This window comes from Macrotis lagotis, chromosome 1, assembly GCF_037893015.1.
Source record: "Macrotis lagotis isolate mMagLag1 chromosome 1, bilby.v1.9.chrom.fasta, whole genome shotgun sequence".
Lineage (NCBI taxonomy): Eukaryota > Metazoa > Chordata > Mammalia > Peramelemorphia > Peramelidae > Macrotis > Macrotis lagotis.
Window position 1 is genome coordinate 45,734,262 of NC_133658.1, and position 142,294 is coordinate 45,876,555.

The 142,294-nt window shown below is 40.1% G+C and overlaps 5 protein-coding genes and 2 long non-coding RNA genes across 12 annotated transcripts; 2 read left to right on the forward strand and 5 right to left on the reverse strand.

Moving 5' to 3' along the window:
• The first annotated feature begins 1,952 nt into the window (after positions 1-1,952).
• Positions 1,953-6,395, forward strand: LOC141497320 (haptoglobin-like). The gene is made up of 5 exons (XM_074199971.1): positions 1,953-2,056; positions 3,089-3,174; positions 3,478-3,579; positions 4,433-4,507; positions 5,383-6,395. Exons 1-5 carry the CDS (start codon positions 2,052-2,054, stop codon positions 6,156-6,158), a joined length of 1,044 nt encoding a protein of 347 aa, XP_074056072.1. The 5' UTR covers positions 1,953-2,051; the 3' UTR covers positions 6,159-6,395.
• On the reverse strand, positions 5,792-14,079 carry TXNL4B (thioredoxin like 4B). 4 transcript variants are annotated; one of them, XM_074200000.1, is made up of 4 exons: positions 13,816-14,079; positions 12,116-12,248; positions 11,322-11,473; positions 5,792-9,893 (listed from the first exon to the last, which is right to left on the reverse strand). In XM_074200000.1, exons 2-4 carry the CDS (start codon positions 12,245-12,247, stop codon positions 9,728-9,730), a joined length of 450 nt encoding a protein of 149 aa, XP_074056101.1. In that variant the 5' UTR covers position 12,248; positions 13,816-14,079; the 3' UTR covers positions 5,792-9,727. The 4 variants fall into 4 exon arrangements, with proteins under 4 accessions (XP_074056101.1, XP_074056095.1, XP_074056086.1 ...); XM_074199994.1 differs by having other exon boundaries at positions 13,598-14,079; XM_074199985.1 differs by having other exon boundaries at positions 12,116-12,286; positions 13,816-14,077.
• Positions 14,080-14,383: 304 nt separating this feature from the next.
• DHX38 (DEAH-box helicase 38) lies at positions 14,384-42,883 on the forward strand. Of its 2 annotated transcripts, none has more exons than XM_074200006.1 (27): positions 14,384-14,510; positions 17,693-18,040; positions 18,457-18,644; positions 18,863-18,967; positions 19,312-19,462; positions 19,906-20,024; positions 20,396-20,472; positions 21,793-21,948; positions 22,989-23,150; positions 23,360-23,467; positions 23,807-23,919; positions 25,500-25,637; positions 26,279-26,465; positions 26,827-27,012; positions 27,463-27,603; positions 28,129-28,239; positions 28,328-28,444; positions 28,656-28,763; positions 29,060-29,172; positions 30,439-30,647; positions 30,756-30,910; positions 31,165-31,320; positions 32,067-32,201; positions 32,575-32,700; positions 33,227-33,322; positions 34,181-34,302; positions 36,713-42,883. In XM_074200006.1, exons 2-27 carry the CDS (start codon positions 17,712-17,714, stop codon positions 36,795-36,797), a joined length of 3,693 nt encoding a protein of 1,230 aa, XP_074056107.1. In that variant the 5' UTR covers positions 14,384-14,510; positions 17,693-17,711; the 3' UTR covers positions 36,798-42,883. The 2 variants fall into 2 exon arrangements, with proteins under 2 accessions (XP_074056107.1, XP_074056112.1); XM_074200011.1 differs by lacking the exon at positions 14,384-14,510 and adding an exon at positions 14,825-14,924.
• Positions 41,409-69,338, reverse strand: LOC141497373 (uncharacterized). Its single transcript, XM_074200017.1, has 31 exons — positions 69,211-69,338; positions 68,414-68,473; positions 67,621-67,755; positions 66,395-66,454; positions 65,598-65,735; positions 64,800-64,859; positions 63,698-63,829; positions 62,896-63,030; positions 62,083-62,217; positions 61,293-61,427; positions 60,683-60,817; positions 59,894-60,028; positions 59,082-59,216; positions 58,333-58,467; positions 57,563-57,697; positions 56,745-56,882; positions 55,981-56,115; positions 55,199-55,333; positions 54,613-54,771; positions 53,824-53,955; positions 53,038-53,175; positions 52,583-52,717; positions 47,411-47,548; positions 45,863-46,021; positions 44,809-44,967; positions 44,367-44,534; positions 44,165-44,227; positions 43,465-43,574; positions 42,752-42,826; positions 42,245-42,338; positions 41,409-41,718 (listed from the first exon to the last, which is right to left on the reverse strand). The coding sequence occupies exons 2-31, from the start codon at positions 68,414-68,416 to the stop codon at positions 41,647-41,649; spliced, it is 3,618 nt and encodes a 1,205-aa protein (XP_074056118.1). The 5' UTR covers positions 68,417-68,473; positions 69,211-69,338; the 3' UTR covers positions 41,409-41,646.
• A 729-nt stretch (positions 69,339-70,067) lies between these two features.
• On the reverse strand, positions 70,068-92,565 carry LOC141497390 (uncharacterized). Of its 2 annotated transcripts, XM_074200034.1 has the most exons (14): positions 92,429-92,565; positions 91,473-91,610; positions 90,678-90,815; positions 89,898-90,035; positions 89,132-89,269; positions 87,742-87,843; positions 86,293-86,430; positions 85,593-85,727; positions 84,200-84,322; positions 83,523-83,660; positions 82,640-82,699; positions 81,856-81,984; positions 74,450-74,509; positions 70,068-70,355 (listed from the first exon to the last, which is right to left on the reverse strand). In XM_074200034.1, exons 1-14 carry the CDS (start codon positions 92,519-92,521, stop codon positions 70,188-70,190), a joined length of 1,698 nt encoding a protein of 565 aa, XP_074056135.1. In that variant the 5' UTR covers positions 92,522-92,565; the 3' UTR covers positions 70,068-70,187. The 2 variants fall into 2 exon arrangements, with proteins under 2 accessions (XP_074056135.1, XP_074056143.1); XM_074200042.1 differs by lacking the exon at positions 84,200-84,322.
• A 904-nt stretch (positions 92,566-93,469) lies between these two features.
• On the reverse strand, positions 93,470-95,832 carry LOC141497430 (uncharacterized). The gene is made up of 3 exons (XR_012471336.1): positions 95,695-95,832; positions 94,993-95,130; positions 93,470-93,603 (listed from the first exon to the last, which is right to left on the reverse strand). It is a non-coding gene; the product is annotated as an uncharacterized LOC141497430 (long non-coding RNA).
• Positions 95,833-97,997: 2,165 nt separating this feature from the next.
• On the reverse strand, positions 97,998-104,780 carry LOC141497408 (uncharacterized). Its single transcript, XR_012471324.1, has 6 exons — positions 104,676-104,780; positions 103,310-103,441; positions 101,109-101,243; positions 99,537-99,674; positions 98,768-98,905; positions 97,998-98,130 (listed from the first exon to the last, which is right to left on the reverse strand). It is a non-coding gene; the product is annotated as an uncharacterized LOC141497408 (long non-coding RNA).
• Positions 104,781-142,294: the final 37,514 nt, after the last annotated feature.

Here is a 142,294-nt window from a genome sequence, read left to right on the forward strand (position 1 = left end):
TACTTCAATTTCTTTCTGTCTGATGCATGCTTTTTTCTTTTATTCTTTGAACTCATAGCATGGTCTTTGTTTCTGGATTCAAATGCAACTTCCATACTCCTGGATGTTTTGGGTAGGCCCTCCTTGATTCTGAGTTAGGTGGTTAAGACTAGACCTTGTCTTCTGCTAGAATTATCTGTCCTCGTCTTCTTCTGTGACTTTAGCTTAGGTTGCTTAGAGGCTGGGTTGAGTGTTGGTCTAGCCCTTTCTCCTTCTATGGATGGGGTCTCTAGGTTGTCCTATACCAGATATCACATCCTATTGATGAGTAGCTCAAAGGTGAAGATCTGAAAGTCCATATTGATGATCATTCCATTGAGAGATGGGTTAGGATTTATTGGGTAGTTGCATTTTGTTGACAGATACTACAGACTGGGGTCGCCTGGTACTGATGGTGCCTTGCTGATACAGGCAGAACCAAAACCAATTTAAAGCCAAGAGACTCCCATAGCAGCCAGATAATTTTCAATATTCCTGTTTCCTATCAATCAGGCCATGGGGTGGAAAAATTCTGGTAAAGGCAAGTAAGAAGGTTGCTTTGCACAGCATACCCCTCACTATGATAAACATAATAATTGTGCAACTCATGGCACCAATCACTTGGTTGATCAGTGTAGTCCTTCTTGATACTAAAGTACTACTACTATCAGTAGTATGCTAGGTACTGGTCAAGACCCATTTCCCTAATAACTGACATCCTAGGAGTCACTCTTCCCTGTTTCCTTCCACAGAGGAGTCCCCTGGATTGACTTGTATTCTGTCAACATGAAGCACTGAGGTTGCCCATATTAGGCATTGGTTGAGCCTTGTTTCCTGCAGGGAGACACAACTGTTCAATTTGTACTTGACTGTTTTCCGGTTGTGTACTTTGCTTTCCATTTATCCCTGTGTCTTTGCTTAGAACTTCTGTAGGAAGATGACTGTCCTCTTAGATAGTGCCATCGATGTACTTTTAGAGTTTGACTGGAGTGTTTGTGGGGATCTAGGCTCTACATACGTCCTAATATATTGCTGTAGTCTCACAATTAAAGTTTGTAATCTATATAGTTCTCTCTACAATATATAAGGTGATATATTACTACTACTACTATGCCATTTCTAAATATTTTAGTTTGCACTTGTATTGAAAGTTATGAAATAATGTTGTGCAGATTTGAGCTCTTCAATGAAAAAATGTGCATCTTGTGAATATGTCTTTTCTTTTGAATTTCCACAATCCATTAGTTGTAGTACTTTGTTTAGAACATAGGTTTTTGATGCACTTTTAAAAAAATCTGATTCATTAAAATAGAATCAGATTTAAACTAATTTTGGGGGCTTCCTAATTGTAAGAGAAATCTCTTTTATAAACTGAAGATTAACTCATCCCTCTACACCAGTATAGAAATTTTTCATTATTACGTTTGAATAGGATTGAGTCTATATTCTAGTATTGAGCCTAAGCCTAAAATTTCCCCTACAGAGCAATCCATAGTGACAATGAATAATATCTTTCACTGATTGATGGATAGAAATTAGTGGTTATAAGGAACAGAGATTTCAATAGGAAGTAAATGAAATGAATCTGAAAGAAGCACTTTCTATAAACTTCACCTAAGGAAGAATGCAGCAGGTTCTCAAAGGGTCAGTAATAATTGAGAAATCTTCTAGTTTTGAAAATGATAGAAACAAACATAGATTGTGCCCCAGAAAGTCTCTTCCCAGCCTTCTCAAGAGCTGATTCCGAGAATCTTTCTGGCAGAGACTTAGGGGCATGGAGCTGCCAAGTCTATGAACTACCAGGAAAAAAAAAGTAAGGGCAATTGAAATATGATGCAAGACCATAACTCTTCTCCCCCCCCCGCCATGTTTGTGGTTTTGCTATTGGAAAATACCAATGGTTTCAACAAGGCCAAGGCCATGTAGTTGCTGTAATTGCAAAACTGAAAGGGGGTTGGGTGCAGCAAAGGAAGGATAAAAGGATCACAGCCACCTCTTTCACATCACTCTTCTAGATACAACACAGACCCAAGATGAGGTAAGTGTTTCTGCTCCTCTTTACTTTTCTCCCTTTTTCTTTCTTTTTTCCCATTTTTCTTCTTGCTAAGGCACTGAGCATGGAAGTAGACTTCAATTGTCGTGCCCCTCCTGCTCCCCATTTCCCCCATGCAAACAGGACAAATGAACTATGTATTGGTTGAAAGATTTGGAATCTCTCATCCTGTTCAGTCTTTTGTATCATAAATTGAGTTCCAGAACCAGAGGATAAAAGCCACCATTTGGTGGCTTTCCTAAGGGAAAACAGTATAAGGAAAGGGTTCATTTTCCTTAGTCACTGGTTTCCATTTATTAAGGGTTGTCAGGAAATTTGCACTAATATACCTCCTTAAATTTGATCTAGGTTCAGAAATATCTCTGCATGCCAGTCTGGATGGTATCGGGGGAATAGGCAAGATAGGAGATAATGGGAGTTTTCTTTTATTTCCTTACCTACAAAATGTTATATTGGATAGATAGCTGATAGTTAACAGAAAGGTCTAGGTTCAAGTCCATCCTTTGCCACATATTGATTGCATGGCCACATTGGATATGAAACCTTAGGCAGGTACTTCTCAGTGCTTGAGCAACTCTCTTGAGACTAAAGTTGCAGAGCTGGCCCCAATTGGTAGAGGAGCTTCTTATACTAATGAAATGGCAGGTTTGGTTAAAAAAAAGTGGGAATAGTTCTCACTTCATAGGTTGTTGTAAAACTGATGATGCATGACAAGTGCTTCAGAAACCTGACAAATGCCAGTAATTTTTTTACTGGCATTTGGGTCCAAGGACCCTGTTAAAGAGGATCAACTTTTTACCCAGAGGAAAGAAAGATCCTTGGGAGTAGGGTTTCTATTAAAGAGTGCCTAGCACATTTACAGAAGGCACTTATCAAATGCTTGTTGAACTGAATTGGTCCTAGAAATTCTCTTTTCCCTCTCAGATTGCTTCATGCCATGTGCCCATGTTTGTTTGGGCTTATCCCTTGGGAACAGGAAAGACTGGAACTGCCATTTAGCCCATTTTCTTCCCACAGGATTCTGTTTACTGTCGTTGTCCTCCTGCTCTGTGGATTGCTGTCTGCAGATGCCCAAAGTGAAAATGATGTCACAGACATGGAAGGTAGGTGTGCATGATATGAGGGTTGGGAGGATGGTGAAGAGCAGAAATAAGATAGGTAGTCCTTAGCCTTGCTACTCCCTCCTTTGTAGCCTTGACAGAGCCGAGTCCTATTAGGATCTTGGTGAATCTGCAATCCTAGGGAATCTTCCTTTCAATCTTCCTTTCCCCTTGCATGCTGGGGCAAGTATATCTCATCAAAGTATTAGGGACTTCACCATTTAGTGACTATTTTATGCTTTTGAGTGGCAAGTGGGGCCTCTTTGTTTTTTTCTCAATCTGATTTGTTTTAACCTCTCCTTATAGACGACCTCTGTCCAAGACCTCCTCCTATTGAAAATGGCTATGTTGAGCATGCAGTCCGCTACAAGTGTGCTAAGTTCTACAGATTGAAAAGTGAAGGAGATGGTAAGACCTGAATGACTTACTTTATATATTCTTCAGAAGTGAAATCAAGCCAGTGATCCAGAGTCAAATTTCCAGAAGTCCATGACTTTCATGAGTTCTACCAGTGTAATTTTGATAAAGTTATAACTTCTCCCATTTCTTCAAATGGAGATAATACCTATTCTGTTATAGGATTGTTGTGAGGATCTAATGAGGTCATGTATACAAGTGTCTTACTGTTTAAAATTTCTGTCACATCTGATGCATTTGTCATTCTTTAGCAGAGTTCTTAATTTGGAGTCTGTGAACTTAATTTTTTTAGGATAACTTTTCCAGAAGAAGGGTGGCTAGGTGGCGCAGTGGATAGAGCACTGGCCCTGGAGTCAGGAGTACCTGAGTTCAAATCTGGCCTCAGACACTTCATAATTACCTAGCTGTGTGGCCTTGGGCAAGCCACTTAACCCCATTGCCTTGCAAAAACCTTAAAAAAACCCCAAACCAAAAAAAAAAAACCCAAACCAAAAACTTTTCCAGAATGTTTCCTTTGTGATCTCTTAAAAAAAAAAATTTAAAAATTTCAGACTGCCTCCAATGTGAGTCATGACACAAATGAAGAACCCTTGCTCAGTTACTAGACTGTAAACTCTTTTGAGAAATTATTCCTTATTTTATCTTTATATTCTCAGAACCTTTCACATAATAAGCACTCAAATAGTTTGTTGAATATATTTGCCAGTGAATAGAACCTAGCAAAATTATTTTTTTTTTTCTGTATCTGGGGTTTATCTGTGTACATTTTTCTCAGTTTTAGTAGCTCTGTTTCAGAATTGTTTGGTTTCAATCTTATTTGGCACTTTTTCTTATTTTTCCTCAGGCCTCTACACCTTAAATAAGGAGAAACAGTGGACTAATAAGGATGTTGGTGAAAAATTACCTACATGTGAAGCAGGTAGGCACCAGAAACTGAGAGTAAAGCATACAGAAAGGGAAGCAAATAGGGTGAGATGGATCAAAGGTTAGGTCATACACCTGTTCCAAAGCTGGATCTCAACTGTACTCAAGAGAAAGGGAATTTGAAGTTCTCAGAAAAAGAATGTTATTTGTAGCCAAATAAGAGACTGTCAAACTAGTAGAGAACTGAGAAGTTATCTAATGATAAAGTTGGGACAGTATTGACATCTGATCAAAATAATTTAGGGCTGAAGTATAGGGATTCAAATTAGTCAAATATGAACTACTTGACATCAAGGCCTTTTGCTTCTTTATCACTTGGATTTATTTAGCACAGTATCTTACATATAAGAAATAAGCAATTAAGACTTGTTACCCAACAGGTAAAAATGTTAAGTCTTTTGTATCATAAATTGAGTTCCAGAACCGGAGGATAAAAGACAATTTAGAAAGAAAAATTTAAGGGAAGCCATGAATCAATCAAGGAAATATCTCAATAAAGATAAAGATTAGCTATGGACTTTAATTTTTTCGTGGCAGAAATTTCTTAGGTGATCAAGGAGCTGCTCCACCAATTTGCCATCTTTCTAGGTAGAATACAGTCCATCTATGAGATAAGTGTGTCACTAAAATCAGTCCTGACCAAGGCTTCTATGAAACCTTCTATCCCAGGTAGAACTCTTTCAGATGAACCCCAAGGGACTATCCAAATGGATGTGATAATGAATTTTGTTTAAATAAAGCAGTCACTGGCTAGGGCTTGAACAACTATCTTGTACAAATATTTTCATTATAATGGCATTTGAATTCTGATAACAATTTGGGATTCCCTTTCATCTTGCTGCCTTTCTTTTTTATTCTCTTTCCTATCAGTATGTGGAAAACCTGTGAATCCAGCCAAACCAGTACAGCGGATCATTGGGGGCTCATTAGATGCCAAAGGGAGTTTTCCCTGGCAAGGTCACATGGTATCTCAGAAAAATCTCAGTAGTGGAGCTACCTTGATTAATGATCAATGGTTGCTAACCACAGCTAAAAACCTCTTCCTGAGTCATGATAAAAATGCCACTCTTGAAGACATCACACCTACCTTGAAGCTTTTCCTGGGGAAGAAGCGTGTGGACATTGATCGTGTGATTTTACACCCTAGGCATACTACGGTGGACATTGGACTTATCAAACTTAAAAGTAAAGTACTTGTTAATGAGAAGGTGATGCCTATTTGCTTACCCCAGAAAGACTATGTACAAGTGGGGCGTGTAGGTTACGTGTCTGGTTGGGGAAGAAATGCCAATTTTGCTTTTACTCAACATCTGAAGTATGTCATGCTACCTGTGGCTGACAATGACAAGTGCATAGAACACTATGAAAACAGCACCGATCCAGAGAAGAAGAGAGACAGGAGTCCCGTTGGAGTCCAGCCCATTTTGAATGAACATACATTCTGTGCTGGAATGACCCAATTCAATGAAGACACTTGCTATGGTGATGCTGGCAGTGCCTTTGCTATTCATGATGAGGCTGACGATACCTGGTATGCAGCAGGGATTCTGTCCTTTGACAAAAGCTGTGCAGTGGCTGAATATGGTGTCTACGTCAAAGTGCCTTCCATCCTGGACTGGATCCGAGAGACAATAGCCACTAACTAAACACCAGGGAAGCAGGCTGGAAATGTGTGTGTGTGTGTGTGTGTGTGTGTGTGTGTGTGTGTGTGTGTGTGTGTATGTATTTTCCCCTCTGTAACAGCTCAAAGCTTGTAATGAGTTATACAAGATGGTAAGATTTCACATAGGGGTAGACAAGTTGGATGTCAAACAAAATATCTGTAAATTAGTGAGAACTAGCCCAGCTAAGTATGAACAATAAAGTGTTCTCTTTTGAATATACTCGCATGCTCTTCTTCTTAAGTCTCGGTCTATTAGTCATTCTCATATGAACAATTTTGGGCAGACTTCTGGGCTATGGTCCATTGGGGAAGCAGGCAAAAAAATGGAAAATTATGCAAATGGAAGAACCATTGGCAAATAAGAACTCTCCCCATGAAAAAAAAATTGAAGTCCTATTAGAAAATCCTTGGGTCAAGGGACCCATTTACTAGAAGGAATTTAATTTAGACAGAGAAAATGTTTCTTTCATTTAGATTTGGGCTTTTAGCACTTTATTGAATTCAAGGCAGCAAGGTTTAATGGCAAAAAACTGGAATAGTCTAGATTCTATTACCAGGCATTCTAGGAGCTAGCTATATAACCTTAGGCATGTTGACAAATTTTTCTGATCCTCAGTTTCTTCATCTGCAACTCAATTAAACAAGCATTTGTTAAATATCTACTATGTATCAGGCCCGGGAAATATGAAGAAAAAAATGAAATACCTGCCTTCAAGGAATTTATATTCTACTTGGGGGAAACAACATGCACACATCACTTAATGATCGGAGGAATCAGGAAAGAAACCATATGGGAGATCTTGAACTGAGCTGTGTCTTGAATGGGAAAGCATCCCAGGCATGGGCAATAGCTTGTTCAGAGGCAAACAGGTGACAGACTGAATAGGCCAGTTTGTCTGGAACAAAGAAAAAAGGTGAGTCATGTGAAACTGGTCTGGAAAGATAGGTTGGAGCCAAGGTTTTAAATGCCAAAGAGGAGTCTGTTTTTTACACTAGAAAGCAATAGGGAACTTCCAAAACATTCTCAGCAGGGATCTATGCTTTAGGGAGCTAGACTGGAAAAGAACAAGAGTCCCTGTCAAACATGATGAGAACCTGTTTCTTGGAAATGTCTGGTTAGAGATGAGGGGAAGGTTAGTGAGATGTTTTGGAGTTAGAATCAACAGAGAAGAAATAGTTAAAGATGACATTTACTGTTGGGAATCTGGGTAACTCGAAGGATAGTGGTATTCTTGAAGTTACAGGGAAATTTTGAAGAGGGTGGGCTTTAATAAAGAAGACACAATTCTATTTTGTGCATGTTGAGATTAATGCCTATGGAACACCCAGATGGAAAGGCCTAGTAAGAAGCTAGTGATGTAGGACTGGAACTCAGGAGAAATATAAAAGCAAGATATGTAGATTTAGGAGTTATCTGCATAGAGATTCTAATTGAAGTAAAGGAAAAAAATGAGATCACTAAGAGAAAAGGTATACAGAGAGACAAAAGGACCCAGGTCAGAGCCTTGTGGCACAGTCACAAGGACTTAAAAAAAAGCCAAGGAACTACTGGGGTGATGATGTAGCAAACAATTTATCAGAGAGGAATAGAAAGAAGCCAAAAAGACAGTAGTGCTTGAAAATTATCAAATGCTGTATTCAAGTATGAGGACTAATAGAGAGTCACTAGACTTAGCAATTAAAAGATCACCAGCAAGAAGTAAATGCTTAATAAATGTTGACCTTCTGGCAACACTGAGAGGGAAGTTTCAATCAAATGATGGATTAGAAAGCTCCATTACATGGGGCTGAAAAGTATGTGGAATGTGAGATATAGACAGTTTCTTCTATGAGTCTGGTGTTTGGGGAAGATTGTTATGACAATAACTTATAAAATGAAGCAGCAGTTTAATACTGACCCAAGTTCTCTTACAATTCCAGCCTCAGATAGGTTGGAAGAAGAGAGGAAGAACTCTTTCAAATAAAGACACTCAGTCTTTAGGTCACAGACAGTCCAACATTACCACTTGTCTAATCCTATCTCCCCCTTGAAATCAGACTCTCCTTTCTCAAGGATAATCCCCTACCATAAGACACTATTCAGGGCCCATTTTGTTTCCCTATTAAATTCCCTTCACATATATGTGATTATATATGTGTGCACATGCACACACAATCATATATATATATCTGATATACTCACATTGTTGTTGAATAACTTTCAAAAGCTTGTGGAGTAAAAGCCAGCAGGAAATAATTAGTTTATTTTATTGGCTATCATCCATTCAGTATTCCAAAGAAAAATATTACGGACAGCTACTATTTACTATATTTAGACAGGTGGCATAATAGAAATGGTTTTGGAGCAAGAAAGAAGTTGAATCTTGACTCTACAAAACTGGCTGTGTGACCCTAGGTGAATCACTTAAATTTCCAGTCCTCTAGGCAACACCTGAATAGCTTGAGAGTTGCAAAGAAAGTGCCACCTGAATTGGGAAGGGTAATTTCCTCATCTTGGAGTTTCATTTATCAATGAAATCACAATGTCAAATGAAAGTTTATTCCATATTCTACTATGTAGGCACTCAATTAAGAGAGAACTAAATATGGAAGTTAGGACTCCAAAGAAGCCCTCCAAAATTTTGCAAGAAAAATCTGTCTAGGATGATGATCCTTGTATAATGGAGGTATGGGATCTATCACGGAGGCCTGCAAGAATAAGAGATCTCAGAAGTCCAGAGGTCAATGGAATAAATTCCCTGATGCCATTACTAAATCAATTCAACTTCTTGAGTTATGAGGGGTAAATGAGGTATGGAATACTGAGAGTCTGAGCCTCCAGCTACCATAAGAACTACCACCTCATCCAGACTGGTACAAATAATAATTAGCACTGTTGCAGAAATTGATAAAGATTTCAAGCAATTAAAACACAAGACTTGATAATAAAATTTTCCTATCATGGATGAGACTTACTTCTTCTCTCCCTATGTTGGAAGAGGGAAGTAATTATATAAGGATCTAGTTTCATTAGGGACTTAAAAAAAAAGCCAAGGAACTACAGATGACCAGAAAAATGAAAGTTTCCTTTCCTCTAGAGGAGAAAGCAACTTACCATTTTTTTCTTTCATCTAATAAGCATAATTCAATCTGAAATTGATTAGCTCCATGTTAAAGATGATCCCACATTCATTTGGGGGAAATGACAAATTAGATCAGTAATATTCTCCTAATGAGAGAGAAAAGGCAAGTGGGTGGAAGTAATGGGGCGTGGAGTTAGTAATTAAGTCAGAATCTAAGACTGATACTTTTAGCACAATTTACCAAATGTATGTAGATAGTAGAAAATTAGGGGTCCAAAGTATCCCTAAATATCAAAGAATTTCAATACAATTTCTTAATCAGGGGTCTGACATCATTTTAAAATTTGATAAAATTTAAACCTCTTCTACCCACCTCCCCTTACTGGTGAGTGATCTCTTCAGGAAAACAGGGTCACAAAACAACAGTATATTTGGTTATATGTGCAGTTTCAATTGTATTTCTCTCTTCACTTTGGTTCGAGTTGATGTTTTAAATGCCTTGATAAAGAAGGTCATATTTAGGAATGTTCTTGGGATCAATTGGACTTTGGACAATAAGTTTTCCCCGCATTGCTCCTCGATATATTACTTCAACCAAGTCTATGAAGTCCTGTTTAGTTTTGAAACTTCCCACAAACTTAGTGTGATCTGGAGACCTAAAGGAAATAGTGAAAGAAGGAAAGAACCCCATTTAGAAGTGTTTTAAATCAACTTATTGAAAACTTTCTCAAAAATTAAAACAACAAACTACTATCAGGGAGATTTTATACACAAGAAGCTCAATGTTGGTCTCACTACAAAGCCATAGTGTGGCTTTGAATAAAATCTTGCCACAGCATTTTGTTTTGAAAGATTTAACTCAAAGTCTGATGCAAAAGATAATCAATCTCAAAATTTTCTAAGTTACATTTCATTGTCATAAATACTTACTATCTAAATAAGAGCATGGGTAAGCAGAAATGATCCCTAAGGACTAGGAGCTATGTTTTTTAAAATACTCAACACCAACATAGGTAACTCAATTGCGGCAACAGTCAATGATACTGTCTACAGAGATAAAGAACTGGAAATAAAGAAAGAATTTGCATTCTGTGTTAAGAAACACAGGTATCAGTTTTGTACTAAGGAAGGACAATTAAGTTATAAAATAAGGTGTACTACATTCTATTGTAAACAGAATTTATAGGTCCTAGAAATTTAAAAATAAGTGACATATTTTAGATTAAAGAATTTCTTAATACCTTTTTTTTTAGTTTTTTGCAAGGCAAATGGGGTTAAGTGACTTGCCCAAGGCCACACGGCTAGGTAATTATTAACTGTCTGAGCCTGAATTTGAACTTAGGAACCCTGAGTCCAGGGCCGGTGCTCTATCCACTGCGCCACCTAGCCGCCCCTCAATACAAACTTGGAAGAGTTACTTTTTATCAATACGATTCAAAAATTTGACAGTATTTTACAAATCATTCTGTTCCTCTATGCTGAAATGTAACCAACTTAATCAGAGACATTTACCAATGACACTCAGGAAAATTGCTGCTTCTCATGAAAGTGTCAAATTATATCTTTTGAAAGTGTTCTTATCACTTTCAAGGGAAAATATATTTATATTTTTTATCAAAAAAATTTATAAAAAACTGGGGGCAGCTAGGTGGCGCAGTGGATAGAGCACTGGCCCTAGAGTCAGGACCTGAGTTCAAATACAGCCTCCGACACTCAGTAATTGCCTAGCCGTGTGAACCTGGGCAAGTCCCTTAACCTCAATGCCTTAAATAAAATAAAAAAATAATTATTAAAAACTAATTTTTTTTATAAAAATGTAAATACTGTATTAGTACATTTTCAGTAATATATTATTTCTCTGTGAAATGCTTAGGAGACAAGCTAAGGTTTTTAGGAAAGAATTTAAGTTCTTATTTAAAATGAGGAAATTTAGCAAAAGGACACTAACTGGGGAAAACAATTCTCAGATTTCATGATTTCAAGATTGTTAAGTGACAAAAATCATGCATAAATCAAACAATAAAATGTTTTAATTATGCAAATTTCTAAGATTATATCAGCAAAGAAATGTCAACTTCACTTACCCATAATCCACTTTCATATGCTGCCCATTGAAGAAAAAGACAGTAGATGGAATATAGCTGATGTCAAAATACTGAGTGTAAATAGGTGTTTGGTCCACATCTACCAGATATATCACAGCCATTTTACTTAAGTCATGGGAAGTCTTAGCAAGCTGTGAAATTGGAAAAAAAAATAGAGGAAGAAGCTAGTTGTTCTCTGGAATGTGTTTCTGAGTAATATGATAAGAAAACATCGGACCAACAGTTAGGAAAGTTCAGTTCTGATCTTATGCTACATTAGGCACATCCTTTAAGCCTTCTTTGGGAAGTCTTCTATGAAGCTATTCACACACATTCCTTTTTATCAAGAGCAGTTGGTGTAAAGTAGATAGTGTACTAGGCCAGGAGTCAAGGTGATCTGAGTTCAAATTTGACCTCAGAAACTTACTGGCTGTGTGATCCTGAGGGTTGTTTTGAGGATCAACTGAGATAATATTTGTTAAAAAGCACTTGTGCATAAGTTGATGCCAAATTATTTCAACCATTTCATTCATCCAACCGATTTCTCTTCCTGTCTTACAATTTATACAGCTGATAGTGACAACATAAATAGCAAAACCAAACTGAAACCCTCTTCCCCTTTCCCCAGGCCTCTATTTCAGGTGTTTTGTGAGGCCCTACCCAAAATGATGAAAAATGAGTCCATTGTGTCAATATGGTGAGGGCTGCAAACAATTATCTGGCTCACATCTCTCTGGGCACTAACTTCATTACAACCACTTTGTTATGAAAAATTCTGTGTAAAGCATACTTACGATGTCATCTATCTGCAGACAGACAGGATCTTCATCTCTTCCAAATCTGAGAACCAAAACCTTTTCTGCAGTACTTTTTATTGCTTGGTCCACTTCTTTTTTGGATGTAAGCTTGGGCAGCAGGAGACTCATCCTGAACCAATCCAAATGTTACTTTTCTCACTACCAGACCTAAAATAAAGCCACCCATCATCAGCACTGAAGGACAGTGAGCTCAAAAGTACATCAACAGGGGTGGCTAGGTGGCGCAGTGGATAGAGTACCAGTTCTGGAGTCAGGAGTACCTGGGTTCAAATCTGGCCTCAGACACTTAATAATTACCTAGCGGTATGGCTTTGGGCAAGCCACTTAACCCCATTTGCCTTGCAAAAATTTAAACAAAATAAAAAAAAAAGTACATCAACAGGAATGCCTTTACTTGTTTTAAGTCTGAGAATAACAGTTGTCATAAAAGGACTCACATCCTTTCCCTCAAACCATATCAAACTGACCTATCAAAAATGTCTGAGGAGAGGGTGGCTAGGTGGTGCAGTGGATAGAGCACTGGCCCTGGAGTCAGGAGAACCTGAGTTCAAATCTGGACTCAGACTCTTACCTAGCTGTGTGGTCTTGGGCAAGTCACTTAACCCCATTGCCTTGCAAAAGCCTTAAAAAAAAAGAGAAGAAAAAAGAAAACTGTCTGAGGAAACCCTAGACTCAAATCCATCTAATTCAAAGCCCTGACAACCTATCCTTGTCACCTCCCTTCACAAAGAAAAGTTTTCATAAAAGCACAGGGCTATTTGTGTAAATAAAAACAACCTCTATTGATATAACAAAGTACTTTCCTGATCTTATAAATTATTAACTGAAATAATGGCAGCTTAGTAGCCTGGAGAGAAATGAATCAATCAATAAACACTTATCGGCTGTGTGCCAGTCCCTGTGCTAAGCACAGCTCTAGTTTTACCTTTGGCTGTATTTCTTTCTGACTTTGAGCAAACGAAGCAGGTTCTTCCTTTTTTTTTTTTTAGGTTCGAGTTGAATTTGAACTCAGGTCCTCCTGACTCCAGGGCCACCTAGCAACTCCAGGGTTCCTCCTTTCTATACAACCTTGGGCTAGATAATCTCTAAGATGTGATATGCCAAATGCTAAAAGAATGACTGCAAAATAGGGAAGTGAGGGACGGCTAGGTGGCATAGTGGATAAAGCCAGGGCCTGGACTCGGGAGACCTGGGTTCAAATCCCGTCTCAGACACTTAGTACCTAGCTGTGTGGCCTTGGGCAAGTCACTTAACCCCATTGCCTTGCAAAATCTAATTCAAAAAAGCAAACAAAAATAGAGAAGTGAAAGGTGGATGGTTTGCCTAAGGCAGCCTTCAACTTGATCCATTCCTTCATTCCCTAAAGGTCTGCCCAAAGCCTCGCAAACCTCCTAGGGGATATTTAAAAATAAAAGCCCATGCACAACATTCATCTCCTCACGCAGATAGGTCACGTACACTTGTGCCTCTCTGTACTTCGAGAAGCTTCTCAGCCAGGCAGGCGGGCCCGGCCGCGCCTCCAGGCGACGCAATTAGCCATCTATTCAGTCTTCCTAAGGGCGGGGGAGGTGGCGGCGAAGGCGGCGGGCACGGCGGGCACGGCTGCCCCCGCGCGGGGCTTGCGGGCCTGGAGGCGGAAGGGGCACGGCGCTGTCACCCGCGTCTCCCTCACCCACCATTTTACAGCTGGAGGAGGCGGGGGCCGGCGGGGCCGCCTCGGGGCCTGCTTCCCGCCCGGTCAGCCCCGACTCCGAGCCCCGCTCGAGCCCCCTCGCACGCCAGCAGCGCCCGGGCTCCGCCGGCACCGGCCCGCGCCGACACAGGCTGCTTAGTAACCCCGCAAAAAACAAATTCTTGGGGATGAGGAAGCGGAAGGACTAGTTTTGTTTCCCGCGCATGCGCGAACACGCAGCTTCCACCGCCAGTTTCCTGGTGGGCGCGCGCTGCGCGCTCAACCGCCGGAAGACACTATCCTCTTGTTCTTCTTCCGGTGCAACCGGAAGTTCCCGAACTTTGAAGCGCTTCCGCCTGCATTCACCAATCCTCGGCCCCTCAGCTCTGACGGAAGCTCCCAGGCCTCCCGCGCCTCTGAGTATGGGGACGTGTGATTGGCTGTCGGGGACAGCCGGAAGTCCCTGTGATTGGGGCGCCCCGAGAGGCCGCTCTAGGCTGCCTCCTCGAGGAGGCTCTACTTCGGCTCGATGGTTCGCGGCCGCTCTCTATGGTGCGGGCGGTCGGATAGAGCGCCCGCCGCGGGGTCTTGTGGGACGGGAATGGCGGCCTTCGGGACATTTCGTGCGGCTGGGCTCTGAGACGACGAATGCGGGGCGAGTAGGAGAGCCGAGCCTGCGTCCGCGCGGCCGGCGGCCTGGTGAGTGGCCGCGTCCTCTTCTCCCGGGATCGGCCCCGCGTGGGGCTGCGGGCCGGGGTCCCCCCGGCGGCCCTTCCTCCCGGGGCCCGCAGAAGCTCCTCCGCCTTCCCAGCCGCCGGGCGAGGAGAGAAGCGGGGGGCCCGGCTCTGGGCCCGGGGCAGGGCGCTCCTCGCCCCCTGCTGGCTCGGAGCCGCGGCCGGACTGAGCCTCCCGAGGCCCGGCCTCGGGCCTTTGGGCTCCCGATGCGCCCCCGGCGCCCCGCGGGCCTGGCCGCCCGAGGCTCAGGTTCTGATTGCTTCTCTCGGAAGCACGATGCCCGGCCTCCCCTTAACGTTGAGTTTGTCGTTTAGCGAAAAGCCCCCGGGCCTGGGAAGGAACCCCGAGGTCGTCCGGCCGGGGACTCAGCTTTTACAGGTGGGGAAACTGAGGCGCAGGGCCTCCGGGTCGTGTCCGCTCTCCAGAACGAGCCACCCGATTTTGGGACCTTATTGCCGTGAAAATGCCCCTCCACAGAACTGCGGATGCCAAGGGGGATCGGGTCGATGCTTCTGGGTCTACCATGTGTCCTTTGCCTTTTTAAAGATGTCTTAAGGGATTAAAAAAGTATATAGAAAAACTGCTCTAAATCCTTATCGACTAAGAGAATTGCAGATGAAAGCTTCTCTGAGGTGCCACCTCACACCTCTCAGACTGGCCAATGGGACCAGAAAGGGCACTGATCATTGTTGGAAGGGTTGTGGGAAATCTGGGACACTAATACATTGTTGGTGGAGCTGTGAACTCATCCATCCTTTCTGGACAGCAATTTGGAATTATGCCCAAAGGGCAACAAAAATGTGCATACCCTTTGATCCAGCCCTACCACTATTGGGCCTATGCTCTGAAGAGATGATGAAAAAGGGTAAAAACATCATTCGTACAAAATATTCATAGCCTCCCTGTTTGTGGTGGCAAAGAATTGGAAATTAAGGGGTTGCCCATCAGTTGGGTAATGGTTGAACAACTGTGTCTATAGGAACATTATTGTTTTATAAGAAATCAGGAGGGATGGGATTTCAGAGAAGCCTGGAAATGTATGCGAAGTGAAATAAGTGAGCAGAACCAAAAAACCAGAAGAACGTACACCCCATAACAACGGGGTGATGATCAACCATGTTGAACATACTCATTTCAGCAGTACAATAATCAAAGACGGTTTTAAAAGACTTGTGATGGAAATCATCCATATCCAGAGAAGGAGGAACAGTGGAATTTAAATGAAGACCAAAGCTTATTATCTTCAAGTGTTAAAAGTTGTTTTATGTGTTATGTCATTTTCCCCCTAATATTTTTTTTTCCATTTGGATCTAAGTCTCTCACAGCGTCATCATTACAGATCTGTGTTTAGCATGGTTCTAAATGTAGAACCTATAGCAGATTACTTTCTGTCAGGCCGGGGGAGGGAAAGGAGAGAGAGGGAGAAAAATGTAAAACTCAAAACCTTGCCAAAAAAATGATTGATAAAAATTATCATTGCAGGTACTTGGAAAAACAAAATATTTTTAAAAGACATATTTTAATCAAAATTTTATTTTATTTTCCCAGTTACATGCAATGGTAGTTTTTCAACATTAGCAAATTTGTGAGTTCCACAGTTTTCTACCACCTCCCCCCCCCATGGCAGCAAATAGTCTAGTAAAAATTGTACATGTACATTTTTGTTTAACATTTATGTATTAGTCATGTTGTGAAAGAGGGGCCAGAATCAAAGGCAAAGGAAGGAAAAGCATAAGGAATTTAGATTCTGTGCTTTTATTTTCTTCTGCATGTAGATGGCATTGTAGCAAATCTCCCAGATTATCTTTGATCTCTGAGCTGCTGAGAGGAGTTGTATCCATCATAGTTGATCATCTCACGATATTGTTAATGTGTATAATGTTCTCTTGGTTCTGCTCCCTTTACTCAGCATCAGTTCATGTAATTCTTTTTATGCTTCTCTGAAGTTTGGCCACTTGTGTTTTCTTATAGAACAATAGTACTCCATAACATTCATATACTTGTGTAATTTGTTCAACCATCCTCCAATTGATAGGATTCCCCTCAATTTCCATTTCTTTGCTACTATGAAAAGAGCTGCTATGAATATTTTTGAAGAGGAGATTTTCCCCCTTTTAAATATTTCTTTTGTATATATGTCTAGTATTGGTATTGCTGAGTTGAAGAGTATGATCACTCCGTGGGCATAGTTACTGGATCAGTTCACCATTCCACCAAGAGTGCATTAATGTCCCAATAGAATTCTATTTTAAACCAAATGTTGTTGGATCAGTTTTAAGTAAGAATTTTACTACATACAAGGGGTTAAATGGTTTTAGAGTTACTGGTGGTTTTTTCTATTAGCTGTTTAGGAAGACAGTATTAGCACACTATTCTTTTTTGTTTGGTTTTTGCAAGGCAATAGAGTTAAGTAACTTGCCCAAGATCACACAGCTAGGTAATTATTAAATATCTGAGACCAGATTTGAATTCATGTCCTCTTGACTCCAGGGCTAGTGCTATATCCACTGCACCTCCAAAGCTGCCCTGAACTATTCTTTAATTATTATAATTCATTTAAGTAAATTATGCATTGTAGCATGACTTGTTTACACAGATGGGTACATAGTGAGTATTGCTCTTGTTCTTCTTTTTTTTTTTTTTTTTTTTAGGTTTTTGCAAGGCAAATGGGGTTAAGTGGCTTGCCCAAGGCCACACAGCTAGGTAATTATTAAGTGTCTGAGACTGGATTTGAACCCAGGTACTTCTGACTCCAGGGCCGGTGTTTTATCCACTGTGCCACCTAGCCGCCCCTTGCTCTTGTTCTTTAAGATAACATGTAGAATAAATGCCTGATGAAATATGGTAGTCCTCTCCTCTAGTAGCTACATTGCAAAAGGATTTACCACTGTTAATTTTCTGGGTTTTATATTAGAAGGATAAAAGGAGTTAGAAAGGTATTCTTTTAGTTTCTGTGAGATACAGGTAGCATGTTTATTTTGTTCTAATAAAACTTTCACTTAGCGAAGCCCGCTTCTTTTTGGGAATCTTTTTTATGTGTGAGTTGAGTTTAGGCTAAAAATAATTCAAGATGTTCTTGTATTCTCATTACTGAAACCATTCTAGGGAACTCTGAAACTTGTTTTCTTTCTTAATTGCCTTTTCAGAAAGTTGCCTAAACCTGTGATGGAAGACACTAATGATGAGGGTGAAGCCTCAATTCATCGTCTAGAAGGCATTGACCAGGAGACACAGGTTGGTGGTCTCATTTGCAAGAATAAAAGTGCAGCTAGTGAGCAACACGTTTTCAAAGCCCCTGCACCTCGTCCCTCATTGCTGGGGTTAGATCTGTTGGCTGCATTAAAACGGAGGGAACGAGAGGAAAAAGATGATGGGGAAGACAAGAAGAAGTCCAGAGTCTCTTCCTACAAAGACTGGGAAGAAAGCAAGGATGACCAAAAGGATTCTGAGGTGGATGGGGGTGACCAGGCCAGCCGAAGCAGCAGAAAAGACAGGTAAAATCACTTGGATGGTAGAATGAAAGGGTGATGAACTGATACACTGGTGTCCAATGGTACACTGGAGTAGTTGTATTTATTATTTAATTTTTTTCTTGGAACCTTAACATCCTCCATTAACACCTCTTCTTAAATTTTTTTAATGATCCCAGAAACTTAGGCATTTTTATCATATCAATGGAGAAGGAGACACTTATAAGAATAATTACTAACTAAAGATCAGGTGGTAACTTTGGTAGTTAAGGTAAGACTAGGGTGGTTAAGAGTCAAAACTTCTGACTTGGTCAGTGCTATTAGACTATTCTTTTGGGGAGATAGCAGATCAAAGGACAAACTACTTGTTTGGAGCAAGAAAGAATTTTTAGGGACAAAAAATCTTTTAGTAGCAATTTTTTTCTCCCCTCTTGTTTCAGACATTATCGAGCTGCCCGTGTAGAGACACCATCCCATCCTGGTGGTGTGAGTGAAGAGTTCTGGGAGCGTAGCAGACAAAGAGAACGGGAAAGGCGGGAACATGGTGTTTATGCCTCCTCCAAAGAAGAAAAGGACCGGAAAAAGGAGAGAACTCGGGATCGAGATTATGACCGGAAGAGAGATAGAGGTAAATTGGCTACTACTTCTGAGTAGCAGGGATGTCTGCTTTTCTGTGAGGGTAGGCTATGAGCAAGCAATGCTATCCTTGTATATCAGCAATTACTATCTGTTAAATAGCTGCTATGTGCCAGTGACTCTGATGGCCACTAGGGCTCCTAGATAGAATAAAACAAATCCCTACTCTCAAGGAGCTTGCATTCTAAACATATACCCAATTTTTGGAAGATGAACGGGATAGGAGTCGGCACAGCAGCAGATCAGATCGAGATGGAGGTTCAGAACGGAGCAGCAGGAGGAATGAACCAGAGAGCCCAAGACATCGACCCAGAGGTAAGTGTGACAGAGGTAACTCTAGGAGAGTAATCTCTCTTCTGTAGGTTTGAACTATCTTATTGCCTACAGTAAGGATGGGAATATTTACAATTTTATTCATGGGCTATATTTTGTCAATTAATTCATCCCCAAAATGCTCCAGGATTTATTGAATTTTGAATCAGCCTGTAGTTGCTTTGGCAATCCAGACCAATACAGCTGAGGATTGGAGGTTCCCTACCCTGGCCTAGAGTGTCCTGGCGTCAGATCTTGGTGGCAATAGTGTTCAGACCATAATTACCTAGCTATGTGGATGAAATGTGAAGTTGAACAATTATGTATCTTGTTTGCTTTGGTGCCAGATGCAGCAACTCCTTCACGCTCTAATTGGGAAGAAGAGGATAGTGCATATGGCAGCTCTCGGCGGTCTCAGTGGGAATCACCTTCCCCAGTACCTTCCTATCGGGATTCTGAAAGGAGTCATCGGAGTTCTTCCACTCGAGAGAAAGAAAGGTAATGTTCTGGGCCAAATAGCCCAACTTCACTTGTTGTTATTCATTTGTTTCATTTGTGTCTGATGCTTTGTGGACCTATTTAAAGTTTTCATGACAAAGATACTGGAGTAGTTTGCTATTTCCTTCTCCAGCTCATTTTTTAACAGATGAAAAACTGAGGCAAACAAGGTCAAGTGACTTGCTCAAGGTCACACTGCAAATATGTAACTGAGGCTAGATTTGATTTGATTCCATGACAGACACTCTACTACCTAACTGACCAACTTCACTTGGAAGGTGTCCAGAAGTTGGGTTATCTGTAAGATAATCATTAAAAATGACCAGGGTCAAAGAATCTGTAGTCGATTCAAGAGCAAAGGGGAAGGGAAATGTAAAAATATTGGTAATATTTTTTTTTGTTTGAAGAACTTGGTCAACGTTATCAATTTTTAATTTTTTCAGGTCTGTGAGGAGCAAGTGCCCAGATGACACACCTCTACCTACCCCATCATATAAGTACAATGAATGGGCAGATGACAGAAGACACCTGGGCTCTACCCCTCGGCTTTCCAGAGGTCGAGGTAACAGATAAAATGTGATAGGAAATAGAGAGATCAAATAACTGGGTGAAGGCTGCTTTTCCAGAAATGTGATCTGGGATGAACATGTCACATACACAGGCCGTGGATCACTTATGACCCACAACACTCCCAGATGTGACCAGACCAGATTAAAATGTGAATGGGAAATATTTAACAAAATAAAAAGTGCACTAAGATAATTCATATTGTACTCTAGAACTTGATTGGTATGCAGCTGCAAGGGGTTCTTGTGTCTGGATCAATGACCCTTGTTTCTCTTTGAGGTTGGCACCACTGGTCTGGTCCTCACAGTATGAGGACTCAAGGATGAGATAGGGACCATTTGGTATTAACAACTGATCATCTTCCAGGAAGGCGAGAAGAGGGAGAAGAAGGCATCTCCTTTGACACAGAAGAAGAGCGACAACAATGGGAAGATGACCAGAGGGTAAAGCCTTTTTCTTCTCCCATTCCTTTTTATGGGGAAAAGACCTATAGTTGTATTTGGGGGAAACGACTCTTTGTGAGCCTCTCAGCACTACATAATGGTTGGCTGTTAGGACTCGAAGGTCTAGCTGCCAACCTGTGGTACAGGGCTCCTTTAAAATAGATTTTCTTGTCCTCTCTTGTTTTTATTTCACTTGCATTTCTCAGGATCTCACTGTACTCCCCTCCACAGAAAGCAATTCATTGTATCAAAGGGGGAAAAAACAGCTCAACAAACAAACCCACAAGTTAGAAAGAATCTGACTCTGAGGGTTCCATGTCCATACTTCCCCCACTTTGAAGAGAAGTACCAGGTGTCTTAATGTACTTTTTTGAGTTCAAGGTTGGCCCAAGATTTTACAGCATTCACTTTTTTCTGGTCTTGTTCATACCGTTTATATTGTTGAAGTCATTGTGGATATTGTTTCTTTGGTTCTGTTTTTTAGATTTGCATCAGTTGTTTTTCTGTATTAATCCCATTTGTCATTTCTTGTACCACATCTATCTATATATATCTATATCTGTATCTGCACCTATCTATCTATTTATCAATATATCTACACACATACACAAACACAGAGAACTTGGTTAATCACTCCCTAATCTTTGGGTGTATTTCCATCATTTCCAGTTTTTGTCCTAAAAAGAGTGCTGCTCTAGATAGAGTTCTCTGTATGGGGCTTTTTTTGTCATAGGCATTTTTGGACATTCCTAGTAGTGAAATCTCAGGATCAGTGGCTATAAACATTTTAGTTACACTCTTAGAATGATTTCAAGTTCTTTACCCAAATAACTGGACAGGTCCCAGCTCCACTGAACAGTTCAGTGATAATCCTGCCTTTCTGCAATTAAGGAGTTGGTTTTTGACAAGAGTATTGCTGAAGTTATGGGCCAGTAGAAATGCTTAGTATTATTCAGTGTAGAAATTGAAGAATTCCCTGCTTATGGTAAATAGGTTCCATCACTTGGCACCTCCTTGGAGTCAGGTCAGACATAGCTCTTTTTGTTATCTGTTGGCGCCACCATGTGGTGTTTCTGTGAACTGCTACTATGCCCTATTCTAGGATATAATTCTCCTTCCTTATGTCTTTCTACCCAGCTACCCAACTAGGACAAGACTTTGGTTCAGCATTGTCACCTTGAAGATTACAGTGCATCAATTAAGCATTGTTGATATTTCATTAGATTTCTGTATCTATCTCCCTTGATTCTTTGGTATAAAAAACTCTCCTATTCAAAGACACTATCTCTTATAATACCTGCTTTTTCTTTTCAAATGTAGCAAGCTGATCGGGATTGGTACATGATGGATGAAGGCTATGATGAGTTTCATAACCCACTGGCTTACTCTTCGGAAGACTATGTGAAGAAACGAGAACAGCACCTGCACAAACAGAAGCAAAAACGTATCTCAGCCCAACGAAGACAAATCAATGAGGTAGAGATAGAAGTATCTAACCTAGTGTCTACTTGTCAACCTCAAACCTCATGATGGCAGTGATTGAATCTAGTAACTGGGCTATTTGTTGGTTATAGAGCCATGAGCAAATTGTTTTTTCCCCACTGTTTAAATGAAGTTGATGGTTGACACTTGAAGAATGTAGCAGTGTGAAGTTTGTAAAAATAAAACTTGCCATACCACTTATTTGGTGGGAGCTGCTGATGGGAAAATGACACATGATCTTATCTTCTAATCACATTAATTGTTTAATCTCTCTGATCCAAGTAGGATTATTTGTATCATGAGCGGATTGGGTGAGATGACTTCTGATATCTCTTCCAGCTTTAAATGTGAGAATGCATATATATTTGCTAGGGAAGCTGTCTGTTGGGTTTGATATGTCTAAAGGTTTTGAGTAGTTTGCTGATGCTCCACAAAATATTACAGTTTCTTCAGATTAATGACTTAATTCTACAAGGAACTACAAGTTAGATTCTGAAGAATCTCCTTCCTGTTTTTACTCTTTAGGTTTCATTTTCCAAATATGTTTATTGAAATTTCAATGAATTAGGGATAAGATGGGGGAGGTCATTATGGAAGTATTGCCAGATAGCAAACATTTGTTCTGAAAAAGATCTGGAAGTTCAAGTAAGTATGAGTAAGTAGTGCACTTTGGCAGCCCCAAAACTAAAGAAATCTTGGACTTCATTAAGAGAGACACAGTTTTGAGAATTATTCCTTTCTACTCTCCTCTCCTCTGGAGTACTCTTTACTTTTGTACTGCAGATGAACAAAATTGATATTAGAAAGTTGTCCAATGGAGAGTAGTCAGGATTGGGAGGAGCCTTGAGTTCTTAATGCCTTTTCCTCATTCTATAAGCAAAGGCTAGATGAGCACTTGACAAGTATATATTAATGGCCTTTACTTTCTGTTATTCCTTAATTCTGTTTAAGTAGCATTCTGTTCTGAGTCAACAAGTGAGTTTTCATTTTGCTATCTTGATTGATTTTTTGTGGCTGTTTTTGGAACCCCACAGGATAATGAACGCTGGGAGACCAATCGCATGTTGACAAGTGGTGTGGTCCATCGGCTTGAAGTTGATGAAGATTTTGAGGAAGATAATGCAGCCAAAGTGCATCTTCTGGTCCATAATCTGGTGCCACCATTTCTGGATGGGCGTATTGTTTTTACCAAACAGGTAAAGATGCCTCTGGATGGGAAGAGGAAATATAAAAGCTGGGACCAAAGACCCATGTGTCTCCTATGACTGCTGTTATAGTTTCTTGTGAAAAAAATTAGCATGCAGTTTTGTAGATGAGTGAATTTATGAACAAAAGCCATTTTAGTAAATAGGAGTCACGACCAAAGGGGAATTTCTCTTTTACTCTTTTTCATAATTTCCTGTAGCCAGAGCCTGTGATTCCAGTCAAGGATGCCACTTCTGATTTGGCCATTATTGCTCGAAAAGGCAGCCAGACAGTCCGCAAACATAGGGAACAAAAGGAACGTAAAAAGGTTGGTTTCATGGAATTGAGGAAACTGCACAGTGATCATTGGGTGGGATTATTTTGGAAGTGGTGTTTGGTTTTCTCTGGGCCTCTCAAGGAGAGCTCCTTTTGAGACCTGGCAAGAGCCTTGTGTGAGGAGAGTGAACTGCTTTCTTTTTCTGAACCCCTTCAGTTACATCAGTTACATGGTGAGTTCCCAGGGACACCTTAATTCTTGATAGTTGGGACCTGAAATTCAGCAATCCTATTGCCTTTTGGAAGTTTGCCCTTTGTCAGATGGTCAGATTGTTTGTAGACCTTGTAGTAGTACTGGATAGAATTGACCTACTTTTCTTGGATGTTTTAGGCCCAGCACAAGCATTGGGAACTGGCTGGTACCAAATTGGGAGACATCATGGGTGTCAAGAAAGAGGAAGAACCAGATAAGCCTCTGACAGAAGATGGCAAAGTAGACTATAGGTAGGAAGGAGGACCTTGATGGTACTTAAGCCTTCTTGATATTAGAATGGTACTTCCTTGGATTTGTTTTTTGTCCATTCAGGAGGTCAGGGTCTTTCAAAGAGACTAATAATTTGTAATGTGTTCAAAACTCAAGGACCATTGATTCAGAAAGTAGGATATTAATTTGATAAAGGATTTTTATGACTTTACTTTCCTCCCTCTTTTCCCTTTCTCCACAAAGCTCCTAGAAGCTAAATTTCAATTGTTAATATTCCCTAGGCTAAAGTCAGTAGGGTCTTATCTGGTTCTTTTGGACTATGCTAGGGGCTTTTTGTTAGTTATCTTCCAAGGTAAGTTGGTGATCAGCTTTTGACATGTTTTTCCTCTCCTTTTTCTCTACTTGGATGCACTTAACCACACATTCTGTTAATAAATTTGAAGTAATTAGATGAAGATACCAAAAAATAGCTTTAGTTAGATCTCAGAATCTGACATGTGCAGTCCCCTGAAAAAGTAGTGAAGCTTATGTGAATTGTTGGAGATCTAAACTAAGACCTCATCCATGCAAAGGAGATGGGTCACTCTTTCTTGCTGCTTCATTGGAAAGTGTATGGGCTTTTTAAAGAAATACCCTGGATAAATAAGAGAAACTATTGTCATATTGGTTTGGAGATAAAAAAGCCCAGCAGTGGATGAAGGGGGTGGTGGATTTTCTCACTCTGATTCTTTATACTGCTCTAGTACAACACTCTATAGTGTTAACAGTTTCATCCCTTAGAGAATTAAATTGAGGTAGCTTCAGGTTATTCAAAAATTATTAGTTGATTGCTTTAGTTTTGATCACTTTGGGGCAAATTTAATGAATTTGTCCACTTAGTGCACATGGCTTTCTCTGCTCCTCATTTGGCTTTATTTGATTTTGTGTTTAATAGATTCTCAGAGATTTGTTCCAGGTAATACCTTTTTCTTCAGGCTGCAGAGACTGCTCTTTATTATAGTATTTTATGTAACTTTAATGGTTTACTTTTTTTTTTCAGTCAACAAGCATTTTCTCCCCTCCCGATTAAAAAACAACGATATTTTTGTAACAAAACATACAAAGTTGAGCAAAACATATTCTCATTATGCCCATGTTCAGAAATATGTTTCATTAGGCATCTTGAATCCCTCAGCTCTCTGTCACAATATGGGAACATGATTGATCATAATGGGACCTCTAATTGATTAGTTTCTTCATTGATGAGAGTTCTTTAGTCTGTTAAAGTTGTCTGTCTTTACAGTGTTATTGTTATTGCTTCAGCTTACTTCACTCTGTGTTAATTTTGTCTTCCTAGATAGCACAATGATATTCTATCACGTAACTTATTCAGCCATTCCCTACTTGACGACACCCCTTTAACTTGCAGTTCCTTGTTACCACAAAAAGCTTCTATAAATATGTTTGTACATATGGAGCCTTCTTCTTTGATCATAATATTTGTCCAAGGTTTATTCCTCTTAATACAGTGACCTGGTTGTAGGTAAAGAACCATAAACTAAAGGCAAAAAATTAGCCAGGGACTAGGCATGGGCACAGGCTGCTGTTGTTTTGTTTTCAGGACTGAGCAGAAATTTGCTAATCACATGAAGAAAAAGAGTGAAGCCAGCAGTGAGTTTGCCAAAAAGAAGTCCATTCTGGAACAGAGACAGTACCTGCCTATCTTCGCTGTGCAGCAGGAGCTGCTGACTATTGTCAGGTATCACTGCCTGGGGGTGGTTCCTTATTGTGGAAGGTGAAGAAGGCAAAGGATTCTTTCCTGGGGTACCTGCAATTATACCAATGATACCAAATAGGTATCACAGCACAAGATGCCTCTAGTTCATGGAACATTTATCTTTTTCTCCCAAATTCCCCACTCATCTGGGACAAATCCCTTGTTTTCATTATTGTACCTTCAGAAAGCAGGGATTGGTGAGTTTGAGGCTGTCTTTTTTAAAAAAGATCTTTTTACTAGTGAGGTAGGTAGAGAGCCACTTGTGGAGTCTTGCTACTCGTGTATCCTGTGATCCTGGGCAAATCAGTGAACCTCATAGAGCATAGAGAAGTTGACCTGCATAGGTAGAGGGAGGTTCCTCACCCAGGTGTTCCATATCCCAGTGAAACCATGGGTCTATTTCTTGTCCTCTGAAAATCTCAATAAAACTAGTACAGAGACCTTCTTCTTCCCCCCCCCCACCTTTTTTAAATAAATGGATTTTTTCTGTTGTACTAGGCTTTCTCTGAGTAACTTGAGAGGGGAACTAGGACTTGGGTTGGAGATTGTGCCTTTGGGTATTTCTTTCTGGCTTTTTTCTTCCAGTTAAGTTCATTAACCTTTCTACTCTTCCTGCCCTCTAGAGACAACAGCATTGTGATAGTGGTGGGGGAGACCGGGAGTGGAAAGACCACTCAACTGACTCAGTACTTACATGAAGATGGTTATACAGACTATGGTATGATTGGTTGTACCCAACCCCGACGTGTGGCTGCTATGTCAGTGGCCAAGAGAGTCAGTGAAGAGATGGGAGGAAGCCTGGGAGAGGAGGTAAGCAAATAAGAAGGGACATTTGGGGGAATTTGGGGTAGTTGGATTTTTAGTTTGGTGACTCATTATTTGATATAGTACCTTTTTATTTTTTTTGCAAGGCAATGGGGTTAAGTGGCTTGCCCAAGGCCACACAGCTAGGTAATTATGAAGTGTCTAAGGCCAGATTTGAACTCAGGTACTCCTGACTCCAGGGCCGGTGCTCTATTCACTGTATCACCTAGCCGCCCCGATATAGTACCTTTTTAGTTCTGACTAGTTAGAATAGTATGATGCTGTGTCTCTCCTCGATGTCAGACTGAAGAATGTACATGAATCATGAGCTAACCTTAGCCCTTGGATCATCTCTCTGCTTTCATAGGTGGGTTATGCCATCCGCTTTGAAGACTGTACTTCTGAAAACACTGTGATAAAATACATGACAGATGGAATCCTGCTTAGAGAGTCCTTGCGAGAGGCTGACTTGGATCATTACAGTGCCATTATCATGGACGAAGCTCATGAACGGTCCCTGAACACAGATGTGCTGTTTGGGTTGCTTCGAGAGGTGGGGCTTTTTAGGCAGTCATCAAGTTTCTTCCTTATCATAATCACTGAATCTTTGTCCAGATTTATTTTAGCTAGCAGCAATGGAGAGTTGTTCTGATAGTCTGGAAGGGATTTGGGATTCATTTTGAAAAAGATGAAGTTATTTTTTTTTATGACCTGACTAAATTATGATGAAGATTCCCTGGCATTGTGCCTTAGACTTCTTTTTTTTGTTGGTTCATCTATTGCCTGTAACTTCTAGTTAGAGGTTCAACCTCAGGGTCTCATGTTTCTGAGGTCTCAGTCTTGAGATTACTAGGTAATTATTGAGATCTGACTTGATCGCCAGATGTATTGCCTTGTTTATGTGGGGATTATATTTTGTGTGGGGATTATATTGCCATAACAAGGTCTCAGAGGAGATGCCATCTTTTTGACAAGACCCCCCTGACATACATCTTCTGTTTAGGTGGTAGCTCGACGCTCAGACCTGAAGCTTATTGTCACATCAGCCACCATGGATGCGGAAAAGTTTGCTGCTTTCTTTGGAAATGTTCCCATCTTTCACATTCCTGGCCGAACCTTCCCTGTTGACATCCTCTTCAGCAAGGTACAAAGACCCCCAGCTCTGGAGAAGAGAAAATTGGGGAATAATGGACCAGGTGTGGAGGACTCCTGAGTCTGGCAGTGTCAGGGAAGTGTCATTCAGCTGTTTCTGCAGAGTCACTAAAGTGGAAGCCCAGGCTATTTGATGCCTATCAATCAGTAAACCTTTATTAAACTTCTACTGTTGTCAAGACACTGGGCTGAGTGTGAGGTTATGAGACAACCCCCTGCCCTCTGGAGCTCCCACTTTAAGGGGAGACAACAAGAAAATAGCCATGCGCAAACAAACCAGATGGAGGATAAATGGGAAATAATGACAAGACAGAAGGAATTGGAATGAAGAGAGATTGAGAAAGGCAGCTTGTAGGAGACAAGGCTTTAGTTGGGACTTCAAGGAAGCCAGGAAGCACGAGGCAGAGATGAGATGGAAAGCCTGTCAGGAAGGATCTGAAGACAAGAAAGGCTGCAGCAAGGGACCTGAGGGTGGGAACTCTGTGTGGCAGAGGATAATGTTCTTCTTGTGTTTCAGACCCCTCAGGAGGATTATGTGGAGGCTGCAGTGAAGCAATCATTGCAGGTGCACCTCTCTGGGGCTCCAGGGGACATCCTCATCTTCATGCCTGGACAAGAGGATATTGAGGTGAGGAGCTCTTGCCCAGGCATTTGCCGTCCATTGTAGGCTCTTAGTGCTCAGCCTGTCTTACTGTCTGGGCCGTTTATGTCCTCAGGTGACCTCTGACCAGATTGTAGAACATCTGGAGGAACTGGAGAATGCTCCTGCCCTGGCTGTGCTTCCCATCTACTCCCAACTGCCCTCTGACCTCCAGGCCAAGATTTTCCAAAAGGTATCTAAGGCCAGAATCTCTTTGGGGCCTGGTCCCTCTTTTTTTTCCTTTCCCCCTTAGTGAGACCTTAGTTACTATTGATTTTCCTGTTATTTCCCAGGGAACTGTATGGTTGTTTTACTAAGCTGGATAGAGAAGAAGCTGTTTCTCCCCTTGTGGTTTTTCTTTTCATCTGAGAGACCAATCACTTTCTTTCCCTCCTGTGTCATAGGCTCCAGATGGTGTCAGGAAATGTATTGTTGCCACCAATATTGCTGAGACTTCCCTGACTGTTGATGGCATCATGTTTGTTATTGATTCTGGCTACTGCAAACTAAAGGTGAGAGGTGAGCCCTCTGTGATTTCCCAGATGTTTTGAGGTTTGGGCTATCGGGATCTCTTAGGGTTTGGAGTTTGTACTACCTCCTCTGCCCCTGACTGTATATATTGATTTTACTTTTCCTGTTTGTAGGGCAGAATCTGAGCACTCAGTCATGGGCTTCTCTGTCATACTGCTGAACTCAGAACTGGTTCTAAGGCTCTATTTCTATCCATGTGATATCTTGCCTTCACTTAGTACTCTTGCCCTTTTCTGTTCTTGTTCTTTCTTTAATAAGTTATTTTCTACCTCCTTAGGTCTTCAACCCCAGGATTGGGATGGATGCTCTGCAGATCTACCCCATTAGCCAGGCCAATGCTAACCAGCGATCTGGGAGAGCTGGGAGGACGGGCCCAGGTCAGTGTTTCAGGTAGGAACCTGGTTGTGAGTGTCCAGAGGAGGGTGGCGGGGACAGTAGAGGCTGGCAGATGCAATTTTCTTGTTTTTTTCTTTTTTGCTCTGGCCGAATGGTATAGAAGTTGTTTTGGGGTTAGCAAAGAAGTTTCCTAGAGTTATAACTTCTAATCCAGCCTGGGAGGCAGTTTGCTCTGAGAATTCTTTTTACTTGGGTGGACATCCAAACTACCTTAGGATGATGTCTGCTTAGAGGAGAGTTGAGAACTGATTATATCAGTTTCATGAATTTCAGTGAGCTTAAAAAATATTATTAAATGGGGGCGGCTAGGTGGCATAGTGGATAAAGCACCAGCCCTGGAGTCAGGAGTACCTGGGTTCAAATCCGGTCTCAGACACTTAATAATTACCTAGCTGTGTGGCCTTGGGCAAGCCACTTAACCCCGTTTGCCTTGCAAAAAAAAAAACACCTAAAAAAATATTATTAAATGAAGAAAGGACCCTTTTAGGATTTTTCCCCTCTGTCTCAGAGGTTTGGTTTCTCTTTGATAATTTACTCTTTTTTCTTTGGTGGTTGCTCTCTCTTGTTTTAGCTTCTTGGGAGCTGGGTTTTTATTTATGCTTTCTATCTCTTGTAATCTTGTTACTTGTTTTATTTTCTTTGTTACTCAAAAAGGTTTGTGAATCTTCACTATAGACTTTAGGCTGGGGTTGGGGATGGGCTTGGCCAGGGTAGTCTCTGATGCTTGCTTTGTTCCCAGTTACCTTTTTCTCATGCCTAACATTTGTTTTCCTCTCTCTTGCTCTGAGCTTTATGTATATTTTCTGACCTTCTGGCTTTTTTCCTGTGCCAATATTCTTTCAAGTGTGCTGGTGGAGTTAGCATCTACCCTCTTTTGAGGGATTAGGAGGTACTTGAGCATTCACTCACTGGCATGGAGGAACATTCTAGTTGGATCCTGAGGCACACACTTGTTTGCACTTAACTGTAGTGAACATTCTGAGTTGTTGTGGACAAGGGTAGTGAATAGGAGCTCTATATGTTCTACTTCTCTGGTATTTATTCTGTAGTTTTTTTCAGTTTTTTTTTTTTTTAACTTTGTAGATTTTCTGTCATGTGAATTTGGGTGTCTGTCATGTACTTCTAAAGGTTTTGGGATAGAAGAAATTAGTACTAATAGTTACTCTGAAATTAATCTGAAATACATAGGTGACAAGTTCATAGAGCTTAGCACAGGTGGTTCCACAATGGTGAATTGTTTTCACTTTCATTTCTTCTCAGACTTTACACCCAGAGTGCATATAAAAATGAGCTCTTGACTACAACAGTCCCTGAGATTCAGAGAACAAATTTGGCCAATGTTGTGCTGCTGCTCAAGTCTTTAGGGGTCCAGGACTTGCTTCAGTTTCACTTTATGGACCCCCCTCCAGAAGACAATATGTTGAACTCCATGTACCAACTCTGGATCCTAGGGGCCATGGATAACACAGGTGACACAGCAGTTGGGACCTAAGAAGTCATTTTAGCTTTCATCTTTTTTTTTTTTTTTTAATCCTAGAATCCCTATCATGTTTGATGTGTGAACTGTTTTTTCTTAGGTGGTCTTACATCCACTGGACGACTGATGGTGGAGTTTCCCCTGGACCCAGCCCTCTCTAAGATGCTGATTGTCTCCTGTGACATGGGTTGTAGCTCTGAGATTCTGCTGATTGTCTCCATGCTCTCAGTCCCAGCCATATTTTATAGACCTAAGGTAGGGAAGTTGTCTTTTGTGTTTCACTCCTAGAAATCATGGAGTTGGCAAACACTAGAATAAGAGTGTTTTTAGCAGTCTCCTCCTCTTCCTACAAAACAGAAAAGAGCTCAGCAGGACATCTTTGGGATATTATGTTCTGTGTGGACACCAGTAGTAACTGTATCTCATAAATAACAGTCAGAAGGATTAGGCTGCAGTCTGCTTGGACTTCCGCTAGCCTTCAAGATTTCCCACTTCACTCTTCCCCTTAGGGCCGAGAAGAGGAGAGTGATCAGATTCGGGAGAAGTTTGCTGTCCCTGAGAGTGATCATTTGACCTACTTGAATGTGTACCTGCAATGGAAGAACAACAATTATTCCACTCTGTGGTGTAATGAGCACTTCATCCACGCCAAGGCCATGAGGAAGGTGAGGTGGCTAGACCCAGGAGGAGGCCAGGTCCAACCATTGAAGATACATAGATAAAAGAGAACAGGCTCTGCTCCAGGGATCTTATAATTACAGTTTAGGGATAGAAAAAGGAAACACAGAGGTCATGGAAAGCTGAGTTGGATAATGAGAAAGGAGAAAGTAGACAAAAGCAGCTGGCATGTTTGACATGAGAAAGGATGCTTTTAGGGACTTAACTCTGTGTGCTTTGTAGAATGGTCAGTGTGCCGCCCCTGCCCCCCAGCCCCCTTTAAGCCAAACCCATTGACAGAGCAACCTACATTGAACAGTTTGCCTAACATTCTTTGTACAAGAGGTGGACTGGTCATTTAAGGCCAGACATGATTATTGTGTTAAAGTGGAGTTTTCACTCATCTTTTTAGTGTTGTTCTAGTATTAGAACTATTGTACAGATTGTTCTTCTGGTTCTTCTTTCTTGTTCACACTTAATTCTGCTTGACCCTATAATCAGTGGGTAGAGGGAAGCTGATTATAGCCTAGTAGAGGGAAGAACTTGCTAATATAGAGAACTCTCTAGAAATGGGATTGGGCTTCCTCTGGAGGTAGTGATAGGTGTCACTAGAGGTCCTCCAGCAGAAACTGGCTGACTCCATGTTAGAGGTGTTAGGGTTTTATATTGTGGTAGGGGTTAGGTGAAATGAACTCTGAGCTCCCTTTTAACTTTGCAACTCCGAGTATGGCTTTAGCATGCTGTGTCTCTATAGGTTCGAGAGGTGCGGGCCCAACTGAAGGATATCATGGTGCAGCAGCGAATGAGCTTGGCTTCCTGTGGCACAGACTGGGACATTGTAAGGAAGTGTGTCTGTGCTGCCTATTTCCACCAGGCAGCCAAACTGAAGGTGAGCTCAGAGCAGAGGAGGGGATAAGAGTAGTGACCCCACAGCTAGGTGGCACAGTAGATAACCCTGGAATCAGGAGGACCAGAGTTCAGATCCAACCTCAGAAACTTAATAATTGCCTAGCTGTGTGACGTTGGGCGAGTCACTTTTAACTCCATTGCTTCAAAAAAAAAAAGGTAGTGGCCCCAGATGTTATAGGATTTTTGTGTCCCTCCTTGTTTGACATAGAGATAAGGAGGAAATTTCTTCCTTATCCTAGTTGGTCCCTTTCCCATGTTGCTCTGTAATGTGGATATGTTTTTCAGAGGAGGGGATAACTACATTAGCATAGAAACGTTTCCTAAGGCATCTACCTAATGAATGTCTTTTCTAGGGAATTGGGGAGTATGTGAATATCCGGACAGGGATGCCTTGCCATTTACATCCTACCAGCTCTCTCTTTGGAATGGGGTATACTCCCGACTACATTGTATATCATGAATTGGTCATGACCACTAAGGTGAGCCTGGTCTTTTGTGAACTCAGATTCAAATAGCCTGAATGTGAGACCTTGTATTGTCTTTTCCAGATACAGATTTTTAGCTTAGGGGAATTATGGCTTTAAATTAATGGGAAATCTTGCTGAGTTTACATCACAATTGGAAATTTGAGGGAAGGTCTTAGGAGATGTTTTGCACAGATTTGTTAATAACTGTTGTTCAGGGGAAACAAATCTTACCTAATTTCTTTTTTTAAAGAATGTAGACTTTTCTTTGTGTGCCTTGGCTATTTCTTTCTTTTTCTTTTTTGTCATCTTGGGTGGCTCTTGAAGGGAAGAAATTAGGATAAATTATTGGGGAGTGTAGAAATATAATGATGTCTGGAACTTTTTCCCCCACCTGCTTTGGTCTCCCTGGGATGCTTCCTGGAATTGTTGATGTTTCCTCTGAGAGGAAATAGGTGAACTGTAGGCCAAGGGTCACTCGGATCCTGGCTTGAGTTGCTTCTGCCTCAGCACTTACCTTGACTTCTGTATTTCTCCATAGGAGTACATGCAGTGTGTGACTGCTGTGGATGGGGAGTGGCTAGCAGAATTGGGCCCCATGTTTTATAGCATTAAGCATGCAGGCAAGTCACGCCAGGTAAGTAACATAATCTTTTCCTGTCACGAGAAAATCCATTCAAGAGTTGTGACCATTTCCTATTGCTTAGTTGATTAAGTCCAGACTCTTTCAGTTTGGTTTTTCAAGGACTTTCCTAATATGTTCTTTTTTTTTTTGTATCCAGCTTTACTTCCTATTCTTCTCTATCATGATCTTTCACTCCAGCAGACTGCTTCCTTCCTATCCTTCCATGTGTTTACTCCTAGCTTTAGATATTCGCTTACCTTTCTTTCCTTGCCTGCAATATCTTCTCCTTTCCTCTGTCTTCAGTCAGGTTGCTTGTCTATCCTTCAGGATCTAGATCAAATCATTTCTCTCTCAGAAATTTTTTTCTGACTATATCAGCCTACATTGATATGTTCTTTCTCTGAATCCTTCAAGTACTCTTAGTCTGTATCCACATTGGAAGTTTATTTCTATTTTGTGTGTATGGTGTATCTCCTCAGCAGGAGAAGGAACATCTCAAGGTCAATGATCAAGTCTTCTTTTATATCCTCCTTAGAGAGGCCCTAAATAACCCCTCACATGATGGCAGGAGCCCAGGAAACAGACCTTTGTTGACTTGAAGAATAGAACACTCAGCAGTCTCTTAAGACTGAAACCTCCAGCTCCAGCTCTGGTTTAGGGGGAAGAAGTAGACAGCAACCTCAGAATGAAGAAAACTTAGGGGAGAAGGGAGACAGAGAAAGAAAAAGATACTATATGTGTCCCTTTGTAGGGTCCATCATTAGTAGAAGGAACAGTGTGACCCTGCTTCTGAGAATTGACTTGTCTTGGGCCTCTACATCAGCAAATGATCTCCTGTTGGATGAATCCCTGTCCCTTCTTTCTCTGTAGGAGAACCGTCGCCGGGCCAAAGAGGAAGCGTCTGCCATGGAAGAAGAGATGGCTTTGGCTGAAGAACAGTTGCGAGCACGGCGACAGGAGCAGGAGAAGCGTAATCCCCTGGGCAGTGTGAGGTGAGCAGGCCTGGGAAGGGAGGCAGAAATGAGGTTCATCACTGGCTAAGTTCAAGGGAGAAGGTCCCTCCATGTATGCTTTGTGGGAGCTCATGGTTACTCTCCTTTATACTTTTCTCTTATTGTGGGCTTTATTGGAAATTTCTGTATAACATGGACACGACCCTGGGTGACTGCCTGCTGTCTTCTCCACAGGGAATAGGATGAGTTTCTCACCTGCAGTAGAAGGGAGACTGGGTCAGAGGTCACAAAGAAGGTGGAAAGTGTTTTTATTGAACTTAGAGTTGGGGGGGGAGTGATTCATTGCAGTAAAGCAGAGCTTCTTCCTGATGGTCCTCAGGTCTATAAGGCAGCAGCAGATGAGATGTAGCCTTCACCATGTTTGTCCAGGTGCAGACTGGGGCTCAGCACACATACTGCCCAGTTGGCCACTTGAACTCAGATGGACAGTTGTATCAAATCCAAATAGGACCAATGGTGGAAGGGGCAGTAGGCATAGAATCATAAACCAGAGTCTTTGGTAGGGAAGTCAGAAAATCAGCCAGGAAGAAATCAGGCTTCTAGAAGTGATTCAGGTTCAGATTATAAACATACAGAAAGACCAGGAGGCTCCATTTGTATTTTTGTTCCTTTTGAGAAATTCCCTAGCAGCACATTGGAGCAATATTTTTATTTGATAAATTTAAGAATGTCAGAAAGTAAGGGGAAGACTAGGCCACAGTGAATTCAAGTGGCAGATGTGTTTGAGGTCAGATACATAAAACTTGAAAGACATTCTGATTATTCCAGATTTAATTAAAGGAATGAGGAAAGGCATTATGAAGAGTCTACTGTGTGCCCGGCACTGGGCTAAGCACTTTATAATTATTGTCTCATTTGATAAAACCTCCTGTTTTACCCTTGAGGAAACTGAGGTAGGCAGAGGTGAAGTGTTTTACCAAGGTTCCATATGTAGTGTCCAAGACTAGATTTCAACTCAGTTCTTTTTTTTTTTAAGGTTTTTGCAAGGCAGTAGAGTTAAATGGCTTGCCCAAGGCCACACAGCTAGGTGATTATTAAGTGTCTGAGGCCGGATTTGAACTCAGGTACTCCTGACCGCAGGGCCAGTGCTCTATCCACTGTGCCACCTAGCCACCCCTCAAATCAGTTCTTCTGACTCCAGGCCCAGCCCCCTATAGCTTTACTTAACTGCCTCTGCCTCTAAATTGTATCACCTTTAGTTATTTTTTGGTTTCCTGTTTCCAAGGGAATTTTCAAAGTGATGCTCATATTTAGAAAGTTTTTCTAACAGTTGAACAGGTTTTGGCATATGCAAATTTGGCTCACAGAGACTGTATTTTTTTTGCTTAAAAGAACCTAGTCATGGTCCTATTTGTGCTTTAGGAGAGTCTGATGGCCTCCCTCAGGACAAGAACATCTCCTGAATTTCTTGAAGCAGTTATTTTTTAATTCTTCCATTTTGGGGGTGACTAGGTGGCACAGTGGATAGAGCACCGGCCCTGGGGTCAGGAGTATCTGAGTTCAAATCCGGCCTCAGACACTTGTGGCTTGCCCAAGGCCACACAGCTAGGTAATTAAGTGCCACTTAACTCCATTTGCCTTGCAAAAACCTAAAAAATATAAAAAAAGAAAGCCTTCCATTTTTAGGTAGTTGATTGCACTCAGCATGTCCTGTTTCTGTCCTGTTTCTAATAACTAGTTTTTGATTGTTGGTGACTGTGAGAGTGTGGGACCTGGAGACTGTGCCATCCAAGGATCATTGGAAGGCACTGAGGTGTTTAGCCCAGAGTAGAGAAAGTGTAAGGCAGGATATGACAGCTGATCTCCAGGATCTGAAGGGTTGCCAGGTTTCTAGAAGATGAGGCAGCACCCTTAGTGAGCTGTAGTGAGATGTCCTTTGATTGCTTTCTCATAGGGAGTTTCTGTTCATCTATAGGCTGCAGAGATCCTTTCCACCTTTGAGATGTTGGAAAAGGGGAACAATGTTGGGTAAAACTTTTCCAAAGAGTGGCTACTTATCTGTAATGTGAGGGCCCTCAATCAGAGAACTGTGAAGCTGTTTAATTTCCAAGGAAGCAATGGGTTTCCCACATTCCTAATTATTTCTTTTGTTAATAAAGAGGCAGGGATTTCTAACTTTTTCTGACACACCTCTTTGGCCTTCAGTATCCTCCTCTGTAAAATGAGCAGGTTGGGCTAGATAACCCCTGAGATACCATCTTAAATCCATATTCCTAACCTTAAAAAAAGACCCAAGAATAATAGGGAAACATATCATGGATATTTTATTCCTTAAGAGAATCCTAAAGGACAGGTTGGAAAGAATACAATAATCAGAGACTTGACTAGCTTTCTTGGGTTGGGGTGAATGTCATCAGTTTGCTGGCAAACTCTGCCTTCTGTTTCCTAGGTCTGTTAAGATCTACACACCTGGTCGCAAAGAACAAGGGGAGCCTGCTAGCCCTCGTCGGACCCCAGCCCGCTTTGGACTCTAAGCCAGTGCTGGATCTCTGAGAGGCCCACAGAACCTGGGAACCAGTGCTGAGCTTCCTTGCAGGCCTGTTGGTGACTGGGAATGAAACTTGTATTGGCTGGTGTTTCTAGCTGAGACCCAAGATCAGAAAGCACGGTTGTCTTTCGGTGGCTTAATGACACTTTTTCATTGACCTCTTTACTCTGACATGTTGGCAGGATGACTCCTTCAGGGCTGAGGAGCCCTGGGTTTCTGGGTTTCCCTTTTGTGTTGCCAGAAACACCAGGAGGGACCAGAACCGATCTTGTCTGAGAAGAGGGGGACGCTGTGATGCTTGGTGTATAAATGTATCTTTGCTTTGTCTGTGTCTTGTTTTTTTAATCTTTGTGTAAAGCAGCAAAATGAATCTGGAGGGAATTGTAACTTGTTTACATCCCAGGAATTTGGAAATAATTTTATTGTTTCTACAACTTTACTGTGTTTCTGGCTGTTCCTTTGTCTTATGCTGCCCTCTAGCATCCCTTTAAAGTTGGATTGAGTTGCTCTATTCCTTTTTTCTTTTTCTTCACAAATCCCTTGGTAGCGTTGGTTTCCTTTCTCCCAGAAAGCACCTTTCCTTCTCCAACGAAACATACTAGTTATCCCATCTTGGACCCAGGACCTGGATATGGATTGGCAAAGCTAGGATTAGCCAGCTATGCTATAGGAATAAGTTGACCATGACAAAGCACTGATGCCCGTGCAGTCATTAGAAGAAGGATGTACTGACACCCCACAAGAAGAAATGTTTTACTGGCTGCTTTAGCAAGTCCTTCCCTTGGTGGGCTCTACTAACCCTGGTTATTGGTCATTCATTTCTGCTTCTATTGATTTCCTTAAGAAGAGGGAAGCCCTTAGACTGTTACCCTTGCTCCCCCATTAAAGAGTCTCTTAGACTTGCTGAGATGTTCCTTTTTGTATCCAGTTGTTTGAACTGGACAGCCTTCATCCCCTCTTAGTACATGCCTCAGGATAGTGTATTTTTGTCTGTTTTACCTAATGAATTTTGTACTGGGAATGAATTTATGGCTCTCGTCTCATTCAGCATAAGTCATGGTTTGACTGTTTCCAAGTTACATAGAACAAATGTACCCTATTTGGCATAGATATTTGTTATTTCCAAACTGAACTATAACGAGAGTCTATTTCAGAAACTTGGATTTCTTTTTGTTGAAGCTATGAGCCCTATTTTGTAATTGGAATCAGAGGTCTGGCTAGTGAGCATCACCTGGGAATGTGTATGAGATATTTAGTGTAAATTCTGAAGTGGAATTGAGGTGTCCAACTGGCTTTACTGAGATTCCTGAGTTGGTCTTCTTGGTGGGATGGTTAGGAGAACTCAGACCCTTTTTTTCTTAGATGGGGATGATAATCAGGTATTTAGACCTGGTTATATATTGAGACAACATAATGTGGAATTGAGACCACTGGACTCTGCCTCTGGTTATATATTGAGACAACATAATGTGGAACTGAGACCACTGGACTCTGGTCATGAGGAAATCTGAGCTCTAGTCTTTCCTAGATTGTCTCATCTATAAAATGAACTGGATAGTGATACCAAAAGGCTTACTTAAGTTCTTGACATTCTGTGACAGCCCATTGAAAAATTACTTAATTCTTTGCTCTTAGTATGGAATTTTTTCAGCCTTTTCAAATCATATCTGACTCTTTGTGATCCCATTTAGGGTTTTCTTGGTAGAGCTGCTAGAGTGGTAGTAGCCTTTTCTTTCTCCAATTCGTTTTACAGATGAGGAAACTGAGGCAAACACGATAAATGACTTGTCCAGGGACACACAGCTAGCATCTTAGGCAAAATTTGAAGTCAGGAAGAGATGAGTCTTCCTGATTCAGTACCACCTAATAGCCTGAAAATGAGATGACTTTTTAGGCTTTCAAGATTCTGCTAGGCACAGGTCATGTGTTACCTTCAGATAGCTATTGATTGTGCCTGCCTCAATGTTGAGTTTGTGGACAGAGGCAACTCTTTTAGATTATAAACAAAAGGCCAGCTATTGGGGCGTTTTATATATTTGATGGGTAAATAGGAAAGGCTATTTTGCAAACCGCTTAAGTTACTTAGCTTCCTTCTTTTCCTACCCTTTTTATTGCCTGGAGAAGGCACAAAAGTACTGGGTAACTGGAATTTAAAGACATTTTTTCTTGCATTGAGAAAGAGACTTCCAAATAGTAAGAAAGACTGGGATCTTGAGTCAGGTGGAAGATCTGATCTCATTCTGAGTCCATTCACCACACTACCTTTGCCTTTTCTTTCTCCTTATAAACCAAACTAAAGCAAATGTCTCATTTAAATCTTAGGTTTTTGTCTATGACCTCCCCCCTGCCCCCTTCCCCAGCCAATTTCATCCTTTCAGTCATATCCTTTTAAAAAAATACTAACTTTGTTAAGAGTTTGGGCATAAGACTTCCCAATATACTTCTACAAAATAGTTTTTTTTTTGTTTTTCTAACAGTCAATGTTAGAAAGGAGGGAAATGTGTTTTAACTTGGGTCAGATGTAGCAGTCAGTGCAGTAATATTTAGTATCATAGTTTTCAATCATGTTATTTTATAACCTTAAGTTTGTATAATTTTAGACAAATCTTACCACTACATTTTGGCTACTTGGTCTCTTCTTGAACCTTGGAATAGCTAATCTAATGTTATTTTCCTGTGTGTCCCAAAGTCTCCCAGAAATGATTATGCTCTCAGAGCTGGAGCATTGAGTCTTCAGATTACTGTGACTTCCTGAAGACAGAATAACTGAATGGTCCAAATATTGTGACTGCTTCCAAGAAGAACAATCAAGAGCATTTTGTATTTTCAGAGATCTTATTCCAAGGAACTGAAAATGGAATTGTCCAAACCTTTTTTTGATGAACTGTGTTTTCATTATATTATTAAATGAACCAATAATTTTTAAATTATCTTTCCTAAGTCTGTTTTCCATATCAGTTGTTTTTTCAATGAGATGCTTCACATTTTCTTCTAATTTTTGATTTTTTTTGGTTTTGAAATATTGAGTCCTGGTTTCTCATAAATTCATCAATCTCCTTGAGTTCTGTTCTTTGTCTGAAGGATTTGTTCTCCTCAGACAGCTTTCTTATCTCTTTTTCCATCTGGCCAATTCTGCTTTTTAAGGCATTCTTCTCCTTAATAACTTTTTGAACTGTTTTATCCATTTGACCTAAGCTGGTTTTTAGCATGCTATTTTCTTCAGCATTTTTTTGGATTTCCTTGACTAGGCTGCTGACTTCATTTTCATGTTTTTCCTGCATCTCTCTCATTTCTTTTCCCAGTTTTTCTTCTAACTCCCTCATTTGATTTTGGGAGTAGGATCTATCATTCTTTAAAAATATTTCCTGAATGGGATGTGTGTCTCATATACTCAAGTTACTTCTATGGTCTATTGTTTGATCCACTTTAAGTTTTGTTGATTAACATATAATTGACTCACTACAGTGAGTAAATTCAGTCCCTTCTCATGTAACAATCCATAAAGAATGTATCAATGAGGACCAGACTAGATGCAGCAGCCCTATAGGACAGGAGTTCAAATTTGGCCTCAGACACTTGACACTTAACTAGATGTTTGATTTTGGGCAAGTCATTTAACCTGCTTGTCTTGTGACAACTCCAAAACAAAAAAAAGTATTGATGTATGGGATTTTGCTGTAAGATCAAGAAGAAGGAAGAAGAAATGCCTTTTTTTTTGTTATCCAGGAATAATCCACTTCTTCCCCCTCAAGAAAAACTCCCAAATCATCTTAAATTGAACACAAACGAGTTAAGTATTGGGAAGTGAGAGCAAGTGTGTACAAAATATCTCTTACTTTGTTCAAAGAATTCATTTTTCTACTTAGTGATTTATGATGGAAAGCATGGCATTAACTATTTCTTCCTAGGACCTGCAGATTAGGAATGTGATTTTCTAGCACTCTAGTCAATGTAATGCAGCTTCACATCAATAAAATAATTTGGATGTCTGAAATTTATTATAAATGAGATTTTACTTAAGAGAAAAAACATAGGTAAAAGGAGGAAAGGATCATGGGTACTGAGAGAGCATAGCTAACGTGTTTCCAACTCTTATCTTGAAAAATCTGGGGGCAGCTAGGTGGCGCAGTGGATAAAGCACGGGCCGTGGAGTCAGGAGTACCTGAGTTCAAATCCGGCCTCAGACACTAAATAATTACCTAGATGTGTGGCCTTGGGCAAGCCATTTAACCCATTTGCCTTGCAAAAAAAAACAAAACCTAAAAAAAAAAATCTGCATTGGGTTCATTATTATTATCCTTCATATGTCTCATCCTCTCTTGGGACTTTGTTTTCCCCTTTTTCCCTTTCAAAGTCCCAGAAAGCTAATTTTTCTTTTCCTCTAATTGTAAATGCTTTCCTATTGAATTAAAGGAGACAACCAGAGGTCTTATTTTCAGTGTTGTCTATCAGTGGTGAAACAGCATCTCAGTATGAATGAAAGAAACATCATTACTCAGGATCAGAAAGGGGTAGGGCTGGGAGTATGAATGTCTTGAGCCTTGAAATGGGCAGAAGGATCTGGAATCCCACCGAGACCATCTGTATGAAAGACATTTATTACAAAACTCAAGTCTAGCCTTGAAATGGGCAGAAGGATCTGGAATCCCACCGAGACCTCTTCTGTATGAAAGACATTTATTACAAATCTCAAGTCTAATAAGATGCTAATAGGTTTTGGAGTCTTGCTCCTTTGTGGCTCTGTGGATAAAGCCAAAAAGCAAACTAGGTGGGATCCATGCTGCAGCAGGTCCTTGGTGGGAGTTGATTAAAGATAAGTTACTGATGCTTCAAACTCAGTCCTCTCCTGAGTATTCTGACAAGAGATGATATTCAATGCAAGGAATTGTAATATCACAGTGAGGAACCTAGGAGGAAGCAGAAAATGACCATTTTGATTCAAGGAGAAAGAAAATCACATGTTTTGAGGCAATTGGAAGGCCCAAGAGGCCAAATTTCAATAATAGCTTTTCCCCTCTGAGTTTATGTTGCATTAGGGAAGAATGATGGAGATTTTATAATTGCCATAAAAATACTATTGTAGATTTCATGTTTTCCTCAAGAAAGTTTGAAGAAACAGTGATGGGAAACTGCTCTTGTCTTCTCTGCAATAGAATCTAAGCTAGGGTTCTGAGGGTCAAGAAAGGAAATATAGTACCTGAATCAAGTTACATTTGAGCTACTGGGGTTGGGGGGAAATTGTTTCTCTTCTTCCCAGGGCCTATCTGCCCTTCTCTGGTGGTCAGACCACCTTTTGATGAGCAGCTGAGAGCATATGCATTGGTCTCAGATCAAGTGATATGATTGCCATCCTTCTTTAGGGAGGCATCTGCAGTTTCTTTCCATTATTGTAAGTCTCCTTTTGGTTAAGACCTATTGGGGGATACTTCTTACCATCAGATGCTCATTTTTTTGGCGCCTATCAACTATTTTTTTCTTCAGCTTCTTGTTTTCATGCTGCAAGTGGACCATCACATTGTGGAGGTGGCTGTGGGAAAGGAAGAGGATGTACCAGTGAGGGCCCAGTGTGGAACACAAAGGTGTCTGGTAAGATGGAGAGAGATGCTCTTCTTAGAATCATGGAATTTTGGAAGCTGAAAGGGAACCTCAGAGTTCACTGAGTCTCCCTTGATAAAAGGGAACAGGTCCAGACAAGGAAGGAATTTGTGCAAGATCACACATCAGTTTGCAGCAGAATCAGGATTAACACCAGTCCTGTGGTGTTACTCCCCAATCTAGAACCCAACACTACTTCCTTCCCTGAAAGGTGGAGGGAAAATAAATTCCTTGCACATCTTTTGCCCCAAGTTCTTTGTGGATCTCTTTGCCTGGCTCAGGGCAAAGAATAAGGAAGGGCTACAGACCAGAGAAACTCAGTCTTCATAGAGTAGGGTGACTTACTCCTTTTCATCAGCCAGTTGGGTAATGCATTTGACCTGCTCTTGGATCTTGGATCCTAATTTCTCAGTATTATTTCTGTAATTAAATTCACAAGAGAAAAAAATAGCTAGTTCAGTTACCCACCCCCACCCATCCTTTCTTAGACCAAAGCACCTATATATTCTGTAAAAGATTCAGTTTTATGTTTGGGAAAGCTAAGTTTTTTGGCACTGTATTGGGGGGGTTGGGGGACAGGCCCTAGTCTCATTAGTAACTACAACATGGGAGGAATGTGAATCCTGAACCCTTGAACTTATCCCAAGGCTTTTTGGGGACAGAATCAATGAATTTTTATTTTAATTTTTTAGGTTTTTGCAAGGCAATGGGGTTAAGTGTGGCCCAAGGCCACACAGCTAGGTAATTATTAAAGTATCTGAGGTCGGATTTGAACTCAGGTACTCCTGACTCCAGGGCCGGTGCCCTACCCACTGCGCCACCTGGCTGCCCCTAGAATCAATCAAGTTTTGATGAAATAAAGAGGGATTCCTAAACAGGTCACAAAAAAGCTGACTTTGGACCCAATCCAAACCAGTTGAATGCTCTTGAATGTGAGCTAAAATTGCAGGGCAGGGATTATACAGTGTTTTCATGGATACAGTTGACTCCAAGTGGAATGCCTTAGGGCAGCAAGGCTGAGAGGAAAGACCATCTTGCTTGACGTCTTTCCTTCTTACTTTTGTTCTTTCACCCATTGCTGTACATTAGATGCAACAATTTCACTCTCTTGGTGAAGTCTCCAGTTGTCTTTGTGCGCATTCCCCAGGGTGTTCCGAAGGGCTTGCACCTGGGACAAGTAATAGGCCACATGGAAAGGCAGAAAACAGGAAAGATGCAGGGGTATGGCCCATTTCCCTCTTATCAGGTAAGATCTGGCCTTCCTCAAGGTGACCACCAACTTTGTTACTTATTTCCTTGAGGACAGACCTTTTCTGAGGTTTGTTTCTTTTTCTCTTTTTAGGTTTTTGCAAGGCAAATGGGACTAAGTAGCTTGCCCAAGATCCACTGCACCACCTAGCCTCCCCCGGGGTTGGTTTCTATTGAACTGTGCAGCTCTACCAGGAACAGTTATGGTTGGGAGGAAGGTGGACAGGAAAAGGACATCTGGCTTTTAATGACCAGAAGGAAATTCTCTGGTACATTGTTCCCCAACCCCCTGTGGGATCCCCTAAGCACCACCCTTATTCCTCCCTGGCTCCAGGTTTAGGAGTTGCTTAAATTGTGTGCCTGATCTTTGGTTTTTGAGACGAACTTTAAATTCCAATACATCCTGTGTCCATTGGGCCTAGGGAAGGAACCTTATATATGTGAAATGAGAAGTGAGGTTAGAAGAGGGGAGTTTATAGAAAACCTGCAATTGGAGAGAGGTTCATGTACCTCACAGCTGGATGACATATATCTGTGCTGTAAGATCGAGATTTCATCCTGTAGAAAGTCTTTCTATTGAGAAAAATTACAAGATGTTAGAGTTTGCTGCAGTGCAATCCGAAACTTCATTAAAATCATATCACATGGGTTGTCCTTAGGGTACAGTATAGTGGGGTGTTAAGAGGTCTTGGCACAAAAAGATTGATGTTACCATCTTTTCTTCTTCTTCTAGGTTCTCCATGAGAGATGCCATTTCCACCTTGAAGACCACAAGTTGCTCATCTTTTTCTGCCAAGAATTCAAGGTCATCCTCATGTGTCTTTTGCCAGAAGGCCAACTGATAGTTCATATCTTCTATCTGTTCAATGAAGGCTTCAACCTACCCAAGGAAGCAAAGTCCATGAGCTCAGGGTGTGAGACTTTCCCTGGCCTGAGAGCATTCCCTATCTGGTCATATGGGAGGAGGAGAATGCAGGTTGATCCAGTAGGGGAGAGGGAGAGAGGGAGAGGGAAGGGATGGATGAAGCTTATGGCTTGAGGTGCCAGGCAATTCTATAGAATCTTTTGGGGAACCTACAGGTCTGAACAGCGAAGGCCCAGGTTGGTTCACCAGTTGGGAATATACTCATTTTATGGGCAACCTGCCACCTCACCTCTTCCTCACTCTGTTGGTGGAAATCCTGGAGCTTCTTTAGCTCCCCATTGAGCTTTCTCATGCGGTCCTTATAAGAGTGTGTCTCTTCCTCCAGCTCAGACTTCTTCTGTTGGGTTTCCTGTAACTCTTGGCGAAGCTTGGCTGCCTCCAGGTTGGCCTGAGTTTGGAGCAGAGACCAATGGACTGGTGAGTCCAGCTGCCCTGGCTAACCCTGATCCCTGGTTAAGGATGAAGGACATGGGGAAAGTTTCCCTAAAAGATCATGAACAGCATCTTATGGGTGGACTACTTCTTTTTGGAAGGTTCTCCATTTCTCTGGTATCAAACCCTCTATCTAGAGTTTTTCTAGATGGGTTAGGAAAGTGAAAGGGACAGGGATAATATTTTTGTTTATTTTTTGGAAAAATTTGTCAGCGTTTTCCATTAGCAATCATTTTTTCCCCTCCCATCTTCTCCCCCCTACTAAAAAACAAACAAGTCCAAAAACCTCCTTGTAATAAATATGCATAAATAACCTTCTCCCAGTTAACCATTTCCTTTCTAATCTCAGCTACACTGTTTTGTTGGTACAAAAACTTGTGACACACATTTGGGATTGGGTCAATGGGAGAATCTGGCCCAATGAACAACATTGGAAATGAATTGCTGAGGGTATTAAAAAAAATTTACATGTTTTCCTCCCAAGCTCTCTCTTCTAATCTTATGAATTTATTGGTTAGTTATACAACCCTTAAGACAACTCATCTTTATAACCTTTTCTCCTTTTCCTTCAAGTCCATCCACTTTTGACCCTTGGTCCTCTCCAGGGCAAGGTTAAGACAACTAGATACTGGCTTTTTCTTCCTGCCTTGAGGAGGGTATCTTATACCTATCCTTTGAAGTGCCAAATACTTTGGCTTCCAGGCTTTGCTAATATTTTGGTCATAGCCAATTAGGAGATGATCTCTGCCTCTGTCCTATCAGTTCCTGAATCCTGAATCTGACCCTAGTGAGCCCCTCAAGTTCCACCTTGGAGTGTTTCTATACAAGGGGATATGAAGTTGTTTCCTAACCTTCTCCAGAGCCTCCTTCAGATTATCTTGGCAGATTGACAACTTTTGAGCCAACTCTGGGAAGCTTTGAGTTTTTTCGAGGTTGCTCTTTTGCTCCTCTTTTTCAGCCTCTTGGAGATCCTTTTGTGATAGTTTCAGACTTTCTTTCTGGCACACCACCTTGGGGAAGGAAATACCATCATTCTTCCAACTCTTATCACTAAATACTTTTGGAAACCTTGGGTTGTATACTCCCATGAAACCTATTTGTGTCTTCTGTTTCTAGACTCTGTTGATGGGCAATTTTCTTTTGGGGTAATGTTCCTCATTTCAGGAGTGGGCTGACAGCTTGGGGATGATATGTTGATGATATGTATGTATACATATGAACATGATATGTTCAAAGGAATGTAGAGAAACACGTGAGTCAGAACCTGACTTTGACATTATTAGCCTCTAGGCCTATGGGATCATATTACTTGCAATGACTTCGGAGCATGTGAAAATCCAATGAGATATATATATATATATTATACTTTATAAATGTCAGACACCGTCATTATATTAAAAATCTGGTTGGCCTTTACCCAGTTTTATATGAGTAGGAAGGAAATCTAACCATGGTTATGCTTGGCTTTCCATCTTCAGCATGTCTGTGTCACACACACACACACACACACACACACACACATACACAAAATTCTATATGTCCTTCCATCCATTGCAGTGACCAAGAAATGAATTTATAACACCTATTCTTTTTTTAGATTTTGCAAGGCAATGGGGTTAAGTGGCTTGCCCAAGGCCACATGGCTAAGTAATTATTAAGTGTCTGAGGTTGGATTTGAACCCAGGTACTGTTACTCCAAGGCCAGTGCCCTATCCACTGTGCCACCTAGCTGCCCCTATAGCACCTATTCTTGTGGAATCTCAAGATGTCTGACCCCGGGAATTACTGTTGAGAAATGACTAAGTTGAGAAACAAGACTGAATGTGGTCTGACCTCTCAATAAAAATGGCTCTAGGGTGAGACTATCCCTAAAAAGAAATAATTTTGTCTTCTGTCAAGAGAAGTGTTTACTCTATTGTACATAAACAATTTTTACCAGATTGTTCACCACAATGGAGAAGGTGGTAGAAAAATGTAAAACTCAGAAATTTATAAATGGATGAATGTTGGAAACCAACTTTGCATGTAATTGGAAAAATAAAATAAAATTTCAATTGAAGAAAAGAAAGAAAGAAAAGTCCTTACTTTCTGGAGAAGCTAAGGAATATAGATTTAGGGGAAATAGCGAGGGTATTCATTTTTTCAGTCTGGAATTAATGCTATTAAAGGACTGAAAAAATGTCAACATGAAAGTGAAATACTACAAAGACAATTTTGAAGATAGTGTCATTGGAAACCCAAATAAATGTCATTGAGAAATCTGTTAGGGGTGTTCTGAAGTGATCAGAGAAGCCAGGATTCATTTTCCTTCCATAATGGAGGTCAGGGCTTCAGTACCTGTGACTTATTTGGCAACCTGATGAATGATTCCCCAACATTCAGATCTTTGTTATGCTCACCTCATTTTCCTTCACTTCAGTCGCCTTCTCAGCAGTCTTGAGCTTGTTTGTAGCTGATTCTAGTTGCTTTGTACAATGTTTCAGTGCATCCCGGAGGACCTCATTCTCCTCCTCTAGCTTCCCCACTTTTTCTTTCTCCTACTCCCTCATTGATCAAATGAGAAAAAACATGGAAAATGCATTACAACACTTAAAAGCATGATATATAAATAAGACTCAGTATTGTTATTCAAGAGCAAAGTGCATACTTGCTACTCTTCTTCATAATTCCACCCTTCCTCCAGTGATACTTTGGTCCTTTTTTTTTTTGGCAAAGCAGTGGTGTTAAGTGACTTGCCCAAGGTCACACAGGTAATTATTAAGTGTCTGAGGCTGGATTTGAACTCAGGTCCTCCTGACTCCAAGACTGGTGCTGTGTATCTCCACTGTGCCACCTAGCTGCCCCTACCTTGGCCCTTTATCTTCATCAATTATTTTTAAATTCTTCTAAAAAATTCCTTTTTTTTTTTTTTTTGCAAGGAAGCCTGGGAGGTTAATTTGGAAAAGAAATGATCTTGGTTTTCCTTTTCTTCACCTTGTCACATTTTGGAAATTAGGCTGGGTAACCATCTGCTTCCACTCTCACCTTTGGTTTTCATGTTTAAAACCAACTAGCAATTATTCAGCCATCATCAGATGTAAATAAAATAAGTAGGAAAGATCATGGTTGGGGCCTGGTTTAGGAATACCTCTAAATCAGTCAATCAATATTAAATTCTCCCTATATAAAGAAAGAAGATGTCTGTCTTTGAGACATCAACTGGGATGTAAAAGTGAAATCTTGAATTAGCTAAGTGTAGGGGTGAATGTTGTTATTTACTCAGTAGTGATACATATTGACAAAGGTTGGATGACCTTGATTATTGAATTTTTTTCACTTTAAAAATTTTCTATTAAGTTTTACCAATCATTTTTTTTGGCCAAGTTTTGAGTTTTACAATTTTTCCTCTCTCTCCCTTCCCTCCTACCTCCCCCCAACTTAAAGCAATCTGATACAGGCTTTACATTTTATAACCATGCTAAAACATAGATTGATACCGAACATGTCGTGAGAGAAGAATCAGATCCAAAAGAAAGAAAGCAAGCATTAGAGATAACAAAATTATATAATACATAAGACAACTGTTAAAAATTCATTTAAACTCCACAGTTCTTTCTCTGGATATGGATGGTATTTTTCATCAAGTCCCTTAAAATTGTCTTTGATTATTGTACTGCAGAAATGAACAAGTCCATCATGGTTGATGCTCACTCTATGTTGTTTTGATTGTGTATAATGTTCTTCTGGTTCTGCTTACTTCACTCAGCATCAATTCATGCAAGTCTCTCCAGGCTTTTCTGGAAATCATGTCCCTCATGATTTCTTACAGAACAGTAATGTTCAGTCACATACATATACCACATTGTTCAATGGCTGGATATCCCCTCAATTTCCAGTTCTTTGCCACTACAAACAGAGCCGTTATGAATATTTTTGGAACTGTGGGATTTTTACCCTTTTTCATGATCTTTTCAGGATACTGACCTAATAGTGGCATTGTGGGTTGCACATTTTTATTGCCTTTTGGGTGTAATTCCAAATTGCTCTTTAGAAAGGTTGGATCATTTCACAACTCTACCAACAATGACTTAGTGTTCCATATTTCTCACATTCCCTCCAACATTGATCATTATCCTTTCTAGTCATATTGGCCAATTTGAGAGGTATGAAGTAAAACCTTACAGATGCTTTAATTTGCATTTCTCTAATCAATAATAATTTAGAGCAGATTATAGAAAGATTTTTCAGAATTGTTCCTCTTTCCTGCCATTGCTCTTGGGTCTGCTCATCTTTTCTGCTTGCTGTTGTATCTTCTCAGCAGCACTAAGCTTTCTTATAAATGAATCACATTGCAATGGATAATACTGCATTTCATCTGGGAGACTCTGGTTCTTGTCCTTGGACTCAAATCAATCTGTCCCACTTCTCATTGAAGAAAAAATACCCAGTCATAAGGATTATCTGCCACTTAAAGTGCTCACATCTCTCACCCACAGCAACAGTTCCATACATCATCCTGTGACCTCTGGGCCTGTTCTCATCAGTCTCTTTGATCTCTTCTACAAACTTTAACAAAGAAAATTGGAGGGAATTGCTTGGAAAACTGTCTTGATGTTCTTTCTGCTCATTTGGTCACACAAAATAAGAATGAGGGTAAGGTAAACCTGCCTACTATACTCCACTGCCAACCATTTCTCCTTTGGTTTTCAATTCCAAAACAACCAAACAACAGGACTTTGGGGCTTTGACCACATTCAGACCCTGATCACAGTCTAGGCTTCCCATAGAACAAGGACCCCCCCCCCCCCCCAACTTAGTGCCAGGGCGGAGGGGTGTGCTTGCAGTCATTCAATAGACCAGGAGAGCACTCAGAGCCTCACACACTGAGATCCTGTGTGTGTGTGTGTGTGTGTGTGTGTGTGTGTGTGTGTGTGTCCCAATAGTGCTCAAAAGCCCAGGAAGCACCTCAAAACCAGGCACAGACTGGGGAAATGAGTAAACAGAAAAAATGAACTTGACCATAGCCAGTTACTTTGGTCCCATGGAAGACCAAACCACACAATCAGAAGATGAGAAAGTCCAAACTTCTGTATCTAAAGACTCCAAGAAATATAGAAATTGGGCTCAGGCTATGACAGAGCTCAAAAAAGATTTTGAAAATCAAGGAAGGGAGATAGAAGGAAAATTGGGAAAATAAATGAGAGAGATGCAGTAAAGACATGAAAAAGAAGTCAGCTTAGTCAAGGATATCCAAAAAATGCTGAAGAAAATAATATGTTAAAAACCAGCATAGGTCAAATGGATAAAACAGTTAAAAAAGTTATTGAGGAGAAGAATGCTTTAAAAATCAGAATTGGCCAGATGGAAAAGGAGATAAAGAAAGCTCCCTAAGGAAAACAAATCCTTCAGATATAAAATGGAGCTAAAGGAAGCTGATGACTTTGCAAGAAATCAAGACACAATAATTCACCAAAAGAATGAAAAATTAGAAGAAAATGTGAAATATCTCATTAAAAAAACTGATCGGGAAAACATACAGGAAAGATAATTTAAAAATTATTGGGCTACCTAAAAGTCATGATCAGGAAAAGAGCCTTGACTTCATTTTTAAAGAATTTCTACAGGAAAATTGTCCTGATATCCTAGAAGCAGAGGGCAAAATAGACATTGAGAGAATTCACTAATATCCCCTGGGAAGAGATAAAAAAACAACCCCAGGAATATTATAACCAAGTTCCAGAACTCCTAAGTTAAAGAGAAAATATTACAAGTAGAATGATCCAATTCAAAAATCATGGAGTTGTAGTCAGGATTACCCAGAACTTAGCAGAATCTACATTAAGGGCTCATAGGGCTTGGAATATAATATTCCAGAAGGCAAAAGAGTTTGGAATGCAACCGAGAATCAATTACTCAGCAAAACTGAATATCCTTTTCCAGGGGAAAAGATGGACTTTCAATTAAACGGGAATTTCAACCAGAGCTGAACAGAAAGTTTGATCTTCAAGTACAAGACTCAGGTGAAGCATATAGAAGGTGGATGAGAAGGCTAAATTATGAGGGACCTAATGATGAACTGGGTGTATTCCTGTATGGAAAGATGATACTGATAATACTCATATGAACCTTCTCAGTTAATAGAGCAGGTAGAAGGAGCTTTTATAGATGAGGCATAGGAGAGAGCTGAATTCAAAGATATATTGTAAAAATGGAGTCAGTGGGTGAAAGAGAAGTGTACTGGGAGTAAGAGAAAGGTGAGGTAGAATAGGCTAAGATAATTTATATAAAAGATATTTCAGGGGCCAGCTAGGAGGCACAGTGGATAGGGCACCAGCCTTGGAGTCAGGAGTCCCTGAATTCAAATCTGGCCTCAGACACTTAATTACCTAGCTGTGTGGCCTTGGGCAAGCCACTTAATGCCATTGCCTTGCAAAAACTAAAAAAAAAATATGTAGCTTTTGCAATGGTATGGAAGGGGGAAAGGTGAGGGGGAATGAGGGAGCTTTCATTCTTATTGGAAATGGTTCTGAGAGGAAACAGCATACACACTCAATAAAGTATAGACATCTAGAAGAAAAAGGAGAGAAGGGGGAGGGTAGGGGGCATGTGAGTGATAGAGGAGAGGGTAGATCATAGGAGAGGATAGTCGGATATAACACATTTTCTTTTTTGCTTTTTGCAAGGTGCTGGATTTGGGTGGTCTTTCTGGGACCATGGGGCCAGGTGGTTGCTAGGTCTCTGGGGTGGGATGTGGACTTGGGGTCTCTTGGCCCCAGGGCTGGTGCTCTGTCTGTTGTGCCACTCAGCTGCCCCACAGCACATTTTTGAAGAGGGACAGAAAGAAGGGAGAGAGAAGATGGTAGTGGGGAAGAAAGGATGGAGGGAATTACAATCAGCAGCATCAACTGTGAAAAAATATGGAAGTAACTTCTATGATAGACTTATGATAAAGAAAATGATCCACCTGAGACAGAACTGATGGTATAAGAACATAGACTGAAGCACATTTTTTTCTCCTTTTATTTCTCATAAGGTTTTATATTTTTGTGGGGGAGGGGTATTATGTTTACTCTTAAACAAGAATATTTTAGTATGTAAATAAAAGAAAAATAAAAAAAATGAACAGACTTCAGGAATTACTTGTCACATAAAAGGCTCACATCTATTGCCCTGAGTCATAATCCCATTCATACTATACTGTCTTGATCTTTATTAATCTATTTGACTTCTCCTACAAACTCTTGCACAGAAAACTGAATTGAGTTTGTATGAAAAACTGCCTGTCTTGCCTTTTTTTAAAAAAAAAACTTTCTCACTTATATTGCAGGAACAACCCAAGTGTTTCTATTTTGGTTTTCCATTCTAAAATAACCAGCAGCCAACAAATTAGCCAACCTCAATAAGAAGTAGGAAAAGGGAGTACAAAGGTCCAGGTAGTTTGATAGTCTTAAATTTGGGCTGTATATTTTAGAATATTGTCCCTATATAGTCAAATTATTGACCTTTGTCAATGACAATATAACATGTCTAGATTATAGAATAATTCAGAGCTGCCCCCTTCCCCCCATTTTGGTGCCCTTGGGTCTGCTCACTTTTTCTGCTTGCTGTTGGATCTTCTTTGCAACACAGGATCTTCTAGTTGGTGAGTCCCTTTGCAATGGATAACATTTTATCTTATCTATGAGACTTGGGCTCTCATCCTCAGGCTCGGACCATCTCTCCTTTTCCTACTCGTCATAGAAAACAAAGCCCCAAAATATCAGAAGTTACCTGCCACTATATTGCAAAATAGCCTCCCTACCTGTTGAAAGTCTTTTCCTTTTTCCTCAGTGAATGTGACAGGAAAAGGAAACCTGGCTTTGGTAGGAGGATAAGAGAGGTTGGATGGTGACCAGGAAATCTAGGAGTGAGCTTGGACATAAGATTTTAGGTGTTAGCTGGTGACTGGGAAACGATGGCTCTATGATAAAAGGTAGACGTCTAGATTACAGAAGCACTGTCTAGAATTGTCCCCTTTCCCTACCATTTTAATATTATTTCTACTCACCTTTTCTGCCTGCTCAATGGGTCTCTTCTCAGTAGAACTGAGCCTGCTTATAGAGGAGTCCCATTTCGATGGATAAGATGGCCTTTCATCCCTGAGAATCAGACTGTAATCCTCAGGCTCAGACCATCTCTCTTTTTCCTACTCGTCAAACAACAACAAAGCCTCAGATATCAGGAATTATTTTACACCATTCAATAATTACCCCCAATACCCTGAACCATAGTCCCTCTCTTCATCTGCTATTCCTTGGCTGATTCTCAACAATATCTTTTCTACCAACTTTAGTGAAGATAAAAATCAGTGTAGGTAAGTTTGACTGGAAAATGAATTGCTTTCACCTTTTTTTCAAATTTCCTTACTGGGTTGGAGTAGAAGTAAGTAGCTCACCTCTGCCCTCCCCATTCCCTCCCATTTCTCCTTTGCTTTTCAATTCTAAAAGAACCCCAAAACTAACCAGATAGAAAATTTCAAATGGAAGTGAGAAAAGATGTTGCAAAGGTTCAGGTTTAGCACTGCTATTTTAGGGTTGGATATTTTATAACACTCTTTCCTACATGGTGAAAGTATTGACCATTTTCCTCAGTAAGCTTAACATGAAAATGACACCTGACTTTGGTATTAAATTGAGTAATGACCAGGAAGTCTAGGAGTGAGCTGGGTCATAGGATTTTAGGTGCTAGTTACTGATTAGGGATTGATAGCTCTGTGACAAAGAGGAGGTTGTCTGTATTACAAAATGATGGCTCAGAGCCTTTCCCACCATTTGGTGTTTTTGGTTCTGCTGACCTTTGATGCCTGCACAAGACTCTTCTCAGCAGAACTGAGTTTTCCTATAGGTGAGCGCCGTTTTGATGGATAAGATTGTCTCCTATCCCTGAGAATCTTGTCATCATCTTTGGGCACATAGGATTTATCCTCCTATACATCATAGCACAGCAAAGCACCAGACATCAGGAATTACTTTCCACCCTTAAAGCTCATCCCCAATCCCAAGAACATAATCCCATACTTCACCCTATTATTTCTTGGTCTGTTCTCATCAGCCTTTTTACTCTCTTTTACCAACATATGCAAAGAAAATCAGAGGGGGAATGAGTTTGACTGGAAAATGAACAGTTTTCACTTTCATTTTCCAAATTTCCTTATAGAGGAAAGTAGGTAATGAACCTCTAGTCCCAACCATTTTCTCTTCTGCTTTTCAGTCTATAAGAACCAAGAAATTTAGCAGTTGGACAAACTCAAAAAGCAATTGGGAAAAGGTGGTGGCCAAGGTTCATGTGATCTGACACTCCTATTTTAGGGCTGTATATTTTATGACATTCTCCTACATAGGGAAAGTATTGACTTTTTTCTCATTGAATATAACATGAAAATGATACTTGACTTTGGTAAGAGGATAATTAAAGTTGGAAAATGATGAGGAAACCTAGGAGTGAATTGGATTATATGATTTTAGATGTTAGTCAATGACTGGGGAATGATGGGTCTTTGACAAAGGATGGGTTGGTTGAGATTATAGAGTGTCCAGAAGTCTTCCCTTTTCCCCATCATTTTCCTATACTTGGGTCTGCTTACCTCTTCTGCCTGCACAAGGCTCCTCTTCTCAGCAGAACTGAATCTTCTTGTAGGTGAGTCCCATTTCAATGGACAAGATTGCCTCCTATCCCTGAGAATCTGATCATCATCCTCGGGCTCATAGGCTCTATCATCCTCGGGCTCATAGGCTCTATCGTCCTATACTCAGTGTAGAAGAAAACTTCAGACATCACTAGTTACCTAACACTTTAAATTCTCACCCTCAACTTTATGAGTCACAGTCCTACATTTCATTCCTTGATTTCTTGGTCTATTTTTGTCCATATCTTTTACCTCTTCTATAAAATCTTGCAAAGAAAAATGAGAGTGAATTTAGCCAAAAATTGAGCTGTTGTGGTTTTTTCCAAATTTCCTTACTCACAAAGTAGAGATCACCTCTCCTCACATACCCATTTCTCCTTTGGTTTTTAGCTTTGAGGCAACCAACCCAGTCAGCTAGGTAGTCAACCTTAGCCACTGACTGGGGGAATGACAGCTCTGTGACAAAGGATGAGTATCTAGATTACAGAATGATGGCTCAGAGCTGTCCCCTTTCCCATTATTTGGTGTTCTTGGGTCTGCTGACCTTTGATGTCTGTGCAAGACTCCTCTTCTCAGCAGAGCTGAGTCCTCTTGTAGGTGAGCCCCGTTTTGATGGATAAGATTGCCTCCTATCTCTGATTATCTGGTCATCATCTGCAGGTTCGTAGGATCGATCCTCCTACTCATCATAGAACAACAAAGCCTCAGATAACAGGAATTACTTTCCATCTTCAAAACTCATCTCCAATGCCAAGAACATAGTCCCACACTTCATCCTGTTATTTTTTGACCTGTTCTCATCAACATTTTTACTCTCTTCTACCAATTCTTGCAAAGAAAATCAGATGGGGAGTGAGTTTGACTGGAAAGTGAACTGTTTTCACTTTTGTTTTCCAAATTTCCTTACAGAGGAAGAGTGAAAGTAGGTAATGAACCTCCTGCTCTTCAGGCCCCAACTACTCCTCTATTTTTTATTACTAAAATAACAAAGAAACTAACCAGTTAGACAACCTCAAAGAGAATTTAGAAAAGGTGGTGCAAAGGTTCATGAGATTTGCTCCCTTTTTTAGGGCAATATATTTTTTAATATTTTTCCTATATGGTGAAAGTATTGACTTTTTCTTCGGTGAGTATAACATGAAAATGACACCTGACTTTGATAAGAAGTTAAAGTTGATTAATGACCAGGAAGCCTATGAGTGAATTGGGTTATATGACTGGGGAATGTTAGCTCTGTGACACAAAAGGATGCTTGTCTAGATTACAGAAAGACTGTCTGGAGCTCTCTCCTAATCCCACCATTTTGATGTTCTTGGGTCTCCTCACCTTTGATGCCTGTGCAAGGCTCCTCTTCTCAGCAGAACTGAGTCTTCTTATAGACGAGTCCTGTTTCAATAGAGAACATTGCCTCCTATCTCTTAGCATCTGGTCATCATCCTCGGGCTCATAGATTCTTTCCATCTACAACAAGCATCAAAACCTCAGACCTTACCAGTTATCTACCACCTTAAATTTTCACTCCCAATTTCCTGAACAAGTCCCACATTTCATTCTGTGACTTCTTGGTCTATTTTCATCCATCTCTTTTACCTCTTCTACACAAAGTAAAAAGGAGTTGATTTGGCTATAAATTGGTCTGTTCAAACTTTCTTTTTTCAAATTTCATTAGCAACAGAGAAGAAGGGAGCATAGTCATTAGTCTCTATCTCTCCACATGCACCCGTCTCTCCTTTGGTTTTTAGCTCTGAGATCACCAATAACCAGCCAGGTAGCTAACTTAAAAGAGGAATTGGAAAAAGGAAATGCAAAGACCAAGGTGGCTTGGTGCTCTTATTTTATGGTTCTAATTTTAATACATGTCCTTTTTCTTCAGTGACTGTGACATGAAAATGAAACCTGACTTAGGTAGGATAAGCAAGGTTGGATGCTGACCAGGAAGCCTAGGAGTGAGCTTGGTCATAGGATTTTAGATTTTAGCCATTGATGGGAGAATGACAGTTCTGTGACAAAGGATGAGTGTCTAGATTACAGAATAATGATTCAGAGAAGTCCCCTTTCCCCTACATTTTTGTGTTCTTGAGCCTGCTCACCCTTTCTCCTTCTGAAAGAGTCCTTTTCTCAGCAGAACTGAGTCTTCTTGTAGGTGAGCCCTGTTTTGATGGATAAGATTGTCTTCTCTCCCTGAGGATCTGGTCATCATCCTCAGGCTCATAGGATCTATCGTCCTCCTATTCATCATATGGAAACAAAGCCCCAGATGCTAGGAATTACTTTCTACCTTCTGTGATCACCCCAATACCCAGAACGATAGTCCCAACTCTTCATCCTGTTATTTCTTAGAATTTTCTCATCAATCTCTTAACCCTCTTCTACCAACTCTTGCAAAAAAAGTCAGAGTGGGAGTGAGTTTGAGTGGAAAATGAACTATTTTGACTTTCTTTTCCCAAAAATCCTTACTCAAAATGGAGAAGTGAAAATAGGTAGTCCACCTCCTTTCTTTTAGTCCCAATCATTCCTTCTCTGCTTTTCAATTCTAAAAGAACCAAGAAACTAACCAGTTATAACCACAAAGAAGAAGTGGGAAGAGATAGTTCAAAGGTTTATGTGATTTGGTGCTCCTATTTTAGGACTGTATATTTTATAGCAATCTTCCCAACAAAGTGAAATATTGATTTTTTTCCTCAGTGAAAGTAACATGAAAATGACACCTGGATTTGGTAGTAGGAAAACTAAAGTTGGGTAATGACAAGGAAACTTAGAAGTGAGTTGAGTAATAGAATTTTAGGTGTTAGCCAATAACTGGGGAATGACAGTTCTATGACAAAGGATGGCTTGTCTAGTTTACAGAATGACTTGTCCAGAGCTCTCCCCTTTTCCCATTATTTTGGTATTCTTGGGTCTGGCTCACCTCTTCTTCCTTCTCAAGAATACTCTCTTCAACAGAACTGAGTCTTCTTCTAGGTAAGCTCCATTTCGATGGATAATATTGTCTCCTCTCCCTGAGGATCTGGTCTTCATCCTCAGGCTCATAGGATCTATCTTCCTACTCATCATAGAAGAGCAAAACCCAGACCATCACCAGTTACCTTCCACCGTAAATTCTCCCTCCCAACTCCCTGAACCACAGTCCCACCTTTCATTCTGTGACTTCTTGGTCTATTTTCATCCATCTCTTTTAGATCTTCTAACAAAATTGTGTGAAGAAAATCGGAGTGGTTTTAGCCATAAATTGGACTATTTTGACTTTCTTTTTCCACATTTCCTTGCTTATAGAGGAGGAGGGATCATGAGTCCTTCCATACCACCCATTTCTCCTTTAATTTTCAATTAAACCAACCAGCTATCAGGTAGTCAACTTCAAAAAGTAATTTGGAAAAGGTAGGGCAAAAATCCCAAGTGGTTTTGTGCTCCTATTTCATGGGGTATATATTTTAACACACTCTTCCTTATATGGTAAAAGTCTTTCCTGTGACATAAAATTAACTCCTGGTTTTGTTAGAAGGATAAGCAGGGTTGGATGATCAGGAAACCTAGGAGTGAGCTTGGTCATAAGATTTTAGTGTTAGCCACTGATGGGGGAATGACAACTTTGCCATGAAGCAGGGATTGTCAAGATTACAGATTGATGGCTCATAGTATTCTCTTTCCCCATCATTTGGTGTTCCTGGTTCTGCTTACCTTTGATGACTGTGCAAGGCTCCTCTTCTCAGCAGAGCTAAGTCTTCTTGTAGGTAAGCCCAGTTTTGATGGATAAGATTGTCTCCTATCTCTGAGAATCTGGTCAGCATCCTCGGGCTCATAGAATCGATCCTCCTACTCATCATAGAACAGCAAAGCCCTAGACATTAGGAATTTCTTCCTACTTTCAATGATCACTCCCCAATGCCCAGAACCATAGTCCCACACTTCATTCTATTATTTCTTGGTCTGTTTTCATCAACTTCTTTACCCTCTTCTACCAACTCTTGCAAAGAAAATTAGAGGGGGAGTGAGTTTGACTGAGAAATGGACTGTTTTCACTTTTTTTTTTCAAATATACCTACAGTAAAGGAGTGAAAATAGGTAGCCCCCCTTTCCTTCCCTTCAGTTCCAGTCATTTTTCTTCTGCTTTTCACTTCTAAAAGGACAAAGATACTAACCAGTTACAACTCCAACTGGGAAAAGGTGACTTGATCTCCTATCTTAAGGTTTTATATATTATAACATTCTCCCCACATGGTGACAATATTCACTTTTTCCTCAGTGTAAATGAAAATGAAATATGACTTTTTATAGGAGGATAATTAGAGTCGGGTAAAGCCTAGGAGTGAGTTGAGGTAGGATTTTAAGTGTTAATTTTGTGAGAAAGGATGAGTTGTCTAGATTTCAGAATGTCTGAACAAATTTTCCCCTTTCCCACCATTTTGGTGTTCTTGGTTTTGGCTCACCTCTTCTGCCTCTGCAAGTGTCCTCTTCTCAGCAGAACTGAGTCTTCTTGTAGGTGAGCCCCATTTTGATGGATAAGATTTCCTCCGATCCCTGAGAATCTGGTCATCATCTTCAGGCTCATAGAATCTATCATCCTACTCATCATAGAACAATGAAACCCCAGATACCAGGAATCACTTTCCATCTTTAGTGCTTACTCCCCAAACTGAACCATAGTCCCAGCTTTATATCCTTATTTTTAACCTGTTCTAATCAATCTCCTTATCCTCTTCTTCCAGTCTTTGCAAAGAAAATCAAAGGGGAATGAATTTGCTGGAAAATGGACTGTTTTTACTTTATTTTTCCAAATATCCTTACTCATAGAGTAGTAAAAGTAGGTAACCCACCCTCCTACTCTATAGTTCAAATCAGTTCTCTTTTGCTTTTCAATTCTAAAAGAACCAAGAAACTAATCAGTTGAACAACTTCAAAGAGGAATTGGGAAAAAGTGATGCAAAGGTTCATATGATTTGGTGTTCCAGTTTTAGGGCTGAAAATATTTTATAACATTTTCCCTACATGGTGAAAAATATTGATTTTTTTCCCTTAGTGAATGTAACATGAACTGACATCTGGATTTGGTAGGATAAATAATAAAGTTGACTAATGAACAAGAAGCCTAGGAGTGAGTCAGGTCATAGAATTTTAGGTGTTAATCACTGACTGGGGAATGATAGCTCTTTGACAGTGGATAGGCTGTCCAGATTAAAAAGTGACTGTTGAAAGCCAATCCCTTTTTCCTCACTAATTTGGTGTTCTTGGTTCTGTTTACCTTTGATGCCTGGTCAAGGCTCCTCTTCTCAGCAGAACTGAGTCTTCTTGTAGGTGAGTCCCATTTCAATGGATAAGATTGCCTCCTATCTCTGAGAATCTGGTCATCATCTTCTGGCTCATATGATTGAACCTCCTACTCATCATAGAACAACAAAATTCCAGACCTCACTTGTTACCTGCCACCTTAAATTCTCACCTCTAACTCTCTGAACTACAGTCCCACATTACATTCTGTGACTTCTTGGCCTATTTCAGTCTCTCTTTTATATCTTCTACAAACTCTTGTGAAGACAATTTTAGTGGATTTAGATATAAATTGGACTGTTTTGACTTTTTTCCCCCCAAATTTCCTTACTCACAGAGAAGGGGGTAATCATAGGCCATTAGCCTCCATCTCTCTACACCCACCCATTTCTCCTTTGGTTCAGGTCTGTGCTCACCTACAGCCAGCCAGGTGACCAACCTTAAAAAGGAATTGGGGAAAAGGAAATGCAAAGATCAAGGTGGGTTGGTGCTCCTATTTTATAGTTCTATGGTTACATGATTAAAGTCTTGTCCTTTTTTTTCAATGAGGTGACACAAAAATGAAACCTAGCTTTTGTAGGAGGATAAGAAAGATTGGCTGCTGACCAGGAAGCCTAGGAGTGAACTTTGAATAGGATTTTAGATTTTAGCCACTGACTGGGGAATGACAGCTCTGTGTCAAAGGATGAGTGTTTAGATTACAGAATAATGACTCAGAGTTGTCCCCTTTCCCCACCATTTTGATATTCTTGGGTCTGCTTACCTTTGATGCCTGTACAAGGCTCCTCTTCTTGGCAGAACTGAGTCCTCTTGTAGGTGAGTCCTGTTTCAATGGGTAAGATTGCTGCCTCTCCCTGAGAATCTGATCATCATCCTCAGGCTCATAGACTCTATCCTCCTACTCATCATAGAACAACAAAATCCCAGACCTCATTAGTTACCTGCTATCTTAAATTCTCACCTCCAACTCGAGCTATAGTCCCACATTTCATTCAATGACTTCTTGGCCCATTTTTTTTTTTTTTTTAGTTTTAATTTTTGCAAGGCAATGGGCTTAAGTGGTTTGCCCAAAGCCACACAGCTAGGTAATTATTAAGTGTCTGAGGCTGGATTTGAACTCAGGTACTCCTGACCCCAGGGCTGGTGCTCTATCCACTGTATCACCTAGCTGTCCCTTGGCCCATTTTTCAATCCATCTCTTTTACATTCTCTACAAACTCTTGTGAAGAAAATACTAGTGAATTTAACCAGAAATTGGGCTGTTTTGACTTTTTTCCAAATTTCCTTTGGCAAAGGATGTATATCTAGTTTACAAAATGATGACTCAGAGCTGACCCCCTTCCCCACCATTTTGGTGTTTTGAGTCTGCTCACCTTTTCTGCTTCTGAAAGAGTCCTCTTTTCAGCAGAACTGAGTCTTCTTGTAGGGGAATCCCATTTCATTGGGTAAGATTGCCACCTCTCCCTGAGGATCTGTTCATCATCCTCAGACTCACAGATTCTATCCTCCTACTCATCGTAGAACAACAAAATCCCAGACCTCATTAGTTACTTGCCATCTTAAATTCTCACCTCCAACTCCTTGAGTTGTAGATCCACATTTCACTCTGTGACTTCTTGGTCTATTTTTAATCTATCTGTTATATATCTTCAACAAACTCTTACTAAGAAAATATTAGTGGATTTGGTCATAAATTGGACTTTTTCATTTTTTCCAAATTTACTTACAGAGGAGAAGGGAACATAGGTCATTAGCCTCCATTTCTCAACACTCACCCATTTCTCCCTTGGTTTTCAGCTCTGAGACCACCAACAGTCAACCAAGTGACCAACCCCAAAGAGAAATCGGGAAAATAAAGAACAAAGATCCAGATGCTCCTGGTTTATGATTCTATTTTTCAACTACACTCTCCCTTACATGGGAAATGTCTTTTTCTTCCTCAGTGAATGTTACATGAAAATAAAACTTGTCTTAGGTAGGAGGATAAGCAAAGTTGGATGCTGACCAAGAAGCCTAGGAGTAAGCTTGGTCATAGGATTTTAGATTTTAGCCACTGACTGGGGAATGAAAGCTTTATGACAAAGGATGAGTGTTTAGATTATAGAAGGATGACTTGGAGCAGTCCCTTTTCCCCACCATTTTTGTATTATTGGATCTGCTCACCTTTTCTGCTTCTGAAAGAATCCTCCTTTCAACAGAACTGAGTATTCTTATTGGTGAGTCCTGTTTCAGTGGGTAAGATTGCTTCCTATCCTTGAGAATCTGGTCTTCATCCTCTGGCTCAGGGGATCCATCCTCCTACTCATTATAGAAGAACAAGTTCCAGACACTAGGTATTACTTTCCACCTTCAATAATCACGCCTGGCCTCCCAGTGCCCACAGTCATAGTCCTACATTTCATCCTGTTATTTCTTGGCCTGTTCTCATCAACCTCTTTACCTAATCCTATCAACTCCTGAAAAAAGAAAAAACAGAGTGGGAGTAGGTTTGACTGAATAATGGACTGTTATACTTTCTCACTCAAATATCCTTACTCAAAATGGAGAAGTGAAAATGGGTAGCCCTTCCTTTCAGTCTCAAACATTTCTTCTGTGCTTTTCAATTCTAAAAGAATCAAGAAACTAACCAATTATAACCTCAAAGAGGAAGTGGGAAGAGAGAGTTCAAAGGTTTATGTGATTTGGTGCTCCTATTTTAGGCCTATATATTTTATAACAATCTTCCCAACAAAGTGAAATATTGATTTTTTTCCTCAGTGAAAGTAACATGAAAATGGCATCTGGATTTGTAAGGAGGATAAATGAAATTTTTGACTAGGAAGCCTAGGTGTGAGCTGGGTTATGTAATTTTAGGTGTTAGCCTCTAACTGGGGAATGACAACTCTGTGACAAAATTATGGCTTTGTCTAGATTATAGAATGACTGTCCAGAACTCTTCCTTTTCCTTTCCATTTTGGTGTTCTTGGGTCTGCTCACCTCTTCTACCTGTACAACGCTCCTCTTCTCAGCAGAACTGAGCCTTCTTGTAGGTGAGCCCCATTTCAATGGATAAGATTGCCTCTTATCTCTAAGAATCTGCTCATCATCCTTTGGCTCATATGATTGATTGTCCTACTCATCATAGAACAACAAAAACCCAAATATCACCAGTTACCTACCACCTTAAATTCCTATCCCCCAACTCCCTGAACCAGTCTCACATTTCATTCTGTCACTTCTTGGCCTATTTTCAGTCATCTTTTTTTATCTCTTCTACAAAATCTTATGAAAAAAAATTTGTGGATTTAGTCATACATTGGATTGTTTTGACTTTTTTTTCCCCTGAATTTTCTTACAGAGGAGGAAGGATCATAGGTCATTAGGCTCCATCTCTCCACATCCACCCATTTCTCTTTTGTTATTTTAGCTCTGAGACCACCACCAACCAATCAGTTAGCCAACCTCAAAGAGGAACTGGGAAAAGGTAGTGCAAATATCCAGATGGTTAAGCTCCTATTTTATGGCTCTATTTTTACATACACTCTCCCTTACAAGTGAAAGTCTTGTCCTTTTTCCTCAGTGAATTGACATGAAAATGAAACCTGGCTTGGGTAGGAGGATAAGCAAGGTTGGATGCTGACCAGAAAGCCTAGGAGTAAGCTTTGTTCTAAGATTTTAGATGTTTGTTACTGCCTTAGGAATGACAGCTCTGTGACAAGCAATGAGTGTATAGATTGTAGATTGCTGGCTCAGAGCGTTTCCCTTTCCCTACCATTTTGGTGTACTTGGTTCTGCTCACCTTTGATGCCTGTGCAAGGCTCTTCTCAGCAGCACTGAGTCTTCTTATAGACAAGTCCCGTTTCAATGGATAAGATTGCCGCCTATCTCTAAAAATCTGGTCATCATCCTCTGGCTCATATGATTGATCCTCCTATTCATCATAGAACAACAAAGCCCCAGACATCACCATTACCTGCCACCTTAAATTTTTTTTTTAGGTTTTTGCAAGGCAAATGGGGTTAAGTGGCTTGCCCAAGGCCACACAGCTAGGTAATTATTAAGTATCTGAGACCAGATTTGAACCCAGGTACTCCTGACTCCAAGGCTGGTGCTTTATCCACTATGCCACCTAGCCACCCCCACCTTAAATTTTTACCCCCAACTCCTTGAGCCACAGTCCCACATTTCATTCTGTCACTTCTTGACCTATTTTCATCTTTTCTACAAATACTTGTGAAGAAAATACTTATGGATTTAGTCAAGCATTGGATTGTTGATTTTTCCCCCAAATTTTCTTACCCACAGAAGAGGTGGGCTCATAGGTCATTAGCCTCCATCTCTCCACATCCATCCTTTTCTCCTTTGTTTTTTTTTTTTTGCCAGGCAAATGGGGTTAAGTGGCTTGCCCAAGGCCACACAGCTAGGTAATTATTAAGCGTCTGAGACTGGATTTGAACCCAGGTACTCCTGACTCCAGGGCCGGTGCTTTATCCACTACGCCACCTAGCCGCCTGTTTTGTTTTGTTTTTTTTTAACTCTGAGGCTGCCAAAAAACCATCCAGGTAGCCAACCTCAAAGAGGAATTGGGAAAAGGTCGTGCAAAGATATAGGTGGTTGGTGTTCCTATTTTATGCTCTATTTTTAAATACACTCTTCCTTACATAGTAAAAGTCTGTCCTTTTTCCTCAGTGAATGTGACATAAAAATGAAACCTGGCTTGGGTAGGAGGATAAGCAAGGTTGGATGCTGACCAAAAAGCCTAAGAGTGAGCTTTGTTCTAAGATTTTAGGTGTTTGTTACTGCCTAAGAAATGACAACTCTGTGACAAAGGATGAGTGTATAGATTGTACTGGCTCAAAGCTATTCCTTTTCCTTACCATTTTGTTCTTGGGTCTGCTCACCTTTGATGCCTGTGCAAGGTTCCTCTTCTGAGCAGCACTGAGTCTTCTTATAGTCGAGTCCTGTTTTCAATGGATAAGATTGCCTTCTCTAAGAATCTGGTCATCATCCTCTAGCTCATACTATTTATTCTCCTACTCATCATAGAACAACAAAACTCTAGATACCACCAGTTACCTGCCACCTTAAATTTTTTTTATCTCCATTTCCCTGAGCCACAGTCCCACATTTCATTCTCTCACTCCTTGGCCTATTTTCATCAATTTTTAAAAATTTCTCCTACAAAATCTTATGAAGAAAATATTTGTGAATTTAGTCAAACGTTGGACTGTTTTGACTTTTTTTTTCCCCAAATTTTCTTACTCACAGAGGAGGAGGGATCATAAGTCATTAGCCTCCATCTCTCCACATCCATCCTTTTCTCCTTTTTTTTTTTTTAACTCTGAGACTGCCAAAAAACCAGCCAGGTAGCCAACCTCAAAGAGGAATTGGGAAAATGTTGTGCAAAGATCCAGGTGGTTGGTATTCCTATTTCATGGCTCTATTTTTAAATATACTCTTCCTTACATGGTAAAAGTCTATCCTTTTTCCTCAGTGAATGTGACATAAAAATGAAACCTGGCTTGGGTAGGAGGATAAGCAAGGTTGGATGCTGACCAGAAAGCCTAAGAGTGAGCTTTGTTCTAAGATTTTAGGTGTTTGTTACTGCCTGAGGAATGACAGCTCTGTGACAAGCAAGATTGTACTGGCTCAAAGCTATTCCCTTTCCTTACCATTTCCACATTCGTGGGTCTACTCACCTTTGATGCCTGTGCAAGGCCCCTCTTCTCAGCAGAACTGAGTCTTCTTATAGATGATTCTTGTTTCAATGGATAAGATTGCCTGCTTTCCCTGAGAATCTGGTCATCTTCATCCTCGGGCTCATAGAATTGATCCTCCTACTCATCATAGAATAACAAAGCCCCAGATACTAGGATTTATTTTCCACCTTCAAAGCTCATCCCTAATGCCCAGAACCATAGTCCCACACTTTATCCTGTTATTTCTTGGCCTATTCTCATCAACCTCTTTACCCACTTCTACCACAGGAGGAGTGAGGTTGACTATAAAATAGATTCTTTTCATTTTCTTTTTTCCAAATTTCCTTACAGAGGAAGAGTGAAAGTAGACAAACTCTTTTCCTCCAGTCCCAAACATTTTTCCTCTGCTTTTCACTTCGAAAAGAACCAAGAAACTAACCAATTACAACTTCAAAGAGGAATTGTGAAAAGATGGTATTAAGATTCATATGCTTTGTTGGTCTTATTTTAGGGCTGTGTTTTATGTCATTCTTCCTACATGGTGAAAGCATTGACTTCTTTTTCCTCACTCAATGTAACATGAAAATGAAATCAGGCTTTGGAAGGAGGATAAACAAGGTTGGATGCTGACCAGCAAACAGAGGGGTGATCTTGGTCATAGGATTTTAGGTGTTCATCATTGACAGGGTATTGACAACTCTGTGACAAAGGATGAGTGTTCAGATTATTGAATGATGGATTCAAGAGCTGCCCCCCCACCATTTCGCCCCATTTTGGTATTCTTGGGTTTTCCTCACCTTTTCTGGCTGCACAAGGTTTCTCTTTTCAGTAGAAGTGAGTCTTCTTATAGGTGAATCCTGTTTCAATGGATAAGATTACCTTCTATCTCTGAGAATTTGGTCACCATTCTCTGGCTTCACAGGATCTATCCTCCTACTCATCATAGAAGAACAAAAGCCCTAGACATCACTAATTATCTAACACCTTAAATTCTCATCCCCTTTCTCAATAAGCCATAGTCCCACATTTCATTCTGTGACTTCTTGGCCTATTTTCATCCATCTCTTTCTTCTTCTACAAACTCGTGAAGAAAATGGGAGAGGATTTAGCCCCAAATTGGACTGTTTTGACTTTGTTTTTCAACATTTCCTTACTCAAAGGAGAGGAGGGAATGTAGGTTATTAACCTATTCACACCCACCCATTTCTCCTTTGGGCTCGCTTTTCCTTGAGTCTGCTCACCTTTTCTGCTTGCAAAAGGCTTCTTTTCTCAGCATAACTGAGCGTTCTTGTAGATAAGTCCTGTTTTAATGGATAAGCTTGCCTTCTATCCCTGAGAATCTGATCATCACCCTCGGGCTCATAGGGTCTATCCTCCTACTCATCATAGAAGAACAAAGCCCCAGACATCATTAGTTACTGAACTCCAACTCCTGAGCCACAATCCCAATTTTCATTCTGTGACTTCTTGATACATTTTCATCCATCTCTTTTACCTCTTCTACAAACTCTTGTGAAGAAAATATTAGTGGGTTTATCCATAAATTGTAACTGTTTTACCTTTCTTTTTCCAAATTTCCTTGTTCAAAGAAGAGGGGGGGAGGGTAGGTCAACACCCACTCATGTCTTCTTTGTTTTTAAGCTTGGAGACAATTATGGCAGTCAACCAGTTAACCATCTCAAAGTGGAATTGAGAAAAGGTAGGGCAAAAGTCCAGGTGGGTTTGGTGCTCCCAATTTCATGGCTTTATATTTTAATACATTCTCTTTTACATGGTGAAAAATTCTTATTCTTTCTTTCCTCAATGAATGTGACATAAAAATAAATCCTGGCTTTGGTAGGATCATAAGCAGGGTTGGAAGCTGATCAGGAAGCCTAAGAGTGAGCTTGGTCATAGAATTTTAACTGTTTTCCACTGACAGTACTGACAGCTTTGTGACAAAGGATATGTAACTAGACTATAGAATGATGACTCAGAGCAGTCCCCCTCTTCCCCATCATTTGGTGTTCTTGGTTCTACTCACCTTTGATGCCTGTGCTAGGCTCCTCTTCTCAGCAGAACTGAGTCTTCTTGTAGGTGAATGTTGTTTTGATGGAAAAGATTGCCTCCTGTCTCCGATAAGCTGGTCTTCATCCTCAGGCTCATAGGATCTATCATCCTACTCATCATAGACAACAAAAGACCCAGACCTCACCCATTACCTGCCACCTTCAAAGCTCACCCCTAATGCCCAGAACCATAGTCTCACATTTCATTCTATTATTTTTTGGCCTGTTCTTAACAACCTCTTTACCATCTTCTACCAAAGAAAATCATAGGTAGAGTGATTTTTCCTGGAAAATGGACTGTTTTCACTTTCCTTTTCAAAAAGTCCTTATTCACAGAAGAGAAGTGAAAGTAGACAAAGCACTTCCTTTCTTTTAGTCTCAATTATTTCTACCTGGTTTTCAATTTTAAAAGAACCAAGAATCTAATCAATTTGACAACCTCAAAGAAGAACTGGGAAAAGATAGTGCATAGATTCATGTGATTTGGTACTCCAATTTTAGGATTGTATATTTTATGACGTTCTCCCTACATGGTGATAGTATTGATTTTTTCCTCAGTGAGTATAACATGAAAATGAAATATGGCTTAGATAGAAGCATAATTAAAGTTGAGTAATGGCCAGGAAGTTTAGGAATGAACTTGGTCATAGGATTATAGATGTTAGCCATTTACTGAGGAATAACAAAGGATGAGTTGTGTAGATTATAGAATGCCTGTCCAGAGATCTTCCCTATTCCCTCCATTTTAGTGTTCTTGGGTCTGCTCACCATTTCTGCCTGTGCAATGGTCCTCTTCTCAGCAGAACTGAGTCTTCTTGTAGGTGAGTCCTGTTTCAATGGATAAGATTATCTCCTATCTCTGAGAATCTGGTCATCATCCTTGGGCTTATAGGATATATCCTTCTATTCCTCATAGAATAAAGTAGTCCTCTAGATCTCACTAGTTACCTGCCACCTTAAATTCTCCCCTCCAACTCCATGAGCCACAGGCCCACATTTCATTCTGTGACTTTTTGGCTTGCTCTGATTCATCTCTTTTACCTCTTCTACAAACTCTTGTGAAGAAATAGTAGATTTAGCCATAAACTATACTGTTTTGATTTTCTTTTTCCTCACAAGGAGAGGAGGGATCATAGGTCATTAACCTACATCTTTCCTCACACATCTATTTTTCCTTTGATATTCAGCTCTGAGACAACCAACCAGTCAGTCAGATGACCAAGTTCAAAGAGGAATTGGGAAAAGGTAATGCAAAGATCCAGGTGTTCTGGTGCTCCTATTTCATGGCTCTATATTTTATAATACACTCTCCCTTTCACGGTGAAAGTCTTGTCCTTTTTCCTGAGTGATTGTGACATGACAATGAAACTTGGCTTTGGTAGGAGGATAAGCAAGGTTGGATGCTGACCAGGAAGCCTAGGAGTGCTTGGTCATAGGATTTCAGGTTATTAGCCAGTGACTGGAGAATGACAGTTCTGTGACAAAGGATGAGTGTTTAGATTACAGAATGCTGGCTCTGAGCTGTCTCCTTGCTCCAGAATTTTGGTGTTCTTGGATCTGCTCACCTTTTCTGCTTCTGAAAGAGTCTTCTCAGCAGAACTGAGTCTTCTTATAGGTGAGTCCTGTTTCAGTGGATAAGATAGTTGTCTATTCCTGAGAATCTGATCTTCATCCTTGGACTCATAGGATCTCTCTTCCTACTCATCATAGAAGAACGAAAGGGGTAAGAGATTTATGAGACATATGAAGACATCATATGATAAAGCATGGGACTGTGTCATAGGTTATTGGGAGTAAACATTGAGGGTAGAAGTTAATTCCTTATATCTATCTAGTGCTTTTTTCCTTCAATGATGAGAAGCTTAGTCTTTCTTATCCCTTAGATATTGGTTGTCATCCTGGAGTTCCATAGAATCTTTTCTACTATTCACAAGAATAAAGAAGCAGACATCCACAATAACTTGCCACCTTTGGTGCCTAACTACAATGCCCTGAGTCACTTCATCTGGTGATTGCTTGGCTTGTTCTCACCAACCCTTTGACCTTTTCTACCCACATATGCAAAGAAAATCAGAGGAGGAATAGATTGGCTTGAAAATGGAATGTATTTGCTTCCTTTTTCCAAATTTCCTTACTCCCATTTAAAACATAAGTGTCTAGATTACAAAGCTGGCCCCTTTCCCCATCATTTTGGTGTTCTTGGCTTTGAATATCTTTTCTTCCTGTTGTTGATCTCCTTAGAAGCCTTGAGTCATCTTATAGGTGAATCTTGTTTCATTGACTAAGATTGTATCTCAGCCCTGAAACTCTGGTTTTCATCCTCAGGCTCAGACCATCTGTCTTTCCCTCTTATCATTGAAGAACAAAACCCAAGATATTATTAGTTACCTTCTACTTTCAATTCTTATTTCTCAAGCCCTAAACCACAGTCCCACACTTCATCCTGTGATTTCTTGGCCTGTTCCCATCAACCGTTATATCCTCCTTCTACAAATTCTTACAAAGAAACTCAAGAGTTGGAGTGTTTGTCTGAAAATATGTACTATTTTGACTTTTTCCAAATTTCCCTACTCACAAAGGGCAATTTGTCTATTGATGGTCCAGACTTATTCTCCTTCACTAGCATTGCATTGCTTTTAGGTCTTCTCACCTTTTCTGGCTGCCCAAGAGTCCTCTTCTTAGCAGAACTAGGTCTTCTTGGAGGCGATTCCTGTTGCAATGGACAAAATTAGCTCTTGCCCCTGGTTGCCATCCTCAAGCTCATAAGATTTATCCTTTTCTTCATATGGAAAGAATAAATCCCTCGACATTCTCAATTACCTGTTACTCCCAACAACTTGAACCTCAGTCCCACATTTCATTTTATGAATTCTTGGCCTATATTCATCAATCTTTTTGACTTCTCCAAACTTTTGTGACTGTTTTGACTTTTTACAAATTTCCTTACTCACAAAGGAGAAGTGAAAGCAGATAACCCACCTCTTTTGCTTTTCAACTCTAAAACAACTAAGAAATTAATCCAATTGCCAACCTCAATAAAAGTAGGATAAGATGTTATAAAAGGTTCAGGTGATTTGTTGATCTTGTTATAGGTCTGTATATTTTGTAACACTCTTCCTCTATGTTGAAAGTATTGACCTTTTTCTTCAGTGAGTAGGACATGAAACCTGACTTCAGGAGGAGGGTAACCAAGGTTGAATGATGACCAGGAAACCTAGGAGTGAGCTTGGTCATAGGATTTTAGGTATTAGTCACTGCCTGAGGAATGACAGCATCGTAACAAAGGATTACTAGATTACTGAATGAGGACTCAGAGTTCTCCATTTGACCTAGAATTTTGATTTTAGGTTGGCTCACCATTTCAGCTTGTACAATGGACCTCTTAGAGCCAAGTCACCATTCACTGGATAAGATTGTTTTTCATCTTGGATGCTCTTCAGGCTCAGGTCTTTGATCTTTTTCCTACTCATTATTAAATAAGAGAGCCCTAGACATCAGGAATTACATTTTTTTTATTTTTTAAAGTTTTTGCAAGGCATTGAGGTTAAGTGGCTTGCCCAGGGTCACACAGCTAGGTAATTATTAAGTGTCTGAGGCTGGATTTGAACTCAGGTCCTAGTCCTGATTCCAGGGCCCATGCTCTATCCACTGACCAACCTAGCCACCCCCCAGGAATTACTTTCCACCTTCATTGCTAGCCCCCATTGCCCTGAGGCAATGTGAGTTTTCATGGCCTGTTCTCATCAACCTCTTTGTCGACTTTTTAACTTTTTCCAAAATTCCTTGCCCATCCAGGAGAAGTGAAAGTAGTAACCCATTTCCTGCCCTTCATTCCCACCTCCTTCCCCTTCGTTTTTCAACTCTAAAACAACCAAGAAACTAATCCAGTTGCCTACTTCATATAGGAAGTGGGGTTCAGGTGATTTGTGCTCCTAAGGTTTTATATTTTATAACAGTCTCCCTAACTGTTGAAAGTAGTGAGTGTGACATGAAAATGAAACATGGCTTTGGCAGTAGGTGGATAAGCAAGGTTAAGAGAAGCCTAGGAATCTGCTTGGTCATAGGATTTCATGTGTTAATCACTGATTAAGGAATGACAGGTTATTAGCTTAGACAGGATAGGTTGCTAGATTATGCTAGTTAGGTTGTTAGATGACTCAATGTCCCCTTGCCCCAGAATTTTAGTGTTCTCAGGTCTGCTAACCATTTCTACCTGTGCAATGGACTTTTTCTCAGTAGAGCTGAGTCTTCTTGGAGTTGAGTCACATTTCATTGGATAAGATTGTTTTTCATCTTGGATCTTCTGTTTGTCATCCCCAAGCTCAGGCCATTGGTCTTTTTCCTATTCATCATTGAATAGGAAAGCCCCAGACACAAGGAATTACCTTCTACTTTCATTGCTTACCCCCATTGCCCTGACTTAGAGTTCCTCAGTTTATCCTGTGATTTCATGACCTGTTCTCACCAACCTCTCTGCCTCTTCTACCAACTCTTACCAAGAAAATCAAAGTAGGAGTTGGTTTGACTGGAAAAGAGAATGTGTTCACTTTCCAAAATTCCTTGCTCATCCAGGAGGACTGAAAATAGGTAGTCCACCTCCTGCCCTCCACATTCCCATGAATTTCTCCTTTGCTTTTCAACTCTAAAACCTGACTTTGATAGAAGGATAAGCAAGGTTAAAAGAAACTTAGGAATGAGCTTGGTCATAGAATTTCAGGTGTTAAGCTACTGACTGAGGAATGACAGGTTACTAGATTGGAGAATAATGGCTCAGTACTGTCTCCTTGCCCTAGAATTTTAGTGTTTTTGGCCTGTACAAATTTGGCCTGTACAATGGATCTCTTCTCAGTAGAACTGAATTTTCTTGGAACTGAGTCACTGAGTTTGATTGGAAAAGATTGCTTTTCTTCTGGAATACTCTGTTACCTTCAATCTCAGGCCATCTATCTTTTTCCTACTCATCACTGAATAAGAAAGCCTAAGACATAAAGAATTACTTTCTATATTCAATGCTGATACCCCCCATTGCCCTGAGGCATAGTCTCTCAATTTATCCAATAATCAAAGTGGGAGTTGTTTGGCTGGAAAAGATCTTTCTTTTCAAAAATTCCTTGCCCACAGAGGAAGAGTGAAAATAGGTAATCCACCTTTCTGCCCTCCACTCCCACCCATTCCCCCTTTGCTTTTCAACTCTAAAACAACCAAGAAACTAATCCAGTTGTCAACCTCAAGTAGGAAGTGGGAAAGAGTGGTGGCAAAGGTTCAGGTGATTTGGAGCTCCTATATTTTATAACACTCTCCCCCTAACTGTTGAAAATATTGACTTTTTTGTTCAGTGAATTAGACATGAAGATGAACCTGACTTTGGTAAAAGGTTAAGCAAGACTGGGTGCTGACCAGAAAGCCTAGGAGTGAGCTTGGTCATAGGATTTTAGATATTGATCCCTAAGTGAAGAAGGACAGGCTACTAGATTAGAGAACTGTGGATGTAGAAATTGGGTGGAGATGTAAATTGACTACCACCTTACTCTTGAGGTATAAATTGACTAGAAGTAGAGAATTATAAGTGTAACAGAAACAATGGTAATCTTAAAGGCTTCTCAAATTGGGTGAAGATCCCCATTCTTGATGTACCATTGATTCATTGTTTAACTTAAAATTTGTATCCTGATCTCCTCCTACCTAATTCCTGTCCAGTATAGTTCACCTTTTGCCCTCTGGATGAGAGTCAAGACATAAAAACCTAGGTTTGGACTCCAGCTCAGGGCCAAAGTCTTCTCTGACTATGGCCCAGCCAATGCTGCTTGGCTGTTCTTTTATCTCTCTCTCTCTACCAATCCCTTTTCTGTATTGTAACTTCTTTTAATAAATTTTGTTTTATTTCCACTCTTGCTTTCCTGAGTCTGAATAATGATTCCTCATAGGCAGAATTGAACTCAAGTAGCCAGTGGCAACACTATTTTTTATAACACTCTCCCCTGTTGAAAATATTGACCTTTTGGACAGGATGGACAATTAGATTATAGAATGAGGGCTCAGAATTTGTCCCTCTGCCCAAAAATTTTGGTGTCCTTGGGTCTGCTTATCAATCCTGCCTGGGCAATGTACCTCTTCTCAACAGAGCTGAGTCTTCTTGGAGCTGATACACGTTTCATTGGATAAAATTGTTTTTCTTCTGGAATATTCTATTTATCTTCTTCAAGCTCAGACCATTTGTTTTTTCCCTAACTCATCACTGAATAAGAAAGCCCCAGACATCAGGAATTACTTACCATTTACAATGCTGACCCCCATTGCCCTGAGGGACAGTCCCTCACTTCATCCTGTGTTGTCTTGGCCTGTTCTCATTTATTTCTTTGCCTTTTTTCTATATTTCCTTACTCATAGAGGAATTCATCTCCTACTCCCACCTTTTTCTCCTTTGTTTTTCAGTTCTAAAACAATCAAGAAAGTAACCCAGTGGCCAGCCTTAAATTGGAAATGGGAAAAAGTGGTGCTAAGGTTCAAGTGATTTGGTCTTCCTATTTTAATCTTGTATATTTTATAATACTCTTTCCCCTAACTGTTGAAATTAACCTTTTTTCCTTGGTGAGTGTGACATGAATGAAACTTGGCTTTGGTGATAGGATAAGCACCTAAGTAGGATAAGGTTAGAAGCCCAGAGTAAGCTTGGTCATAGGGTTTTAGGTGTTAGCCATTGACTGAAAATGATAACTCTGTGTTTCACAGAATGGGTATCTAGTTTACAGATCCACTTTCTAGAGCTGTCCTCTTTCCCCACCATTTGGTGTTCTTTCTGCTTACCTTTTCTGCTTGCACAATGGTTCTCTTTTCAGTCAAACTGAGTCTTCTTGTAGGTGACTCCTGTTTCAATGAATAAGATTGCTTTATATCTCTGAGAATCTGGTTGTTATCCTTGAGCTCTGGCCATCTGTCTTTTTCCTATTCATCACTGAAGAACAAAGTCCCAGACCTCAAGAATTACTTTTTACCTTCAATGCACACTCCAAACACCCTGACCTACAGGCCTATACTTTAATCCTACTATGTCTTGGTCTGCTCTTATTAATCTCTTTACCTTCTTCTAATAACTATGGCAAAAAAAACCTCAACCCAAAATGGGAGTGGGTTTTATTGGAAAAGAATTTGCTTTTACTTTCTTTTTTCCAAAATTCTTTGTTCACAGAGGAGGAATGAAAATAGCTATCTTTAGACCTCAGTTTCCACCCATTTCTCCTTTGTTTTTCAGTTCTAGAACAACCAATAAATTAATGCAATGGCCAAACTCATATAGGAAGTGGGGGGAAAAAAGGGTCAGTTGATTTTGTACTCCTTTTTAAAGGTTGTATATTTTATAACACTCTCTATTAAAATTATGAACTTTTTTCTTCAATGTGTGACATGGCAATGAAACCTTGATTAGGTAGAAGGATAAATAAGCTTCAATGATCACCCTAATTCCTAGGAGTGAACCTGGTCATAGGATTTTCAGTGGTATCGACTGACTGAGGAATGACAACTCTGTGACAAAGGATAGGTGTGTAAGTAGTGACCAGGACTGTCTCCTTTCCCCACTCCTTTCCCCATTTGCCAGGGCAATGGTCATCTTCTCAGCACAACTGAGTCTTCTTGTAGGCAAATCTTGTTTCAGTGGATAAGATTGTGTCTCACAGAGGATACTCTGTTTGTCATCCTCAGGTTCAGTCCATCTGTCTTTTTCCTATTCACCATTGAAGAATAAAGCCCAGGCACTAGGGATTATTTTTTAACTTCAATGCTTACTTCCAACACCCTTACCTACAGTCCCAAACTTTATATGTCTTGGTTTGCTGTCAATATCTTCGCCCTCTTCTACCAATTCTTGAAAAGAAAATCAAAGACTGTTGGTTTGACCAAATGATAGTTTTCACATTCTTTTTCAAAATTGCTTACTTGTAGAGGAGGGATGAAAGTAGGTAACCATCCTTCTGCCCCCCTTCAATCCCATCCATTGTTTCTTTGCTTTTCAACTCTAAAACAACCAACCTCAAAATAGAAAGTGGGAAAGAGTATTGGCAAAGGTTCAGGTGACTTGTTGCTCCTATTTTAGGGTTGTGCATTTTATAATACTCTTGAAAGTGTTGACATTTTTCTTCTGCATGACATGAAAATGAAACTTAGTTTTGGCATAGAATAAGCAAGGAAGCCTAGCTGTGAGCTTGGTCATAGGATTTTAGGTGCTAACCACTAAGTGAGGAATGACAACTTTGTGACAAAACATGGTTGAATCTAAAGCACTGTCCATAGCTTTTCCCTTATTTTGGTGTTCTTGGATCTGCTTACCATTTCAGCTGGTACAATGGTCTTCTTTTTCGCAGAACTGAGTATTTTTGTAGGTGAATCCTGTTTCAGTAGATAAGATTGCTTTTGATCCTGGACACTCTGTTTGCCATCCTCAGGTTCAAGCCATCTTTCTTTTTCCTGCTCATCACTGAATAAGAAAGGCTCAGAAATCTCTAATTATTTTCCATCTTCACTGCTCACACTCTGACCCATAGTCCCAAACTTTATCCTATGTTGTCTTGGTCTACTATCATCAATCTCCTTGCCTTCTTCTACCAATTCTTGCAGAGAAAATCAAAGTGACAATTGCTTTAGTTGAAAAAGAGACTGTTTTCATTTTCCACAATTCCCTGCTCAGAGGACTGAAAGTAAGTAGCCCCTTCTGCCTCCACTTCTCCCTGCCCCCACCATTTCTTCTTTACTTTTCAACACTAAAACAACCAAGAAACTAACCCAGTCCAACCTCAAATAGAAAGTAGGAAACAGTTGTACAGTTCAGGTGGTTTGGATCTCCTATTTTAGTATATATTTTATAATACTCTCCCTAATTGTTCAAAGTATTGACTTATTCTTCTGTGATTTTCACATGAAAATGAAACTTGGCTTTGGAAAAAGGATAAGCAAGGTTGGATGATGATCGGAAAAATCTAGAAGAGAGCTAGGTTATAGGATTTTAGGTGTTAGTCACTGATTGAGAAATGACAGCTCTGCTATAATGGATGAGTATCTAGATTAGAAAAGGACTGTCCAGAGCTGTCCCCTTTCCCCACCATTTTGGTGTTCTTTCAGCTCACCTTTTCTGCCAGAACAATAGTCCTCTTCTCAGTATAACTAAGTTGTCTTGTAGGTGAGTACTGTTTCAATGGAGAAGATTGCTTCCTATCCCTGAGAATTTGACTGTCATCCTCAGTCTCAGGCTGTCTTTTTCCTATTCACCATCCCAAATATCCCATCATCCCAAATATCACTAATTACTTTCCACCTTCAGTGCTCATTCCCTACACTGTTATGTAGACTCATACTTTAATCCTATGATGTCTTGAAAATCAAACCGTTTTCACTTTTTTCCAAAATTCCTTGCTCACATGTAAAAGTAGGTAACTCACCTTCTATAGCCTCGACTCTCCACACATTTCACTTTTGTTTTTCAACTCTAAAAACAACCAAAAAACCCGAATGAAATGGCGCACTCCAAATATGAAGTGGGAAAAGGTGGAAGAAAGGCTCAGTTGATTTGGCACTCTCATTTTTTAGGAGTGTATATTTTATAGCACTCTTTAATTGGTGAAAGTATTGACCTGTTTCTTCAGTGAGTGTGGCTTGAAAATGAAACCTCCCTTTGGTAAGATGATAAGCAAGGTTTGATGAGGACCAGGAAGACTAGGAGTAACCTTGGTCATAGATTTTTGGGTTTGAGTCACTGACTGAGGAATGACAATTCTATGACAAAGGATAGGTGTCTAGGTTACAGAATGATTGTCCAGAGATGTCATCTTATCCCACCCATTTTTGTGTTCTTGCTTTGCTCACTTTTTCTGTCTGGGAAATGAGAACTGAGTCTTCTTGTAGGTGAGTCCTGTTTCAATGGATAAGATTGCTTTCTACCTCTGAGAAACTGATTTTCATCCTCTGGTTCAGGCCCTCTGTCTTTTTCCTATTCATAAGACAGAGTCTTCAGGAATTACTTTCCACCTTCAATACTCATCCTCCAAAGCCATGAACTACATTTCTTCACTTCAGCCTTGATTTCTTGATTGGTATGAACATTTGGCATGTTCTCATCAACCTTCTTGCCCAATTCTTTTTTTTTTTATGTTTTTGCAAGGTAAATGGGGTTAAGTGGCTTGCCCAAGGCCACACAGCTAGGTAATTATTAAGTGTCTGAGGCCGGATTTGAACTCAGGTACTTCTGACTCCAGGGCTGGTACACTATCCACTGTACCACCTAACCAACCCTCCTTGCCCACTTCTGTCAGCCCTTGCAGAGAAAATGAAAGTGGGATTTGGTTTGATTGGAAAAGAAGCCATTTTCACTTTCTTTTCCCAAAATTCCTTATTAATAGAGGAGTGAAAGTTAGTTCAATAGGATAGTTAGTTAGTTCACCTGCCCTCTTCTACCCATTTCTCCATTCCTTTTTTAACTCTTAAAAACAACCAAGAAACTAACTCAGTAGCTTATCCTCAAATAGTAAGTGGGGAAAAAGAAGGGTAAATGTTCAAGTGATATAGCCCTCCTATTTTAGGGCTGTATATTTTATAATATCCTCCCCCAAACTGCTGAAAGTATTTTTTTCTGTGATATCACATGAAAATGAACTTTGGTTTTGATATAAGGATAAGCAAGGTTGGATGGTGACTAGGAAGACTAGGAGTGAACTAGGATTCAGGTGTAAGCCACTAATGAGGAATGATAGCTCTATGACAAAGAATGGTTGTCTAGAATATGAAGTATTCTTCACAGCTGTCCCCTTTCTCCATCATTTTGGTGTTCTTTCTGCTCACCTTTTCTGCTGGCACAATGGTCCTCTTCTCAACAGAACGGAATCTTCTTATGGGTGAATCCTGTTTCAATGAATAAGATTTGCTTCCTATCCCTGAGTATCTGACTACCATGCTGTGACTCAGGCCATCTATCTTTTCCCTACTCATCATTGAAGAACATAGGTCCAGTCATCAGGAATTACTTTCTTCCTTCAAATACTCATTCCCCAACACCCTGATCCACAGTCCTAAACTTTATCTTATGAAGTCCTATTCTGCTCTTATTAACCCATTACCCTCTTCTACCAACTCTTGCAAAGAAAACCACAGTGGGAGTTAATTTGACTGAAAAAGAGACTGTTTTCAATTTCTTTTTCCAAAATTCCTAGCTCACAGGTGTGAAAGTAGATAGCCCACTTTCAGCCCTCTACTCTCACTAATTTCTCCTTTGCTTTTCAAGTCTAAAAAGAAACTAACCCAGTTGTCAACTACAAACAGGAAATTGGAAAATGGGATGCGAAGGTTCAGGTGATTTGGCCCTCCTATTTTAGGCCTCTAGATGTAAAATATTCTCCCCATTTGATATTTTTCTTCTGAGCTTGATCATAGGATTTTAGGTGCTGACCACCACTGATTGAGGAATGATGCTCCATGACAAAGGATGGGTGTCTAGATTATAGAAGTACTGTCCACAGCAGTCCCCTTTCTCCACCATTTTGTTGTCCTTTCTGCCCACCTCTTCTGTCAAAGCAATGGTCCTCTCCTCAGCATAACTGAGTCTTCTTGTTCATTGCCTCTTATCCCTGAGAATCTGGCTGCCATCCTCTGGTTCTGGTCCTTGGTCACTTTCCTATGAATCAGTGAAGAACAAATCCCAGACATCAAGAATTATTTTCCACCTTCAGTGCTCATTATCTCACACTGAGATACAGTTCCACATTTTATCCTATGAAATTTTGGTCTACTCTCAAATTTCTCTTTTCCATCTTCTAAAAGCTCTTGCAAAGAATATCAGAGTGGGAATTGTTATGACTGGAAAATGTTTTTCCAAAATTCCTTGCTCACAGAGGAGGAGTGAAAGTATGTAGTCCACCTTCTTCCCTCCACCCCCACCACTTCTCCTTTGCTTTTCAACTCAAACAATCAAGAAATAAAGCCAGTGGCTAATCACAAATAGAAAGTTGGAAAAAATAATGTAAAAGTTTGGGTGATTTAGCTCTCCTATTTTAGGACTCTTTTTTTTTTTAATAATACGCTCTCCCAAATGCTGAAAGTATTGATATTTTCCTTTTGTGACTGTCATATGACAGTGAAATTTGATTTTGGTGGTAGGATAAATAAGGTTGGATGGTGACCAGGAAGACTAGGAATGAGCTTGGCCATAGGATTTTTAAGTATTTGCCATTGATTGAAGAATGATAGTTCTGTGACAAAGGATGGCTGTCTAGATTAGGGAAGGACTGTCCAGATGTGTCCCCCCATTTTAGCATTCTTTCTGTTCACCTCTTCTACTGGAGCAATACTCTTTTCAGCAGAATTGAGTCTTCTTGTTGGTGAGTCCTTTTTCAATGGATATGATTGCTTCCCATCCCTGAGAATCTGCCATTGGTCACTTTCCTATGAATCATTGAAGACCAAAATCCCAGACATCAAGAATTATTTTCAACCATCAACGCTCATTCTCAGTACCCTATCAAAAAGGCCCAAATGTTAATCCTATGATATCTTTTTTTAAAATTTTTTTTAGGATTTTTTTTTTTTTGCAAGGCAAATGGGGTCAAGTGGCTTGCCCAAGACCACACAGCTAGGTATTATTAAGTGTCTGAGGTCAGATTTGAACTCAGATACTCCTGACTCCAGGGCTGGTGCTCTATCCATTGTGCCACCTAGCTGCCTCCTATGATATCTTTAAGATCAAAATGGCACTAGATTTGGTTGGAAAAAAGAGCATTTTCACTTTCTTCTTCCAATATTCCTTGCTCACAGAGGAGGAGTGAGTATGCAGCCCCACCTTCTGCCCTCCTCTACCACCCATTTTTCCTTTGCTTTTCAACTCTAAAACAATCCAGAAATTCACCCAATTACCAACCTTAAACTGGGAGTGTGAAAAAATGATGATGCAAATATTCAAGTGATTTGGCTATCCAATTTTAGGGTTATATTTTTTTCCCTAAATATTGCAAGTATTGACATTTTTCTTCTTTTAAGTTTGACATGAAATTGAAATCTGGGGTAATTAGGTGGTGCAGTGATAGAGCAGCAAACCTGGAGTCAGGAGTACCTGAGTTCAATTCTGGTTTCAGACACATAATAATTACCTAGCTGTGACCTTGGGCAAGTCACTTGCCTTAAATGAGTAATTAAAAAAAAGAAATTGAAATCTGGCTTTGGTAGGAGGGCAATTAAAATTTGCTATTGACCAGGAAGCCCAGGAGTGAGCTTGGTCATGGGATTTTAGGTGTTAGCAACTGTCAGAGGAATGACAACTATGTGACAAAGGATGGGTATTGTAGAGTATAAAATGACTGTCCAGACCTGTTCCCTTTCCCCACTATTATGATACTCTTTGGTATCTTCACCATTTCTGCCTGGGATATGGTTCCTTTCTCATTGGAATTGAGTCTTGTCGTCAAGTCTTGTTTCAATGGAAAAGATTGTGTCTTATCCTGGATGCTCTTTTTGTCATCCTCAAACTCAGGTCATCTGAAGCTTCCCTACTTATCATTGAAGAATAAAGCCCCAAACATCACACATTACTTTTCCACCTTTAACTCTCATTCCCAACACCCTTATACAACAAGTCAACACATTGTTTTAGTCTGCTCTCATCAATCCCTTTGCCCTCTTCTACCAACTCTTTTTTTAAGGTTTTTTGCTAGGCAATGAGGTTAAGTGGCTTGCCCAAGACCACACAGCTAGGTAATTATTAAGTGTCTGAGACCGGATTTGAACCCAGGTACTCCTGACTCCAGGGCTGGTGCTCTATCCACTATGCCACCTAGCTGCCTCCACTTCTACCAGCTCTTGAAGAGAAAATAAAAGTGGCTGGTTTGACTAGAAAAGAGATCATTTTCTTTTATCAAAATTCCTTATTCACAGAGAAGATGACAGGATTCTCCTGTGGTTTTCAACTCTAAAACAACCAAGAAACTAAGTTGCCATCCACAAATATGAAGTGGGGGAAAAAGTGGTGCAAAAATCAAGTGATATGGCTCTCATATTTTTTGACTTTGGAGTAGTATTAAATAAGGTTGGATGGATGAGCAGGAAAACTAGGTGTGAGTGTGGTCATAGGCTTTTAGGTGTAAGGCATTGACATAGGTATGATAGCTCTGCATCAAGGGATGAGTATCTAGATTACAGAAGAACTATCCAGAGCTGTCTCCCCCCCCCCCCCATTTCCCCACCTTTTCTGCCTGAAGAATGGTTTTCTCAGCAGAACTGATTCTTCTTACAGATGAGTCCTGTTTTACTGGATAAGATTGCTTCCTATCCCTGAGAATGTCATCTTCAGGCTCAGGCTCTCTGTCTTTTTCCTATTCATCATTGAAGAACAAAGACCCAGACAACAGGAATTACTTTTTTTTTTGTTTGTTTGCAAGGCAATGGGGTTAAATGACTTGCCCATGATCACATAGCTAATTGTTATTAAATGTCTGAACCATGAAAGACTTGGGGTCAGAGTGCTCACAGGAGAGGAGTGATAATAGGTAGTTCACTTTTGGCACTCCACTCACAACCGTTTATCCTTTGCTTTCCAACTCTGAAACAACCAAGAAATTAATTCAGTTGCAAATCACAAATAGGAAGGAGGAATGAAAGTAAGCAGCCCATCATCTGCCCTCCACTTGTACCCATTTCTCGAAACTAACACAGTAGTCAACCTTAAATTAGAAATGGGAAAAAGTGGTGCAAATGTTTGAGTAATTTGGCCCTCCAATTTTAGAGCTGTATATTTTATAATACTCTTCCTACTTATTCAAAGTATTGACATTTTGAAAACAATACCTGGTTCAGCTAGAAAGGCTGGTGACCAGAAAGGCTAGGAGTGAGCTTAGTCATAGGATTTTAGGTGTTAGCCTCTGTCTGAGGAATGACTGCTATATCACAAGGGAGGGGCTGTCTAGATTACAAAAGCATCATCCAGAGATGTCCTTTTTCCCCCACCAATTTGTTGTTCTTTCTGCTCACCTTTTCTGGCTGGGCAATGGTCATCATGTCAGGAGAACTCAGTCCTCTTGTAGCTGAGCCCTGTTCCAATGGATAAGATAGCTTATCTCCCGGAAAAGCTCCCTGCCTTCCCCTAGCTCAGGCCATTTGTCTTTTTCCTACTCATCATGGAAGGACAAAGGACAAAGTCATCAGAAACTACTTTCTATCTTCACTGCTCACTCCCAACACCTTGACCCTAGGGTCTTAACACTCTATCCTGTTGAAGACTTGGTCTACTCTGATCAACCTCTTCATCCTATTCTACCAATTCTTTTTTTTTTTTGGAAGGCAAATGGGGTTAAGTGGCTTGCCCAAGGCCACACAGCTAGGTAATTACTAAGTATTTGAGACTGGACTTGAACCCGGGTACTCCTGACTCCAAGGCCGGTGCTTTATCCACTATGCCACCTAGCCGCCCTATTCTACCAATTCTTACAGAGAAAACCAAAATGGGACTTGGTTTGTATAGAAAAGAGTCTGTTTTCACTTCTCCAAAGTTTCCTGCACACAGGAGTGAAAATAGTGGACAACTTTAAATTAGAAGTGGGAAAAGGTATAAATGTTCAAGTGATTTGGCCCTCCAATTTTAAGGCTGTATATTTCGTAATATTCTCCCTACTTGTTCAAAGTAATGACCTTTTTTCCTTCTGTAAGAGTAAAATGACAATGAATTCTAAACTCAAGAAGATAATCAAGTTTGGTTGATGACAAGGAAACCTAGGAGTGAGCTTGGTCATAGTTTTAGTATCAGGTACTGACTGAGGAATGACTGCTATGTGACAAGGGATGAGTTTCTAGATTAAAAAAGGACTGTCTAGAATTATCTTATTCCCCCTCCATTTTTGCTATTATTTCTGCTCACCTCTTCTGCCAGGGCAATGCTCATCATCTCAGGAAAACTGGTGCTTCTTGTAGCTGAGTCCTGTTCCAATGGATAAGATTGCTTCCTCTCCCTGAGAATCTCCCTGCCTTCCTCTAGCTTTGGCCATCTTTCTTTTTCCTACTCATCATTAAAGAAAAAGACCCAGTTAATGTTCACTCCCAACAACCCACCCTTTATTCTATGAAGTCTTGGTCTGTTCTCATCAACCTCTTTGCCCTCTTCAGTCAACCCTTACAGAGAAAATATGGAAAACAGACTATTTTCACTATCATTTCCCAAAATTCCTTGCACACAGAAGAGGAGTATATGTAGGTATTTCACTGTCTGCCACCCATTTCTCCTTTGCTTTTGAACTTTAAAACAACCAAGGAGGTAATCCATCTGCCAATCACAAATAGAAAGTTGGAAAAAGTGGTGCAAAGGTGATTTTAGTACTGTATTTTTATAATACTTTACCTTTTTTTTTTCAGTGACCATGACAGGAAATTGAAATCTTGCTTAGATAGGAGGATAAGCAAAGTTCAATGGTAACTAATTCTTAGGAGTGAGTTAGGTCATAGGATATTAGGTGCTCACTGAGGAATGAAAGCTCTGTGACAAAAGATGGGTTTCTAGATGACAGAAGAACTGTCTGGAGCTGTGTTTTTTCTGCCCACCTTTTCTGCCTGGACAATGGTCATCACAGGAAAACAGAATCCTCTTGTGGCTGAGTCCTGTTCCAATGGATAAAATTGCTTCTTCTCCCTGCCTTCGTGTAGCTCAGACCATCTGTCGTCTTCCTACTCATCATTGAAGGACAAAGGTCTAGTCATTGGGACCTACTTTCTATATTAGATGCTCACTACCAATAGACTCTCCCTAATCTCACCCATTATTCTATGAAGTCTTAAAAAGGGACTGTTTTCACTTTCCTCTTCAAAAATTCCCTGCTATACAGCCTTGTTTGTGGTGGCAAAGAATTGGAAATCAAGTAAATGTCCTTCAATTGGGGAATGGCTTAGCAAACTGTGGTATATGTATGTCATGGAACACTATTGTTCTATTAGAAACCAGGAGGGATGAGATTTCAGGAAAGCCTGACGGGATTTGCATGAACTAATGCTGAGTGAGATGAGCAGAACCAGAAAAACACTGTGCACCCTAACAGCAACATGGGGATGATGTTCAACCTTGAAGGACTCGCTCATTCCATCAGTGCAACAATCAGGGAACAATTTTGGGCTGTCTGTAAAGGAGAGTGCCATCTGTATCCAGATAAAGAACCATGGAGTTTGAACAAAGTTCAAGGACTATTCCCTTTAATTTAGGGGAAAAAACCAGATATCTTATTGTCTGATCTTGTTACCTCTTAGACTTCTTGTCTCTTCCTTAAGGATATAATTTCTCTCTCATCACACTCAATTTGGATCAATGTACAACATGGAAACAAAGAAAAGACTGACAGATTGCTTTCCATGGCGGGGGGGGGGGGTGGGAAGTAAGATTGGGGGGAAAATTGTAAAACTCAAATAAAAAATTAATAAAAATATTCCCTGCTATAGAGGAGGAATTAATGTAAGTAGCCTACCATCTGCACTTGACTGTCACCCATTTCTCCTTTGCTTTTGAAATCTAAAACAACACCCTGATCCCTTGTCCCACACATTATCCTTATCTCAGTCTGTTTTCACTTTAGGTATCCCACTATTTGCCCTCCATTGTCATCCATTTCTCTTTTGCTTTTGAAATCTAAAACAGCCAAGTTAGGTATTCAGCTGCCAATCACAAAAAGAAAATTGGAAAAAGTGATTCAAGGTTGATTTGGGACTAGTAATGTAGTTGATTAGTAATGTATATTTTTCTAAAACTCTACCTACCTTTTAAATGTATTAACTCCCCTTTCCTCAGCCATTATGAATGAAATTGTAACTTTTCTTGGATAGGAAGACAATCAAGATTGAATTATGACTCTAATTCCTAGAAGTGAGCTTGGTCATGACAAGTCTTTGACAAACTATGGGTTTCTAGCTTACAGAAAGTCTAAAATTCTTTGCAGTTCTTTCTGCTCACCTCTTCTGCTAGAGCAATGGTCCTCTTCTCAGCAGAACTGAGTCTTCTTTCAGCTGTATCCTGTTCCAATGGATGAAATTGCTTCCTCTCCTTGACAATCACCCTGCATTCTTCTGGCACTGACCATCTTTTTACCTATCCATTGGAGGACAAAGAACCAGTCATTAGCAACTACTTTCTACCTTCAATATTTAGTCCCAACACCTTGATCCCTAATCCCACAGTATATCCTATGAAATCTCGGTCTGCTTTCATCAACCTCTGCCCTTTTCTATCAACTGAAAGAAAATCAAAATGGGAGTTGGATTGTTTGGGAAAAGACTGTTTTCATTTTCATTTTCCAAAATTTCTTGCTCAAAGAGGTGTGAATGTAGAAGACCCATCTGCCCTCTGCTGTCACCCATTTCTCCTTTGCATTTGAGCTCTAAAACATCCAAGAAGGTAATCCAGCTGCCAAAACTCTCCCTGCTTTTTGAAAGTATTAACCCATTTTTCTTCAATGAGTATGATATGACAATGAAACTTTGTTTGGGTAGGAGGGTAATTAAGATTGAATTATGACCCTAATTAGGACCATGGGATTTTTCAATGTTAGCCACTGACTGAGGAATGACAACTCTGTGACAAACAGTGAGTTTCTAGATTATTGGACTTTCTAGAGTTGACTCTTTCCCACGATTTTGCTATTCTTTCTACTTACCTCTTCTACTGGAACAGTGGTCCTCTTCTCAGCAGAACTGAGTCTTCTTTTACCCAAGTCCTGTTCCACTGGATAAGATTCCTTCCTCTCCCTGAGAATCTCCCTGACTTCCTCAGGAACTGACAATCTTCCTTTTCCCTACTCATCATTGAATGACAAAGGTCCAGGCATCAGAAACTAGACTTCAATGCTCACTCCCAAAAACCTGACCTCTAGTTCCCATATTTAACTATATGAAGTTTTGGTCTGTTCCCATCAACTTCTTTGCCCTCTTTTTTCAACTCTTGTCAAAAAAAAAAACAAAGTGAAAGTTGGCTTGTTTGAGAAAAAAGATTGTTTTCACTTTCTTTTTCTACTTTTTCCAAAATTACTTGATTATAGGGGGAGTGAATCCCACTATCTTCCCTCCACAGTTGCCCATTTCTCCATTTGCCCATTTGAATACCTAAACAACCAAGAAGTTAATTCAGCTACCAATCACAAATAGGAAACTGGAAAAGATGTAAAGGTGATTTGGCCCTCCTATTTTAAATGTATATTTTATGATACACTCCCTATCTTTTGAAAATATTTAACTTCTTTTTATTCAGTGATTATGACATGAAATTGAATCTTTCCTTGGGTAGGAGGGTAGGCAAGATTCAATGATCACCCTAATTTCTAGGAGTGAGTCTGGTGATTTTGGGTGTTAGCCACTGACTGAGGAATGACAACTCTGTGACAAAGGATGGGTTTTTAGATTACAGAAGGACTGTCTAGAGCTATCCCATTTTCCCACCCACTTTGTTGTTCTTTCTGCTCGCCTTTTCTGCTGGCACAATGGTCATTGGGTCGTATTGTAGTTGAGACTTGTTCCAGTGGACAAGATTCCTTCCTCTCCCTGTGAATCTCCCTGCCTCCCTCTGGCACTGGACATCTTCCTTTTTCCTACTCATCATTGGAGGCCAAAGCCAGTCATCAGGAACTACTTTCTACCTTCAATGCTCACTCCTCCCCAAAATCTGATCCCACACTTTATTATATGAAATTTTGGTCTGCTCTCATCAATTTTTTTTTTTTTGCAAGGCAATGGGGTTAAGTGAGTTGCCCAAGGCTGCACAGCTAGGCAATTATTAAGTGTCTGAATTCAGATTTGAACTCAGGTCCTCCTGACTCCTGACTACTGTGTCACCTAGCTGCCCCTCTTACCGACTTCTAATCTTCTTTTCCCAAAATTCCTTTCTTATGGGAAGAAGAGTGAATGTGGATTTCCTACCATCTACCCTCCCCTCTCATCCATTTCTCCTTTGCTTTTGAACTCAAACAACTAAGAAGGTAATCCAGCTGCTTAGGAAATTGGAAAAGGTGGTGCAATGGTGATATGGGCCCCCTAATTTTAGCAATGTATATATTATCGAATTTTATCACACTGTCTCCTTCCCACACCATATTGCAGTTCTTTTTGCTCACCCCTTCTGCCTGAGCAATGGCCCTTGGAACTAAGTCCTGTTCCAATGGATAAAATTGCTTTCTCTCCCTGCTTTCTTCTGGCCCTGGCCATCTTCCTTTTTCCTATTCATCATTGGAGGACAAAGAGTTAGTCATTAGGTATTACTTTCTACATTCAATGCTCATTCCCAACACCCTGATCCCTAGTCCCACAGTGTATCCTATGAAGTCTTGGTCTGCTTTTATCTACCTATTTTTCCCCTTCTACCAAATATAGCACAGAAAATCAAAATGGGAGTTGGATTGTTTAGAAGTGTGACTATTTTCACTTTCTTTTACCAAAATTCTTTGCTCATACATGATGTGTGAATTTAGGTATCCTACCATCTTCCCTCCAGTGTCACCCATTTCTCCTTTGTATTTGAACCCTAAAGCAGTCAAGAAGGGTTATTCAGCTGCCAATCACAAATAAGAAATTGGAAAAAGTGGTGCAAAGGTGATTTGATCTTCCTAGTTTAGCATTGTATACTTCATGATACTTTCTGTACTTTTGGAAAGCATTTAACCCCTTTTTTCTTCAGTGACTCTGACATGAAATTGAATCTTTGTTTGGGTAGGAGGATAAGCAATTTTCAGGAACTACTTCAATATTCACTCCCAAAAAGCTGACTCTTAGTCTCACACTTCATTATTTTTTTTTTTCAGCCTTTTGCAAGGCAAATGGGGTTAAGTGGCTTGCCCAAGGCCACACAGCTAGGTAATAAGTGTCTGAGACTGGATTTGAACTCAGGTACTCCTGACTCCAGGGCCAGTGCTTTATCTACTGCGCCACCTAGCTGCCCCCCCCACTTCATTATATGTTTTAGTTTGCTCTCATTAACATCTTTACCCTCTCCTTTCAAATCTTCCCCAAGAAATTCAAAATGAGAGTTGGGTTTTTTGGTAAAAGAGACTGTTTTTGCTTTCTTTTTTCAAAATTCCTTTCCTACAGGAAGAGGAGTGAATGTGGGTTTCCTGCCATCTACCCTCCACTGTTCTCCATTTCTCCTTTGCTTTTGAATTCTGAAATAACCAAAAAGTTAATCCAACTGCCAAAAACAAATAAAAGTGTTGCAATGATGATTTGACCTTCTTATTTTAAATGTATAGTTTATGACACACTCCCCTATCTTTTGAAAGTATTGTCTCCTTTTTCTTTGGTATGACATGAAATTGAAACTTTGCTTGGGTAGGAAGATAAGCAGGGTTCAATGATCTTCCTTGGAAGGATCCTAACTTTGGTTATAGGATTTTTGGTGTTAGTTACTGACTGAGGAATGAAAGCTCTTTGGCAAAGGATGGGTTTCTAGATTCCAGAAGGAATGTCTGCAACTGTCCTCTTCCCACCCATTTTATAATTCTTTCTGCTCACCTCTTCTGCAAGAGCAATGGCCCTCATCTCAGCAGAACTGAGTCTTCTTGCAGCTGAGTCCTGTTCCAATGGATGAATTTGCTTCTTCTCCATGACAATCTCCCTGCATTCCTCTGGTACTGACAATCTTCCTTTTTCCTACTCATCATTGAAGAAGAAAGGCCCAGTCATCAGGAACTACTTAAATGCTTACTCCCCAAAACCTAACTCCTAATCTCACAGTTTATTATATGAAGTTTTGGTCTGCTCTCATCAACTGCTTTGCCCTCTTTCAATTCCTTCTGAGAAAATCAAAATAAGACTTGACTTATTTGGAAAAGAGATTGTTTTCACTTTCTTTTTCCAAAATTTCTTGCTCTCAGGAGCAGTGAATATAGATATCCCACCATCTGCCCTCCACAGTTTCCTATTTCTCCTTTCCTTTAAGACTCTAAAAAAACAAAGAAGTTAATTCTGTTGCCAATAATAAAGAGGAAATTGGTAAAAGGTGATTTGGTCCTTTTATTTTTAATGTACATTTTATGATACACTCTCCTCTTATCTTTTGAAAGTCTTAACCCTTTTCTTCCTGCAATGAATATGACATGAAATTGAAACTTTCTTTGGGTAGGATGATAAGCAAGGTTCAATGATCACCCTAATTCCTTGGGGTGAGTTTGGTAATAGGATTTTTAGTTAGCCACTGACTGAGGAATGACAACTCTGTGACAAAGGATGAATTTTTAGGTTACAGAAGGACTGTCTAGAGTTTGTTCTTTCTGCTCACCTTTACTGCTGGCACAATGGTCAACATCTCAGTAGAACTGAGTCTTCTCATAGCTAAATCCTGTTCCATTGGATAAGATTGCTTCCTCTCTCTGACAATCTCCATGCTTTCCTCTGGCATTGGCCACATTCCTTTTTCCTACTCATCATTGAAGGAAAAAGGCCCAGTCATCAGGATCTATGTTCTACTTCTATGTTCACTTGCAACACCCTTTCCTCTAGCCCCACATTTTATCCTATGATGATCTGCTCTCATCAAACTCTTTGCCCTCTTCTAATTTTGCAGAGAAAATCAAAATGGGAGTCTGGTTGCTTGTGGAAAAAAGTGTCTTTTCATTTTTAATTTCTTTTCCGAAAATTTCTTTCTCACAGGATGAGGAGTGAATGTGGGCATCCCACCATCTGCTCTCCATTGTCATTAATTTCTCCTCTGCTTTTGAACTCAAAACAAGCAAGAATGTAATCTAGCTGCCAATCACGAATAGGAAATTAGAAAAAGTATTGCAAAGGGGATTTGGGCATCCTATTTTTAGCAATGTATATTTTATAAAACACTCCCTACCTTTTAAAAGTATTAACCATGACGTGAATTTGATACTTTGGGTAGGGGAATAAACAAGGTTCAATGATAACCCTAATTTCTACAAGTCACTTTGGTCATAGGATTTTTGGTGTTGGTAACTGACTGAGGAATGACAAGTCTGTGACCAAGGATGGGTTTCTAGATTACAGAAGGACTGGCTAGAATTCTTTTCCCACACTATTTTGCAGTTCTGCTCACCTCTTCTACTGGGGCAATGGCCCTCCTCTCAGCAGAACTGAGTTGTTGTGCAGCTGAGTCCTGTTGTAATGGATAAAATTGCTTCCACTCCATGAGAATCTCCCTGCTTTCTCCTGGAACTGGCCATCTTTCTTTTTCCTAGTCATCATTGGAGGACAAAGAACCAGTATAAAGAAACTATTTCCTACCTTTAATATTCATTCCCAGCACCTTGATCCCTAGTCCCACAATGTAACCTGTGAATTCTTAATCTACTTTCATTAACCTCTTTGCCCTCTTCTACCAACTGTAGCAGAGAAAATCAACATGGTAGTTGGGTTGTTTGGAAAAGAGATTGTTTTCACTTTCATTTTCCAAGATTCCTTGCTCACAGAAGAGGTGTGAATGTGGGCATCAATCATTTGCTGGCCTCTGTCACCCATTACTCCTTTGAATTTGAACAACCAAGAATGTAATCTAGCTGCCAATCCCAAATAGAAAATTTGAAAAATTGATGCAAAGATGATTTCGCTTTCCTATTTTACCACTATCTAGTTTATGACACTCTCTCTACTTTTTGAAAGTACTAAATCCCTGTATTTTCAGTAAGTATCACATGAAATTGAAGCTTTGCTGGGGTAGGAGAAGAAGCAAGTTCAATGATGACCTAATTTCTAGGAGTGAGCCTGGTCATAGGATTTTTGTTGTTGGTCACTGACTAAGGAATGACAAGTCTCTGACCAAGGATGGGTTTCTAGATTACAGAAGGACATTCTAGAGCTTCCCCTTTCCCCACCATGTTGTGGTTCTTCTCACCTCTTCTGCAGGAGCAATGGCCCTCATCTCAGCAGAATTGAGTCTTCTTAAAGCTGAGTCTAATGCCAATGGATAAAATTGCTTCCTCTCCACAAGAATCTCCCTGCTTGCTTCTGGCACTGGCCATCTTCCCTTTCCCTACTCATCATTGGAGGAAAAGAGCCAGTCATTAAGGCACTACTTTCTACCTTCAATACTCACTCCAACAACCTGATTCCTAGTCCCACAGTGAATCTATGAAATCTTGGTCTGCTTTCATTAACTTCTTTTGCCCTCTTATCAACTATAGCAGAGAAAATCAAAATAGGAGCTGGGTTATTTGGAAAAGAGACTGTTTTCATTTTCGTTTTTCAAAATTCCTTGCTCACCAAGGAGGTGTGAAAGAAGGTACCCACCATCTGTCCTCCATTTTCCCTTTGCATTTGAACTCTAAAAAAAACAAAACCAAGAATATAATCCAGCTGCCAATTACAAATAGGAATTTTTTTTTTTTTTAGGTTTTTGCAAGGCAAAGGCTTGGCCAAGGCCACACAGCTAGGTAATTATTAAGTGTCTGAGACCAGATTTGAACCCAGGTACTCCTGACTCCAAGGCCGGTGCTTTATCCACTACGCCACCTAGCCACCCCTAGAAATAGGAAATTTGAAAAAGTGTTGCAAAGCTGATTTCACCTTCCTATTTTAACATTCTTTTCTTTATGAAACTCTCACTACATTTAGAAAGAATTAATCCCTTTTTCTTCAGTGAGTATGGCATGAAATTGAAACTTTACTAGGGTAGGAGGATAAGCAAGGTACAATGATGACCCTAATTTCTAGGAATGAGCTTGATCACTGGATTTTCAGTGTTAGCCACTGACTGAGGAATGACAAGTCTGTGACCAAGGATGAGTTTCCAGATTACAGAAGGACATTCTAGAGCTTCCCCTTTCCCCACCATGTTGTGGTTCTTCTCACCTCTTCTGCAGGAGCAATGGCCCTCATCTCAGCAGAACTGAGTCTTCTTATATCTGAGTCCTGTTCTAATGGATTAAGTTGCTTCCTTTCCATGAGAGTCTCCCTGCTTTCTTCTGGCACTGGCCATCTTCCTTTTTCCTATTTATCATTGGAGGACAAAGAACCAGTATAAGAAACTACTTCCTACCTTCAATGCTCAATCCTAACAATCTGATTCCTAGTTCCACAGTGTATCCTATGAAGTCTTGGTCTGCTTTCATTAACCTCTTTTTTCCCCTCTTCTAACAACTATAGCATAGAAAATCAAAATGGGAATTGGGTTTTTGGAAAAGAGACTATTTTCATTTTTGTTTTTCAAAATTCCTTGCTCACAAAGGAGGTGTGAAAGAAGGTAGCCCACAATCTGCCCTCCATTCTAAAAAACCAAGAATAGAATCCAGCTGCCAATCACAAATAAGAAATATGAAAAAGTGTTGAAAAGGTGATTTTACCTTCCTATTTTAGCACTATTTTAGTCTTGGTCTGCTTTCATTAACCTCTTTGCCCTCTTCTACCAACTATAGCAGAGAAAATCAAAATGGCAGTTGGGTTGTTTGGAAAAGAGACTGTTTACACTTTCGTTTTCCTAAATTCCTTGCTCAAAGAGGAGATAGGAATGTAGGTATTCATTCAATTGCCCTCCATTGTCATCCATTTCCCTTTTGCATTTGAACTAAAACCACCAAGCTGAGAAACAGAATTAGGAAAGAGGAAAAGTGATTTCACCTTTGTATTTTAGCACTGTCTACTTTATGATACTTTCTCTACTTTTTGAAATTATTAGCCACTTTTTCTTCAGTGAGTATAACATGAAATTGAAACTTTGCTAGGATATGAGGATAAGCAAGTTTCAATGATGACCCTAATATTTCGAGGGGTGAGCTTGTGAGAGTTAGCCACTGACTGAGGAATGAAAAATCTGTGAACAAGGATGGGTTTCTAGATTACAGAAAGATTCTATTGAGCTTCCCCTTTCCCCACAATGTTGTGATTCTTCTCACCTCTTCTGTTGGAGCAATGACCTTCTTCTCTGTAGAAGTAAGTCTTCTTGCAGCTGAGTCCAGTTCTAATGGAAATTGCTTCCTCTCCTTGAGAGTCTCCCTGCTTTCTTCTGGCACTGGCCATCTTCCTTTATCCTACTCATCATTGGAAGACAAAGAACCAGTCATTAGGAACTACTTTCTACTTTCTATGCTCCCTCACCAAATTCTGATCCATGGTCCCACAGTGTATCTTGTGAAGCTTGGTCTGCTTTCCCTCTTTGCCCTCTTCTATCAACTGTAGCAGAGAAAATCAAAATGGTAGTTTGGGAGAAAGACTGTTTTCACTTTCATTTCCCAAAATTTCTTGTTCACAGGAGGGGGTATGAATGTGGAGGGGGTATGAATGTAGGTATACAATCATTTGCCCACCACTGTCACTCATTTCCCCTTTGCATTTGAATAAAGTCACTAAGCTGCCAAACACAAATAGGAAATAGGAAAAGTGATTTCACCTTCCTATTTTAGCACTGTCTACTTTATGATACTCTCTACTTTTTCTTCAGTGAGTATAACATGAAATTGAAACTTTGCTGGGGTAGGAGGATAAGCAAGGTTCAATGATGACCCTATTATTTCTAGGGGTGAGCTTGGTCATAGGCTTTTCAGTGTTATCCACTGACTGAGGAATGACAAGTCTGTGATCAAGGATGGGTTTCCAGATTACAGAAGGACATTCTAGAGCTTCCTCTTTTCCCACCATGTTGTGATTCTTCTCACCTCCTCTGCTGAAGCAATGACCCTCTTCTCAGCAGAGGTAAGTCTTCTTGCATCTGAGTCCAGTTCTAATGGGTGAAACTGCTTCCTCTCCTTGATAGCCTCTCTACTTTCTTCTAGCACTGGCCATCTTTCTTTTTCCTACCCATCATTAGGAAACACTTTCTTCCTTCAATGCTCAATCCTAACCACCTGATAACTAGTCCCACAGTGTATCCTATGAAGTCTTGGTCTGCTTTCATTAACCACTTTTGCCCTCTTCTATCAACTATAGCAGAGAAAATCAAAGTGGGTGTTGGGTTGTTTGGAAAAGAGACTGTTTACACTTTCACTTTCCAAATTTCCTTTCTTACAAAAGGGGTGTGAAAGAAGGCAGTCCACCATCTGCCCTCCATTTCTCCTTTGCATTTGAATTCTAAACAAACCAAGAATGTAATCTAGCTTCCAATCACAAATAGGAAATTTGAAAAAAAGTAGTGCAAAGGTGATTTTATCTTCCTGTTTTAGCACTATTCATGATACTCTCCCTACATTTTGAAAGAATTAATCCATTTTTCTTCAGTGAGTATGGCATGAAATTGAAACTTTGCTGGGGTAGGAGGATAAGCAAGGTTCAATGATGACCCTAATTTCTAGGAGGGAGTTTGGTTATTGGATTTTCACTGTTAGCCACTGACTGAGGAATGACAAGTCTGTGACCAAGAATGGGTTTCTAGAAGGACAGTCTAAAGCTCTCCCCTTTCCCCATGATGTTGTGGTTCTTCTCACCTCTTCTGCAGGAACACTGGCCCTCTTCTCAGCAGAGTGGAATCTTCTTGCAACTGAGTCCTGTTCTAATGGATAAAATTGCTTCCTCTCCATGAGAGTCTCCCTGCTTTCTTCTGGCACTGGCCATATTTCTTTTTCCTACTCATCATTGGAGGACAAAAAACCAGTCATTAGGAACAACTTTCTTCCTTCAATGCTCACTCCCAGCAATTTGATCCCTTGTCCCACAGTTTATCCTATGAAGTCTTGACCTGCTTTAATTAACCTCTTTGCCTTCATCTACCATCTATAGCAGAGAATACAAAAATTTGAGTTGGGTTGTTTGGGAAAGAGAGTGTTTTCACTTTCCTTTTTCAAAATTCCTTGCTCACAGAGGAGGTAGGAATATATATATATATATGTATATATATATATATATGTATATATATACATATATATATATATATATACATATATATATACATGCCCCCATTGTATACTTTATAATACTCCCCTTAGTTTTTGAAATTACTAACAAGGAAAATATTTAGCAAGGTTCAATAATGACCCTCATTTCTAGGATTAAGCTTGGTCATAGGATTTTCAGTGGTTAGCCACTGACTGAGGAAGGACAAGTTTGTGATGAAGGATAGGTTTCTAGATCACAGAAAGAATTTCTAGAATGTCCTCTTTCCCCATCATTTTGTTGTTCTTTCTGTTCACCTGTACTACTGGAGTAATGGACTTCTTCTCAGCAGAACTGAGTCTTCTTGTAGCTGAGTCCTGTTCCAGTGGATAAGATAAATTTCTCTCCCTGAGACTCTCCCTGCCTTCTTCTGGTTCTTGCCATCTTCCTTTTTCCTGTTCATCATTGAATGACAAAGGCACAGTCATCAGGAAACAATATTCACTCCCCAAAATCTGATCCCTAGTCCCACATTTTATTATATGAAATTTTGGTCTGCTCTCATCAACTTCTTTACCAAAATAATCAAAATGAGAGTTAGAAAATCTAAATGAGAGTTGGGTTGTTTGGAAAAGAGATTGTTTTTACTCCCCCCACCCCCAAATTCCTTTCTCAGAAGAAGAATGAATGTGGGTATCCCACCATCTGTCCTCCACTGTCATCCATTTCTCTTTTGTTTTTGAACTCTAAAACCATGAAGAAGGTAATCCAGCTGCCAACTACAAACAGGAAATTGGGAAAAGTGGTGCAATAGTGATTTGGGCTTTCTATTTTTAACAATGTATATTTTATAATACTCTCCTCTACCTTATTTATAAAGTATTTTTCTTCAGTGAATATTACCTGAATTTGAAACCTTGCTTGGGTAAATGATAAGCAAGCTTTAATGATTCTCCCTAATTTCCTATCCTTAATTTCCGAGGAATGAGTTTAGTGTTTTCGGTGCTCGCCATTGACTGTGGTATGACAAGTCTGTGACCAAGGATGGGTTTTGAGATTATTGAAGGACAGTTTAGAGCTGTCCTCTTAGCCATCATTTTTCTATTCTTTCCCTCGCCTCTTCTGCTGGAGCAATAGTCCTCTTCTCAGTAGAACTGAATCATCTTGCAGCTAAGTCCTGTTCTAATGGATAACATTCTAATGGATAACTGCCTTCATCTGGCACTGGCCATCTTTCTATATCCTACTCACTATTGGAAGAAAAAGGGCCAGTCATCAGATATACTTTTTACGTTCAATACTCACTCCCAACACTTGTCCCACAGTGTATCTATGAAGTTTTGCCACCTTTGCCCTTTTCTACCAACTCTTGCAGTGAAAATCAAAATAAAAGTTGAGTTGTTTGGAAAGGAGACTATTTTTACTTTTGTTTTACAAAATTTCTTGGGCAGATAGGAGTAGTGAATGTAGGTATTCCAACATCTGCTCACTAGTGTCCCCCATTTCTCCTTTGCATTTGAATTCTAAAACAAGAAGGTAACCCAGCTGCTAATGCCAAATAGGAAATTGGAAGAAGTGGTTCAAATATGATTTGATCTTCCAGTTTTAGCACTGTATACTTTATAATATTCTTCCTACTTTTGAATGTATTAAACCCCTTTTTCTTCAGAGAGTATGACTTGAAATTGAAATTTTGCAAGTTTTAATAATGGCCCTAATTTCTAGGTGTGAGCTTGGTCACAGGCTTTTCAGTTTTAGCCACTGAGGGATGACATCTTTGAGACAGAGATTAGGTTTCAAGATTACAAGGCCTAGAGCTTTCCCTTTCTCCAGCACTTTGTGGTTCTTTCTATTCACCTTTTCTGTTGGTACAGTGGTCTTCTCAGCAGAACTGAGTCTTCTTGTAGCTGAGTCCTGTTCCAATGGATAAGACTGCTTTCTTTCCCTGAGAATATCCCTGCCTTCCTCTGGCACTGGCCATCTTCCTTTTTCCTATTCATAATTGAGAAAGGATAGGAAAGGCCCAGTCATCAGGAACTGCATTCTGCCTTTAACACTTTCTCATCAAGCTCTTTGCCCTCTTCTACCAAGTCTTGCAGAGAAAATCAAAATTTGAGTTGGGTGCTTGGAAGAGAAACTGTTTCAACTTTCCTTTTCAAAAATTCCTTGTTCACAAAGGAAGAGTGAATGTAGGTAGCCTATATTCTGCTCCATACCTACTCATTTCTCCTTTCCTTTTTAACCCTAAAAAAAACCAAGAAAGTAATCCAACTGCCAAGCAAAAATAGAAAAATGGATAAAGTCATGCAAGGGTGATTTGGCCCTCCTATTGTAACACTAAATATTTTATATTATTCTCCCCTACATATTACAAATATTAACCCACTTTTCTTCAGTGAGTATGACATGAATTTGACAACTTGTTTGGGTAGGATGATAAGCAAAATTCAATGATAAGCCTAATTGCTAAGAGCGAGCTTGGTCGTGGGATTTTTGGTGTTAACTACTGACTGAGCCATGACAACTCTGTGACAAAGGATGGGGTTTTTAGATTATAGAAGGACTGCTTAGAGTTGTCCCCTTTCCCCACCTTTTTGTGGTTTCTCTCTGCTCACCTCTCCTGCTGGAGCAATTGTCCTCTTCTCAGCAAAACTGAGCCTTCTTACAGCTGAGTCCTGTTCCAATGGATAAGATTGCTTCTTTTCCCTGATAATCTCCCTGCCTTCCTCTGGCACTGACCATTTTCCCTTTTCCTATTCATCATTGGATAAAAAGTGCCAGGTATCAGGAAAAACTTTCTCCCTTCAATGCTCACTGGCAACACCCTGACCTCTAATCCCCACCCTTCATCCTAAGAGGGATTGATCTACTCTCTTCAACCTCTTTGCTCTCTTCTAATGGGAGTTGAGTTTTTTTGGAAAAGAGACTTCTTCTTCCAAAATTCCTTGTTCACAGAGGTGGAATGGATGTAGGTATACTACACCATCACCCATTTCTATTTTGCCATTTAACTATAAAACAACCAAGAAGATAATCTAGCTGCCAATCACTATTTGGAAATAACAGAGTGGTGTAAAGGTAATTTTTCCCTCCTATTTTAGTATTGAATGTCTTCTAGTACTTGCCCTGCCTTTTAAAAGTATTCACCCCCTTTTTCTACAGCAAGTAAGACATGAAATTGAAATCTTGCTTGGGTAGGAGGATAATAGGTTCAATGATAACCTTGCTTGGGTAGGAGGATAATAGGTTCAATGATGACCTTAATTCCTATTGGTCATAGAATTTTTGTTGTTAGCCACTGACTGAGGAATGATCACTCTGTGACAAAATGATGGGTTTTTTTATATTACAGAGAGACTTTCTACCATTTTGAGTTTCCTTTCTGTTCACCTCTCCTGCTGGAGCAATGGTCCTCTTCTCAGCATAACTGAGTCTTCTTGTAGCTGGGTCCTGTTCCAATGGATAAGATAGCTTCCTCTCCCTGAGAATTTCTCTGCCTACCTCTGGTACTGGCCATCTTCCCTTTTCCTAATAATTGGAGGAAAAAGGTCAGTCATCAGGAACTACTTTGTACCTTCAATGCTAACTCTATGATGTCTTGGCTTGCTTTTCTCAACTCTTGTAAAGAAAATCCCAATGGGAGTTGGATTATTTGGAAAAGAGATTGTTTTCACTTTCTTCTTCCAAAATTCCATGCTCACAGAGGAAGAGTGATTATAGGTATCCCACCATCCCATCTGCTTTCCTACTGTTACCCATTTCTGTTTTGCTTTTGAACTCTAAAACAACAAGAAGGTAATCCAACAAGAAGGTAATCCAGCTCCCAGTCACAAATAGGAAATTGCAAAAAGTGGTGCAAAGACAATTTGACCCCCTTATTTTAGTATTGTATATTTTATATACTCTCCCTTAACTTTTTAAAAATATTAACCCCTTATTCTTCAGTGAGTATGACAGGAATTTAAAACCTTATTTGGGTAGTATAAGCAAGGTTCAATGATGACCCTAATTCCTAGGAATGACCTTGATCAAAGGATTATCAGTTTTAGCCACTGACTGAGGAATAACAAGTGTGTGACCAGGGATGAGTTTCTAGATTACAGAAGGAACATCCAGAACTGTCCCCTTTCCCCATCATTTTGTGGTTCTTTCTGCTTACCTCTCCTGCTGGAGCAGTAGTCCTCTCCTCAGCAGAACTGAATGGTCTTGTAGCTGAGTCCTGTTCCAATGGATAAGATTGCTTCCTTTCCCTGAGAGCCTCCCTGTCTTCCTCTGGCACTGGCCATCTTTCTTTTTCCTACTCATCATTGGAGGAAAAAGGACCAGTCATCAGGAACTACTTTATATTTTCAATTCTCACTCCCAATACCCTCACACCCTAAGTCTCACACTTTATCCTATGACATGTTGGTCTGTTCTCTATTTGCCCTCTTCTACCAACTCTTACAGAGAAAATCAAAATGGGAATTGAATGGGAATTGAATTCAGAGACAGTTTTCACCTTTTTTCCAAAGTTCCTTGTTCACAGAGGAGGAAAAAATGTAGGTAGCCCACCGTCTGCCCTCCACTATCACTCATTTTCTCCTTTGCTTATGAATCCTAAAACAACCAAGAAGGTAATCCAGCTCCCAGTCACAAATAGGAAATTGCAAAAAATGGTGCAAAGGTGATCTAGCCCTCTCCTTTTTTTAAAACACTGTATATTTTACAATATTCTCCCTACCTTTTCAAAGTATTTACCCCCTTTTCTTCAGTGAGCATGACTTTAAAGAGAAACCTTGCTTGGGAAGGAGGATAAGCAAGGTTCAATGATAACCCTAATTCCTAGGAACTTGGTCATTGGATTTTAGGTTACTAGTCCCTGATTGAGGAATGCCAACTCTGTATCAAAGAATGGGTTTATAGATTACAGAAGGACTGTCTAGAATTGTCCCCTTTCCCACTTTTTTTGGGGATTGTTCTGCAACAATAGTTGTCATCAGCAGAACTGAGTCATCTTGTAGCTGAGTCCTGTTCTAATAGATAAGATTCCTTCTCTCTGGGAATCTCCTTTCCTTCCTCTGATTCAGTCCATCTTCCTTTTCCCTTCTCATCATTGAAGATCAACCCAGTCATCAATAACTTACTTTCTACCTTTTCTGCTTACTCATAACATCCTGACCCCCTAGTTCCATACTTATTCTATGATGTCTTGGTCTACTCTCATTAATCTCTGCCCTCTAAAAAATCAAATTGGAGGTTGCATGATTTGGAAAAGAAACTATTCTCAGTTCCTTTTTCCAAAATTCCTTGCTCACAGAAGAATAGTGAATGTGGCTATCCTACCATCTGCCCTCCACTACCACTCATTTCTCCTTTTCTTTTAAACTCTAATATATCCAAGAAGGTAACCTAGTTGACAGTCACAAATTGGAAATTTGAAAAAGTACTGCAAAGTGATTTGGTTCTTTGATTTTAGCACTGTATATATTGTAATACTCTCCCTAACTTTTGAAAGTATTAACCTTTTTCTTTGGTTAGTACAAGATGAAATTGAAACTTTGCTTGAGTAGGAGGATAAGCAAGATTCAATGATGATTCTAATTCCTAGGAGTGAAGTTGGTGATAGGATTTTAGGAGTTAACCACTTACAGAGGAATGACAATTCTGTGACAAAGGATGGGTTTCTAGATTACAGAAGGTCTGTCTAGAGCAGTCACTTTCCCCACCATTTTTCTCTTCTTTTGTTTACCTCTTCTGGAGTAATGGTCCTCTTCTCAGGAGAACTGAGTCTTCTTATACATGAGTCCTGTTTCAGTGGATAACGTTGCTTCCTCTCCCTGAGAATCTGGCTGCCATCCTTGATCTCTGGCCATCTGTCTTTTTCCTGCCCATCATTGCAAAACAAAGTCTCTGTCATCAAGTCCCTGCCCACCTTTCATGCTCACTCCCAATACCCTAACCCAAAGTCCTTCACTTTATCCCATGATTTGATCTGCTCTGATCTATCTCTTGGTGTCTTCTTCTAACAGCTCTAGCAAAGACCAATTGGAGTGAGAGTGTCTTTGGCTTGAAAGGAGACTGCTTTCATGGAGAAGTGATAGTGGGTAGCTACCTTCTGCCCTTTATTCCTACCCATTTCTCTTTTGCTTTTCAACTCTAAAACAGCCTAGAAACTAATCCAAGTTGCCATCTACAAACAGGGAGTGAGAAAGTGGGGTGCACAGGTTCAGGTAATTTGGCCCTCCTATTTCAGAGCACTATATGTTATAATACTCTCCGGAATTGTTGAGAATAATGACCTTTTTCTTAACATGAAAATGAAAGTTGGCATTGATAGTTCAATAAGTATAGTTGAATGATGACCAGGAAGCCTAGTAGTGAGTTTGGTCATAGGATTTTAGGTGTGAGCTATTGACTGAGGAATGACAGTTCTATGCCAAAAGGATAGGTGTCTGGATTATAGAAGGACTGCCCAGAACTGTCCCCTTAATCCCATCTTGATACTTTCTGCTCAACTCTTCTGTTTGCAAATGGTCCTCTTCTCAGCAGAACTGAGTGTACTTGAAGGTGAGCCCTTTCTCAATGGATAAGATTGCTTCCTATCCCTGGGAATTTGGCTGTCATCCTCAGGCTCAGGCCATCTGTCTTTTTCCTACTCATTACTGAAGAACAGAGGTCCAGTCAAAAGGAATTAATTTCTACATTCACTGCCCCTAATTCCCTGAGCCATATTCCCTCATTTCATCCTATGATTTTGTGATCTGTTAGCATCAACTTCTTCCCCTGCTTCAACTGATTCTTGTAGAGAAAATCAAATCATTTTCCAAAATACCTAGCTCATAGAGGAGGAATGTGAGTAGCTCACAGAGGAGGAATGTGAGTAGGTGGCCCACATTTTCCTCTCTATTTCCATCCATTCCTCCTTTTCTTTTCAACTGTGGGAAAAACAAGAAACTTACCCAGTGAACAACCTCACTGGGGAAAAGTGGTGCAAAGGTTCAAGTGATTTGGTCCTCCTATTTTAGAGCAGGAGATTTTATAACACTGCTTCCTTATTGAAAATTTTGACCTTTTTCTTAGGTGAGTGTGACATGAAAATGAAAGTCAACATTGACAGTAGGATAAGCATAATGAGATGGTTACCAGGAAGCCTAGTAGTAATTTTGGTCATAGGATTTTAGGTGTGAGCCACACTATCCAGAGCTGTCCCCTTCCACCCCCCCCCCCCCATTTTGATGTTCTTTCTGCTCACTTCTGCTTGTGGAATGGTTCTCTTCTCAGCAGAACTGAGTCTTTTTTGTAGGTGAGTCCTTTCTCAGTGGATAAGATGGCTTCCTATTCCTGGAAATCTGGCTGTTACCCTCAGGCTCAGGCCATCTGTCTTTTTCCTACTCATCATTGAGGAACAAAGGACCAGTCAACTGGAATTAATTTCTACCTTCATTGTTCATTCCTCACTTCAGCCTGTGATTTTAGCATCAACCTCTTTCCCTGTTTTTACTGATTCTTATGGAGAAAATCAAAGTGGGAGTATGTTTGGCTGAGAAAATGACTTTCACTTTCATTTTCTAAAACCTTTGCTCACAGAGGAGGAGTGTCAGTAGCTGGCTCATATTTTGTTCTCTATTTCCATACATTTCTCCTTTTCTTTTCAATTATAAAAAAACTAACTCAGTGGTCAACTTCAAATAGGAAGTGGGAAAAAGTGGTGCAAAGGCCCAGGTGATTTGGTCCTATTTTAGAGCTGGAGATTTTTATAACACTTTGTCTGTAGGAAGATAAACAAGTTTAAGTGATGACAGAAAATCCTAGGAGTGAGCTTGGTCAAAGGTGTGAGGCACTGACAGAGGAATGACAACTGCGTGACAAAGGATGGCTGTCTAGATTATAGAAGGACTGTCCAGAGTGGTCTCCTTTCCCCAGCATTTTGATATTCTTTGGTCTGCTCACCATTTCTGCAATGATCCTCTTCTCAGCAGAACTGGGTTGTCTTGTTGCTGATTCCTGTGTCACTGGACAGGATCCCATCTCATCCTGGATAATCTGTTTTGTATCCTTAGGCTCAGGCCATATGTCTTTTTCCTACTCATCATTGAAAAACAAAGCCCAAGACACGAAGGATTACTTTCTATCTTCAGTGCTGACTCCCAATTTTTTGAGCTACAGTCCCTCACTTAATTCTGAGATTTATGGACTGTTAGCATCAACATCTTGCCCTCTCACCTTCTACCAACTCTTGGAGAGAAAATCCAAGTGGGATTTGGTTTGGCTGGAAAAGGGAATAATTATGCTTTAATTTTTCAAAATTCCTTGCTCATAAGGTATGAATGGAAGTAGGTAGCATACATTCTGCCCTCTACTCCCATCCATTTCTCCTTTGCCTTTCAACTGTAAAACAACTGAAAAACAACTAAACTCAAATAGGAAATGGGAAAGAGTGGATCAAAGGTTCAGGTGATTTGACCCTACTGACCTTTTTCTTTAGTGACTGTGACATGAAAATGAGCCCTGGCCAGAAATCCAAGTAGTGAGTTTGATGATAGCATTTTAACTGTTAGCTACTGACTGAGAAATGACAACTCTGTGAGAAAAAACGGGGTCTAGAATATAGAAGGACTGTCCTGAGCTATACCCTTTCACTACCATTTTGGTATTCTTTGGTCTGCTCACCATTTCTGCAATGGTACTCTTCTCAGTAGAACTAAGTCTTATTGTTGATTTCTGTTTCTCATCCTTGGGTTAAGGCCATCTGTCTGTATCAACACCCTAACCCAAAATCCCACATACTAACTTATGATTTCTTGGTCTGCTGTCACCAATATTGATACTTTTTTTTCACCAAATCTTTCAAAGAAAGTAAAAGTGAGATTGGGTTTGGCTGGAAACAAACTAGTTTTACTTTCTTATTCCAAGAAGAGGAGTGAAAGTAGGTTGACTATCTCCAGCATTCTATGATCATCCCTTTCTCCTTTTCACCTCTAAAACAACTGAGACAGTAAACCAGAAAAAGTGGTGCAAAAGTTCAGGTAATTTGACCCTCTAATTTCAGGGCTGTATATCTTCAAATATATTCTGTTGGAAGTATTGCCCTTTTTTCTTCAGTGAGAATGGCATGGAAATGAAACTTGGGTTTGGTAGTAAGATAAGCAAAGTTGGATGGTAACAAGGAAGTCCAGTAATGAGGTTGGTCAATGGATTTTAGATGTGAGCTAATCACCAAGGAATGAAAGTTCTGTGACAAAGGAAGAATGTCTAGATGACAAAAAACATTGTCCAGAGGTAGCAACTCTTCCCACCAGTTTGGTTTTCTTCTCACCTTTACTGTGGGTACAATGATTCCCTTCTCAGCAGAACTGAGTTTTCTTGTAGGTGAATACTCTTTCAAAGGATAAGATTTCTTCCTGTCATGCTGGCTGTTATCCTCAGGCTCAAGCCATTTGTCTTTTTCCTATTCAACATTGAAGAACAAAGACCCAGATACCATGAGTTACTTTCCATTCTCAATGTTCACTCCCAAACCCTGACCCACAGTCAAACACTAACTTGTGATATGTTAGTCTACTCTCATCAATCTTATTGCCTTTTTGATCAAGTTTTGCAATGAAAATTGCAACCTCTGGTTGGACAAAGATTGTAATTTTTCAAAATTACCTTGTCCATAGAAGAGGAGTGAAAGTAGGCAGTCCATTTTCCTGCCTATCAGTTACATGTAGAAAAAGGAGTACAAATGTTCAGGCAATTTTCTGTTTCAAATTCAGGGAGTAGATTTTTAAATACTCTCTGTACACATAGAAAGGACTGAGCTTTTGCTTAATGAGTACGACATGAAAGTGAAAGCTGGTTTTGGAAGGAACATTAGTAAGGTTCCATAATGACCAGACAGCTTGGTGAGAGGATTTAGGTGTCAGGAACTAACTGAGGAATGACAGCTTTGTGACAATGGATGAGTGTTTATATTACAGAACTTTCCAGATCTGAGCCCTTCTCACATCCTTTAGATGTTCTTTGTGATCACCTCATCTGATGGAGCGATGCTTCTTGGCACAGCAGAACTGAGTCTTCTTATAGGTGAGTCCTTTTTCACTGGATAAGATTGCTGCCTGTCCTTGAGCATCTGGATGTCATCCTCAGGCTCAGGCCATCTGTCTTTTTCCTACTCAACATTGAAGAACAAAGACCCAGACACCATGAGTTACTTTCCATTCTCAATGTTCACTCCCAAACCCTGATGCCCAGTCCAATACTAACTTATGATATCTTAGATTATTCTCATCAATCTCATTGCTTTTTAATCAAGTTTTGCAAACAAAATTGACAAGGGACAACCTCTGGTTGGACAAAGATAGTAATTTTTCAAAATTACCTTGACCATAGAGGAGGAGTGAAAGTAGGTAGCCCATTTTCCTGCCTATCAGGTACATATAGAACAAAGAGTACAAATTTTCAGGCAAATTGCTGATACTATTTCAGGGAGTATACTTTAAAATACCTTCCATATTTTTAAATACTCTCTGTACACATAGAAAGTATTGAGATTTTTCCTTAGTGAGTGTGACATGAAAGTGAGAGCAGGTTTTGGAAGGAACATTAGTAAGGTTCCGCAAAGACCGTGGAGCTTGGTGAAAGGATTTAAGTGTTAGGCACTAACTGAGGAATGACAGCTATGTGACAAAGGATGAGTGTCTATATTACAGGACTGTCCAGATCTGAGCCCCTTCCCCATGTTTTCGATGTTCTTTCTGATTACCTCATGTGATGGAGCAATGCTCCTTGGGGCAGTTGAACTGAGTCTTCTTATGGGTGAGTCCTTTGTCTCTGGATCAGATTGTTGGCTGTCATCCTCAGGCTCAAGCCATCTGTCTTTTCCCTACTCATCATTGAAGAACAAAGACCCAGACTCCATGAGTTGCTTTCCATTCTCAATGTTCACTCCTAAACCCTGATCCACAGTCCAACACTAACTTATGATATCTTAGTCTACTCTCTTTAGTCTCATTGCATTTTTGATCAATTTTTGCAATGAAAATAGATGAGGGACAACCTCTGGTTGGACAAAGATTGAAATTTTTCAAAATTACCTTGTCCATAGAGGAAGAGTGAGAGTAGGTAGCACATTTTCCTGTCTATCAGTTACATATAGAAAAAGGAGTACAAATGTTGAGGCAATTTGCTGTTTCTATTTCAGGGAATAGATTTCAAAATACTTTCCTTATTTTTAAATACTCTCTGTACACATAGAAATTATTGACCTTTTTCCTCAGTGAATGTGACATGAAAGTGAAAAGCTGGTTTTGGAAGGAACATTAGTAAGGTTCCATAATGACCAGTGAGCTTGGTGAATGGATTTAGGTGTCAGTCACTAACTGAGGAATGCCAGCTTTGTGACAAAGGAGGAGTGTCTCTATTACAGGACGGTCCAGATCTGAGCCCCTTCCCTGTGTTTTAGATGTTCTTTCTGATTACCTCATGTGATGGAGAAATGCTCCTTGGGGCAGTAGAACTGAGTCTTCTTATAGGTGAGTCCTTTTTCACTTGATAAGACTGCTGCCTGTCCTTGAGCATCTGGCTATCATCCTCAGGCTCAGGCCATCTGTCTTTTCCCTAGTCATCATTGAAGAACAAAGACCCAGACACGATGAGTTACTTTCGATTCTCAATGTTTACTCCCAAACCCCGAAGCACAGTCCAACACTAACTTATGATATCTTAGTCAACTCTCATCAATCTCATTGCCTTTTTGATCAAGTTTTGGAATGAAAATTGACAAGGGACAACCTCTGGTTGGACAAAGATTGTAATTTTTCAAAATTACCTTGTTCATAGAGGAAGAGTGAAAGTAGTTAGCTCATTTTCCTGCCGATCACTTACATATAGAAAAAGGAGTACAAATGTTCAGCCAATTTGCTATTTCTATTTCAGGGAGTAGATTTTTAAGTACTCTCTGTACACATAGAAAGTATTGAGCTTTTTCCTTAGAGAGTGACATGAAAATGAAAGCTGGTTTTGGAAGGAATATTAGTAAGGTTCCATAATGACCAGGGAGCTTGGGGAAAGGATTTAGGTGTCAGGCACTAACTGAGGAATAACAGCTTTTGACAACGGATGAGTGTCTATATTGCAGAACTGTCCAGATCAGAGCCCTTTCTCATGTTTTACATGTTCTTTCTGATTACCTCATGTGATAGAGCAATGCTACTTTGGGCAGTAGAACTGAGTCTTCTTATAGATGGGTCCTTTCTCACTGGATCAGATTGCTGCCTGTCCTTCCGCATCTGGCTGTCATCCTGAGGCTCAGGCCATCTATCTTTTTCCTACTCAACATTGAAGAACAAAGACCCACCCAGACACCAAGAGTTCCTTTCCATTCTCAATGTTCACTCCCAAACCTGACCCACAGTTCAGCACAAACTTATGATATCTTAATCTACTCTCTTAAATCTCATAGCATTTTTGATCAACTTTTGCAATGAAAATTGTAGACAACCTCTGGTTGGACAAAGATTGTAATTTTTCAAAATTACCTTGTCCATAGAGGAGGACTACAAGTAGGAAGCCCATTTTCCTCCCTATCAGTTACATATAGAAAAAGGAGTACAAATGTTCAGGCAATTTGCTGTTTCTATTTCAGGGAGTAGATTTTTAAATACTCTCTGTACACATAGATAGTATTGAGATTTTTCCTTAGTGAGTGTGACATGAAACTGAAAGCTAGTTTTGGAAGGAACATTAGTAAAGTTCTAAAATGACCAGGGAGCTTGGTGAAAGGATTTAGGTGGCAGTCACTAACTGAGGAAGACAGCTTTGTGACAATGTATGACTTGCTATTTTACAGAACTGTCCAGATCTGAGCCCTTTCCCTATCGTTTAGATGTTTTCTGTGATCACCTCATCTGATGGAGCATTGTTCCTTGGGGCAGCAGAACTGAGTCTCCTTGTAGGTGAGTCCTTTCTCACTGGATCAGATTGCTGCCTGTCCTTTAGCATCTGGCTGTCATCCTCAGGCTCAGGCCATCTGTATTTTTCCTACTCAACATTGAAGAACAAAGACCCAGACACCATGAGTTCATTTCCATTCTCAATGTTCAATCCCAAACGCTGACCCACAGTCCAACACTAACTTATGATATCTTAGTCTACTCTCTTCAATCTCATTGCAGTTTTGATCAACTTTTGCAATGAAAATAGACAAGGGACAACCTCTGGTTGAACAAAGATTGTAATTTTTCGAAATTACCTTGTCCATAGACGAGGAGTGAAAGTAGGTAGCCCATTTTCCTGCTAGCCCATTTTCCTGCCTATCAGTTACATATAGAAAACGGAGTACAAATGTTGAGGGTAATTTGCTGTTTCTATTTTAGGGAATAGATTTTAAAATACTTTCCATATTTTTAAATATCCGTACATATAGAAATTACTGAGCTTTTTCCTCAGTTAATGTGACATGAAAGTGAAAGCTGGTTTTAGAAGAAACATTAGTAAGGTTTCATAATGACCAGTAAGCTTGGTGAAAGGATTTAGGTGTCAGTCACTAACTAAGGAATGCCAGCTTTGTGACAAAGGAGGAGTGTCAATATTATAGAACAGTCCAGATCTGAGCCCCTTCCCTGTTTTTTAGATGTTCTTTTTGATCACCTCATCTGCTGGAGCAATGGTCCTTGGGGCAGCAGGACTGAGTCTTCTTATAGGTGAGTCCTTTCTCACTGGATCAGATTGCTGCCTGTCCTTCATCATCTGGCTGTCATCCTGAGGCTCAGGCCATCTGTCTTTTTCCTACACATTATTGAAGAACAAAGACCCAGAAACCATGAGTTCCTTTCCTTTCTCAATGTTCACTCCCAAACCCTGAATGACAGTCCAACACTAACTTATGATATCTTAGTCTACTCTCTTCAATCTCATTGCATTTTCGCTTATCTTTTGCAATGAAAATGGATGAGGGACAAGCTTTGGTTGGACAAATATTGTAAATTTTCAAAATTATCTTGTCCATGGAGGAGGAATGAAAGTAGGTAGCCCATTTTCCTCCCTATCAGTTACATGTAAAAAAAGGAGTACAAATGCTCAGGGAATTTGTTGTTTCTATTTCAGGGAGTAGACTTTTAAATACTCCTTGTACACACAGATAGTATTGAGCTTTTTCCTTAGTGTGACTTGAAAGTGAAAATTGGTTTTGTAAGGAACATTAGTAAGGTTCCATAATGACCAGGGAGTTTGGGGAAAGGATTTAGGTATCAGTCACTAACTGAGGAAAGACAACTTTGTGACAAAGGATGAGTGTCTATATTGCAGGACTGTCCAGATCTGATCCACTTTCCCATGTTTTCGATGTTCTTTCTGATTACCTCATGTGATGGAGCAATGCTCCTTTGGGCAGAAGAACTGAGTCTTCTTATAGGTGAGTCTTTTCTCACTGGATCAGATTGTTGTCTGTCCTTCAGCATCTGGCTGTCATCATCAGGCTGAGGCCTTCTGTCTTTTTCCTACTCAACATTGAAGAACAAAGACCCAGACAGCATGAGTTCCTTTCCATTCTCAATGTTCACTCCAAAACCCTGACCCACATTCCAACACTAACTTATGATTTCTTAGTTTACTCTTTGCAATGAAAATAGACAAAGGGCAACCTCTGGTTGGAGAAAGATTGTAATTTTTCAAAATTTCCTTGTCCATAAAGGAGGAGTGAAAGTAGGTAGCCCATTTTCCTGCCTATAAGTTACATATAGAAAATGGAGTACAAATGATCAGGCAATTTGCTGTTTCTATTTCAAGAAGTAGACTTTTAAATACTCCTTGTATAAATAGAAAATATTGAGCTTTTTCCTTAGTGTGACATGTAAGTGAAAACTGTTTTTGGAAGGAACATTAGTAAGGTTCCATAATGACCAGGGAGCTTGGGGAAAGGATTTAGGTGTCAGACACTAAGTGAGGAATGACAGCTTTATGACAACAGATAAGTGTCTATATTATAGAACTGTTCCAATCCGAGTCCTTTCCCTTTCCTTTAGATATTTTTTTGTGATCACCTCATCGGATGGAGCAATGCTCCTTGGGGCAGCAGAACTGAGTCTTCTTGTAGGTGAGTCCTTTCTCACTGGATAAGATTTCTGCCAGTCCTTGAGCATCTTGCTGTCATCCTCAGGCTCAGGCCATCTGTCTGTTCCCTACTCATCATTGAAGAACAAAGACCCAGACACCATGAGTTCCTTTCCGTTTTCAATGTTCACTCCCAAACCTGACCCACAGTCCAACACTAACTTAGGATATCTTAGTCTACTCTCTTCAATCTCATTGCATTTTTGATCAACTTTTGCAGTGAAAATTGTAGAGGGACAACCTCTGGTTGGAGAAAGATTGTAATATTCCAAAATTACCTTGTCCATAGAGGAGGAGTGAAAGTAGGAAGCCCATTTTCCTGCCTATCAGTTACACATAGAAAAAAGGAGTACAAATGTTCAGGCAATTTGCTGTCTCTATTTCAGGGAGCACATTTTTAAATACTCTCTGTGCACATAGAAAGCACTGAGTTTTTCCTTAGTGAGTATGACATAAAATTGAAAGCTGGTTTTGTAAGGCACATTAATAAGGTTCCACAATGACCAGGGAGATTGGGGAAATTATTTAGATGTCAGGTACTAGCTGAGGAATGACAGCATTGAGAAAAAGGATGATTGTCTATATTACAGGACTTTCCAGATCTGAGCCCTTTCCACATCCTTTAGATGTTCTTTCTGATCACCTCATCTGCTGGAGCAAGGGTCCTTGGGGCAGCAGAACTGAGTCTTCTTGTAGGTGAGTCCTTTCTCACTGGTTCAGATTGCTGCCCATCCTTCAGAATTTGGCTGTCATCCTGAGGCTCAGGCCATCTGTCTTTTTCCTACTCAATATTGAAGAACAAAGACCCAGACACCATGAGTTCCTTTCCTTTCTCAATGTTTACTCCCAAACCCTGAATGACAGTCCAACACTAACTTATGATATCTTAGTCTATTCTCTTCAATCTCATTGCATTTTCGCCCACCTTTTCCAATGAAAATTGACGTGGATGAAGCTCTGGTTATACAAAGATTGTAAATTTTCAAAATTACCTTGTCCATACAGGAGGAATGAAAGTAGGTAGCCCATTTTTCTGCCTATCAATTATATATAGAAAAAGGAGTATAAATGTTCAAGCAATTTGCTGTTTCTATTTCAAGGAGTAGACTTTTAAATACTCCTTGTACATATAGAAAGTATTGAGCTTTTTCCTTAGTGTGACATTAAAGTGAAAACTGGTTTTGGAAGGAACATTAGTAAGGTTCCATAATGTCCAGGAACTTGGTGAAAGGATTTAGCTGTCAGTCACTAACTGAGGAATGACATCTTTGTGACAAAGGATGACTGTGTATATTACAGGACTGCCCAGATCTGATCCAATTCCCCATGTTTTTGATGTTCTTTCTCATTACCTCATGTGATGGAGCAATGATCCAATTCCCCATGTTTTTGATGTTCTTTCTCATTACCTCATGTGATGGAGCAATGATCCTTCGGGCAGTAGAAGTGAATCTTCTTATAGGTGAGTCCTTTCTCACTGGATCAAACTGTTGTCTGTCCTTCAGCATCTGGCTGTCATCATCATGCTCAGGCCATCTATAATTTTCCTACTCAACATTGAAGAACAAAGACCCAGACAGAGTGAGTTCCTTTCCATTCTCAATGTTCACTCCAAAATCCTGACCCACATTCAAACACTAATTATTGATGTCTTAGTCGACTCTCTTCAATGTCATTGCATTTTTGATCAACTTTTGCAATGTCATTGCATTTTTGATCAACTTTTGCAATGTAAATAGACAAGGGAGAACCTCTGGTTGGACAAAGATTGTAATTTTTTTCAAAATTACCTTGTCCATAGAGGAGGAGTGAAAGTCGGTATCCCATTTTCCTGTCTATCAGATATATGTAGAAAAAGGAGTACAAATGTTTCTGTTTCAAGGAGTAGGTTTTAAAATACTTTCCATATTTTTAAATAGTCCCTGTACACATAGAAAGTATTGAGCTTTTTCCTTACTGTGACATGAAGGTGAAAACTGGTTTTGGAAGGAACATTAGTAAGCTTCCATAATGACCAGGGAGTTTGGGGAAAGGATTTAGGTGTCAGGCACTAAGTGAGGAATGACAGGTTTATGACAACAGATTAGTGTCTATATTATAGAACTGTGCTGATCTGAGCCCTTTCCCTATCCTTTAGATATTTTTTCTAATCACCTCATCGGATGGTGCAATGCTCCTTGGGGCAGCAGAACTGAGTCTTCTTGTAGGTGAGTCCTTTCTCACTGGATCAGATTGCTGCCTGTCCTTCAGCATCTGGCTGTCATTCTCAGGCTCAGGCCATCTGTCTTTTCCCTACTCATTGAAGAACAAAGCCCCAGACACCAAGAGTTACTTTCCATTCTCAATGTTCACTCCCAAACCCTGACCCACAGTCCAACACTAACTTAGGATATCTTAGTCTACTCTCTTCATTCTCATTGCCTTTTTGATCAACTTTAACAATGAAAATAGACGAGGGACAACCTGCCTATAACTTACATATAGAAAATGGAGTACAAATGTTCAGGCAATTTGCTGTTTCTATTTCAGGAAGTAGACTTGTAAATATTCCTTGTACACATAGAAAGTATAGAGCTTTTCCTTTAGTTTGACATGAAAGTGAAAACTGGTTTTGGAAGGAACATTAGTAAGGTTCCATAATGACCAGGGAGATTGGGGAAATTATTTAGGTGTCAGGTACTAACTGAGGAATGAGAGCATTGAGACAAAGGATGAGTGTCTATATTACAGGACTTTCCAGATCTGAGCCCTTTCCACATCCTTTAGATGTTCTTTCTGATCACCTCATCTGCTGGAGCAATGGTCCTTGGGGCAGCAGAACTGAGTCTTCTTATAGGTGAGTCCTTTCTCACTGGATCAGATTGCTGCCTGTCCTTCAGCATCTGGCTGTCATCCTGAGGCTCAGGCCATCTGTCTTTTTCCTACTCAACATTGAAGAACAAAGACCCAGAAAACCATGAGTTCCTTTCCATCCACAATGTTCACTCCCAAACCCTGATCCACAGTCCAACACTAACTTATGATATCTTAGTCAGCTTTTTGATCAAGTTTTGCAATGTAAATTGACAAGGGACAACCTCTGTTTCGACAAAGATTGTAATTTTTCAAAATGACCTTGTCCATAGAGGAGGAATGTAAGTAGGTAGCACATTTTCCTGTCGATTACTTACATATCGATAAAGGAGTAAAAATGTTTAGGCAATTTGCTGTGTCTATTTCAGGGAGTAGACTTTTAAATACTCCTTGTACAGATAGAAAGGATTGATCTTTTTCCATAGTGAGTGTGACATGAAAGGTAAAGTTGGTCTTGGAAGGAACATTAGTAAGGTTCCATAATGCCCAGCGAGGTTGGTGTAAGGTTTTAGGTGTCAGTCACTAACTGAGGAATGACAGTTTTGTGACAATGGATGATTGTCTATATTACAGGACTGTCCAGATCTGAGCCCTTTCCACATCCTTTAGAGGATCTTTCTGATCACCTCATCTGCTGGAGCAATGGTCCTTGGGGCAGCAGAACTGAATCTTCTTGTAGGTGAGTCCTTTCCCACTGGATAAGATTGCTGCCCGTCCTTGAGCATCTGGCTGTCATCCTCAGGCCTTCTGTATTTTCTCTACTCATCATTGAAGAACAAAGCCCAAGACACCATGAGTTACTTTCCATTCTCAATGTTCACTCCCAAACCCTGACCCAAAGTCCAACACTAATTTAGGATATCTTAGTCTACTCTCTTCTTTCTCATTGTGTTTTTGATCAACGTTAACTATGAAAATAGATGAGGGACAACCTCTGGTTGGAGAAAGATTGTAACATTCCAAAATTACCTTGTCCATAGAGGAGGAGTGAAAGTAGGAAGCCCATTTTCCTGTCTATCAGTTACATATAGAAAAAAGGAGTACAAATGTTCAGGCAATTTGCTGTCCCTATTTCAGGGAGTACATTTTTAAATACTCTCTTTCCACATAGAAAGTACTGAGTTTTTTCTTAGTAAGTATGACATGAAAGTGAAAGCTGGTTTTGTAAGGCACATTAGTAAGGTTCCATAATGACCAGGGAGATTGGGGAAATTATTTAGGTGTCAGGTACTAACTGAGGAATGACTGCATTGAGACAAAGGATGGGTGTCTATATTACAGGACTTTCCAGTTCTCAGCCCTTTCCACATCCTTTAGATGTTCTTTCTAATCACCTCATCTGCTGGAGCAATGGTCCTTGGGGCAGCAGAACTGAGTCTTCTTATAAGTGAGTCCTTTCTCACTGGTTCAGATTGCTGCCTGTCCTTCAGCATCTGGCTGTCATCCTCAGGCTCAGGCCATCTGTCTTTTTCCTACTCAACATTAAAGAACAAAGACCCGGACAACATGAGTTCCTTTCCTTTCTCAATATTCACTCCCAAACCCCGACCCACAGTCCAACACTAACTTGTGATATCTTAGTCTACTCTCTTTATTCTCGTTGCATTTTTGATCAACTTTGGATTTTTGATCAACTTTAGAATGAAAATAGACGTGGGACAACCTCTGCTTGGACAAAGATTGTAATTTTTCGAAATTACCTTGTTCATAGAGGAGGAGTGACAGTAGGTCGCCCATTTTCCTGTCTATCAGTTACATATGTTGAGGCAATTTGCTGTTTCTATTTCAGGGAGTAGATTTTTAAATACTCCCTGTACACATAGTAAGTATTAGGCTTTTTCCTTAGTGAGTGTGACATGAAAGTGAAAGCTGGTTTTGGAAAAGAACATTAGTAAGTTTCCATAATGACTAGGGAGCTTGGTGAAAGGATTTGGGAATGACAGCTTTGTGACAACTGCTGAGTGTTTATATTACAGAACTTTCCAGATATGAGCCATTTCCCTATCCATAAGATGTTTTCTGTGATCACCTCATTTGATGGAGTAATGGTCCTTGGGGCAGCAGAACTGAGTCTTCTTATAGGTGAGTCCTTTCTCACTGGTTCAGATTGCTGCCTGTCCTTCAGCATCTGGCTGTCATTCTCAGGCTCAGGCCATCTGTCTTTTCCCTACTCATCATTGAAGAACAAAGCCCCAGAAACCATGAGTTACTTTCCATTCTCAATGGTCACTCCCAAACCCTGACCCACAGTCTAACCCTAACTTGTGATATCTTAGTCTACTCTCTTCATTCTCATTGCATTTTTGATCAACTTTAACTATGAAAATAGATGAGGGAAAACCTCTGGTTGAACAAAGATAGTAGTTTTTCAAAATTTCCTTGTTCATAGAGGAGGAGTGAAAGTACGTAGCCAATTTTCCTGCCTACAAGTTACATATAGAAAATGGAATAGAAATGTTCAGGCAATTTGCTGTTTCGATTTCAGGAAGTAGACTTTTAAATACTCCTTGTACACACAGAAAGTATAGAGCTTTTTCTTTAGTGTGACATGAAAGTGAAAACTGGTTTTGGGAGGAACATTAGTAAGGTTCAATAATGACCAGGGAATTTGGAGAAAGGATTTAGGTGTCAGGCAATAAGTGAGGAATGACAGCTTTATGACAACAGATAAGTGTCTATATTATAGAACTGTGACAATCTGAGCCCTTTCCCTATCCTTTAGATATTTTTTCTGATCACCTCATCAGATGGAGCAATGCTCCTTGGGGCAGCAGAACTGAGTCTTCTTGTAGGTGAGTCCTTTCTCACTGGATAAGATTGCCACCTGTCCTTGAGCATCTGGCTGTCATCCTCAGGCTCAGGCCATCTGTCTGTTCCCTACTCATCATTGAAGAACAAAGACCCAGACACCATGAGTTCCTTTCCATTCTAAATGTTCACTCCCAAACCTGACCCACAGTTCAACACTAACTTATGATATCTTAGTCTGATATCTTAGTCTACTCTCTTCAATCTCATTATATTTTTGATCAACTTTTGCAATGAATAGTGTAGATAGACAACCTCTGGTTGGAGAAAGATTGTAATATTCCAAAATTAATTTGTCCTTAGAGGAGTGAATGTAGGCCCCCCATTTTCCTTCCTATTAGTTATATATAGACAAAAGGAGCACAAATGTTCAGACAATTTGCTGTCCCTATTTCAGGGAGTACATTTTTAAATATTCTCTTTCCACATAGAAAGTACTGAGTTTTTTCTTAGTGAGTATGACATGAAAGTGAAAGCTGGTTTTGGAAGGAACATTAGTAAGGTTTCATAATGACCAGGGAGGTTGTGGAAAATATTTAGGTGTCAGGTACTAACTGGGGAATGATAGCATTGAGACAAAGGATGAGTGTGTATATTACAGGACTTTTGTAATCTGAGCCCTTTCCACATTCTTTAGATGCTCTTTCTGATCACCTCATCTGCTGGAGCAATGGTCCTTGGGGCAGCAGAACTGAGTCCCCTTATACGTGAGTCCTTTCGCACTGGGTCAGACTGCTGCCTCTCCTTCAGCATCTGGCTGTCATCCTGTGGCTCAGGCCATCTGTCTTTTTCCTACTCAACATTGAAGAACAAAGACGCAGAAATCCATGAGTTCTGTTCCATCCACAATGTTCACTCGCAAACCCTGATCCACAGTCCTACACTAACTTACGATATCTTAGTCAAGTCTAATATTATTGCCTTTTTCATCAAGTTTTGGAATGTAAATTGATGAGGGACAATCTCTGTTTTGACAAAGATTGTAACTTTTCAAAATTACCTTGTCCATAGAGGAGGAGTGAAAGTAGGTAGCACAAGGAGTAAAAATGTTCAGGCAATTTGCTGTTTCTATTTCACGGAGTAGACTTTTAAATACTCCTTGTATAGATAGAAAGGATTGAACTTTTTCCTTAGTGAATGTGTCATGAAAGTGAAAGTTGGTTTTGGACGGAACATTAGTAAGGTTCCATAATGCCCAGCAAGGCTGGTGAAAGGATTTAGGTGTCAGTCACTGAGGAATGACAGTTTTGTGACAATGGATGATTGTGTAAATTACAGAACTGTCCAGATCTGAGCCCTTTCCACATCCTTTAGATGCTCTTTCTGATCACCTCATCTGCTGGAGCAATGGTCCTTGGGGCAGCAGAACTGAGTCTCCTTATAACTGAGTCTTTTCTCACTGGATCAGATTGCTGCCTGTCCTTCAGCAGCTGGCTGTCATCCTGAGGCTCAGGCCATCTCTCTTTTTCCTACTCAAGATTGAAGAACAAAGACCAAGACACCATGAGTTCCTTTCCATCCACAATGTTCACCCCTAAACCCTGATCCACAGTCCAACACCAACTTATGATATCTTAGTCATCTCTCATTAATATTATTGCCTTTTTGATCACGTTTTGGAATGTAAATTGACAAGGGACAACCTCTGTTTCGACAAAGATAGTAATTTTTCAAAATTACCTTGTCCGTAGAGAAGGAGTGTAAGTAGGTAGCACATTTTCCTGTCTATCACTTATATATAGATAAAGGAGTAAAAATGTTCAGGCAATTTCCTGTTTCTATTTGAGGGAGTAGACTTTTAAATACTCCTTGTACAGATAGAAAGGATTGATCTTTATCCTTTGTGAGTGTGACATGAAAGTGAAAGTTGGTTTTAGAAGGAACATTAATAAGGTTCCATAATGCCCAGAGAGGTGGGTGAAAGGACTTAGATGTCAGTCACTAACTGACAAATGCCAGCTTTGTGACAACGGATGCTTGTCTATATTACAGAACTTTCCAGATCTCAAACCTTTCCACATCATTTAGAGGTTCTTTCTGATCACCTCATCTGATGGAGCAATGGTCCTTGGGGCAGCAGAACTGAGTCTCCGTATAGGTAAGTCCTTTCTCACTGGATCAGTTTGTTGTCTGTCCTTCAGCATCTGGCTGTCATCATCATGCTCAGGCCATCTGTCTTTTTCCTACTCAACATTGAAGAACAAAGACCCAGACACCATGAGTTCCTTTCCTTTCTCAATGTTCACTTCCAAACCCTGACCCACAGTCTAACACTAACTTGTGATATCTTAGTCTACTCTCTTCATTTTCGTTGCATTTTTGATCAACTTTGGAATGAAAATGGACGCGGGACAATCTCTGGTTAGACAAAGATTGTAATTTTTCAAAATTACCTTGTTCATAGAGGAGGAGTGAAAGTAGGTAGCCCATTTTCTTGTCTATCAGTTACATATAGAAAAAGGAGGACAAATGTTGAGTCAACTTGCTTTTTCTATTTCAGGGAGTAGATTTTTAAATACTCCCTGTCCACATAGTAAGTATTAGGCTTTTTCCATAGTGAGTATGACATGAAAGTGAAAGCTGGTTTTGGAAAATAACATTAGTAAGATTCCATAATGTCTAGGGAGCTTGGTGAAAGGATTTAGAAATTAGAGCTTTGCCACAACTGCTGAGTGTTTATATTACAGAACTGTCCAGATATGAGCCATTTCACTATCCTTAATATGCTTTCTGTTATCACCTCATTTGATGGAGCAATGGTCCTTAGGGCAGCAGAACTGAGTCTTCTTATAGGTGAGTCCTTTCCCACTGGATAAGATTGCTGCCCATCCTTGAGCATCTGGCTGTCATCCTCAGGCTCAGGCCATCTGTCTTTTCCCTACTCATCATTGAAGAACAAAAACCCAGACACCATTAGTTACTTTCCATTATCAATGGTCACCCCCAAACCCTGAGAAACAGACCAAAACTAACTTAGGATATCTTAGTCTACTCTCTTCAATCTCATTGCATTTTTGATCAACTTTTGCATTGAAAATTGTAGAGGGACAACTTCTGGTTGGAGAAAGATTTTAACATTCCAAAATTACCTTGTCCATAGAGGAGGAGTGAAAGTAGGTAGACCATTTTCCTGCCTATCAGTTACATATAGAAAAAAGGAGTACAAATGTTCAGGCAATTTGCTGTCTCTATTTCAGGGAGTACATTTTTAAATACTCTCTTTCCACATAGAAAGTACTGAGTTTTTTCTTAGTGAGTATGACATGAAAGTGAAAGCTGGTTTTGGAAGGAACATTAGTAAGGTTCCATAATGACCAGGGAGATTGGGGAAATTATTTAGGTGTCAGGTACTAACTGAGGAATGACAGCATTGAGACAGCGGATGAGTGTCTATATTACAGGACTTTCCAGATCTGAGCCCTTTCCACATCCTTTAGATGTTCTTTCTGATTACCTCATCTGCTGCAGCAATGGTTCTTGGGGCAACAGAACTGAGGCTTCCTATAGATGAGTCCTTTCTCACTGGTTCAGATTGCTGCCTGTCCTTCAGTATCTGGCTGTCATCCTCAGGCTGAGGCCATCTGTCTTTTTCCTACTCAACATTAAAGAACAAAGACCCGGACAACATGAGTTCCTTTCCTTTCTCAATCTTCACTCCCAAACCCTGACCCACAGTCTACCACTAACTTGTGATATCTTAGTCTACTTTCTTTATTTTTGTTGCATTTTTGATCAACTTTGGAATGAAAATAGACATGGGACAACCTCTGGTTGGACAAAGATTGTAATTTTTCGAAATTACCTTGTTCATAGAGGAGGAGTGACAGTAGATCGCCCATTTTCCTGTCTGTCAGTTACATATGTTGAGGCAATTTGCTGTTTCTATTTCAGGGAGTAGATTTTTAAATACTCCCTGTACACATAGTAAGTATTAGGCTTTTTCCTTAGTGAGTGTGACATGAAAGTGAAAGCTGGTTTTGGAAAAGAATATTAGTAAGTTTCCATAATGACTAGGGAGCTTGGTGAAAGGATTTGGGAATGACAGCTTTGTGACAACTGCTTAGTGTTTATATTATAGAACTTTCCAGATATGAGCCATTTCCCTATCCATAAGATGTTTCCTGTGATCACCTCATTTGATGGAGCAATGGTCCTTGGGGCAGCAGAAATGAGTCTTCTTACAGGTGAGTCGTTTCCCACTGGATAAGATTGCTGCCCATCCTTGAGCATCTGGCTGTCATCCTCAGGCTCTGGCCATCTGTCTTTTCCCTACTCATCATTGAAGAACAAAGCCCCAGAAACCATGAGTTACTTTCCATTCTCAATGGTCCCTCCCAAACCCTGACCCACAGTCTAACCCTAACTTGTGATATCTTAGTCTACTCTCTTCATTCTCGTTGCATTTTTGGTCAACTTTAACTATGAAAATAGATGAGGGAAAACGTGTGGTTCGACAAAATAGTAGTTTTTCAAAATTTCCTTGTTCATAGAGGAGGAGTGAAAGTAGGTAGCCGATTTTCCTGCCTACAAGTTACATATAGAAAATGGAGTAGAAATGTTCAGGTAATTTGCTGTTTCTATTTCAGGAAGTAGACTTTTAAATACTCCTTGTACACACAGAAAGTATAGAGCTTTTTCTTTAGTGTGACATGAAAGTGAAAACTGGTTTTGGGAGGAACATTAGTAAGGTTCGATAATGACCAGGGAGTTTGGGGAAAGGATTTAGGTGTCAGGCACTAAGTGAGGAATGACAGCTTTATGACAACAGATAAGTGTCTATATTATAGAACTGTGCCAATCTGAGCCCTTTCCCTATCCTTTAGATATTTTTTTTTGATCACCTCATCGGATGAAGCAATGCTCCTTGGGGCAGCAGAACTGAGTCTTCTTGTAGGTGAGTCCTTTCTCACTGGATAAGATTGCCACCTGTCCTTGAGCATCTGGCTGTCATCTTCATGCTCAGGCCATCTGTCTGTTCCCTACTCATCATTGAAGAACAAACAGCCAGACACCATGAGTTCCTTTCCATTCTAAATGTTCACTCCCAAACGTGACCCACAGTTCAACATTAACTTATCATATCTTAGTCTGATATCTTAGCCTACTTTCTTCAATCTCATTGCATTTTTGATAAACTTTTGCAATGAAAATTGTAGAGGGACAACCTCTGTTTGCAGAAAGATTGTAATATTCCAAAATTACCTTGTCCTTGTAGGCAGCCCATTTTGCTGCCTTTCAGTTATATATAGAAAAAAGGAGTACAAATGTTCAAGCAATTTGCTGTCTCTATTTCAGGGAGTACATTTTTAAATACTATCTTTCCACATAGAAAGTACTGAGTTTTTTCTTAGTGATTATAACATGAAAGTGAAAGCTGGTTTTGGAAGGAACATTAGTAAGGTTTCATAATGACCAGGGAGAATGGGAAAATTATTTAGGTGTCAGGTACTAACTGGGCAATGACAGCATTGAGACAAAGGATGAGTATGTATATTTTTTTTAGGTTTTTTTTTTTTTGCAAGGCAAATGGGGTCAAGTGGCTTGGCCAAGGCCACACAGCTAGGTAATTATTAAGTGTCTGAGACCGTATTTGAACCCAGTTACTCCTGACTCCAGGCTGGTGCTTTATCCATTGCAACACCTAGCTGCCCCAATGAGTGTGTATATTACAGGACTTTCGAGATCTGAGCCCTTTCCACATCCTTTAGATGCTCTTTCTGATCACCTCATCTGATGGAGCAATGGTCCTTGGGGCAGCAGAACTGAGTCTTCTTATAGGTGAGTCCTTTCTCACTGGATCAGATTGCTGTCTGTCCTTCAGCATCTGGCTGTCATCCTGAGGCTCAGGCCATCTGTCTTTTTCCTACTCAACATTGAAGAACAAAGACCCAGTAAACCATGAGTTCCTTTCCATCCACAATGTTCACTCTCAAACCCTGATCCATAGTCCAACACTAACTTATGATATCTTAGTCAACTCTCATTAATATTATTGCCTTTTTGATCAAGTTTTGGAATGTAAATTGACAAGGGACAACCTCTGTTTCGACAAAGATTGTAACTTTTCAAAATGACCTTGTCCATAGAGGAGGAGTGAAAGTAGGTAGCACAAGGAGTAAAAATGTTCAGGCAATTTGCTGTTTCTATTTCACGGAGTAGACTTTTAAATACTCCTTGTACAGATAGAAAGAATTGATTTTTTTCCTTAGTGAGTGTGACATGAAAGTGAAAGTTGGTTTTGGACGGAACATTAATAAGGTTCCATAATGCCCAGCGAGGTTGGTGAAAGGATTTAGGTGTCAGTCACTACCTGAGGAATGACAATTTTGTGACAATGGATGATTGTGTAAGTTACAGAACTGTCCAGATCTGAGCCCTTTCCACATCCTTTAGAGGATCTTTCTGATCACCTCATCTGCTGGAGCAATGGTCCTTGGGGCAGCAAAACTGAGTCTCCTTATATGTGAGTCCTTTCTCACTGGATCAGATTGCTGCCTGTCCTTCAGAAGCTGGCTGTCATCCTGAGGCTCAGGCCATCTGTCTTTTTCCTACTCAAGATTGAAGAACAAAGACCCAGACACCATGAGTTCCTTTCCATCCACAATGTTCACCCCTAAACCCTGATCCACAGTCCAACACTAACTTATGATATCTTAGTCAACTCTCATTAATATTATTGTCTTTTTGATAAAATTTTGGAATGTAAATTGACGAGGGACAACCTGTTTTTCGAAAAAGATTGTAATTTTTCAAAATTACCTCATCTGTAGAGCAAGAGTGTAAGTAGGTAGCACATTTTCCTGTCTATCACTTACATATAGATAAAGGAGTAAAAATGTTCAGGCAATTTGCTGTGTCTATTTCAGGGAGTTGACTTTTAAATACTCTTTGTACAGATACTAAATTGATCTTTTTCCTTAGTGAGTGTGACATGAAAGTGAAAGTTGGTTTTGGAAGGAACATTAATAAGGTTCCATAATGCCCAGTGAGGTTGGTGAAAGGACTTAGGTGTCAGTCACTAACTGAGGAATGCCAGCTTTGTGACAAAGGATGATTGTCTATATTATAGAACTGTCCAGATCTCAGCCCTTTCCACATCCTTTAGAGGTTCTTTCTGATCACCTCATCTGATGGAGCAATGGTCCTTGGGCCAGCAGAACTGAGTCTCCTTATAGGTTGTGGGTCCTTCAGCATCTGGCTGTCATCCTGAGGCTCAGGCCATCTGTCTTCTTCCTACTCAACATTGAAGAACAAAGACCCAGACACCATGAGTTCCTTTCCTTTCTCAATCTTCACTCCCAAACCCTGACCCACAGTCTACCACTAACTTGTGATATCTTAGTCTACTTTCTTTATTTTTGTTGCATTTTTGATCAACTTTGGAATGAAAATAGACATGGGACAACCTCTGGTTGGACAAAGATTGTAATTTTTCAAAATTACCTTGTTCATAGAGGAGGCGTTAAAGTAGGTAGCCCATTTTCCTGTCTATTAGTTACATATAGAAAAAGGAGGACAAATGTTGATTCAATTTGCTGTTTCTATTTCAGGGAGTAGATTTTTAAATACTCCCTGTACACATAGTAAGTATGAGGCTTTTTCCATAGTGAGTGTGACATGAAAGTGAAAGCTGGTTTTGGAAAAGAACATTTGTAAATTTCCATAATGTCTAGGGAGCTTGGTGAATGGGAGCTTGTTTAAAGCATTTAGGAATTAGAGTTTTGTGACAACTGCTGAGTGTTTATATTACAGAACTGTCAAGATAATGAGCCATTTCACTATCCATAATATGCTTTCTGTTATCACCTCATTTGATGGAGCAATGGTCCTTAGGGCAGCAGAACTGAGTCTTCTTATAGGTGAGTCCTTTCCCACTGGATAAGATTGCTGCCCGTCCTTGAGCATCTGGCTGTCATCCTCAGGCTCAGGCCATCTGTCTTTTCCCTACTCATCATTGAAGAACAAAGACCCAGACACCATGAGTTCCTTTCCATTATCAATGTTCACTCCTAAACCATGACCCACAGTCCAACACTAACTTATGATGTCTTAGTCTACTCTCTTCAATCTCATTGCATTTTTGATCAACTTTCCCAATGAAAATTTTAGAGGGAAAACCTCTGGTTGGAGAAAGATTGTAACATTCCAAAATTACCTTGTCCATGGAGGAGGAGTGAAAGTAGGTAGCCCATTTTCCTGGCCTACCAGTTATATATTGAAAACAGAGTACAAATGTTCAGGCAATTTGCTGTTTCTATTTCAGAGTGTAGACTTTTTAATACTCCTTCTACACACAGAAAGTATGAGTTTTTTCCTTAATGTTACATGGAAGTTAAAACTGATTTTGGGAGGAACATAAGTATGCTTCCATAATGACCAGGGAGCTTGGTGAAAGGATTTAGGTGACAGTCACTGAAGAATGACAGCTTTGTGACAAAGGATGAGTGTCTATATTACAGAATTGTCCAGATTTGAGCACTTTCCACATCCTTTAGATGTTCTTTCTGATCACCTCATCTGATAGAGCAATGGGCCTTGTGGAACCAGAACTGAATATCCTTATAGGTGAGTCTGTACTCACTGGATAAGATTGCTGCCTGTCCTTCAGCATCTGGCTGTCATCCTCAGGCTCAGGCCATCTGTCTTTTTCCTACTCAACATTGAACAAGAAAAACCCAGACACCAGGAGTTCCTTTCCATTCTCAATGTTCACTCCCAAGCCCTGACCCACAGATCAACAGTAACTTATGATATCTTAGTCTACTCTCAAAAATGTCATTGCTTTTTTGCTCAGCTTTTGCAAGGAAAATAGATGAGGGACAAGCTCTGGTTGGACAAAGATCGTAATTTTCCCAATTACCTTGTCCATAGATGAGGAGTGAAAGTACGTAGCCGATTTTCCTGTCTATGAGTTACATATTAAAAAAAAGGAGTACAAATGTTGAGGAAGTTTGCTGTTTCTATTTGAAGGAGAAGATTTGAAAATACTTTGCATATTCTTAAATATTCTCTGTACACATAGAAGTTATTGAGCTTTTTCCTCTGTGAATGTGACATGAAAGTGAAAACTGGTTTTGGAAGAAACATTAGTAAGATTTCATAATGACCAGTGAGCTTGCTGAAAGGATTTAGGTGTCAGTCTCTATCTGAGGAATGCCAGCTGTGACAAAGGAAGAGTGTCAATATTAGAGGACTGCCAGATCTGAGCCCCTTCCCTGTGTTTTAGATATTCTTTCTGATTACCTCATGTGATTGACCAATGTTCCTTGGGGCAGTAAAACTGAGTCTTCTTATAGGTGAGTCCTTTTTTACTGGATAAGACTGATGCCTGTCCTTGAGCATCTGGCTGTCATCCTCATGCTCAGGCCATCTGTCTTTTCCCTACTCATCATTGAAGAACAAAGACACAGACACCATGAGTTACTTTCGATTCTCAATGTTCAGTCCCAAACCCTGATCCACAGTCCAACACTAACTTATGATATCTTAGTCTACTCTCTTCAATCTCATTGCATTTTCACTCATCTTTTGCAATGAAAATAGACGATGGACAAGCTCTGGTTGGACCAAGATTGTAAATTTTCAAAATTACCTTGTCCATGGAGGAGGAGTGAAAGTAGGTAGCTCATTTTCCTGCCTATCAGTTACATATAGAAAAAGGAGTACAAATCTTTGCTGTTTCTATTTCAGGGAGTAGACTTTTAAATACTCCTTGTACAAAAAGAAAGTATTGAGCTTTTTCCTTAGTGTGACATGAAAGTGAAAACTGGTTTTGGAAGGAACATTAGTAAGGTTCCTTAATGAACAGGGATCTTAGTGAAATTATTTAGGTATCAGTCACTAACTGAGGAATGACAGCTGTGTGACAAAGGATGAGTATGTATATTACAGGACTGTCCAGATCTGATCCACTTCCTTATGTTTTCGATGTTCTTTCTGATTACCTCATGTGATGGAGCAATACTACTTTGGGCAGTAGAACTGAATCTTCTCATAGGTGAGTCTTTTCTCACTGGATCACATTTTTTCCTGTCCTTCAATGTCTGGCTGTCATCCTCAGGCTCAGGCCATCTGTCTTTTTCCTACAGAAGATTGAAGAACCAATACCCAGGCAGCATGAGTTCCTTTCCATTCTCAATGTTCACTCCAAAATCCTGACCCACATTCCAACACCAACTTATGATTTCTTAGTTTACTCTCTGCAGTGAAAATACACGAGGGTCAACCTCTGATTGGACAAAGATTGTAATTTTTCAAAATTTCCTTGTCCATAGAGGAGGAGTGAAAATAGATAGCCCATTTATCTGCCTATATGTTACATATAGAAAATGGAGTACAAATGTTCAGGCAATTTGCTGTTTCTATTTCAGGAAATAGACTTTTAAATACTCTTTGTCCACACAGAAAGTATAGAGCTTTTTCTTTAGTGTGACTTGAAATTCTTTAGTGTGACTTGAAAGTGAAAACTGTTTTTGGCAGTAACATTAGTAAGGTTCCATAATGACCAGCGAGCTTGGGGAAAGGATTTAGGTGTCAGGCACTAAGTGAGGAATGACAGATTTATCATTACAGATAAGTGTATATATTATAGAACTGTGCCGATCTGAGCCCTTTCCTTATCCTTTAGATATTTTTTGTGATCACCTCATCCAATGGAGCAGTGCTCCTTGGGTCAGCCGAACTGAGTCTTCTTATAGGTGAGTCCTTTCTCACTGGATAAGATTGCTGCCTGTCCTTGAGCATCTTGCTGTTATCCTCAGGCTCAGGCCATCTGTCTTTTCCCTACATATCATTGAAAAACAAAGACCGAGACACCATGATTTCCTTTCCATTCTCAATGTTCACTCCCAAACCTGACCCAGAGTCCAGCACTAACTTCTGACACCTTAGTCTACTCTCTTCAATCTCATTGCATTTTAAATCAACTTTGCAATCAAAATTGTAGAGAGACAACCTCTCATTGGAGAAAGATTGTAATATTCCAAAACTACCTTGTCCATAGAGGAGGAGCGAAATTAGGTAGCCCATTTTCCTGCCTATCGGTTACATATAGAAAAAGGAGTACAAATGTTCAGGCAATTTTCTGTGTCTATTTCAGGCAGTACATTTTTAAATACTCTCTGTACACATAGAAAGTACTGAGTTTTTTCTTAGTGAGTATGACATGAAACAGAAAGCTAGTTTTGGAAGGAATATTAATAAGGTTCCATAATGACCAGGTAGATTGGGGAAAGTATTTAGGTGTCAGTTACTAACTGAGGAATGACAGCATTGAGACAAGGGATGAGTGTCTATATTACAGGACTTTCCAGATCTGAGCCCTTTCTACATCCTTTAGATGTTCTTTCTGATCACCTCATCTGCTGGAGCAATGGTCCTTGGGGCAGCAGAACTGAGTCTTCTTATAAGTGAGTCATTTCTCACTGAATCAGATTGTTGCCTGTCCTTCAGCATCTGACTGTCATCCTCAGGCTCAGGCCATCGATCTTTATCCTACTCAACATTGAAGAACAAATACGCAGACACCATGAGTTCCTTTCCTTTCTCAATGTTCACTCCCAAACCCTGAATGACAGTCCAACACTAAATTATGATATCTTAGTCTACTCTCTTCAATCTCATTGCATTTTTGCTTATCTTTTTCAATGAAAATTGATGAGAGTCCAGCTCTGGTTGGACAAAGATTGTAAATTTTCAAAATTACCTTGTCCATAGAGGAGGAGTGAAAGTAGGTAGCCCATTTTCCTGCCTATCATTTCCATATAGAAAAAGGAGTACAAATGCTCAGGCAATTTGCTGTTTCTATTTCAGGGAGTAGACTTTTAAATATGCCTTGTACACAAAGAAAGTATTGAGCTTTTCATTACTGTGACATGAAAATGAAAACTGGTTTTGGAATGAACATTGTCCATGGAGCCTGGTGAAAGGATTTAGGTGTCAGTCACTAACTGAGGAATGTCATCTTTGTGACAAAGGCTGAGTATGTACATTACAGGACTGTCCAGATCTTATACACTTCCCTAGGTTTCTGATGTTATTTCTGATTACCTCATGTGATGGAGCAATGCTCCTTTGGGCAGTAGAACTGAGTCTTCTTATAGGTGAGTTCTTTCTCACTGGATTACCCTGTTGCCTGTCCTTCAGCATCTGGCTGTCATCATCATGCTCAGGCCATCTGTCTTTTTCCTACTCAACATTGAAGAACAAAGTCCCAGACACCATGAGTTCCTTTCCATTCTTAATGTTCATTCCAAAACCCAGACCCACATTCCAACACTAACTTATGATGTCTTAGTCTACTCTCTTCAATCTCATTGTATTTTTGATCAACATTTGCAATGTAAATAGATGGAGAACCTTTGGTTGGACAAAGATAGTAATTTTTCAAAATTACCTTGTCCATAGAGGAGGAGTGAAAGTAGGTAGTAGGTATCCCATTTTCCTGTCTATCAGTTATATATAGAAAAAGGAGTACAAATGTTTTTATTTCAAGGCGTAAATTTTAAAATACTTTCCATATTTTTAAATACTCTCTGTACACATAGAAAGTATTGAGCTTTTTTGAACTTTTTCCTTAGTATGACATGAAAGTGAAAACTGGTTTTGGAAGGAACATTAGTAAGCTTCCATAATGACCAGGGAGTTTGGTGAAAGGATTTAGGTGTCATTCACTAACTGAGGAGTGTCTGTATTACAGGACTGACCAGATCTGAGCCCCTTCCCCATGTTTTAGATGTTTTTTCTAATTACTTCATGTGATGGAGAAATGGTCCTTGGGGTAGCAGAACTGAGTCTTCTTATGTGTGAGTCTTTTCCCACTGGATAAGATTGCTGCCTGTCCTTGAGCATCAGGCTGTCTTCCAGAGGCTGAGGATATCTGTCTTTTCCCTACTCATCATTGAAGAACAAAGCCCCAGACACCATGAGTTACTTTCAATTTTCAATGTTCACTCCCAAACCTGACCCACAGTTCAACACTAACTTATGATATCATAGTCTGATATCTTAGTCTACTCCCTTCAATCTCATTGCATTTTTGATCAACTTTTGCAATGAAAATTGTAGAGGGACAACTTCTGGTTGGAGAAAGATTGTAATATTCCAAAATTACCTTGTCCATAGAGGAGGAGTGAAAGTAGATAGCCCGTTTTGCTGCCTATCAGTTACATATAGAAAAAGGACTACAAATGTTCAGGAAGTACATTTTTAAATACTCTCTGTACACTTAGAAAGTGCTGAGTTTTTTCTTAGTGAGTATGACCTGAAAGTGAAATCAGGTTTTGGAAGGAACATTAGTAAGGTTCCATAATTACCAGGGAGCTTGGGGTAAGCATTAAGGTTCCATAATTACCAGGGAGCATGGGGTAAGCATTTAGGTGTCAGGTACTAACAACGGAATGACAGCTTTATGACAAAGATGATTGTCTATATTACAGGACTGTCGAGATCTGAGCCCCTTCCCCATGTTTTAGATGTTCTTTCTGATTACCTCATGTGACGGAGCAATGCTACTTGGGGCAGTAGAACAGAGTCTTCTTATAGGTGAGTCCTTTCTCAGCGGATCAGATTGCTGCCTGTCCTTCAGCATCTGGCTGTCATCCTCAGGCTCATGCCAGCTGTCTTTTCCCTATTCATCATTGAAGAACAAAGACCGAGATAACATGAGTTACTTTCCATTCTCAAGGTTTACTCCCATAACCTGGCCCACAGTCCAACACTAACTTGTGATATCTTTGTCTACTCTCATCAATCTCATTGCCTTTTTGATCAAATTTTGCAATGAAAATTGATGAGGGACAACCTCTGGTTGGACAAAGGTTGTAACTTTTCAAAATTACACTGTCCATAGAGGAAAAGTGCAAATTTGTAGCCCATTTTCCTGCCTATCAGTTACATACAGAAAAAGGTGTACAAATGGTTCAGGCAATTTGCTGTTTTTATTTTAGGGAGTAGATTTTTAAATACTCTCTGTACACATAGAAAACATTGATCTCTTTCCTTAGTGACTGTGACATGAAAGTGAAAGCTTGTTTTGGAAGGAACATTAGTAAGGTTCCATAATGACCAGAGAGCTTAGGGAAAGCATTTAGGTGTCATGTACTAACCGAGGAATGACAGCTTTGTGACAAAGATGAGTGTCTATATTACAGGAGTGTCCAGATTTGAGCCCATTCCCCATGTTCTAGATGTTCTTTCGGATTACCTTAGGTGATGGAGCAATGCTCCTTGGGGCAGTAGAACTGAGTCTTCTTATAGGTGAGTCCTTTCTCACTGGATCAGATTGTTGCCTGTCCTTCAGCATCTGCCTGTCATCCTCCTGCTCAGGCCATATATCATTTTCCTACTCATCATTGAAGAACAAAGACCCAGACACCATGAGTTCCTTTCCATTCTCAATGTTCACTCCCATACCCTGACCCACAGTCCAACACTAACTTATGATATCTTAGTCTACTCTCATCAATCTCATTGCCCTTTTGATCAAGTTTTGCAATGAAAATTGCTGAGGGACAACCTCTGGTTGGACAAACTGTGCAACTTTTCAAAATTACCTTGTCCATAGTGGAGGAGTTAAAGTAGGTAGCCAGTTTTCCTGCCTGTCAGTTACATATTGAAAAAGGTGTACAAATATTCAGGCAATTTTCTGTTTCTATTTCAGGGAGTAGATTTTTAAATAATCTCTGTACACATAGAAACGATTGAGCTTTTTCCTTAGTGCTTGTGACATGAAACTGAAACCTGGTTTTGGAAATAACATTAGTAACGTTCCAAAAGACCAGGGAGCTTGGTGAAAGGGTTTCAGTGTCAGTCACTAACTGAGGAATGACTGTTTTGTCACAACAGATGACTGTCTATATTACAGATCTGAGCCATTTCCAACATCCTTTAGATGTTTTCTGATCACCTCATCTGATGGAGCAATGGTCCTTGGGGCCACAGAACTGAGTCTTCTTATAGGTGAGTCTTTTCTCACTGGATTGGATTGCTGCCTATCCTTCAGCATCTGGCTGTCATCCTCAGGCTCATGCCAGCTGTCTTTTACCTATTCATCATTGAAGAATAAAGACCCAGATAACATGAGTTACTTTCGATTCTCAAGGTTTACTCCCATACCCTGACCCACAGTCCAACACTAACTTATGTTATCTTAGTCTACTCTCATCAGTCTCATTGCCTTTTTGATCAAGTTTTGCAGTGAAAATTGATGAGGGACAACCTCTGGTTGGACAAAGGTTGTAACTTTCCAAAATTACCCTGTCCGTAGAGGAAGAGTGCAAGTTTGTAGCTCATTTTCCTGCCTATCAGTTACATATAGAAAAAGGTGTACAAATGTTCAGGCAATTTGCTGTTTCTATTTCAGGGAGTAGATTTTTAAATGCTCTCTATACACATAGAAAAGATTGATCTCTTTCCTTAGCGAGTGTGACATGAAAGTTAAAGCTTATTTTGGAGGGAACATTAGTAAGGTTCCATAATGACCAGAGAGCTTGGGGAAATGCACTAACCGAGGAATGACAGCTTTGTGACAAACATGAGTGTCTATATTACAGGACTGTCTAGATTTGAGCCCATTTCCAATGTTCTAGATGTTCTTTCTGATTACCTTATGTGATGGAGCAATGCTCCTTGGGACAGTAGAACTGAGTCTTCTTATAGGTGAGTCCTTTCTCACTGGATCAGATTGTTGCCTGTCCTTCAGCATCTGCCTGTCATCCTCCTGCTCATGCCATATATCATTTTCCTACTCATCATTGAAGAGCAAAGACCCAGACACCATGAGTTCCTTTCCATTCTCAATGTTCACTCCCATACCCTGACCCACAGTCCAACACTAACTTATGATATCTTAGTCTACTCTCATCAATCTCATCGCCTTTTTGATCAAGTTTTGCAATGAAAATTGCTGAGGGACAACCTCTGGTTGGACAAACTTTGTAACTTTTCAAAATTACCTTGTCCATAGTGGAGGAGTTAAAGTAGGTAGCCAATTTTCCTGCCTGTCAGTTACATGTCGCAAAAGGTGTACAAATATTCAGGCAATTTGCTGTTTCTATTTCAGGGAGTAGATTTTTAAACACTCTCTGTACACATAGAAATGACTGAGCTTTTTTAGTGCGTGTGACATGAAACTGAAACCTAGTTTTGGAAGTAACATTAGTAACGTTCCAAAATGGCCAGGGAGATTGGTGAAAGGGTTTAGGTGTCAGTCACTGAGGAATGACTGTTTTGTCACAACGGATGACTGTCTATATTACAGAACTGTCCATATCTGAGCCATTTCCAACATCCTTTAGATGTTTTCTGATCACCTCATCTGATGGAGCAATGGTCCTTGGGGCCGCAGAACTGAGTCTTCTTATAGGTGAGTCCTTTCTCACTGGATCAGATTGCTGCCTGTCCTTCAGCATCTGGCTGTCATCCTCAGGCTCAGGCCATCGGTCTGTTCCCTACACAACATTGAAGAACAAAGAAGCAGACACCATGAGATCCTTTCCATTCTCAATGTTCACTCCTAGACCTTGACCCACAGTCCAACAGTAACTTGTGATATCTTAGTCTACTCTCTTTAATCTCGTTGCATTTTTCATCACCTTCTGCAATGAAAATAGACGTGGGGCAACCTTTGGTTGGACAAAGATTGTACTTTTTGAAATTACTTTGTCCATAGAGAAGGAGTGAATGTAGGTAGCCCATTTTCCTGCCTATCAGTTACATATAGAAAAAGGAGTAGAAATGTTGCAGTAACTTGCTGTTTCTATTTCAGGGAGTAGACTTTTAAATACTCCTTGTATATATAGAAAGAATTGAGCTTTTTCCTTAGTGTGACATGAAAGTGAAAACTAGTTTTGGAAGGAACATTAGTAAGGCTCCATAATGACCAGGGAGCTTGGTGAAATATTTAGGTGTCAGTCACTAACAGGAATGACAGCTGTGTGAACAAGGATCAGTATTAATGTTACAGGACTGTCCAGATCTGTTCCACTTCCCATGTTTTAGATATTCTTTCTGATTACCTCATGTGATGGAGCAGTGCTCCTTGGGGCAGTTGAACTGAGTCTTCTTATAGGTGAGTCCTTTCTCACTGGATCGGATTGCTGCCTGTCCTTCAGCATCTGGCTGTCATCCTCAGGCTCATGCCAGCTGTCTTTTTCCTATTCATCATTGAAGAACAAAGACCCAGATAACATGAGTTACTTTCCATTCTCAAGGTACACTCCCAAACCCTGACCCACAGTCCAACACTAACTTATGATATCTTAGTCTACTCTCATCAGTCTCATTGCCTTTTTGATCAAGTTTTGCAGTGAAAATTGATGAGGGACAACCTCTGGTTGGACAAAGGTTGTAACTTTTCAAAATTACCCTGTCCATAGAGGAAGAGTGCAAGTTTGTAGCCCATTTTCCTGCCTATCAGTTACATACAGAAAAAGGTGTACAAATGGTTCAGGCAATTTGCTGTTTTTATTTTAGGGAGTAGATTTTTAAATACTCTCTGTACACATAGAAAAGATTGAGCTCTTTCCTTAGTGAGTGTGACATGAAAGTGAAAGCTTGTTTTGGAAGGAACATTAGTAAGGTTCCATAATGACCAGAGAGCTTGGGGAAAGCATTTAGGTGTCATGCACTAACCGAGGAATGACAGCTTTGTGACAAAGATGAGTGTCTATTACAGGAGTGTCCAGATTTGAGCCCATTCCCCATGTTCTAGATGTTCTTTCTGATTACCTTATGTGGTGGAGCAATGCTCCTTGGGACAGTAGAACTGAGTCTTCTTATAGGTGAGTCCTTTCTCACTGGATCAGATTGTTGCCTGTCCTTCAGCATCTGCCTGTCATCCTCCTGCTCAGGCCACATATCGTTTTCCTACTCATCATTGAAGAACAAAGACCCAGACACCATGAGTTCCTTTCCATTCTCAATGTTCACTTCCAAACCTTGACCCACAGTCTTAACACTAACTTGTGATATCTTAGTCTACTCTCTTCAATCTCGTTGCATTTTTGATCAACTTCTGCAATGAAAATAGACGTGGGACACCCTTTGGTTGGACAAAGATTGTAATTTTTTGAAATTACTTTGTCCATAGAGAAGGAGTGAATGTAGGTAGCCCATTTTCCTGCCTATCAGTTACATATAGAAAAAGGAGTAGAAATGTTGAGACAATTTGCTGTTTCTATTTCAGGGAGTAGAGCTTTAGGGAGTAGATTTTTAAATACTCTGTACACATAGAAAGGATTGAGGTTTTTCCTTAGTGAGTGTGACATGAACTTGAAAGATGGTTTTGGAAGGAACATTAGTAAGGTTCCATAATGACCAGCAGGCTTGGGGAAATGATTTAGGTATCAGTCACTAACTGAGGAATGCCAGCTTTGTGACAAGGAGTTGATTCTGTATCATAGAACTGTCCAGATCTGAGCCCCTTCCCCATGTTTTAGATGTTCTTCCTGATTACCTCATGTGATGGAGCAATGCTCCTTGGGGCAGTTGAACTGAGTCTTCTTATAGGTGAGTCCTTTCTCACTGGATCAGACTGCTTCCTGTCCTTCAGCATTTGGCAGGCATCCTCAGGCTCAGGCCATCTGTCTTTTTCCTACTCAACATTGAAGAACAAAGACCCAGCCACCATGAGTTCCTTTCTATTCTCCATGTTCACCCACAAACCCTGACCCACAGTCCAACACTAACTTGTGATATCTTAGCCTACTCTCTTCAATCTCATTGCATTTTTGATCAACTTTTGCCATGAATTTGGATGAGGGACAACCTCTGGTTGGAGAAACATTGTAATTTTTCAAGATTACCTCGTCCATAGAGGAGGAGTGAAAGTAGGTAGCCCATTTTCATGCCTATCAGTTACATATAGAAAAAGGAGTACAAATGTTCAGGCAATTTGCTGTTTCTATTTCAGTGAGTAGATTTTCAAATACTCTCTGTACACATAGAAAGTATTGAGCTTTTTCCTTACTGATTGTGAGATGAAAGTGAAAGCTCATTGTTGAAGGAACATTAGTAAAGTTCCATAATGACCAGGGACCTTGGTGAAAGGATTTAGGTGTCAGTCACTAAATGAGGAATGACTGGTTTGTGACAAGAGATTTCTGTCTACATTACAGAAATGTACAGATATGAGCACCTTCCCCATGTTTTAGATGTTCTTTCTGATTACCTCATGTGATGGAGCAATGCTCCTTGGGGCAGTTGAACTGAGTCTTCTTATAGGTGAGTCCTTTCTCACTGGATAAGACTGTCTTCTGTCCTTGAGCACCTGGCTGTCATCCTCAGGCTCAGGCCATCTGTCTGTTCCCTACTCATCATTGAAGAACAATGACCCAGACATCATGAAGTTCTTTTCCATTCTCAATGTTCACTCCCAAACCCTGACCCACAGTCCAACACTAACTTAGTATATCTTAGTCTACTCTCTTCAATCTTATTTCATTTTTGATCAACTTTTCCCATGAAAATAGACGAGGTACAACTTCTGGTTGGAAAAAGATTGTAATTTTTCAAAATTACAAAATTACCTTGTCCATAGAGGATGAGTGAAAGTAGGTAGCCCCTTATTCTGCCTATCAGTTACATATAGAAAAAGGAGTAGAAATGTTCAGGCAATTTGCTATTTCAATTTCAGGAAGTAGATTTTAAAATACTCTATGTATTCAGCTTTTTCCTTTGTGAGTGTGACATGAAAGTGAAAGATGGTTTTGGAAGGAACATTAATAAGGTTCCATTATGACCAGGGAGGTTGGTGAAAGGACTTAGGTGTCAGTCACTAACTGAGGAATGACAGCTGTGTGAACAAGAATCAGTGTCTATTAAAGGACTGTCTAGATCTGAGGAACTTCCCATGTTTTAGATGTTCTTTCTGATTACCTCATGTGATGGAGCAATGCTCCTTGGGGCAGCTGAACTGAGTCTTCTTATAGGTGAGTCCTTTCTCACTGGATTGGATTGCTGCTTGTCCTTCAGCATTTGGCTGTCATCCTCAGGCTCATGCCAGCTTTCTTTTTCCTATTCATCATTGAAGAACAAAGACCCAGATAACAGGAGTTACTTTCCATTCTCAAGGTTTACTCCCATACCCTGACCCACAGTCCAACACTAACTTATGATATCTTAGTCTACTCTCATCAGTCTCATTGAATTTTTGATCAAGTTTTGCAGCAAAAATTGATGAGGGACAACCTCTGGTTGGACAAAGGTTGTAACTTTCCAAAATTACCCTGTCCATAGAGGAAGAGTGAATGTTTGTAGCCCATTTTCCTGCCTATCAGTTACATATAGAAAAAGGTGTACAAATGTTCAGGTAGTTTGCTGTTTCTATTTCACGGAGGAGATTTTTAAATACACTCTCTGTACACATAGAAAAGATTGAGCTCTTTCCTTAGTGAGTGTGACATGAAAGTGAAAGCTAGTTTTGGAAGGAACATTAGTAAGGTTCCATAATTACCAGGGAGCTTGGGGAAAGCATTTAGGTGACAGGCACTAACTGAGGAATGACAGCTTTGTGACAAAGATGAGTGTCTATATTACAGATTTGTCCAGATCTGAGCCCCTTCCCCATGTTTTAGATGTTCTTTCTGATTACCTCATGTGATGGAGCAGTGCTCCTTGGGGCAGTTGAACTGAGTCTTCTTACAGGTGAGTCCTTTCTCACTGGATCGGATTGCTGCCTATCCTTCAGCATCTGGCAGTCATCCTCAGCCTCAGGCCATCTGTCTTTTTCCTACTCAACATTGAAGATCAAAGACCCAGCCACCATGAGTTCCTTTCTATTCTCCATGTTCACCCGCAAACCCTGACCCACAGTCCAAAACTAACTTGTGATATCTTAGCCTACTCATTTTTGATTAGCTTTTGCCATGAATTTAGACGAGGGACAACCTCTGGTTGGACAAATGTTGTAATTTTTCAAAATTACCTCGTCCATAGAGGAGAAGTGAAAGTAGGGAACCCATTTTCCTGCTTATCAGTTTCATATAGAAGAGGGACTACAAATGTTCAGGCAATTTGTTGTTTCTATTTCAGGGAATAGATTTTCAAATACTCTCTGTACACATAGAAAGTATTGAGCTTTTCTCTTACTGAGTGTGACATGAAAGTGAAAGCTCGTTTTCGAAGGAACATTAGTAATGTTCCATAATGACCAGGGACCTTGGTGAAAGGATTTAGGTTTCAGTCACTAACTGAGGAATGACTGGTTTGTGACAAAAGATTACTGTCTACATTACAGAAAGGTACAGATATGAGCGCCTTCCCCATGTTTTAGATGTTCTTTCTGATTACCTCATGTGATAGAGCAGTGCTCCTTGGGGCAGTTGAACTGAGTCTTCTTATAGGTGAATCCTTTCTCACTGGATGGGATTGCTGCCTGTCCTTCAGCATCTGGCAGTCATCCTCAGCCTCAGGCCATCTGTCTTTTTCCTACTCAACATTGAAGAACAAAGACTCAGCCACCATGAGTTCCTTTCTATTCTCCATGTTCACCCACAAACCCTGACCCACAGTCCAACACTAACCTCTGATATCTTAGCCTACTCACTGCAATCTCATTGCATTTTTATCAGCTTTTGCCATGAATTTAGAGGAGGGACAACCTCTGGTTGGACAAACGTTGTAATTTTTCAAAATTACCTCGTCCATAGAGGAGGAGTGAAAGTAGGTAGCCCATTTTCCTGCTTATCAGTTACATATAGAAAAAGGAGTACAAATGTTCAGGCAATTTGTTGTTTCTATTTCAGGGAATAGATTTTCAAATACTCTCTGTACACATAGAAAGTATTGAACTTTTTTCTTACTGAGTGTGACATGAAAGTGAAAGCTCGTTTTTGAAGGAACGTTAGTAATGTTCCATAATGACCAGGGACCTTGGTGAAAGGATTTAGGTGTCAGTCACTAACTGAGGAATGACTGGTTTGTGACAAAAGATTACTGTCTATATTACAGAAAGGTACAGATATGAGCGCCTTCCCCATGTTTTAGATCTTCTTTCTGAGTACCTCATGTGATGGAGCCGTGCTCCTTGGGGCAGTTGAACTGAGTCTTCTTATAGGTGAGTGCTTTCTCACTGGATGGGATTGCTGCCTGTCCTTCAGCATCTGGCAGTCATCCTCAGCCTCAGGCCATCTGTCTTTTTCCTACTCAACATTGAAGAACAAAGACCCAGCCACCATGAGTTCCTTTCTATTCTCCATGTTCACCCGCAAACCCTGACCCACAGTCCAAAACTAACTTGTGATATCTTAGCCTACTCATTTTTGATTAGCTTTTGCCATGAATTTAGACGAGGGACAACCTCTGGTTGGACAAACGTTGTAATTTTTCAAAATTATCTCATCCATAGAGGAGGAGTGAAAGTAGGGAACCCATTTTCCTGCTTATCAGTTACATATAGAAGAAGGACTACAAATGTTCAGGCAATTTGTTGTTTCTTTTTCAGGGAATAGATTTTCAAATACTCTCTGTACACATAGAAAGTATTGAGCTTTTTTCTTACTGAGTGTGACATGAAAGTGAAAGCTCGTTTTCGAAGGAACATTAGTAATGTTCCATAATGATCAGGGACCTTGGTGAAAGGATTTAGGTGTCAGTCACTAACTGAAAAATGACTGGTTTGTGACAAAAGATTACTGTCTACATTACAGAAAGGTACAGATATGAGCGCCTTCCCCATGTTTTAGATGTTCTTTCTGATTACCTCATGTGATAGAGTAGTGCTCCTTGGGGCAGTTGAACTGAGTCTTCTTATAGGTGAGTCCTTTCTCACTGGATGGGATTGCTGCCTGTCCTTCAGCATCTGGCAGTCATCCTCAGCCTCAGGCCATCTGTCTTTTTCCTACTCAACATTGAAGAACAAAGACTCAGCCACCATGAGTTCCTTTCTATTCTCCATATTCACCCGCAAACCCTGACCCACAGTCCAACACTAACCTGTGATATCTTAGCCTACTCACTGCAATCTCATTGCATTTTTATCAGTTTTTGCCATGAATTTAGAGGAGGGACAACCTCTGGTTGGACAAACGTTGTAATTTTTCAAAATTACCTCGTCCATAGAGGAGGAGTGAAAGTAGGTAGCCCATTTTCCTGCTTATCAGTTTCATATAGAAGAAGGACTACAAATGTTCAGGGAATTTGTTGTTTCTTTTTCAGGGAATAGATTTTCAAATACTCTCTGTACACATAGAAAGTATTGAACTTTTTTCTTACTGAGTGTGACATGAAAGTGAAAGCTCATTTTCTAAGGAACATTAGTAATGTTCCATAATGACCAGGGACCTTGGTGAAAGGATTTAGGTGTCAGTCACTAACTGAGGAATGACTGGTTTGTGACAAAAGATTACTGTCTACATTACAGAAAGGTACAGATATGAGCGCCTTCCCCATGTTTTAGATCTTCTTTCTGAGTACCTCATGTGATGGAGCCGTGCTCCTTGGGGCAGTTGAACTGAGTCTTCTTATAGGTGAGTCCTTTCTCACTGGATGGGATTGCTGCCTGTCCTTCAGCATCTGGCAGTCATCCTCAGCCTCAGGCCATCTGTCTTTTTCCTACTCAACATTGCAGAACAAAGACTCAGCCACCATGAGTTCCTTTCTATTCTCCATGTTCACCCGCAAACCCTGACCCACAGTCCAACACTAACTTGTGATATCTTAGCCTACTCATTTTTTATCAGTTTTTGCCATGAATTTAGACGAGGGACAACCTCTGGTTGGACAAACGTTGTAATTTTTCAAAATTACCTCGTCCATAGAGGAGGAGTGAAAGTAGGGAACCCATTTTCCTGCTTATCAGTTTCATATAGAAGAAGGACTACAAATGTTCAGGCAATTTGTTGTTTCTTTTTCAGGGAATAGATTTTCAAATACTCTCTGTACACATAGAAAGTATTGAGCTTTTTTCTTACTGAGTGTGACATGAAAGTGAAAGCTTGTTTTCGAAGGAACATTAGTAATGTTCCATAATGACCAGGGAACTTGGTGAAAGGATTTAGGTTTCAGTCACTAACTGAGGAATGACTGGTTTGTGACAAAAGATTACTGTCTACATTACAGAAAGGTACAGATATGAGCGCCTTCCCCATGTTTTAGATGTTCTTTCTGATTACCTCATGTGATAGAGCAGTGCTCCTTGGGGCAGTTGAACTGAGTCTTCTTATAGGTGAGTCCTTTCTCACTGGATGGGATTGCTGCCTGTCCTTCAGCATCTGGCAGTCATCCTCAGCCTCAGGCCATCTGTCTTTTTCCTACTCAACATTGAAGAACAAAGACTCAGCCACCATGAGTTCCTTTCTATTCTCCATGTTCACCCACAAACCCTGACCCACAGTCCAACACTAACTTGTGATATCTTAGCCTACTCATTTTTTATCAGCTTTTTCCATGAATTTAGACGAGGGACAACCTCCGGTTGGACAAACGTTGTAATTTTTCAAAATTACCTCGTCCATAGTGGAGGAGTGAAAGTAGGTAGCCCATTTTCCTGCTTATCAGTTACATATAGAAGAAGGACTACAAATGTTCAGGCAATTTGTTGTTTCTATTTCAGGGAATAGATTTTCAAATACTCTCTGTACACATAGAAAGTATTGAGCTTTTTTCTTACTGAGTGTGACATGAAAGTGAAAGCTCGTTTTCGAAGGAACATTAGTAATGTTCCATAATGACCAGGGACCTTGGTGAAAGGATTTAGGTGTCAGTCACTAACTGAGGAATGACTGGTTTGTGACAAAAGATTACTGTCTACATTACAGAAATGTAAAGATATGAGCGCCTTCCCCATGTTTCAGATGTTCTTTCTGATTACCTCATGTGACAGAACAATGCTCCTTGGTGCAATAGAACTGAGTCTTCTTATAGGTGAGTTCTTTCTCACTGGATAATACTGTCTTCTGTCCTTGAGCACCTGGCTGTCATCCTCAGGCTCAGGCCATCTGTCCTTTTCCTACTCAACATTGAAGAACAATGACCCCGATACCATGATTTCCTTTCCATTCTCAGTGTTCACTCCCAAACACTGACCCACAGTCCAACACTAACTTGTGATATCTTAGTCTACTCTCTTCAATCTCATTGCATTTTTTATCAACCTTTTCAATGAAAATAGATGCGGGACAACCTCTGGTTGGATAAAGATTGTAATTTTTCAAAATTGTAATTTTTCAAAATTAACTTGTCCATAGAGAAGGAGTGAAAGTAGATAGCCTATTTTCCTGTCTTTCATAACATACAGAATAAGGAGTACAAATATTGAGGCAATTTGCTGTTTGTATTGCTGGGAACATATTTTAAAACACTTTCCATATTTTTAAATACTCTCCATAGACATAGAAATTATTGAGCTTTTTCCTCAGTGAATGTGACATGCAAGTGAAATCTGGTTTTGGAAGATACATTAGGAAGGTTCCATAAAGACCAATGAGCTTGGTGAAAGGATTTAGGTGTCAGTCACTAACTGAGGAATGCCAGCTGTGAGGAAGGAGTATTGTCAATACTACAGGACTTTACAGATCTAAGCCCATTCCCCATGTTTTAGATGCTCTTTCTGATTACCTGATGTGACTGAGCAATGCTCCTTGGGGCAGTATAACTGAGCCTCCTTATAGGCGAGTCTTTTTTAACTGGATAATATTGCTGCCTGTCCTTGAGCATCTGGCTGTCATCCTCAGGCTCAGGCCATCTGTCTGTTCCCTACTCATCATTGAAGAACAAAGACCCAGACACCATGAGTTCCTTTCCATTATCAATGTTCACTCCTAAACCATGACCCACAGTCCAACACTAACTTAGGATATCTTAGTCTACTCTCTTCAATCTCATTGCATTTTTGATCAACTTTTGCAATGAAAATAGACGAGGTACAACCTTTGGTTGGAAAAAGATTGTAATTTTTCAAAATTACCTTGTCCATAGAGGATGAGTGAAAGTAGGTAGCCTATTATCCTGCCTATCAGTTACATATAGAAAAAGGAGTAGAAATGTTCAGGCAATTTGCTGTTTCTCTTTCAGGGAGTAGATTTTTAAATACTCTCTGTACACATAGAAAGTATTGAGCTTTTTCCTTAGTGAGTGTGACATGAAAGTGAAAGCTGGTTTTGGAAGGAACATTAGTAAGGTTCCATTATGACCCTGGAGCTTGGTGAAAGGATTTAGGTGTCAGTCACTAACTGAGGAATGACA

Bases quoted from the DNA above. Each gene is read 5' to 3' on its own strand.
- LOC141497320 (XM_074199971.1), top strand. The intron at 3,175-3,477 runs GTAGGTGTGCAT...CTCTCCTTATAG, and splicing joins TGATGTCACAGACATGGAAG to ACGACCTCTGTCCAAGACCT. The intron at 3,580-4,432 runs GTAAGACCTGAA...ATTTTTCCTCAG, and splicing joins ATTGAAAAGTGAAGGAGATG to GCCTCTACACCTTAAATAAG.
- TXNL4B (XM_074200000.1), bottom strand. From the start codon at position 12,247: ATGAGTCTCCTGCTGCCCAAGCTTACATCCAAAAAAGAAGTGGACCAA. The intron at 11,474-12,115 runs GTAAGTATGCTT...CCAATTTCACAG, and splicing joins GTCTGCAGATAGATGACATC to CTTGCTAAGACTTCCCATGA. The intron at 9,894-11,321 runs GTAAGTGAAGTT...TATTTCCTTTAG, and splicing joins CATATGAAAGTGGATTATGG to GTCTCCAGATCACACTAAGT.
- DHX38 (XM_074200006.1), top strand. From the start codon at position 17,712: ATGGAAGACACTAATGATGAGGGTGAAGCCTCAATTCATCGTCTAGAA. The intron at 21,949-22,988 runs GTAGAGATAGAA...GGAACCCCACAG, and splicing joins AACGAAGACAAATCAATGAG to GATAATGAACGCTGGGAGAC. The intron at 28,445-28,655 runs GTATCTAAGGCC...CCTGTGTCATAG, and splicing joins AGGCCAAGATTTTCCAAAAG to GCTCCAGATGGTGTCAGGAA.
- LOC141497373 (XM_074200017.1), bottom strand. The intron at 42,827-43,464 runs GTAAGAAGGAAA...ATTTAATTACAG, and splicing joins CAATGGGTGAAAGAACAAAA to AAATAATACTGAGAAATTAG. The intron at 42,339-42,751 runs GTAAGTCACCCT...CCTTTCCCACAG, and splicing joins CAACTGGCTGATGAAAAGGA to CCACCTCCACAATGTGATGG.
- LOC141497390 (XM_074200034.1), bottom strand. From the start codon at position 92,521: ATGGAAAGGAAGCAACTTAATCCATTAGAACAGGACTCAGATATAAGA. The intron at 91,611-92,428 runs GTGAGAAGAACC...AATGATGAGTAG, and splicing joins CCATTGCTCCTGCAGAAGAG to GGAAAGGGAAGATGGCCAGT. The intron at 90,036-90,677 runs GTGAGCAGAACT...AATGATGAGTAG, and splicing joins CCATTGCCCCAGTAGAAGAG to GAAAAAGGAATGTGGCCAAT.